Below are 109,168 nucleotides of genomic sequence, written 5' to 3' on the forward strand. Positions count from 1 at the left end.
AACTCAACACCATTTCCTTCTGTGGATCTATCTACCGTAATAGAAGTGCATTATGACCGAACAGAAGATCACAACTGGAATGACATTTTTTGGCCCAAGTCCCCGACGTTCTCCCTCCACTGCCTCCCGTCGTGCTTACGTTCCTACTGATGAGTTTGACCTTATATGGACGAGTGGCTGCTCTCAGCACCGAGCGTGGTGGCAGAATACAGTACAACAGGCATGCTGCCAGTCCAACACACAACCATGGGCTCACTTCAAAGGAATGCATGCACTGGGTTTTGGGGTAGCCACTTAAAACCCTCTGGTCCAGTGGTTCCCACAGTGGGGTCCGGGGACCCCCAGGGGTCCTTGAGAGAGTTCCAGGGTGTCCCCAGCTAAATGATAGGAACCAAATGGACCCTTATGGGTCTGTAACTCAGAGTTACAACTGGTAGCAGTTGGACAGCTTTTTTCCCTTCTACAGTGTCTACTGAGCAGCTATTTTTGGTGAAGAGTGTTGGTGTAAATCTCTACCTGGTCTCTACCCCATTTTTGTCTCCACCAGGCCGAAGGCATGGGGAGAGAGTATGTTTTGCACTCCATCCGTCCGTCCGTGTGTCCGTCCTTCCGTCTGTGAACAGCTAATCTCCGGCACCGTTAACCCGGTCGATGCCAAATTTTGCACACACACTCGCCAACGATGAACCTCTGCCCCAAAATTTGAAGAACGGCCTGTTATAGTGCCACCAGGAGGCCGCTTTGTGCAAAACAAGTTTTTGGACAGTACACCTACAGATTTTGTCCAAACATCACGCAAATTGGTACACAGTCTCTCTAGAGCCATTCAACGAAACGTGTCTTTCAGATTTCTCAGACTCCATCCTGATTGGCTAATATTGGCTTCCAAAGTTCGCAAGAGTGCTCAGTTTCAATCAAAATGCTGCAAATCATGAACACATCGTGTGATTTCCGTGAAATTGTGCACGCACATTCCCACTAGGCCGAGGAAGAAATGCCACATGAACATTTTCAACTCAGCCTCATGGTGGCGCTAGAACTGGCCGAAAAGTGTTTTTACCTCTAACTGCACGGATCTGTGGATAACTTTGTATGCCAACTCCCTAGAGGCCAAGGAAAAACCTTTGCCTGGAATTTTTCACATCTGCTCTTTATAGCGCCACCAGGAGGCCGACATATGTAAAACACATTTTCTAATATTACTCCTTCAGATTTTATCCAAATTTCACGCAAATCGGTACACATGCTCTCCATAGTCATGTGATCAAGACGGGTTTGTTTGATTTCTCATAATCCACCCTCATTGGCTACAATTGGCTTCTAAACTTTTCAGGAGTAGCCCGCTTTGTACCCGTTTTGTACAAATCGCCACAACTACTCAACGCAGCGTCCGTTTGTGGTGAAACTGTGCATGCATATTCCCACTAGGCTTTGGAAGAAATGCCACTTTGCCACAGTTTTCTAATCAGCCTCATGGTGACGCTACAACAGGCCAAGCCGCGTCACACACACACACACACACACACACACACACACACACACACACACACACACACACACACACACACACACACACACACACACACACACACACACACACACACACACACACACACACACACACACACACACACACACACACACACACACACACACACACACACACACACACACACACACACACACACACACGTTTATATTGCGCCTAAACATTTTGCCAAACATCACACACACGTTTATATTGCTCCTAAACATTTTGCCAAACATCACACACACACTCCTATCCTCCTGGTGGAGACCTGTGCCCAGAAGGGCACTTTTTCTAGTTAGTAGGGCAACCAGACTATTGTAACTGTAACACTTTATTATTTTACTGGAGTAGTCTTTTTTTTTATGTGCTACTCCTCCCACAGTTTTGACTGTACGCACTTGAGCCATATCTCACATTGACCGGCTTCATCGGGAAGGATGTGCTTGTATTTTTTTAAGAGAAATGTTGTATAGTTTAATTGATATTAATTTATTAGTGAATAGAATTTCCCCATTGACATGAATGGGAAAATGCGATTTTTCGCATTTTCTCACATTCAAGTATTTTTTCCTCAGAGACTGTAAGCACTATAGTTACAAAACTTGGAGGGTAGGTTCATAATAATTACTAAAATTAATCAACTTATAATGTTATCGGTCGGCCTCATGGTGGCGCTATAACAGCCCACTTTACATTTTGGCTTATAACTCTTGAACCGTAGGTCGTAAAATCTAAATTCCCTTTTCCCTGGATTTCTTGGGTCATGACGCATCTCCCCATATAGGCTACGCCCATTTGCGTCATGATAAATTTTCCGCCATTTTGAATTTTATCCAAAACACACTTTTTGCTCCTCCTCCTACAAATGTTGTCCAAATCTCACAAAAATCAGCACACATGATCTTTGAACCTATTCGATTAAAACACCATCAGCAGAATTTTGGTAGTGCGTATCGTTCGGCCGTAATTGTCGTCCGAAGTTAGTAGGAGGGGCCTATATCACAAAAAATGCCATAAATCACGAACGGAATGTCCAATCCATCCCAAATTTGAATCACATGTCGCAGGTGGTTCAATCAACCAAGTACCAAAAGCATTGGTATTTTCATCCATAGGGGGCGCCGCAAATGCGAGAAATGTAACAGTTTGTCGCAAAAACATGATTTTTTTGGGGGTAAATCCCCTCCGAATTACTTACGCATGATCACAAGGTTGAGGTGACATTGTAATTGGCTGGCAATATTAGTGGGAGGGGCATATGTAAGCCACTGCGGCAACCACACTTTGCAACCTTTCTAGTTTTATTTTGTTTTAATCTTCAAACATAAGATTTTCAAATATGAATGTAATCGCATCTCAGATATGAGACAGTGTTGTTTTTGTCGACTAAAAATAAGACGAAAAATGTTCGTCGACTACCTTTTTCCACTGACGAAAACTAAAATGAAAACTAAGCTATGATGACTAAGACTAATTATACTGACAATTTCGTTGACGAATATAAACTAGACTAAAATGTTAGGAAGGGACTTGTGGACAAGAGATCAAGTATAAGTCATTTTACACTAGGTTGCATGCTGAAAATAGCAGATCTACAAGCTCACAACGCTGCGACGCGTTGTGAGCTTGTAGATCTGCTATTTTCAGCAAGTGTAAAAACAGTCTACAAACTAAATCAACTGTAGATTTAGTCGACTAAAACTAGACTAACACTAACACATTCCAGGTGACTAAAATGTGACTAAAACTAAATGGAAAACTATTCCAAGAGACTATGTAGTCAAAACTAAAATCTCAATTTGCTGTCAAAAACAACACTGATATGAGATTTAAAAAAATCCCTTGAATTGCAATTGGATGCGACTGCGACGCAATTCAATATGAAGTGGTCGGACGTGATGGGAGGCACATGGTCCTGATACAGCGGATGTCCAAGGTTTTCCTTTTTAGCCCGTTTTGGCAGAGAAGCTTGCAGCTGGGACAGCGAGAACACACAAGACAAAACACAGGCCTACTTGTGCCTTTTAATCACATCAGCGCTTTAGAAAAACACACCATCATGACACTGCATTTTTTTAAGCAGGTTCATCCAAGCTTCACTGTCTGTATATGCCAACTCTGGATTGCTAACTGGGGAGCTATAGTCAGCAATTTGGTGTTCTCCTGTTAGTTAAGTATTACGCATATTTCTAAAAACAGGTCCAGCTGGAGCCCACAGCTGCTACAGTAACTATTACATAACGGTGATAATAAACAGCCTGGAGGATGTTTTTGTACTGTGATTATGGTGTACCTCTAACAGCGGTTATGAGCGTACATCGCAATGTCATCTCACTCCATTATTACAGTACAGAATTACTTATATTATCATTGCTGGCCACATACGTGGTGAGTGAGAGTGTGTGTGTGTGCGCGCGTGCGTGCGTGCGTGCGTGCGTGCGTGCGTGCGTGCGTGCGTGTTTTACTATAATATATTATGAGGGCCATGTTGTCGCCACAATTACAGCAGAACTTGAGAAATCTACCTTGTGATAACAACTTTTCTGGACCCTATAAGATAAAAATAAATTAATAAAAATAGCCATCCGAAAACATTGCTGACCTCACAGCTATAGTAATACCAGTGTGTGTGTGTGCGCGCATGCGTGCGTGTGCACACACTTGATGAAGTGTCCGCACTCGTAGCGCAAAATGAAGCGTGGAAGCGTGTGTGCGTGGGTTCCTCACCTTGTCCTCCAGGGTACATACAGCGGAAGGCTCTCCCCAGCTCTTCGGCCTGTACTCTCCCAGCAGGAGTGAGCTCACCACCCCACTTCAGCACCAGCAGCAGGGACGGCTCCTCCTTACGCGTGTCTGACACACACACACACACACACACACACACACACACACACACACACACACACACACACACACACACACACACACACACACACACACACACACACACACACACACACACACACACACACACACACACACACACACACACACACACACACACACACACACACACACACACACACACACAAAGTTCATGGACAATCAGTCAGAATATATATATATATATATATATATATATATATATATATATATATATATATATATATATATTTATATATTTAGACATAGTATTGGCCCAGAGCGGCGATGTTCATAGGTCTTTTCTGATTATCCGGTGAGCGCGATGGGAACATTGACATTTTCTAGAGCAAGGATTGGCCTTATTTTAGCTCGGTAGCAATAACACTAATACTTTAGCATTAAAGATGGAAGCCAAAACCGGACGTGAGTCATAGTGGAATAGAGGGTATGCGCGTGACATCATCGTACCTGGAAGTTATGCGGGAACGCCCACTGAGTGGCAAAAAACTACTTTCTGGCATTGACAGCCCATTCATCCAAACAGAAAGGTGATTGCATTAAACAATGTTAAACTCACCAACATTGCAGCTGTACGAAAAGCTTGAATTATCCTCTTTCTATCTGCAAAGTTTTTGTTTCATAAAAATCCACCATAGAAACGTTATGTGTAAGGACGGTTGAGTGATTTCCAATGAGCGCTTCCAAACTCCAACACTCCATGCTGCTCAATGTTTTGCCACTCATTCTAGATGAGGGGGGCGTGTCCTGATGGGAAAAGCATGCATGTGCATACTCTCTATAGCCTGAAAACACCCGACACCCAAGCACCGCCACTTTTGTCCACCAGGCGACACTCAATGTGTTAATGTCATTAATGTCAAGTTGATTTCATCCTACCTTCCTCCTCGCTGGATGTTTTGGGCTGCCCATGGGGCAGGTAGGTGAGCTGCACTTTCCTGTTGATCCCGGAGAAGTGACCATACCTGCATTTAAATGACACACAGTACGAAGCCATTAGTACAGACACACACAGGGCTTGAATCCATTTAGACCTGACACTAGATTCTACAAAATGTCTTCTAAATCCTGAAAGTTTTCTAAAAAACCTATGTTTCTGTGTCAGTGATGCTCAACAATTTCATGTCAAGGACCCCCAAAAATATATGTAATTGGCCGTCGACCCCCATCTGAAAATATGTAGTTCCAGGGACCTCCCAGAAGCAAATATTTGAGTTAAAATGTTGTTCCCTCTGAAAGAATATACTCAAAGATTTGCGCCACATTTTCACGATTTTTCAAAAATAGCAGATCTACAAGCTTGTAGATCATCAATAATGGCGACAGAGCCGAGAGAGACTTTGTGTACTTGAGTTTCCTTTGATGCACTATATGGTCATCCACAGCAACGCCCCTTCCTATCTAAAAGGAACTCATTGAACCCCCAACCTCCACCCGCTCCCCCAGCTCTGGTAATTCAAACACTCAAAAGACCCTAACCTTTTAGCTGTATACATGACCACGAAATGCTTGAATTGTCCTTATTTTAGTCCTATTATATACTTATGCATTATTTTATTTTTTTCTTCTCTTGATGAAGCACTGAGTTCTGTTTCAAATGTGCGTTATAAATAAAATGTATTATTATTATTAGTAGTAGTAGTAGTATTATTATTATGGGCCGTGGATAAAGGCGCTATATAAATGCACCATTTACCATGGGCCATTCCAATTATTATAACGCATATTATAAATAGATTCCATTAATTGGTAGCACAGCAGTTGGAGCTCAATGGTTAGCATGAGACTGAGCATGACATGTATGTACAGTATGTTGTGTTATGTACCAGTGGTTTTCAACCATTTTCATATCAATTCCCATTATGTATTCTGCAGTTGAGCCACGGACCACCATTTGACGAGATCTAGCCCTGCAGACCCAAAACTAAAGAATATGTCTATATTTCCATGCTGTATTGATGTTGGTACCATTAGGAGACATAACAGGTAAGATCAAAATAAACGTATGCATAACAGAGCCTGAGGACCGACCGTCTGGAACTCTGGAAAACCGCCAGGAGGGTTAACAGAACAGTACAGCTTGCTGCTCCATTAAAGCTGCTATAAGCAATATTTTTTCAGTATTTCTCAAAAATGTAATGATTTTTTGGGGTATTCGGACAGTATTCAGACACATCTAGGGGCCGCAATCTGCATTCAAAGATATTCCTAGAAGCTTTGTCATTGGTCGATTTGCCTGTCTATACTTCCTGATTGGTTAGTCATTTCTGCAGGGTTTCTTTTTCGACCAATGACAAAGCCTCTAGGAAAATCTTTGAATGCAGATTGTGGCTCCTAGATGTGTCACAGAGCGTTTTACTCATTGGTGTCTGAATACCCCCCCCCCCCAAAAAAAAATAGGTAATTAAAAATGTGACATATTATTGCTTATAGCTACTTCAATATAGAAATGAAGTCAAACAGTCCAACATCTTGTTTTGCAGACACATTTGTAGTTTATCTTTCAATCCATCTGCAACACTGAATCTCTGACAGATCTTGAAATGGGTCAGAAGGCAGAGGTACTGTAAATGCTGCAAGTCTAATAGCTTAGTTCACCCGGCCGTCACTCACATCTCCAGAACCGTTTTCAACTGCTCCAGTTTGGACTTCTTCTCCTCGATCTCACAGTCGTTGTGCTGCCCCAGTTCTGCCAACAGCAGCCGAGTAATGTCCAGCACCTCCTGGTGAGAACAAACAGCACATGGTTCGACCTGAGTCACCATTCTACAAAATGCTTTCTAAATCACAGATGTGTTTCTATGTCAGTTGTGCTCAACCTTTTTCATGTCAAGGACCCCAGAATTATCTGTATTTGGCCGCGGATCCCCATCTGAATATATGTTGTTCCAACTTCCAGTGACCCCCCAGTGAAAAACGTTCGCTCTCAAATAATTTATATTCAAAGATTTGCGCCACATTTTCATGATTTTTCAAAAATAGCAGATCGACAAGCTTGTAGCGCGGCACTCGGTGCCACGCTACGAGCTTGTAGATCTGCTATTTTACAACAGCTAAAGGATAACAATGCTTAAAACACCAAAAGGGGTTCCTGTACAGAATGGGTTAAAAACCTGCACCATTTTACCCGATTCTCATGCCTTTACAAAAGCTGCAACTAGGGCTGGCAAAAACAACCGATCTACAAACTCATAACCTAGGTACAGGCTATTCCTGCTATTTCTTTTTTGAGGTATTTGTACTTTACTTGAGTATTTCCAATTTCCAATACTTTTACTTCTACTCCACTACATCTGAGCTAATTTATTTTACTTTTACTAGTTACTAGTTACTTTGGAGATTTTAATTTTCATTAGAAAACATACATTAACCACTTCAAACCTATACATTTCAGCCATTTGAAAATAGCCGATCTACAAGCTCACAATGCGTCTCAACGCAACGCATTGTGAGCTTGTAGATCTCCTATTTTCAATAGATTTTGTACACATTTTGAACTTTTGAAATGGCACATTCTGCACAATGAGTACTTTTACTTTTAGTACATTTTGATGCCGATACTTTTGTACTTTTACCCAAGTACATTTTCAATTCCGTACTTTTACTTGTAACGAAGTAGTTCTAAATTGCAGTAACAAACAGTTCTTATTATTACAATGCAAATAAAAAGTACATGAACCCGTGGATTTGCGCCCTCTACCGATATTGACTTCGGTGCTCTATTACAGCGATCTCGTTTGATGAAAAAGGACCTAAAGACGCCCAAGGCCCCCCACGGTTTGATTAGAAAAGACGTGTATACACGTCCTTAGCATCTAGGCGAACTTACGGCAAAAATAATAGACGCCCATTCAGCAAAAATAGCAGCTCTACAAGCTTGTAGATTGGCAATTAGATGTTTGAACTACAATATCATTTATCTGAGGATAATATGCTATACTATTACGAAGTATCAACATTTATGTCCCTTGCAGGTACCTGTAGTTGCTTTGGCTTCTTAAGCTTCAACTTCCCCGTTTTGTAGCCGCCGTATTTTTCGAACAGATCAAAGAACCTGATTGAAAGAGAGACAGGGTTCAAAATCACACCCCATTTAGACCTGAGAACTGATTCTACAAAATGGCTTCTAAATCATGACAGTTTTCAGAAAAACCTGTGTTTCTATATCAGCGGTTCTCAAACTATTTCATGTCAAGGACCCACAGAATTATATGTAATTGGCCGTGGACCTTAATCTCAAAATATGTTGTTCCAGGGACCCCCCAGAAGCAAAGATTTGAGTTAAAAACGTTCGCTCTGAAAGAATATATATTCAAAGATTTGTGCCACATTTTCACGATTAAAAAAAAAATAGCAGACCTACAAGCTCGTAGCACGTCACTTGGTGACGCGCTATGAGCTTGTAGATCTGCTATTTTTCAATAGCTAAATTATAACATATGTTTAAAACACCAAAAGGGGTTCCCGCCCAAAATGGGTTAAAACACTGAATGATGGACTCATGTCTGGGGAAGAGCCTTACATGGGGTTCCGCACTTCCATCTTCATCTTCTGTTTGGGCGTCCTGTCTCCATGTCGGATTATAGCGATGACACAACGCAGCTCCATCCTAAAAGGGAAGAACCACAAAGTATGCCAGAGCAAGATTCAACTGAAGAAATCTAATCAACAAGAGATTGTTAATTGGATTGTCTATATTTAACATCATGGAAAAAAAGAATGAATGGACCGCTCTCCTCGCTATTTCTGAATTTGGGCTCAAGGCCACTTTTATTACTTATTTGGCAAATAATAATTGCGCCCGTTCGCGCAATTCTCGTCTTTGCATTGACTCTGTATGTAATCGCGCCGCTCTAACCATCCAAGTCTGAAGTGTACTTTTAGGCAAAATGTAAGCTACTGATATGTAATACTTGTGTATGATTTTCAATGACCAATTTCCAGCGAGAACCATGTTGTCTTCACTTAGAGACATTTATTTGTGTGTACAGAGGAGTACAGAAGACTGTTGGGAGGGCTTCATCACATGATGCCGAGATAACCACATGAAGATCAGTGTCAGCTGTGGTGACCCAGCCAGAGGAACAGGATGGGCCCCCTCCCCCTCCCCTGCACTGGTCGTCAACAAGCAGGTATAAAGGAAGTGAAGGGGGTGAACTCATACAACTGCCGAAATTAATACAAACTTGGGACTGGATTTGACTTCACTTTGTTGTGCTTGTTCTGGTGTATTTACAGACATTAGTGTGTAACTTAATTGAGATGTATGGGTTTGTTCACATGCTTGGCCCATAAGGCTCATTGTGATAGAAGACAAAAGACCCCCAGAGCCATGACAGTAGACAATGCTTCAAATGGAGGAAGTTTCTGCAAACAAGCTACAGAACACAGCCTTAAACTAGCAGCGCAGTAGATCTATAAGGCATAGCAGCGGGTGTGGATTTCTGGTTCCACTGAAAAATAGAGCATACCTATTTACACATACAATGTGTACAATAACGTATTCCTTTGCCTAAAGAATGGTGTGCGGGGCCCTACCACTGGAAAATAGGCCATTCATTTTTCCCATAGAGATTTATTAAAAAGATTATATCAATTATTTTAAGCCTAGAATCAAGCCATCCAGGATCCTGGTGAATCATGGCCATAAAACCTTTGATTCTGTGAAAAAAAATGAATATTTAATTATATGATAGACTACATTTAATAAATACCCTTTGTTTAGCGGTATTCATTTTCCCACAGAATCAAAGATTCTAGGCTTAAAATAATTGATATATAATATTTTTTTAAATCTCTATGGGGAAAAATGAATGGCCGATTTTTCTGTGTAACCAGAACACTGTGCCTACTGCTATGCCCTGGCCAATACACAATCACCACCGTTTCAAATTATTGTCACCAAGTTCCGTATCCGACCGTCACCACAGTGAAACATGGTCTCAATGATCCTCCTCTTATGGATGTCTCTCTTTCTCTACCTCTACTCCATGCAGTGTTGTGTTAGATTTTAGTTTTAGTCATAGTCTCTTCAATAGTTCTCATTTAGTTTCAGTCACATTTTAGTCACCTGGAATGTTTTAGTGTTAGTCTAGTTTTAATCGACTAAATATCATAAGACTAAATCTACAGTTGATTTAGTCGACTAATTGTATTTTGGCGGGCCTTGATGCCGTCGAAATGAGTGTTTTTACCGCACTGCGACGCGTTGTGAGCTTGTAGATCGGCTATTTTCAGCATGCAACCAAGTGTAAAATGACTTCTTGTCCACTAGTCCTTTCTTAACATTTTAGTCTAGTTTATATTTGTTGACGAAATTGTCAGTATATCATAGCTTAGTTGAATCCCCCCCACCGCCCACCCCTTTTTTTCCCCTCACTGTTTATGTTTCTTTTCCCTTTTTACCTCCTTTATGATGAATTCCTGTTCTGTCTATAGAAGTGTCTATTTGTATGTCTCTAAATGTTTTGATGATTTGAACATGGTGGACCCTATTGGAAACAAGTGTAATGCTTAATTGGGTCGTCCACTCACAGTTAACAGCCTTTGTATTGAGTTTGTGCTTGAAATGTACTGTAATTCTGCAAACTGTTAATAAATTCTTCAATCAATCAATCAATCAAGGGAGGGCTAGCTCTGGTCCATAGCTCAGAGCTAAGGGAGGGCTATGTTCAATTGATGAATTGAACATGGTGGACCCTCTTGTAAACAAGTGTAATGCTTAATTGGGTCGTCCACTCACATTTAACAGTCTTTGTATTGAGTTTGTGCTTGAAATGTACTGTAATTCTGCAAACTGTTAATAAATATTTCAATCAATCAATCAATCAGTTTTCATTTAGTTTCCATTAAGTTTTGGTCTGTAAAAAAAGGTAGTCGACGAACATTTTTCGTCTTAGTTTTAGTCGACGAAATCAACACTGCTCTAAACTCACATTGTCCCAGAGGTTGTGGGGACGATGGGGATGTCTTCGGCCTCTGTAGGGATGGACCAGGGAATCTGGAACTGAGGGGCCAGCTCTCGCATCACGATGTTACTAAAGAACACAGAAAAACAATGGAGTCAAATAAATAGAACATTGTATGTTCCGTTCGGCAAGAAAGACCAAACGCCATGCATGCATGCAGATAGGGGTTGCCATGATTTAATTCAGTTTTTTTTGTGGCAATGGACATTGAAACATTTAGTAACTTAAAGTAACTTAAAACAAAGCATATTACTGGACTAAAAAATGGCTGGTACCAATTACAAATAGATAATAAACAAAATGACTAATGTACTATGGTCAAAAGTCCAAAACAGGACATACCTGTATATTTAATAATGTTATACGTTGCAGATATACGCACAAGCTCACAACGAAAGTGGTTAAAAGAGCATGGGCAGGGACATAGAAATAATATTTCAATTAATTTCATCCAGCTGTTTTTATTAAAGGGACACAAAAAAATGTTAATGACATTTAGAAGATTTATAACACTTTCCCTGGGGGTCTTTATGTGTGTAATTTCTGGTTTTAGATATTTTAGATTTTAGCAGTGAGCCCAGTGTCTCTGATGTCATGGACACTGGGCTCACTTACTTCCTGGACTATATTTCCCATAATGCTTTGGTGCACTGCTCCTCCTTGTGGATAGGGGGAGGGCTGTCTTACTGAGACAACATGTAGTCCAAGGTATATGAAATGGAGGTAAAGTCACCAAAGTCATTTTCGCTATCACGCAATTCCAGACGGCAGATTTGTCGCACCATGGGAGCCAAACTGCACCCGGAAGTTCGGCAGAATGCACTGGAGTCAATGAGAGCTCTGTGACCAGCTCATGAACAAACACTATTTCTGAATGACTGAGATCTTTTGTAAAGTAATCACTTCTGGCAAATAACAGAAGACATGTAACACATTATTGTCTGCTGTGTTGCTTTTCGATGTGTACACTGTGTAATTTTATAGAGGTATCTAAAGAGTAAAAAGTATGTTTCTGAACGTGCCAAATATCGCGCGATTGTCCACCGTTTCCTGTCTGGCAGCCAAATCTTGCGATACCCCCGGAACAGAAACGATACCTGCTGCTGTTTAAATCCTCAAATAAAATGATGTACTGTGCACCCTGTGCACATCGAAAAGCAAGTGATTAGAAAACAAGCTGTGATATGTCTTCTTTCATGTTATGAGCTGGTCAAGCTTGCTCCATTCACTGCTTTGTATCATGTAACTTCCGGTGCGAGATTTGGCTCCCATGAAAGTGTCATGGCGCAGCACAGTCATGTGACCATGACACTTCCTTCTCTAAGCTTCCTTGATGTAGTCCAGGAAGTAAGTGAGCCCAGTGTCCATGACATCAGAGACACTGGGCTCACTGCCAAAATCTAAAATATCTAAAACCACATATTACACACATAAAGACCCCCAGGAATGTGTTCTAAATCTTCTAAACCTCATTAACATATATTTTTTTGCAAAATGCGTGAAGTGTGAAGATGATTTGTCAATGTAATGCCTGTCCCAGGCCTATAGAGACAGGGCTATAGATCCCCCAGTGTAGAACATAGAGCAAGGATAGATAAAGGTACCCCAAGATCTTGGCACAGTCGTCGTAGTACTTCATGGAGTTCTTCACAAAACTGAAGCCGTTGACGTCACACACGTAGGAGTGTCCGTTGGCTCGAAGGAGGTCAAATCCACACACAGTTTGCTGCGGTGAGGACAGGTGAAGACTTCTTTTAGTATTAACCCATTTAGACCTGAGCTAGATTCTACAAAATGTCTTCTAAATCCTTACAGTTTTCTGAAAAACCTCTGTTTCTATGTCAGTGGTTTCTATCTATCTACAATTTCATGTCAAGGACCCCTAAAAATTATATACAATCGGCCGCCGACCCCCATCTGAAAATGTTGTTCCAGGGACCCCCCAGAAGCAAAGATATGAGTTAAAATTTTTCGCTGTGAACGAATATATTAAAAGATCTGCACTAATTTTCTTTTTTACTCATGATGCACTCATTTTTTTTAAATAGCAGACCTACAAGCTCGTAGCGGCACTCAGTGCTGCGCTATGAGCTTGTACAGTAGATCTGCTATTTTTCAATAGCTAAAGTATAACATAATGCTTAACCAAAGACTGCCAGCCTACATAAAACAAACAAAAAACATCCAGGTTCCAGGGGTTAAAATGGAGTTTTGGGTTTGTCAGATAAAATAAATATCAAACATTGAAATATTAACTTAAAAACTGTCTGGGGGTGAAACACAAAAGCCTAAGTCGAATTTAAAATGACTCCAAACATTAACTTGGACTGCCACCCCTAATAGCAGCTTTTCAGTGCCTTATGCCAGCTCTAGACGACATTTTTGAATGGCAAAAACAATATTGTGTAAAATATATATATATTTTTTCATTTATTTTTTTCATTACGTCAATTACGTCAACGGGAGTGCTGGATTTTGACGTTAATTACATCAATAACGGGAGTCCAAGGGTTAATATAGCATTGCAATCATTTTACCAACTTTATCCATTTAAAGGTTGGATATTCAAAAACAGCAGATCTACAAGCTCACAGACCCTTTTCCCACCATTGTTGAACCGGTCCCGTTCTTAGTCCATGAGCCAGAGCTCCAAAACTGGAACGTGAATTACGAATTATGAGTGTGCAAAACCCTACCTATATTAAATCGTTTGTAGGGTCAAAATAAAATGGATCTTACCTTAAAGGCCATGCAGACCTTGCGGGCCACCAGTTTCTCCATGGCCGTCAGCATGACTGGGTAGCGGATCTCCTTCCCCTCGCTGTCCCGTTCCACCTTCCCGTCCAACGCAGGAGACTTCCTGGCCTCGGCATGGGCGTAGTCCGGCCCCACAGTGTACACCTGGAGGTCACACGCACCATGTTTTATCAATTATATATATATATATATATATATATATATATATATATATATATATATATATATATAAAGCGTATAATTTACATGTACAAGTTCACAACGCGTCATGTTGTGAGCATTGTGATCGGCTATTTTCACTGTTGTTAATGTCCTCTGTACCTTCTATCAGAACCCTAAGGTCTCTGGCCCTCATAATGTCCACTGTACCTTCTATCAGAACCCTAAGGTCTCTGGCCCTCATAATGTCCACTGTACCTTCTATCAGAACCCTAAGGTCTCTGGCCCTCATAATGTCCACTGTACCTTCTATCAGAACCCTACTCTGGCCCTCATAATGTCCACTGTACCTTCTATCAGAACCCTAAGGTCTCTGGCCCTCATAATGTCCTCTGTACCTTCTATCAGAACCCTAAGGTCTCTGGCCCTCATAATGTCCACTGTACCTTCTATCAGAACCCTACTCTGGCCCTCATAATGTCCACTGTACCTTCTATCAGAACCCTAAGGTCTCTGGCCCTCATAATGTCCTCTGTACCTTCTATCAGAACCCTAAGGTCTCTGGCCCTCATAATATCCTCTGTACCTTCTATCAGAACCCTAAGGTCTCTGGCCCTCATAATGTCCTCTGTACCTTCTATCAGAACCCTAAGGTCTCTGGCCCTCATAATGTCCTCTGTACCTTCTATCAGAACCCTAAGGTCTCTGGCCCTCATAATGTCCTCTGTACCTTCTATCAGAACCCTAATGTCTCTGGCCCTCATAATGTCCACTGTACCTTCTATCAGAACCCTAAGGTCTCTGGCCCTCATAATGTCCACTGTACCTTCTATCAGAACCCTAAGGTCTCTGGCCCTCATAATGTCCACTGTACCTTCTATCAGAACCCTACTCTGGCCCTCATAATGTCCACTGTACCTTCTATCAGAACCCTAAGGTCTCTGGCCCTCATAATGTCCTCTGTACCTTCTATCAGAACCCTAAGGTCTCTGGCCCTCATAATGTCCACTGTACCTTCTATCAGAACCCTACTCTGGCCCTCATAATGTCCACTGTACCTTCTATCAGAACCCTAAGGTCTCTGGCCCTCATAATGTCCTCTGTACCTTCTATCAGAACCCTAAGGTCTCTGGCCCTCATAATGTCCTCTGTACCTTCTATCAGAACCCTAAGGTCTCTGGCCCTCATAATGTCCTCTGTACCTTCTATCAGAACCCTAAGGTCTCTGGCCCTCATAATGTCCTCTGTACCTTCTATCAGAACCCTAAGGTCTCTGGCCCTCATAATGTCCTCTGTACCTTCTATCAGAACCCTAATGTCTCTGGCCCTCATAATGTCCACCTTCTATCAGAACCCTATGGTCTTTGGCCCTCATAATGTCCTCTGTACCTTCTATCAGAACCCTAAGGTCTTTGGCCCTCATAATGTCCACTGTACCATCTATCAGAACCCTAAGGTCTCTGGCCCTCATAATGTCCACCTTCTATCAGAACCTAAAGTCTCTGGCCCTCTTAATGTCCTCTGTACCTTGACGTCTGTGCCGTCGGTGGGCATGAACTCTTCATAGATGTAGGAGCCCGTCTTCCGCACGTTGCTCTCCGGTGAGTACACGCTGCTACGGCTCCCAATCTGAGCAAGCGGCCAGCATTAGCCAAGCGAGAGAAGGGGGAGAAAAAACACAAAGAAGAATGACACGGGTATCATCAACTGCCAGGTGAAATAAGCGCTCTCCGTTGGGCATCTGTCCCCCGTATTTTATTTTGAGTGGCGCAACCACTCCTATAGACAGCTGTGTGTGTTATGTCTGGATGTTCCGGGGACCCCCTTACGGTAACTCTTTAATTTCACAACCGTTTCGGAAGCGGGCCGGTTCACCGGAACCAGGCCGGCAAACTGGTCGCGTTCCTGTTGGTCTGGGACTTCTGGGGACCCCCAGGGACCCCCACACAGAGTTGCACCACTCACTTCACATTTTTTCTATAATTATATATTTTTGTATTATTATTATTTTTTTTTTAACGTGTATGTTTCTCTGTCACAACCTCCCGGCCGTTGTTTGCGTTTGTTTCCAACATTCTTTTGTTGGTTCAATCACTGTGTTTTGATAACATTAGCCGCTGTTGTAAGGCACTCCAAGGTATATTATGGCGACGCAGCCTTTCAGGGCTTAGGAGGCACTCCCATTGGCTTAGGTGGAGTATGGGTTTCAGACTCGGCAGCCAATCAAGACTAGGTCGTCAAAGCCAACCCGAGAGAAAATAGGTCCAGGTTTCACCTGGCAAAAATCCGGATAGAGTGAAACATAATGAGTAGCAATCACTGTAGTAGTAATGTTGGTGACACCCTCTGGTCTGTCTATGGTATGTTAGAGCTGGTGACACCCTCTGGTCTGTCTATGGTATGTTAGAGCTGGGACCCTCTGGTCTGTCTATGGTATGTTAGAGCTGGTGACACCCTCTGGTCTGTCTATGGTATGTTAGAGCTGGTGACACCCTCTGGTCTGTCTATGGTATGTTAGAGCTGGTGACACCCTCTGGTCTGTCTATGGTATGTTAGAGCTGGTGACACCCTCTGGTCTGTCTATGGTATGTTAGAGCTGGGACCCTCTGGGACCCTCTGGTCTGTCTATGGTATGTTAGAGCTGGGACCCTCTGGTCTGTCTATGGTATGTTAGAGCTGTCTATGGTATGTTAGAGCTGGGACCCTCTGGGACCCTCTGGTCTGTCTATGGTATGTTAGAGCTGTCTATGGTATGTTAGAGCTGGTGACACCCTCTGGTCTGTCTATGGTATGTTAGAGCTGTCTATGGTATGTTAGAGCTGGGACCCTCTGGGACCCTCTGGTCTGTCTATGGGATGTTAGAGCTGGGACCCTCTGGGACCCTCTGGTCTGTCTATGGTATGTTAGAGCTGGGACCCTCTGGTCTGTCTATGGTATATTAGAGCTGGGACCCTCTGGTCTGTCTATGGTATATTAGAGCTGGGACCCTCTGGTCTGTCTATGGTATGTTAGAGCTGGGACCCTCTGGTCTGTCTATGGTATGTTAGAGCTGGGATTCACAGAATTCAGCCAGTTTGAAACAAAACCACAAAAGTACCGCCCCACATATTTATGTGGCCAACATTTTGTCAACGCAAAAATAAAGAAAACAATGTCGAACGATATTTCTATGCATATTATAGACTTTTTGATACAGAGACAGTCATGGCGGCAAGACTAACTGTTCAGGAGACATACTAACTAGAGCATGTCTGAAATAAGTGTCAGAGCTGAAATCGACATGTAAATATGAAATAAATGCTTAAACATGTAGCTAGGTGTAATGTTAGGTGAACCTTTCAAGCCTGTTTTCTCAACTAGCTGTTTCTCTGCAAGACATTACTCTATAAGCCATATCTCCAAAACTGGTGGGTCAAACTGAACAACCAATATGAAAATTTGAAGCTATGATTCCCCAATTTCATATGACTATAGAGATACTGTGTAACGATTTTGTTTTTCAAAAGTCTGCCTCCTGGTGGCGCTATAACAGGCCATTCTGGAAAATTTGGGGCAGAGGTTCATCGTTGGCATCTAGGGAGTGTGTGCAAAGTTTGGCATCGACCGGGTTAACGGTGCTGGAGATTAGCTGTACACACACGGACACACAGACGGAGTGCAAAACATACTCTCTCCCCATGCCTTTGGCCTGGTGGAGACAAAAATTGTGCCATTTTATCATGATTATTAGTGAGGACCTATATGAAGATAAATTGAAAAGTGGTCCTTTCATTTATATGATTGACCACATCATAATTATGAATTATGAACGCATTCTGACCTTGATAGGATACAGTATAGTACAGTAGTACATAGGTCTTCCCCAGGGCTATAAATTCTCCTTGTTTCTTCGCTAAACACAGAATATCATCTGCGTAAATAGCCAATCTACAAGCTCACACCACGTTGCAGGCTGTGAGCTTGTAGATGTGCTATTTTCCCAGATGGTTTGCCACATAATAGGGACACCTCGGGTTCAATGGGTTAAACCCGGCTCAGACAGTGCCAGATCTGATATTGAGCACAGTTTGATGCTTTGTCCTGGGGAGTATAATCTGTGTACATTCACAACCAAAAGGCTGTGTCCCCTCGTTTCAATCATTGGAGTATAATCTGTGTACATTCACAACCAAAAGGCTGTGTCCCCTCGTTTCAATCATTGGAGTATAATCTGTGTACATTCACAACCAAACGGCCGTGTCCCCTCGTTTCAATCATTGGAGTATAATCTGTGTACATTCACAACCAAAAGGCCGTGTCCCCTCGTTTCAATCATTGGAGTATAATCTGTGTACATTCACAACCAAAAGGCCGTGTCCCCTCGTTTCAATCATTGACAGTATGACCTCATTTCCTTCCTCCCCACCAGTGTTGTTTTTGGCAGCAAATTTAGATTTTTAGTTTTAGTCATAGTTTCTTGAATAGTTTTCTATTTCATTTTAGTCACCTGGAATGCTTTAGTGTTGGTGTAGTTTTAGTCGACTAAATAACATAAAACTTTAGTTGACTAAATCTACGCTGCGACGCGTTGTGAGCTTGTAGATTCCCTCACATTACTGAATTGGACAAACTTAAATTCAAATACTGTAAGACACCCATAACAACAAAGAAAACCGCTCCTTCATCCTGACTGCCATTCCATTGGTTCCTCCTAAGCCATGTTATTTTATTGTGTTGTGTTTATTTTGACGGGACACTGCATATTAATGAACAATACAATCAATGTAATGCAAATACACCGGATTTAGCAAAGATGCTAATTTACAGTCCCCAGTCCCCACAAAAAAAAACTAAAAACAACCAGACAATAGAGCAATAATACCAGAGTACATTTACATTATATGTAATGAAAATGTAACATTTTTAGGATTGTATTGATGCCATCTTCTTTATTTGGTCTGCGTCGGCTAAATGCCTAAATTGTCTAAATTGTGTCACATAGGAGGGCTGCTCAGAAACGAGAATAATATTATTTTCTATTAACACGAGAACTTCGTACTGCGCTGCAAGCTTGTACATCTGCCATTGTTTGGTGATTGGTGAACCAATATTCTCCAGCAGTCGCTCCATGCACGCCCACCCCTCTAGACCAGAAAGCACACTGGCTGGGCCAGGCTACCCGCCCCTCTAGACCAGAAAGCACACTGGCTGGGCCAGGCTACCCGCCCCTCTAGACCAGAAAGCACGCTGGCTGTGCCAGGCTATCCACCCCTCTAGACCAGAAAGCACACTGGCTGGGCCAGGCTACCCGCCCCTCTAGACCAGAAAGCACACTGGCTGGGCCAGGCTACCCGCCCCTCTAGACCAGAAAGCACACTGGCTGGGCCAGGCTACCCGCTCCTCTAGACCAGAAAGCACACTGGCTGGGCCAGGCTACCCGTCCCTCTAGACCAGAAAGCATGCTGGCTGTGCCAGGCTAACCCGCCCCTCTAGACCAGAAAGCGTGCTTGGCTGGGCCAGGCTACCCGTCCCTCTAGACCAGAAAGCACGCTGGCTGGGCCAGGCTACCCGCCCCTCTAGACCAGAAAGCACGCATGGCTGGGCCAGGCTACCCACCCCTCTAGACCAGAAAGCATGCATGGCTGGGCCAGGCTACCCGCCCCTCTAGACCAGAAAGCACACTGGCTGGGCCAGGCTACCCGCCCCTCTAGACCAGAAAGCACACTGGCTGGGCCAGGCTAGCCGCCCCTCTAGACCAGAAAGCACGCATGGCTGGGCCAGGCTACCCGCCCCTCTAGACCAGAAAGCACGCATGGCTGGGCCAGGCTACCCGCCCCTCTAGACCAGAAAGCACGCATGGCTGGGCCAGGCTACCTGCCCCTCTAGACCAGAAAGCACGCATGGCTGGGCCAAGCTACCCGCCCCTCTTGACCAGTGAGCACGCATGGCTGGGCCAGGCTACCCGCCCCTCTAGACCAGAAAGCACGCTGGCTGGGCCAGGCTACCCGCCCCTCTAGACCAGAAAGTATGCATGGCTGGGCCAGGCTACCCGCCCCTCTAGACCAGAAAGCACGCTGGCTGGGCCAGGCTACCCGCCCCTCTAGACCAGAAAGCACGCATGGCTGGGCCAGGCTACCTGCCCCTCTAGACCAGAAAGCACGCTGGCTGGGCCAGGCTACCTGCCCCTCTAGACCAGAAAGCACGCTGGCTGGGCCAGGCTACCCGCCCCTCTAGACCAGAAAGCATGCTGGCTGGGCCAGGCTACCCGCCCCTCTAGACCAGAAAGCACGCTGGCTGGGCCAGGCTACCCGCCCCTCTAGACCAGAAAGCATGCTGGCTGGGCCAGGCTACCCGCCCCTCTAGACCAGAAAGCACGCTGGTGGGCCAGGCTACCCGCCCCTCTAGACCAGAAAGCACGCTGGCTGGGCCAGGCTACCCGCCCCTCTAGACCAGAAAGCACGCTGGCTGGGCCAGGCTACCCGCCCCTCTAGACCAGAAAGCACGCTGGCTGGGCCAGGCTACCCGCCCCTCTAGACCAGAAAGCACACTGGCTGGGCCAGGCTACCCGCCCCTCTAGACCAGAAAGCACACTGGCTGGGCCAGGCTACCCAGCACTAAGCCGACGTAGGAAAGCGAGCACAGACCTTTCTGAAGAGACGCTGGCTGCCGCCTCCAGCTGAGGTGGGATAGTAGATGTAGACGTTGTGGTCCTCTGCACACACAGGCTTCTCCACGAAAGGCTTGGGGAACACGTCTCCATTCACCTCCACCTGGTCCTCTCCTTCCACCAGGTTACACTCTGACAGCACACACGCATGTGAGCACACACACACACACACACACACACACACACACACACACACACACACACACACACACACACACACACACACACACACACACACACACACACACACACACACACACACACACACACACACACACACACACACACACACACACACACACACACACAGCGTTACCAGCTTAAATCAACATCATAAAAGGTAGTACGGTCGACACACACCAAGAAACAAATGTCAGCAGGTTTATTTCTCTATTTCATCGGGACAAACGTTTCTTCTAACTGCCTTCTTCAGTGTGTGCACTTAGTTACTTTCCACCCCTGAATATACACCGTCATGATGACACTTTAAACATTTTGTGTTTAGTCTCGAGCGCTTCTTCACCGGCTGTGACCGGAGACTCCTATCAGGGAGGGGGAGGGGGGAGAGGGGGAGGGGGACGGACACACGCAGTCCCTCGCAGGACTTCCAAGCAACATGCGGATCAGTGATGGAATGCCAAAGCCATCATGTCCCAGAACTCAGCGAGTAGCGTTCATACAGTAAACGGGAACCCCTTTTGGTGTTTTAAGCATTATGTTATACTTTAGCTATTTGAAAAATAGCAGATCTACAAGCACTGCTAGCTTGTAGATCTGCTATTGTGAAAACGTGGCGCAAATCTTTGAATATATATTCTTTCAGAGCGAACGTTTTTAACTCAAATCTTTGCTTCTGGGGGGGGGGGGGGGGGCAGTCCCTGGAACAGATTGGGGTCGGCAGCCAATTACATATAATGTTTGGGGTCCTTGACAGGAAATAGACCGTTTTCAGAAAACGGTCATGATTTAGAAGACATTTTGTAGAATCTGGTCTCAGTCCTAAATGGGTTAAGACACTATATTTATACCGAGACCTGAATAAACCACGGTTTCTTAAAATGATAGCTTCAGGACTTCAGGAGGAAGTTGCATGGACAAAAGGCTGACATGAGGCTGCTTTCCTCCGCAGACTCTGTTTATCTGGAGAGAACAAAAGGTCACACTCTTTAAAACGACAGAGTGAAGACTAACTTTACATTGTCTTTCTCGTCTGGATAATGTCAGCCACACAGTCCGGAATAAAGCCGGAAATCATAACTTTTCACCTGGGTCTCCAGCATGGGAGACCAAATGTCTACCATTCATTCAAGTAGCAGTAGTAGTACTCTTTCCACTTGGAATCCTGACCTGAAAATGTATTTGCTGTTTACCAAAGAACTGGAGAGATGGGGAGACCTGTGTAACTGAACAACACTCAAGGCCTAGTCATACCGTTTCGGTGGTCACCTCATCACCTAAAACTGTGACTATGACTATAGGCTTTTAGAATACACCGCTATTTAACAATAATTATGCCTTTGACGTGTATACACATCTTTAGAATCAAAACCACAGGGTGTGACTGCGAAGGACGTGTCTTTAGGTCTTTTTTTATTGATATATTTAATTTAGTTTTAGTTTTTTCTTTTTGGTTGGCCTCTCCTTCTGCAGCGTACCCCTTGTGTTTCGCGCATGCGCACTACCGTTCACTTCCTTGTTTACGGCTCCAAAAGCATGGCTCATATCTCCTAATCTAGGGAACTCTCCATGGTTTTCACCAGGACAATGTTCTGTCTTCATTTCTGACTTCAACATGCCTCTCGTTTGGAATATTAACGCTTCTAGAGAGACTTTAGCGTGACCAGCACAAGGTAAGAATGGAACATTATGCCTCCCGGTTTTGGGGGGGAACGGAAGGGGACACACACATTTTAACCCCTTATACTGCCTTTTAAATGAACACTCAGGATCTCCCAGAGCCTAAAGCCCAGAGTGAACAAAATGGCTGAGTGAGTGAGTTATGTGCCAAAGGCCGAAACAATAGCATGCCTGGTAAACAATGCCATATTGACTGACCGTCTGGGTTATCTGGGTCACGGTTCAACACTGCATAGCGTGGCAGATCAATCCCCTCTTCTTGCAGGATACGATACACTTCCCTCCTAAAATAGAAAGTCACACACACACACACACACACACGGTGATGTTTGTGATTGTGCGAAGAAAGCAGATCTACAAGCTCACAACGTGCAGCAATGCGACCCGCTGTGCGCTTGTACATGTGCTAATTTTGCCCATTTTGATGTACAGCAAAGTATCTCCTGTCGTGGGGCCTAATCAGGCACTGTTATTGCCAGGTTCTGTATGTTTGTAGGATATTGGTTTCAGGTTGGTTCATTATACTGAAAGCAATAGTATACAAACATTTTCAATTATTTACAACTATTTACTCATAAATAGTTAGTTATATAATTAAAGGACCACTTCACCACTTTTCAACCTATCTTCATTTAAATAGGTCCTCACTAATACTCATGATAAAATGGCACAATCTTTTTCTACTCAGTCTGTGTCTCATAGGAGGGCTGTGGCCAGTTCAGAAACCTGTCCACTAGTGACATCATCAATGGGGAATCCAAGCTAATAGAAACTGCAGGCTTTCTAGTCCTGAAAAGTTGCAATGCGAAAATGGAAGCCATCGTTCTCATGATAATACAAATCTAAACATTTTTGTAAAAAAATATATATATCTGCCCAATGATGATGTCACTGGTGGATGGGTTTCTTTAAGATCAAGTATAAATTAGGTACAATTAGGTGCAATTATAAATTAGGTACAGGTCAAACAAAAAGAACAAGAGAAGCCTGTACATAGTTATTATGGTCATACTGTACCTGTCCTGTATGTAATACTGCATATTTAGGTCATTGATGAGTAGAGGGTTTCGGAGTTTGGCATAACTCACAGCCTTATCCAGCGGGAATCCTAGAACAATGCGGCAGAACAATTCAAGTGTTTTAGTAAAAACCCAAAACTAATCCATCCTGACAGATATATGTATTAAATACTACAATTTTCATTTCATGCTGATTTTTTTTAGCATTAAAGCTGCTATAAGCAATAATATGTCAAACTTTTAATGAGCTTTTTTTATATTTATTTTTTGCCTGCAATGAGTAAAACGCTCCCAAAAGCAAGCTGTCATTGGTCGAAAAAACCTGGTCGAAATGACTAACCAATCAGGAAGTAGACAAGCAAATCGACCAATGACAAAGCTTCTAGGAAAATCTTTGAATGCAAATTGCGGCCCCTAGATGTGTCACAGAGACAAAAAGAAATGTGGGAGCGTTTTACTCATTAATGGCTGTCTGAATACAAAAAAAGAAAGTAATTAAAACGTTGACATATTATTGCTTATAGCAGCACAAATACCCGAAAAGGCGATCACATTTAAATTAGATCTCAACAGAAGCAGGGGTGAGAAAGTTCTTAGTTTCATACACATACATTAAAAGTAGGCATGTAGCGATATATATCGTAGATCGATATATATCGATATTAATCGCGACGATATGAATCGATTTATTGAAATTCTTTAGGGGGGCTAGTGAATTATGGTGTGTGATGTGAAAAGTGAGCTTTAGCTTTGAGCTTTGAGCTTTTTGGAGAGAAATGAGTCACTTTCTGTAGTAGAGCACTGTCGAGGGGAGCTGTCTGTGACTGTGCCCAGGTGATGATGGTCGTTGATGCTCATCAAGGAAGGCAATTATGTTTCTGCACTGTCAAAAGTAATGCTACTTCTTTTGCAATGTAGTTAAATAAAACAATGTGAAAAAAGCTCGGGGGAAGATAAACTATATAACATTTTAAAAAACGGTAATTTTTCTGGAAAATATTTTTTGTTTAAAATATCGTGAAAAATCGTTACATGGCTAACTAAAAGTACAAAAAGATCTCCCAAAGCAAACAGAGTGGCATTCTGTAGTCAGACAGAATGAAGCTGTCATCAGACAGACACTACATTGTGTGTATGCGTGCATGACATGCATGGCCAGGCAATTGTTTATTATGAATTGAATGCCGTCTATGAGGCACATTCTTTGTGTTATACACTACATTGTGACAATGTCAGTTCATTGGCCTGTGCTTTTTTGCACATTCCCAACGCATGGGAGCACAATACTTATAAGTTGTCTGTATTGTGATTATGCAATGAGTGTGCGTGCATGCAAGCGTGCGTGCCACCTTTGGAGTGGAAGGAGATGAGGCAGTCACACAGAGGCCATTTGTCCACAGGCTCGTTGAGGATCACGTCCTCTGGGAAGATGACCACGGTGATGTACTCGAACCTGCACAGCCTCTCCAGGATCTGGGTCATCGGCTTGGACTTGGACTTCTTCATCATGCAGCAGATCCCCATGACAATCTGCCGCTCTGGGGGCTGGACACGCACACGCACACACGCACACACAGTCACACACACACACAGTCACACACACACACTTTTTAATCAGTAAAATCTTTTCAATTCCCTTCCCTAAACATTATGTCCGCCAGCAGAAGGCCGGGGTAAGAGATTAATCAGCTATATCTTGCGCCACCACTTACTAAACTTATTTGCCATTCTTTTACTATTTTAAGACATTTTAAAATAGTTCAAATAACTTATCTAACAAGCTCACAACGTGTCGCTGTAGACTGGCTAGTTGAACTATTTTAAAATATTAGGACTGTTTTTTAGGCTGAAGCCACTCTTGCAAACCGCTACAGCAATCAGCCAGGAATGGATTACAGTGAATATTGTCCCAATCCGTCAATGACAACTATGTTATTATTATCGTTTTTGTGAATGCATTACAGCAGAGTACAGCAGACCTACTGTACTCCCGGACTACAGTATTATGAAAGAGTGGCCTGAGAGAGAGAGAGAGAGAGAGAGAGAGAGAGAGAGAGAGAGATATGGGGGTGGGGGGGGGGGGGGGGGAAGCTAATGCAATCTCAACAAAAGTGCCATCTACAGCTGCTCATGCCAGGAGTTAGATACATCTGCAGCCTCCTAAAAGAGAACGCCATGCTATACTGTGTTGATGCTGCGCCAATTCCAGGAACAAATACATACAAGTTCAAGTACTGAATCCAGTCAGAACAAAATAATACTACGTTTTGTTTTAAAGGCAACGGCTGGCGGAGATAAGCGCTCAATGTAGCAGTGCACCTTTATTGTTTTAGATCTGCTAGTGATATGGCTGCTATCTATGATGTTGACAAGAGTTTCAATACAATTCCTAGCAACAATAGAATGATGATGATCATCTATAACAGTGGATTTCAACCGGTTTCATTCCAAGGCCCATTATTTATTCAGCTTTTGAGCCACGGACCACCATTTGATGAGGTTTAGCCTCTCAGACCCAAAACTAAAAAATATTTTGTTGTCGTTGGATAGGATTTTGTCTACAATTCCATGCTTTTGGCAAACGTTTATCAAAATAACAATTTGGTTGAACAAAAAGTTAGAATATGTAGATAACATGTTTCTGCCTGACACCGGGGATACATTACAGTGGTTTTCAACCAGTGGTCCTTGAGGGGGTTCCAGGTGGTCCCCAGCTAAATGATGGAGAGTTGGTAACCAAATGAACCCTTATAGAACTCTTTGGTTTTATTTTACGCTCTCAAGAGATACATTATTGTTAAACATCTGCATTATTTAATTTACAAGACTATACAATTTAGAGAATGTAGAATAATTGTCATTTTTATTAACGTTTGCCTGTTGTCTCTCTTAATGGTACCAACATCAATACAGAACGTTTTGGGTCAGAGAGGCTAAATCTCATCAAATGGTGGTTCCGTGGCTGAAATGCACAATAAAGGATTGTCCTTGATAATGTAGGGGTGATAATAATTATATTTAGGAACCAAATGGACCCTTATGGGTCTGTAATGCAGAGAATGTACGTTCCATTTGTACACCCTCAGAGTTACATCAACATTCATTTTACAACAATGTATTGGGGGTCCCAGAGATAGAAATGCCATTAAATAGGGGGCCGTAGCCTAATTCAGGTCAAACCGGGGGGTCCTAGAGCCGAAAAAATCTTCTCTCAAGGGGGTCCTTGGCAAGTATTTTCAAATGGGGGGGTCCGCAGGCTAATGAGTATTATTATGGGGGTCCTTGACATGAAAAAGTTTGGGAACCACTGGTATATAGCTAGAAAGGAAGAAAAAAACAAAACAAACAAACGTCCTGCCGTACCGAGTCAGTGTCGTCCTCCTCCTCGTACAGCTCCATGTCCGTCCTCATGCTGTCCTCCAGTCCCTCGCTGTCATCGTCCTCGCAGCCCACGAAGAATCTGGGAGCGCCACGCCGCTGGCTCTCGCCCGGCCCGTCGGCCTCTGACATCACAGTCCCCGACGACAGCGGCCTTCAGGATCCCACCGCTCCATCACACGCCGCCAAACACACTGCCGGGGGGGGGGGGGGGGGGGGGAGGGCGTGACGCCCCGGGGTGGCGAGGGGGAGAGCGGTTTAAGGGGGTTTTCACTCTGAGAAGGCCTGCATGGGAGACAGGGCTGGGTTTAAAAATCCGAGGGAGGTGGATGTTGGCCAGTAGCAGAGGAGGGGAAACGATCAAGGTTTTTTGGGGGAGGAGAGTATTGCTAATGCAGGGGTGGCGGACAGGGGATTCAAGGGGGTTATACGTTAAAAACTTCACGGGAGATGAGATGAGAGAGGGAGTGATGATGGTGCTGATAATGGTGAGGCCTCTCTGGGGTGCTGTCGTCGCTCCTACGGTGTCTCATTCATCATCAGGTTCCATCTTAGATTACGGGCTTGGGTTACTCCGGCGGCATCTTTCAGAAGCAAGCTAGAGGTGAAATGACTCCAACTATCTGATGACAGCAGTCCTAGAAAAGACAAGCGTCAGAAAAACATTATAATGATACTGTAGTAATAATAATAGGTTTTATTTTCACTGGTTCGTTTTTTCGATGACCCTTCCTAAATAAATAAGCTTCATTGTCAGTTTTATTCCGTTTCATTTTCCCCTCCCATTTTCCCCCTCTTCTTCAAGTGTAGTCGTTAAGCTTATTCCCCATCATGTACTGTACATTTTCTGCCTACGCCTACAGCTGGTCAGCCACGCCTCTCCTACGATACTAGTGTTGATTTTGTCGACTAAAACTAATCGACGAAAAATATCCGTTGACTTCTATGACTATATACTGTATATAATTATATTGACACTTTCGTCAACAAACTAAAATGTTAGGGAGAAGAGAGAACGAAAAGACAAGTCATATTATGCTTGCTGAAAATAGCCGATCTCAGAGCCCACAGTTGACTTTAATCTTATGATATTTAGTTGACTAAAACTAGACTAAAACTAAAACATTTCCGTCGACTAAAATGCGACTAAAACTAAATGTATGCAAAAGACTATGACTAAAACTAAATCAAGATTTTCCTGTCAAAATCAACACTGTCCGTCCGATACGCATGAACATACACATGACAGCGAGGAGATTCATCACGAGTGTGTAAGGCATGTGGAGGAACATGCCATACACTATCTATTCAGTTCATGTCACTCACTCATACTCAAGTGTGTGTGTGTGTGTGTGTGTGTGTGTGCGCGTGCATGCGTGTGCGTGTGTGTACTGTGCAGTGAAATCAATGTTGCTTGCTGCGACATGCTCTCTGACATAACATGACGTGACCAGCACTGTTCTCCGATTCCTGATTGTGTAAAAAATAATTTAATAAGAAAAGCTAGCTAAACATTGACTTGAAGCGCACGCTATGAATACAGAGTTGGTTGTACTATCATGCGACGGACGGGTCAAATAACAGCAGAACAAAACGCTTACACAGAGAGCAGCAATAGTATTGGGGAATATAACACCACTACACACACACGGCATCAAAAGGTCACAATGTGGGAAAAACAATGTTTCAGAAAGCGTCCTAAACATAGAGCTCTCTGTGCAGACGCTCTTCATCTTAATCCATTTAGACCTGAGGACGATTCTACAAATGCCTTCTAAATCCTGACAGTTTTCTGAAAGACCTATGTTTATATGTCATTCGTTCTCAAACATTTTCATGTCAAGGACCCTCAAAGAACCCTCAAGGACCCTCCAAAATATATGTGTCTTTGGCCGCCGATCCCCCATCTGAAAATATGTTGTTCCAGGGACCCTCCCCAGAAGCAAAGATTTGAGTTAAAAATGTTCTAAAAGAATATATTCAAACATTTGGGCCACATTCTCACGATTTTAAAAAAAATAGCATACCTACAAGCTCGTAGGGCGGCATCACGGCTTCCAAATGCTCGACATGGGGTTCGACAATTCCAATCATTAAATGTCTCACATTGAAATGGTAATACTTGATTCGATCTTGAAACTTTCGTGCAGGGATGAAAGCTCTCTCCCCCTCATCTCGGTGTAGAGACTTAATTTAAAGTAAAACTGTTTCCATGCTTAAGTGGATTACTGTGCAGCTTTGCAGCCCGAAGCTTACCCTCCTCTATTACACCTGTTTACTATGGATAGCATGGCCCTTTGAGTGAAGCGTGACCTTCTGTTTATGAGCCATTAAACCGGCTGTCGCTGCAGACACTTCAAGCATTTGGTACTTTTAAAACACTTGGAATTATTACTGCATGGTATAGACTGCTCCTTAAGGATGCATGCATGCAGCTGTTTTGCAGAACTGCAACTGACAGCATTAGAGATTCTCAAATCAACTACAAACACCAGCTCTGTTCAATAAACAACAGCATTAGAGATTCTCAAATCAACTACAAACACCAGCTCTGTTTGTGTTCAATAAACTGACAGCATTAGAGATTCTCAAATCAACTACAAACACCAGCTCTGTTCAATAAACAACAGCATTAGAGATTCTCAAATCAACTACAAACACCAGCTCTGTTCAATAAACTGACAGCATTAGAGATTCTCAAATCAACTACAAACACCAGCTCTGTTCAATAAACAGCAGATTGCAATTTTGTCCCCAGTTGAAGATGATTGTATTTCCCCATGAAAAATAGAATGATGGTAATTACATAATTGTGTGTGTGTGTGTGTGTGTGTGTGTGTGTGTGTGTGTGTGTGTGTGTGTGTGTGTGTGTGTGCGCGTGTGTGTGCGCGTGCGTGCGTGCGTGTGCGCGCATCTTTACCAACATTGGGTATCTTTCCATATAAAACATAATTTGCATGTGGGGGAAATGTTAAGTGTAGTAATATATTTATAAATATATTATACCCATAGAAGAGGATATGCCAGATTAGCTCATGTTAGCTTAGCATTGAGTGGAGCTGCTGCCTCGGCTGTGTAAACAAGTATTTCAGTCAGAGCCATTTTATGTGTATTTGCAGCTCATTCGGAGTTTGTGTTGCTCTGCATAATGTTGTGTCGGACAGGCTGAGTCTAGATGGTGTGGTCTGGATGACTGACAGACGACCTGAAATGAGAAGAATATGGAAAAATCACTGTAACTTACCGCGAGCCGCCGGCTGCTTGTGTTGACATCAGTTCTCTCTCTGGGTCTCTATCTCTCTGTCTCTCTCTATCTCTCTGAGTATCTCTCTCTCTCTCTCTCTCTCTGAGTGTCTCTCTCTGAGTGTCTCTCTCTCTCTCTCTCTATCTCTCTATCTCTCTCTCTCTCTCTCTCTCAGTGTCTCTCTCTCTCTCTCTCTCTCGACAGCTTGCTGTGAAACCAACCTTATTTTTTGTATTATTTTTTTATTTCCCCAGTTGAAGTTCGAATTGCAAAGATCAACGTGTAATTCAGCCAATTGAAAATGACTAACTAGTTCAAGAAGGCGTGATCTCAGAGCGTTTAAGCCAATAGGGGAACGATGTCTACATTATGTCCACAATTTAATGACAACCACCGCAAGTAAAAGAAGATCTTTGGCGCCCTCTTCCGCTCACAATCAGGCACACCATGGACTTTGAACAAATTATAGGCCTAATAATAATCAAATCAACTGGGAAACCTTTCGCTTTGAATTTTGTCAGAAACACTTCCGTAGCTCCTCACTGCCTGCATCACTACCACTTTCCACACAGGCATTGACCATAATAATATGGAGGTCTTAACGAAGACCTTTTTTCAATTTTACAGAACGAAAATACATCGCATGGATGCAACTGGGACGTATCCTCAGTGATGTATCCCAAGGTCATCGGGGTTTCGGGTCTCGCGAACATCACTCGGGTGACCCAGCCGGGGTGATCAAGTCCCGACTTACGTCCCAGTAGCTACCCTCGATCAAACCCACTAAGTCCAGGGCCACACAATCTGTTGGAACCACTCCGGAACTATGCCGGGACTGAGAGGTACAATTCTGATTGATTGATTGATTGAAAATTGTATTAACAGTTTGCAGAATTACAGTACATTTCAAGCACAAACTCAATACAAAGGCTGTTAACTGTGAGTGGACGACCCAATTAAGCATTACACTTGTTTACAACAGGGTCCACCATGTTCAATTCATCAAAACATTAAGAGACGTACAAATAGACACTTCTATATAGACAAAGAACAGTACAGGAATTCATCATAATGGAGGTAAAAAGGGAAAAGAAACATATACAGTGAGGGGAAAAGGGGGGGGGGGGGATTCAGATTTTACGGGGGCCAGTTTCGAATTGCAGCCATCCGTAGGTGCCCTTTGAGAGCGGTTTTGAAGGAGTCAAGGGATTTGCATGTCTTAATGACTGTTGGTAGGGCGTTCCACATTTTGGTGGCATAGGAGCGAAAAGAATTTAGTCCCTTGTTTGTGCCGAATCTGGGTTGAACATGGTTCGTTGCACTCCCTCTGGTGTTGTGGGTGTGGACTTCGTTAACATTAAGGAAGTATTTACACAGGTACATGGGTATCTTGGTGGAGTATCGAATCTTGTGGACCAGACCCATTGCAAGATGCTGTACTCTGTCGCCGACCCTAAGCCATGCCAGTCTGTCAAAGTGGGCAGGGGTGAGGTGGGTTCGGGGGGTGAACCGTGAGGCCAAGTAGGAGCCTGACCAGTTTGTTTTGGGAGGTCTGGAGCCTAGTTTTAAGGGCCTTTGAGGTGCTGTGGTACCAGGAGGTGCATGCATAGTCAAAGAAGCCTTGTACAAGGGCTCCTGTTAAGGTCTTCAAGGTGTTTTTGTCGACCAGTGAGGAGATCCTGTAAAGGAATCTTGTTCTTTGGTTGACTTTTTTTATTACGTTGGTGGCCATTTTATCACCGGAAAAATTAGCCTCCAGGATGGAACCTAGGTAGGTAATTTCATCTTTACGTGTGATAACATTGTCACCCACTCTAACCAAGAAGCCATTTGCCTTGCTGAGATTACTATTAGATCCAAAGAGAATTAAGCATTACACTTGTTTACAACAGGGTCCACCATGTTCAATTCATCAAAACATTTAGAGACGTACAAATAGACACTTCTATATAGACAAAGAACAGAACAGGAATTCATCATAATGGAGGTAAAAAGGGAAAAGAAACATATACAGTGAGGGGAATTGCAGCCATCCGTAGGTGCCCTTTGAGAGCGGTTTTGAAGGAGTCAAGGGATTTGCATGTCTTAATGGAGGGACTAGGCTCTGTGGGTTGCCTCCTGTCCGGGCCCCTCCTACGTCTACCAGGTCCTCTCCTGCTCTCACCAGGAGTACAGCGAGGACCTGTGCGTTGCACCAGACTCCCAGCACCAGACACTTCATTCAGGAGTGGTGGATTCTTGAGCCGCAATGGTCCTGCAGGTAACAAGACAACTCACCCTTTTTGCATCTCCAAGTGAGTTGTCCGGACATCTCACCCCGAAAGTCCGGACAACTCTCTTCACTTTCGGGGACGAGCTGTCTTCACTTTCGGGCACTTTCGGGGTGAGTTGTCTTCACTTCCGGGGTGAGTTGTCTGACTGAATATGTACCCTTTGAGCTCTTTTATATACTTTACTGAATATTTCACAAGAATACTTTACTGAATATTTCACAAGAATACTTTACTGAATGTTTCACAAGAATATAACACAAGAGTCAAATGTACGGTCAAAATCATTTTGTACAAAGAAAAACATCAGTTTGTACAACAAATATAGAAAAATGTTGTCATATCTAAAAACATCAGTTTGTACAAAAAATATAGAAAAAAATATATAGAAAAAAGTTGTCATATCTAAAAACATCAGTTTGTACAAAAATATAGAAAAAAGTTGTCATATCTACAAAAACACTGTTTCAGTGATAGAAGAAAAAAGTTATTTAAAAATGATTTGCAGTGACTTTGGGACAAATGGCAGCATTAATGTTTAAATAGTATACAGTATACAGGGCGTGTCAATATTGCTTTGCTATTCAGATGTAATTCAGTCAGTAAGTAGGTCTATTAGAACTGTGTTCATTGGGAGTGCAGTCTTAATTAGCAACTTTGTACAGCTGTGAGACTCTGCCTTTGAAGCGCAAACATTATCCCCAAACGATCCCCCCACCCCCCATGTCCCCTTCAATGCTGCATAGAGAGAGAGAGTGAGAGAGACACTCCTCCTTACTTACAACAGGGTCCACCATGTTTCACCGGATTTTACTGTTAAATAAATAAATAATTAGCGCGTGACTGCGCACGTCTGTAGGAACCGATAGTTAGAACCGAAATTGAATTACTGTAATGGGTACCATGGAAAGTACAGACAACTCACCCCGCAATGTCAGAAAGTGAAGACAACTCACCGGGGTGAGTTGTCCGGACTTTCGGGGTGAGCTGTCCGTCTTCTCCCTTTACCAACTCGCCCAACTTGCCCCAGTGGAAAGTACAGACAACTCACCCCGCCATGTCAGAAAGTGAAGACAACTCACCGGGGTGAGTTGTCCAGTATTCGTTCTGCAGGCTCCACCGCTGGGCAACGGTAGTACTGCAGGCTCCACTTGCGGCTCGAATGGCCCTCCTAAAGGCCTCATCGAAGGTTTTTGGGCTTCCTCCTCACGGAGGATGCAGGCTGGGGCGCTAACCCCGCTACTGCTCCCGGGGTGCCGTCTACATTCCGGCTGTCACCCGTCTCTCCGGTGGTCACCAGACTATACCTGGTTGTCACATAGTCTATTTCTATGAGTCACTATAAATAGAATACCTCAGTCTGTCAGAACGAAAATACATCGCATGGATCGCATGGACGTATCCTATTCCTCAGTGATGTATCCCAAGGTCATCAGGGTTTCGGGTCTCGCGAACATCATACCCCTCACTCGGGTGACCCAGCCGGGGTGATCAAGTCCCGATTTACGTCCCAGTAGCTACCCTCGATCAGACCCACTAGGGAAAGACCAGGGCCACACAATCCGTTGGAACCACTCCGGAACTACTATGCCGGGACTGAGAGGTACAATTCTGGCATTCTTACAAATTATTGATTAATAATTAATTAATTAGTGCATTCAAATTACCCATCCACTTGGGAAAATGCGAAAACTCACATCAAGTATTTTTCTCTCAGAAACCGTCGGAGCTCCAACACTTATTGGAGGGGAGGTTCATAATAATTATTCAAATGAATGTAATAAATAATTATATCAGTCGGCCTCATGGTGGCGCTATAACAGCCCACTTTACATTTCGCCTTATAACTCTTGAACCGTAGGTCGCAGCGCGACGCGTTGTGATGTTGTAGATCTGATATTTTCGCTATTTTTGTCCAAAAGTGCCCTCTTACGGGATTTTTTTCAGGCCCTGCCTCTCTAACACTAAGGGTCGTTTGCACCAAGAAAGATTAAGCCTTAATCTGGTTTAAATCAAGGTTCATCTATTAATCAAGTTGCACCAAACTTTAAACCTAGTTTTCACTAATCCGGTTTAGTTTTAAACCATCCTTTTAATCTTGGTTTTGTTTTTTTAATCTTGGTTTTAATTTTCACAGTAAACCTGGATTAATGTCAATCCTGTTGCACCACTACTTTAAACTTTGATTTAAGTATCAATAAGGGATTAATTCTAAACCAGCAGGAGAGGAGGTTTAAATGAAAACAACATGCTTATACGTCTGTTGGTTTTTTTTTTAGCGAGCGAGACGGTTTTTATTATTATATATATTTTTGCTGCAGGCACTATAATTTAATTTAAACATTCTCAAATATGAATTAAATAGTAACGCTAATGATGCTCACGACTGCTGCTGTTTATTTACAGCGCAAAACCAAGATGGCGGACACACAACAAAGTTTAATCCATGAATTAATCACAGTTTAAAGTTTTAATCACAGTTTAATGGATTTTAATCACAGGTTAATGATTTAATTACAGATCTGTTAAGCAATGCTTAAAATTAAGTGGTGCAACACAACTCGAATTAAAATTAATCCTTGATCAACAAATCCTTGATTAACACTAAACTAAGCTTTATTTAATCTTTCTTGGTGCAAACGACCCTTAGTCTAAGTAAGTCTCTCTAACACTCTCTGCACGTACCTGACCTAGAACAGGCCCTGGCATCCAGAGGCGAATACCAGAAGGTATGTAAATAATAAATAGTATTGTTGTATTTTATACTTTGAAAAACTATCTGCAACACATGGGGTAGTGCTGCATGGGTAACCATGGGGTTGAATATCTCTCTGCCCATTTAGGTAGTTTATATTCATATTCAATTTAATTTCTCACCATGACACCAACCCACCTATGTATGACATGTTACTAATAACCATATAAACATAAACATTCAATCCTCAAAAGTAAAAGAAATCTCCCTATGCTGAATTGTCTGAACTCCCAGACAAAGGTGGTGTCCTTTTCTGGTATACAATACAGTATCAGGTTAAAGGACCACTTCACCACATTTCAACCTACCTTGGTCTGTGTCTTATAGGAGGTTCTTCTAGGGATTCACATTTCTGTTGGTAGGGCGTACATTCCACATTTCAGTGGCATAGGAGCAAAATGAATGTAACCCTCTTGTTTGACAGCAGGATCTATCATCAGTGTTGACTTGAGTAGGCTAAATTCATGTTTTTTGTTTATTTCAGACTTGGTTTAGTTTAGTTTGCTCCAAGCTTACAACGCAAGGTGTTGTGAGCTTGTAGATCTTCTATTTTCAGCTAATGTTCCTATAGGGATGCTAGGTTCCATGAGCGTACCCTCTGTAGTAACTCTGAGGAACCCCTAGGGGGTCCTGGACCCCCTGTTGAAGAATGATCTAGGTGATGTGACTTGTTATTGAAGTGCTTCATGTCAGACACGCGTATTTGGTCCAGAATAGTACTGCATTTAGTGCATTAGTAGTTTTACCCCTGAAATGAGCCTGAGGTATAGCAGCCACTTGCCCACTTTGGGAGTTTATTTTACGCCAAAGTTCTTTAATATGATTCATATCTTCTCTCTCTCTCTCTCTCTCCTCTTAACAACTTGAGTTCACAAAGGCCCTCTATAGGCACTGCGAAGCAGCTCACATATGGCTTCCATTTGCCACTAGCAGGAGTGCTCCAACACTCTGGACTGGAACATACAGCAGGGTTTAGGCCAGGACAAGGAGCCTCATTATGCATAATGGATTTCCACAACTCCGTAACCCCTGCCAACCGTAGTCACTGATTGGCTGTTCTGATGCCTGGCCCCTGGTGCTATGATTGGTTCATGCACAACGCTGTCTTGGAGTTGTCCCAGTAGGCTACTGGCTTTCTAAGAAGACCATTGGCTGGCTATACTCGTGTTAAATATTGAAGGATGTGGAGAGAAAAGTTCCCAGAGCTTAGTTCCCACCAAAATGTCAAACTGTCCAGCTGATGGAAACAGACATGCACGCACGCACGCACACACACACACGATTTCTACAATGGATTGCTTCAAAACCTTTTCGGTATTCACAAACAATAATATGAAACACATGCGACAACAGTAGAAAGATCCTTTGACATTGTGGGACACTCCAGATGCCCGAACCACCTAAGCTGGCTCCTTTCCATTCACAGAGGACCTATGTAGGCTACGTATAATAACTGCGTGTATCTGCCCTGACAGATACACGCATTATGATAGTCAATTGTGGGGTGTTAATTTAACTCATTGTCAAAATGGAACGATTGATTTATATCTTTATTTATCATGAAATAAAACATATGTCAATAAAACATACTTTTGGCATTATGCGTGATCTTTCAAAAGTGCTGAAACATTTTTTTTTTAAAGGGCAGATCCATGAGCTCACAACACGTCACATTGTTATGCATAGTGGGTTTGTAGATCTGCAAAAAAACGGTTCATGTGGTTAAAGTGCTAGTCCAGAAAGGCAATATAGACTTCTTTCAGAGGGGTGAGTTTGTGCACCATGCCGCACCACACCACACCACCTATATAGAGTTATGCCCATATAGTGATTGATTGATTGATTGAAAAATGTATTAACAGAATTACAGTACATTTCAAGCACACAACTCAATACAAAGGCTGTTAACTGTGAGTGGACGACCCAATTAAGCATTACACTTGTTTCCAATAGGGTCCACAATGTTCAAATCATCAAAAACATTTAGAGACGTACAAATAGACACTTCTATATAGACAAAGGACAGAACAGGAATTCATCATAAAGGAGGTAAAAAGGGAAAAGAAACATATACAGTGAGGGAAAAAAAGGGGTGGGCGGTGGGGGGGATTCACGTTCAGCTCCGTTCATTTGTTTGTTTTCCTTGGAGGAGCTGCGTTGGGTCCCCAAGTCGGCTCCGTGGCCGTACCTTGAGTTGGCTGTGTGGCCGTGACCATCTCTTGTGTTGCCCTTGTGTTGGGTCCCCAAGTCGGCTCAGTGGCCATACCTTGAGTTGGCTGTGTGGCCGTGACCGTCTCGTGTGTTGTCCTTGCGTTGGGTCCCCAAGTCGGCTCAGTGGCCATACCTTGAGTTGGCTGTGTGGCCGCGACCGTCTCTTGTGTTGTCCTTGCGTCCGTGTTTGAGGGATTCCGATTTTACAGGGGCCAGTTTCGAATTGCAGCCGTCCGTAGGTGCCCTTTGAGAGCGGTTTTGAAGGAGTCAAGGGATTCGCATGTCTTAATGACTGTTGGTAGGGCGTTCCACATTTTGGTGGCATAGGAGCGAAAATAATTTAGTCCCTTGTTTGTGCCGAATCTGGGTTGTACATGGTTCGTTGCATGCAGTGGTTAATGATTCCATTGCTCTAGCAAAGGCAGGCTGCCAGTTGTCTGGCTGCATGGTGGGTAGCAGACATGAGTCTTTTATCAGAGCTATACAAAGTCAAAGTCATACAATTTGTAACACACGTTACGCAGTGAAATTTGTTCTCCGCATTTGACCCATCTCTTGGAGCAGTGAGCCGCAGCCAAGGAGCGGTGAGCTGCAGCCGTGCCGCACTCGGGAATCATTTGATTAGTAGATTTGACCCCCCAATCCAACCCTTTGATGCTGAGTGCCAAGCAGGGAGGCATTGGGTCCCATTTTTACAGTCTTTGGTATGACCCGGCCGGGGATCGAACCCCAACCTCCCAGTTTCTGGTTGAAGTAGGAGAAAGTCTGTTCTGTGCTCTGACATAAGGAAACAGTGTTCCTTCAGCAACACCCCCTGAAACAGGCTCAGATAGATAAACATTCATTCGATTCATGTTCACATACAAAAGTAGGCCATGCATGGATAAATACAATCCCACATGTGGTGGCGATATTATCTATACACAGCCTACCTTTAAATAAAAAAGGTGGGAACTTTTCTAGCTCTTTAGTAATTATAAATTACTTTTTCAAGTCACAATGCCAATTTGATCCAATCAGGAGAGAGAAATCATACGGTATACAGAATAAAGTGCATTTGTTAGTAATTGATTTTCTTCTGCTTCTGTTTTCTTGTTATTTTGTCCATATATTATTTTATTTCCTCTGTGTGATGTGATGTGTTTTATTTTATTTGTAACAGATCTGCATTTTCAATGTTGATGTAATCTTAGATGTTCTTGGAGAATATGCCACTTCTTAAGCCCCTGGGTTTTTTTTAGGCTTTCTCCTTCACATGTTTTAATGACTTTGATTTTTTTTTAAATGTTTTGTAAGTGAAAACAAACAAACTAACAAACAAACAATTGGACAAAAGAAAAGACAGACAAAATTGGACCTGGAACACTATAAATCTGAAGCTAGATCTTTGTGGTGTTCTCTCTCCTGATTGGGTGAAACTGGTATCCTATCCTGACCCGAAAATGTATTTTGCAATCTCTAAAGAGACCGCCTTCACACCCCCTTTAACTATATTGTCCTGTTACAATATATCATACTGTTATGCTGTATGTTATTTTTCCCACAAAGTAACACACACCTTGTGCTATATTCATCAACCAATCATATACCTTGATTATTACGTAACGTTTGCCGTGTTCTTGCAAAACATGCCTTTCCGGCGTGTTCCCGTAAATACAGGCCAAGATAGAAGCCTTATTTATAATGCTGTTAGCTTGAATATAAAGTAGGCTAAACACTCTCAAAGCGTCACTTCATGAAACTATTTGTTTTTCCTGTTAGCTCTGATCCGCTTAAATGCATGACGCCTCCAAGTTCGTGTGAAATTCTCCTTTCCAAAATAAATATGATGAGGTAAGTAGCAGGAACTACTTTGACGCATTTATTTTTAGAGTGACAAGTAACATCTTCCATGAAAAGTTTCAATATACAGAAGTAGGTGAGTAAGCTAGAAGAACTCTTTGGCTTATGCATGAAAAATCACCAACAGAAAGACAGAGTCATATAATTGTCTCCACCAGGCCGAAGGCATGGGGAGAGAGTATGTTTTGCACTCCGTCCGTCCGTCCGTGTGTCCGTCCGTCCATCCGTGTGTCCGTCCGTCCGTCCGTCTGTGAACAGCTAATCTCTCGCACCGTTGGCTTGATCGCAGCCATACTCTGCACACACACTCCCTGAATGCCAGAGCTGAACCTCTGCCCCAAAGTTTTCACATTGGCCTGTTATAGCGCCACCAGGAGGCCGCTTTGTGCAAAACAAATGTTTTGACAGTACACCTACAGATTTTGTCCAAACATTACGCAAATTGGTACACAGTCTCTCTAGAGCCATTCAACGAAACGGGTCTTTCAGATATTTCAGACTCCATCCTGATTGGCTAAGATTGGCTTCCAAAGTTCGCAGGAGTGCTCCGTTTCAAACAAAATGCTGCAAATCATGAACACATGGTGTGATTTCCGTGAAATTTTGCACGCACATTCCCACTAGGTTGAGGAAGAAATGCCACTTGAATATTTTCAACTCAGCCTCATGGTGGCGCTATAACTGGCCGATTTGTGTTTTTACCTATAACTGCACCGATCTGTGTAAAACCATGTATGCACACTCCCTAGAGGCCAAGGAAAAACCTTTGCTTGGAATTTTTCACATCTGCTCTTTATAGCGCCACCACGAGGCCGACATTATGTAAAACACATTTTCTAATATTACTCCTTCCGATTTTATCCAAATATCACGCAAATCGGTACACATGCTCTCCATAGTCATGTGATCATGTGATTTGTTTGATTTCTCATAATTATCCATCCTGATTGGCTACGATTGGCTTCTAAAGTTTTCAGGAGTAGCCCGTTTTGTACCCGTTTTGTACAAATTGCCACAACTCCGCAACGCAGCGTCCGATTGCGGTGAAACTGTGCATGCCTATTCCCACTACTAGGCTGAGGAAGAAATTCCACTTGACAGTTTTCAAATCAGCCTCATCATGGTGGCGCTACAACAGGCCAAGTCGCGTCACACACACACACACACACACACACACACACACACACACACACACACACACACACACACACACACACACACACACACACACACACACACACACACACACACACACACACACATGTTTATATTACTCCTAAACATTTTGCCAAACATCACACACAATCCTATCCTCCTGGTGGAGACCTGTGCCCAGAAGGGCACTTTTTCTAGTTCCACTTGAGTTTGAGGAAACAAACTCAATGATGCTCTCAAGAAAGGCTCTCATTAACTTAACTTAAGCCCTATTTTATAATTTCTCAAACAATGGTGTCATACGGTGAAACTGAGAAAACAATTGTGTCTGCCTTTTGACGGTGTCTCTGTTATGATGAGTGCCCATTGCTCTCCTTATAATTGTCTCCACCAGGCCGAAGGCATGGGGAGAGAGTATGTTTTGCACTCCGTCCGTCCGTCCGTCCGTGTGTCCGTGTGTCCGTCTGTCCGTCTGTGAACAGCTAATCTCCGGCACCGTTAACCCGGTCGATGCCAAATTTTGCACACACACTCCCTGGATGCCAACGATGAACCTCTGCCCCAAAATTTCCAGAACGACCTGTTATAGCACCACCAGGAGGCCGCTTTGTGCAAAACAAGTTTTTGGACAGTACACCTACAGATTTTGTCCAAACATCACACAAATTGGTACACAGTCTCTCTAGAGCCATTCAACAAAACAGGTCTTTCAGATTTCTCAGACTCCATCCTGATTGGCTAAGATTGGCTTCCAAAGTTCACAGGAGTGCTCAGTTTCAAACAAAATGCTGCAAATCATGAACACATCGTGTGATTTCCGTGAAATTGTGCACGCACATTCCCACTAGGCCGAGGAAGAAATGCCACATGAACATTTTCAACTCAGCCTCATGGTGGCGCTATAACTGGCCGAAAAGGGTTTTTACCTCTAACTGCACGGATCTGCGGATAACTTTGTATGCCAACTCCCTAGAGGCCAATGAAAAACCTTTGCCTGGAATTTTTCACATCTGCTCTTTATAGCGCCACCAGGAGGCCAACATATGTAAAACACATTTTCTAATATTACTCCTTCAGATTTTATCCAAATTTCACGCAAACCGGTACACATGCTCTCCATAGTCATGTGATCAAGACGGGTTTGTTTGATTTCTCATAATCCACCCTCATTGGCTACGATTGGCTTCTAAACCTTTCAGGAGTAGCCCGCTTTGTACCCGCTTTGTACAAATCGCCACAACTACTCAACGCAGCGTCCGATTGTGGTGAAACTGTGCATGCATATTCCCACTAGGCTGAGGAAAAAATGCCACTTGACAGTTTTCAAATCAGCCTCATGGTGGCGCTACAACAGGCCACGCCGCGTCACACACGCACACACACACACACACACACACACACACACACACACACACACACACACACGTTTATATTGCTCCTAAACATTTTGCCAAACATCACACACACACTCCTATCCTCCTGGTGGAGACCTGTGCCCAGAAGGGGACTTTTTCTAGTTCCATAATATTTTCAGGCAAGTGCGCATTGCTGTTCAGACAGCCACGCAAACATTCAACTTGAGACAAATAGTGAGGCAGAGAATGAGGGGGAGAGAGAAAGAGTGATAGGCCAAGTAAGTGAGACAGAATGAATCAGAGAGCGTGAGAGGGTCAGAAAGAGTGAGAGAGAGAATGAGGACGGTTTGGGGAGATATAGGGAAAGAGTAAGAGTGAATGATGGAGACAGAGAACGAGTGAAAGCATGAGGGAGAAGCAGAAGCAAACTAGAAAAAGTGCCCCTCGAGGCACAGGTCTCCACCAGGATGATAGTGTTTTTTGCAAAAAAAAGGGCCTCATGGTGGCGCTATAACAGGAAGATGTGGAAAATGCAGGGCAAAGGTTTTTCTTTGGCCTCTAGGGAGTGTGCATACAAAGTTGTACACAGATCGATGCAGGTATACTGTAGGTGAAAACATGAATGGGCCTGTTATAGCGCCACCATGAGGCTGATGTGATTTTTTGAAGTGGAATTTGTTTCTCTGCCTAGTGGGAATGTGCGTGCATAATTTCACTAAAATCGCACTCTGTGTTGAAGATTTGAAGCATTTTGTTATAAATGGACCAATCCTGTAAACTTTGGAAGGCAATCTTAGCCAATCGGGATAAATGGTAAATGGTGCATTTATATAGCGCCTTTATCCAAGGCGCTTTACATAGATTGTGCATTACATTCACCCATTCATACACCGATGGCAGCGGAAACCATGCAAGGCACCAACTAGCACATTGGGAGCAATTAGGGGTTCAGTGTCTTGCTCAAGGACACTTCGACGGTAACTCTGGGGGAGCCTGGGTTCGAACTGGCGACCTTGCGGTTCCCATCCAGGCACTCTACCCCTGAGCCACCGCCGCCCCTATGGACTATGGGATCCGTGTTGATCACATGACTATGGACATAGTGTATGCCGATTTGCGTGATGTATGGGTAAAATGTGTACGAGTAATCTACAGAAATGTGTTTTGCCAAAATCGGCCTCATGGTGGTGCTATAACAGGCCGTTAGAAAATTTAGGGCAAAGGTTCGTCGTTGGCATCCAGGGAGTGCAAAACATGCCTTCGGCTGGTGGAGACAAAAATGAGCGACAGAGTGAGAGTGAGAAAGAGAGTGAGAAAGGGTCAGGGAGGGAGTCAGGGAGAGAACGAGAAGGGTGAGAGGACAATTTATTTACCTAATTTTGGAGTAGCCAATTATCTTTGATCGATTTTCTTGTCTTCTTGTTTTCTTAGTCATTATGCCACACATGTCTGTGTTGCCTCTGCCATTGTATCCTACTGGCTCACCCGCCAGTGAGGAGCCCCCACTGGGAGGACATCATCATCATCATCATCATCATCATCATCATCATCATCATCATCACCTTTATTTATACTCGGAAATACAGTTGAGGGCAAGAACTCATTTTCAATGTAACCAAGGTTACAATACACAAAATACAGTCAAAAACAATACATCAAACACAACATTATAGTGAGTCAGTCAAATAAATCAATTGAAGCAGGAGCAATCACGATGAAAGTGTATTCCTTTGAACTGAGTATTCCTTTGAACTGACGGATGGCAGGGAGCTCAAGTTGGGCCATTGACAGAAAAAGCTGTCTTGCCCAACTCTTTCTGAGCCTGAGGAACCTTGAGCCTTAAAGGACCACTTCACCACTTTTCAACCTATTCTAATAGGTCCTCACTAATAATCATGAAAAAATGGCGCAATTATTTTCTACTCGGTCTGTGTCTCATAGGAGGGCTGTGGGCAGTTCAGAAACCGTCTTCCAGTGACATCATCGATGGGGAATACAAGCTAATAGAAACTGCAGGCTTTCTAGTCCTGAAAAGTTGCAATGCGAAAATGGAAGCCATCGTTCTCACGATAATGAAAATCTAAACATTTTGTTTAAAAAAGAATCTGCCTAATGATGATGTCACTGGAAGACGGTTTCTAAACTGCCCACAGCCCTCCTATGAGACACAGACTGAGTAGAAACAAATCGTGCCATTTTATCATGATTATTAGTGAGGACCTATTATATGAAGATAGGTTGAAAAGTGGTGAAGTGGTCCTTTAAGAAATCACTAGAGCGGGTCTGATAAATGCTATTGTTCATAGTCAGGGAGCATAGCGTCCTACTCCTCCCACTAAACATTCCCAGCTGACAGGCTCCGCCCTAGTCCAGTAGTACGTGCAACAACAGACAAAAAGTGCCCGACATCAATGATATATTAGGTCAAATACCTAAAGAGAATAGCTACTAATACCTAAAGAGAATTATATCAACTTGTATATTCGCACCACACATCCAAAACTAGAAGATGGATCATTTAATTATTTCTGTGCCATCTACGAACATGTTCGTAACCCTCGCGTATACTCCATAATATGAAAGCGGTGACCGTCAATTACCTTTTAGCATTGCTCCGGTTGCTATGGAGCTCCTCCGTCCCCACCAGCTATGGGATTTCTTACATCCAGGCTCCATTTAAATCCATTCAAATTAAAATATTTTGAAAGCCCTGTATCTCTAAAGCTTCGAGCGCTGTCCATGGTGAGCCGTCGCGCATCCCGATGATCGTAAATCATTTGTGACGTTGTCTCGTATCGCTCCGGACATGTACTGTAACAGTTTCTGACGAGAGCCAAGGGGTATGCGCTAATGTTGCTGATCACTGCTCATAACAAAAGCCCCCACCTCACTGATAACCAGGAAATGAAACAGCGGGTCGTTACAATGTGGAGTGAATCGTGGCAAGGCTTAGCTGTGCTTATGCTACCACCTAGCGGGCATAGAAAGAATTAACTGAAAGGATATCCTGACCCACAGCTCCACACAGGAACTAACTACTAAAGGATTGTTCCTTCACTGGGAAGCAGGGTTTACACCTGGGATTCGGTAGGTACATTACCAGGTATAGGCCTGGCCCTACAGTACATCATAATCCAACACTTTAACAATATTGCGATTGTAGTTACTGCATATAAGCCTTTAAAACTGGATACTATAAGACTTGGAAATCAGAGCCACCAGGATAATAGACTTGCCTTTAACTCCAAGTAACCCCGATGTGTGAAAAGGAGAGCTGTGAAAGCACTAAAACCTTAACCTTAACCTTAACAATAGAAAAAGGGCCACACAGCTGCTTCGCTACACATGCAAATGTGGAACCAGCACACCTCCACACAATAGCCCTCAAAGTGCCGTACCCAGCTGAACTGGAAACTGAACTAGAAAAAGGGTGCTCATCGCCGGGGCGAAAGTCTTCGTAGGGTTGGGTGGCCTACCCACTACCAGGCCTGTGTCATTCATGGGTTGCAGCCAGCAGGACACGATGAAGCTGCGGGGAGGGTTAGGGTTTTTTTCACATTGTGGCGAAGAGAAGAGGAGGACTTTTGGAGGTGCACTATAGAGGCCCCTCGACGTGCCATTCCAATTTGGGATTGGATGTTGCTTTCATACTAGATAAATAGATACTAGAGTTTCGGGCTGCAACACGACCCTCGCATCCACGTCACACCGGCGCCGGTCCGACCAAAAGTGCCAAATATGGTGCTCCCATTGCCTTCCAAGGGGCCACGAGTGCAAATTGCATGTGTTGTTAGGCAGCAGTTTCTGTCGTGTCTGGCATCAGCGCATGTTATGCTTGTGATATCCACCGTCCACTGTCCTCCGTCGACGCACAGTCTCCACAATAGTATCCGTATGGGCATATTATGCCGTGATGTCCACCTCGGTTTAGGGTCCCATACCCCTTACAGTGACATATTTCAGGCTGCTTCGCATGCTGCATATAAGTTATAATGCATGTGCATGTCCCATTTGAGATGTCTGATGACCCAACATCCACCCACTGTCCACCCACAAGGCAACTTTAATAATAGGATATGGCTTTTTAAGAAATGGACCCTGCCCACTATGTTTTTAAGCAAATTAAATTACAGGCAAACAATAATATTGTTTATGCAAGCAATATCCCTGTTTGTCCGTCAATGTCACATGACTCACGAGATCATTTTGTATACCTATAAACTCATGTTTCCACAACAAACAAACAGACATTTGTAGAATTTGTAGCACCCGCAGTGTACGTTTTGTTTTAGAGGCCCTCCAATGTGTGATTCAAATTTGGGGTAGATCGGATACTGCATTCATGATTATTTTTTGTTGTAAAGTATACTAGGCCCTCCCCAGAGAGAGAGAGAGAAAGAGAGGGAGAGCTGCCAGCACAAGGGAAGGATTCACCGTATTGCACAGACTTCAAAGTTCAAACCAATGCAGGGCTGCCCAGTATGTGAACTGAATGTGCTCTTTGTTGTGCAAAGAGCATATGAATACTGTTAAATGTCTACGAATCCCCTGAGATCAAACTGAAACCCTGACATCTGCACATTAGTAGCTGGATGTCAATCACTATGTCAAGTGGGATACTTAAGATAGTGGGAAACAAGTGGTTGCTTTGAGTGTAACAAGCTTCAGGTTGAAATGCAGTTTATTTTGTAAATGGTGGAGTTACTGTACTGTACAGTAGGTGCAGTTTAAATCCAGTCCACACAGTTATAATTCTGAAAGGGTACACATTCAGAGATAAATGGACGCTCCATATTTGACTGTGCACTGCCACTGTGGCAGGGGATTTAATTAAAGTAGAGTATTGGACATTACTCGTCCCTTCATACAGTATGACTTGTATAACATGTAAATACATCCTAAACCATTTAGTATGGAGGTGAAGAAACCTCTTCTCTGCCAGGCCAAAGGCATGGGCCTCTGTGTCCCCTCTTGTACCAATTGTTAGTGTACTATTTTGGAGTATTGTTGTATATATATACTGTATTGTATAGGTTTCTGGAGGTATTGTCATGGATGTATTATTGGCTCTTGTATAGCTTGACATGTACGATGAAGTGTAATTATGTATTCTGCCTCTTGGCCAGTTCCCACTTGAAAATGTGTTTTTACTGGTTAAATAAAGGTTAAATAAAAAATCATACCCGTGTGAAGTGAGGGGCGCTCTTAGCACATGTTATGTTATGGTATGTTTTCCGTCATCCTACGAAGCATATGTCCCATGACGTGATGAAGATATGTACCAATGTCCCTTAGAATGCACGTGATATGATGTCATACGGACATACGGAAGCTGACCGTGCAGGTATGCTTTCCGTGAACCGTGATGAAGATTATGTACCAATGCCAGGGTATAATTGGTTGACGATGGTGATGTAATGATGATATGTTTCAGTGTCAAGTACATACGCATCAAACCACCCAGCTAATCACATTATACCACTATACCACTCAGAAACTACATAGACATATACACATATATGGACATATTGATTGATTGATTGAAGAATTTATTAACAGTTTGCAGAATTACAGTACATTTCAAGCACAAACTCAATACAAAGGCTGTTAACTGTGAGTTAACGACCCAATTAAGCATTACACTTGTTTCCAATAGGGTCCACCATGTTCAAATCATCAAAACATTTAGAGACGTACAAATAGACACTTCTATAGACAGAACAGGAATTCATCATAAAGGAGGTAAAAAGGGAAAAGAAATATATACAGTGAGGGGAAAAAAGGGGGGGGGGGCGGGGGGGGGATTCAGATTTTACGGGGGCCAGTTTCGAATTGCAGCCATCCGTAGGTGCCCTTTGAGAGCGGTTTTGAAGGAGTCAAGGGATTCGCATGTCTTAATGACAGTTGGTAGGGCGTTCCACATTTTGGTGGCATAGGAGCGAAAATAATTTAGTCCCTTGTTTGTGCCGAATCTGGGTTGTACATGGTTCGTTGCACTCCCTCTGGTGTTGTGGGTGTGGACTTCGTTAACATTAAGGAAGTATCTAGACAGGTACATGGGTATCTTGGTGGTGTATCGAATCTTGTGGACCAGACCCATTGCAAGATGCTGTACTCTGTCGTCGACCCTAAGCCATTCCAGCCTGTCGAAGTGGGCAGGGGTGAGGTGGGTTCGGGGGGCTAGATCAAGTAGGAGCCTGACCAGTTTGTTTTGGGAAGTCTGGAGCCTGGTTTTAAGGGCCTTTGAGGTGCTGTGGTACCAGGAGGTGCATGCATAGTCAAAGAAACCCTGTACAAGGGCTCCTGTTAAGGTCTTCAAGGTGTTTTTGTTGACCAGTGAGGAGATCCTGTAGAGGAATCTTGTTCTATGGTTGACTTTTTTGATTACGTTGGTGGCCATTTTATCACCGGAAAGATTAGCCTCCAGGATGGAACCTAGGTAGGTAATTTCATCTTTACGTGTGATAACATTGTCACCCACTCTAACCAAGAAGCCATTTGCCTTGCTGAGATTACTAATAGAGCCAAAGAGAATGGATTCAGTTTTTCCCAGGTGTAAAGATAGTTTGTTATCAGCGAGCCAGGTGCAGATTCTACCGAGTTCAGAGCTGAGGGCATTTTCAACCTGCAGTTTGTCCCTGTCCGAGACCAGCAGTGCTGAGTCATCTGCGAACAGGAACAAGTTGCAGTCACAGGCTGAAGTCATGTCGTTTACATATATTAGGAACAGTAGAGGCCCTAGTATGCTTCCTTGTGGAACGCCACAGCTCACTGGGAGGGGGGGGGACAGTGTTCCGTTCACTTCCACCATCTGTTCTCTCCCCTCCAGGTAGGATTGCATCCTACCTGTATGGACATATGTATGGGCATCCTACCTATATGGACATATGACGTGATGAATATATGTACCAATGCCAGGGTATAATTGGTTATCGATGGTGACGTAACGATGACATGTTTCAGTGTCGGGTGGACTAAATGTAATGCCCCTACAGTATACATGTATGTAATCTGACACCACTGCCATAACAGGCATAAGTAATCATTACCATACTTCAAAATACTACTTTTTCTCCTCCAAAAGCAAGGTACATAGCAAATAGCTAAACCTAATAATTCAATATTGCAAACGTTCCTTCATAGAGAGGCTGAGAAATAAAATAAAAAATAAAAATCATGACATGAACCCATCGTCCAATATTTTAATAATAATATTGCCTCCGCAAATGTGAAAGACACATCATTTGTCGGGATCAGTCTAAAGTACATATGATGTTGGGAGTAGGGTATATACGTTGTTACGATACCGATACCAAAATTGCTGGTATTGGTATTGGTATTGGCGAGTTATTTGTATGATGATGATATTTCATTTACAGTAATATTTTGAAGGCTTCAGTTCATGTCACTGTAGCTACATGACTGCCCTATTTACATTATTATTATTATTATTTTAGCTGCACTTTAACTTGTTAATGGAATTTATATTTATTCCTAGATCGTTTTAATTTCAAGGATCATGAAATGATGAGAGTGTACAAATGGAATGGTGTACAAATGGAACCAAATGGACCCGTAATTTGTAACCCACTCGCCTAGACACCACGGTCCTATAGACCCCACGGTCCTAGACCCCACGGTCCTAGACTTTATTTGATTATACACTGGTAGTTAGGTATCGGCCAAGTTATGGGAATTATCGGAATTGGGAAAAAAATCGTATGGTGTATGGTTTATGTTATGTGACACACACACACACACGCACGCACACACATACACACACGCACGCACGCACGCACGCACGCACGCACGCACGCACGCACGCACGCACGCACGCACGCACGCACGCACGTCCTGTCTGACATCACTGTCAGACAGGACGTGGTTGACATCAGCTGGATGGTCCAAAGGTCTGATCCATCAATGACAGTGACATCTGCATCAGCAGCATTCCTCCCGAAGTGACGTCTTCAATGTGGACAATCACTTATTTTCAATGTACAGTATTTAAAGAATCGATTTTCACTCATCTTCTAACACTGTGCTCATGCTTCTAATCTTTTTTTTTTTTTTCTTGGACTTTGTCTTTCTACAACAAACAAAGTGCTGCCTCTTTTCCAATATGCATGTTCATATTTATACCTTGCTTATTCGATGATGATGTTTATTATTACTGTTCATCGGTGTTGAGGACCCCCTCTAAAATGAGATGATGCATCTCAAGGGGCTTATCCTTTCAATAAAGGTACAGTATATACATTTGCATTCCATCCTCTGTGAACATGGCAGTTAAGACTGGTGCCAGCTCATAGGCAAAGGCATGGTTTTGGCTGAAAAGAAATATGCTACAGTTTCACTAATACAGATGGTAGAAAGCAGATTTGATACATTTGACTTGATTATTGTGCATACAATCTCACTCTCAAAAGATATATTTTATGGCATGTTGGGGTTTTCAGGCATGAATAATATGCATTAATAAATAATGCATTCATAAATGTTATACATTTATACAATGTGGATTGCATATCCACATTCATAAACACTGTAGAAATCAAAGTTGATGCATTTAGACCAAGTATTTTGCATGAAATACCATAACACTCTATTTTGGGTGGATTCTTTTGTGTTTCGGGCATTAAGGGGCTAATAACAAAAAATGCCCAAGGGATATCACTGGGCACCCTCTTGAATTATTAAGAGGTGACCCCATGCTACAAGAATCAGTTGACAGCCAAAAATCACCCTTCGGTTCCCGGACTGAACGACATTTGGAAACGAGGCCCAATAATAAGCAACTACACTTTAGAAACACGCCCCCAAAAAACGCAACCCGCAACTACCAATATTTATATAAACATATATACAGAAAGTCAAGCCATAAGTCGCTTATAATAACCAGACATGGTGGCAGAGGGGCGTTCGGGACCAGAGGATTATCAAGGGGCATGATGGTTATCTTATCATTCATTGGATTAATTAGGAGCATGTAGCTGCCTAGAGGCAGATAAGAATACATACTGCTCCACATCACCTGTATATGTTTTGATAATGTGTGTTTTTAGATTAGATGCTGTAATTCGAGTGTAACTCTGTTGGCCTATGATAGCAGTGTTAATACTTGAGTAAAACAGAGCTCAACGACTTATGGAGTGGCAGAATGAATACAAGTGTTTGTCGTCGCAGCATTATATGGTAGAAATTAGAATACAATGTCAGTCTCATAATATTCTTCTTCACAGCATGATCAATTAAATGACCTTACCGGGTGGCACGCCCCAAACGTCGTACACGGTCTGATCTCTCCCTCTACGTCTCCCTGCGACCGCGTGTGTGTGTGTGTGTGTGTGTGTGATAATCCTCTGGTCCCGAACGCCCCTCTGCCACCATGTCTGGTTATTATAAGCGACTTATGGCTTGACTTTCTGTATATATGTTTATATAAATATTGGTAGTTGCGGGTTGCGTTTTTTGGGGGCGTGTTTCTAAAGTGTAGTTGCTTATTATTGGGCCTCGTTTCCAAATGTCGTTCAGTCCGGGAACCGAAGGGTGATTTTTGGCTGTCAACTGATTCTTGTAGCATGGGGTCACCTCTTAATAATTCAAGAGGGTGCCCAGTGATATCCCTTGGGCATTTTTTGTTATTAGCCCCTTAATGCCCGAAACACAAAAGAATCCACCCAAAATAGAGTTTTATGGTATTTCATGCAAAATACTTGGTCTAAATGCATCAACTTTGATTTCTACAGTGTTTATGAATGTGGATCCACATTGTATAAATGTATAACATTTATGATTAATGCATTATTTATTAATGCATATTATTCATGCCTGAAAACCCCAACATGCCATAAAATATATCTTTTGAGAGTGAGATTGTATGCACAATAATCAAGTCAAATGTATCAAATCTGCTTTCTACCATCTGTATTAGTGAAACTGTAGCATATTTCTTTTCAGGTTGAAGATGGTGGCAACAACAGCCAAATCCAATTCAAATGATACACTCCAAAGTGTGTGACCTAAATTATATCTATTCAATGGTCATCGTACTCCTGTCTAGTGACTGTGATGTTCATGTGGAGGATGCCTTTGCCTATGAGCTGGCACCAGTCTTAACTGCCATGTTCACAGAGGATGGAATGCAAATGTATATACCTTTATTGAAAGGATAAGCCCCTTGAGATGCATCATCTCATTTTAGAGGGGGTCCTCAACACCGATGAACAGTAATAATAAACAGCATCATCGAATAAGCAAGGTATAAATATGAACATGCATATTGGAAAAGAGGCAGCACTTTGTTTGTTGTAGAAAGACAAAGTCAAAAAGAAAAAAAAAAAGATTAGAAGCATGAGCACAGTGTTAGAAGATGAATGAAAATCGATTCTTTAAATACTGTACATTGAAAATAAGTGATTGTCCACATTGAAGACGTCACTTCGGGAGGAATGCTGCTGATGTCACTATCATTGATGGATCAGACCTTTGGACCATCCAGCTGATGTCAACCACATACCTGTCTGACAGTGATCTAATCCCACCTAATCTTCGAGATATAGGTCTACTGTGACTACAATATCAGGTCAGTCAGCAGAGATGCCAGGGAGACGGGGGTCAGCTAGAAATACCATGTCCTATCATGATATATCTCCTCCAATCACTGTAGCTACAAACAGGTCTGATTTCCACACTCATCTTGTGCTATAGGCATTCCAGCAAGTGCATTCTGGACCTTCAGGTCCTGTTCCGTTAAGGAAACTATGGAGGAAACTAGACTACTAGTCTGGGAGAAAATGATGGGAAAGGTCATGCATGTACTTCAAACCAGCTGCACTACCACCAACAGATTAATTGAGAATGTATAGATCCCCCACTTTTAAACATATTTGTGGCAAAATGTTGATGCGCATCTTACACCAGCATAGGACCGAGAGTAGTTTGGATGGAGCCCTACCAATCTACCTAAAGACCTGCAGTAATAAGTGTAATAAAGTAATAAAAGTAATAAGTGTAATAAAGTAATAAGTGATCGAGTTAATTCATAGGAAAGGAGGTGTGGTGGACATGACCACTTCCAAATAAGCATTTATTTTGGAATGCAAATGTTGTTTTTGCATTAATTATTGTAGGCCTATTTTATGGGCTTTTGCTGTGTTAAGCATGACGGGGTTAATATCTAAAAATGCCCTATTCTGAAATCAAATATATTGTACATATCCACATTCATGCGGATAAACACTCTAGAAAGCTAATTTGATGCATTTAAACAATATATTTTATGGGATTTGGGGGTTTGAGGCATGAAGGGGTTAATATGCATGAATTACTTGCGCAAGCAGAGCGTGCAAGTAATGTTATCAGTCAGGTGCTACGATGCGTATGTCCCTTAGCAGTACATGATATGACGTCATATGCTGGCACGAAGCAGACCGTGCAGGTATGTTCTCCGTCATGCTACGAAGCGTATGTCCCATGACGTGATGAAGATATGTACCAATGTCCCTTAGCAACATATGATATGACGTCATATGCTGGCACGGGACATACGGAAGCAGACCGTGCAGGTATGTTTTCCGTCATGCTACGAAGCGTATGTCCCATGACGTGATGAAGATATGTACCAATGCCAGGGTGTAATTGGTTTACGATGGTGACGTAATGATATGTTTCAGTGTCGGGTGGATTAAAGGCACATACGCATCAGACCACCCGAGTAACCACATTATACCACTAATCAACTCAGAAATTACATATACATACATATAGACATATACATATATAGACATATGAGCATATGACGTGATGAATATATGTACCAATGCCAGTGTGTAATTCATGGTTATTGATGGTGACGTAACGATGACATGTTACAGTGTCGGGTGGACTAAAGGTAATGCCCCTATGTATACATGTATGTAATCTGACACCACTACCATAACAGGCACAAGTAATCATTACCATACTTGATATGATATGATATGATATAGTACTTTATTGTCAGTTCACACTGAAATTTGTCTTGCGACACAGCAGCCAAGTATGCAGAACACATATACGTACACACATTTGACATAACACAAAGAACAAGACAATTTACATACATAAAGACATGAAGACAAGAGCAATATCCACCGCTTAGATTATCCTGTAGCTACTACGACTCTTGATTAAGCCTCAAGGTCGACTGGTGGACAAAGGACCTCTTTAGTCTGACCTTATTGTATGCTGGTACACCATATCTCCTTCCTGAAGGTAGCAACCTATATTCTCCATACAACACATGCTTAGTATTAGAGGTGATATTCCTTGCTAACCTTAGGATGCTGTTATCATACATGGATGTATAAAGTTTCTGAAGTTGTTGTCCAACAATCTTTGAACAAATGTTCAGTTGTTGCAGCATTTGTGACTTTAGGGCTGCAGACAAACATCCATACCAGGTGGTACTACAGTACTGAAGAACACTCATAATAACAGAAGTGAAAAACAAAAGAAGAATCTGTCTACTAGCACCGAAGGATCTTAGACGGCGAAGGAAGTAGATTCTTTGCTTTGTTTTCTTACACACTGAATCAATCTGATCGTTCCATGACAATAGATGGTCTATTACTACTCCTAGGTATTTGTATGAACATACCTGGTTGATCGGTTCACCATGAATAGTAATGGGGGATCTGTGTATCTCTGGTGGTGTACCAAAAACAATCTCTTCTGTCTTTTTTGTGTTAATGATGAGAGCGTTGTTATCACTCCATTCAACCACCTTATTTACTCTGTGTTGGTGCAGTCCAGGATCACTGGAAACTATCTAGGAGAGAAATCAAAACTGTATCATCTGAGTATTTTAGAATGTATTGGTCTGGTGTGTCGACATTCAGACAGGCATTCCTCAATACGACAGCTGTCAGTATAAAGGGTGAAAAGTACAGCTGAGCTCACATACACCCCTGGGGAGCACCAACACCAAAAGGATTTTCTTCCTCCAAAAGCAAGGTACGTAGCAAATAGCTAAACCTAATAATTCAATCTTTCACAGAGAGGCTGAGATTTGAAAGTTTGTAGTGGTCTACAGTACTTGCACGCTCTGCTTGCGCACTAGTAGGCCATTTATGGCCTACTTGTGTGCAACAAGCAAGTAGGCACTCGACAGTTCTAGTGCAGTTCTAGTTAATAATGCATTCATCATAAATCTACTACATTGTGCCTATCCACATCCACAAACGCATGTAGAAAGCAAATTTGATGCATTTAGACCAAGTAATTCGCATGAAATACCATAAAACTTTATTTTCAGGGATTTGTTAGTATTTCAGTCATTAAGGGGTTAATAACTAAATTTGCCCAAGGGATATCACTGGGCACCCTTTTGAATTTGAGAGAGGTGACCCCAAGCTACAAGAATCAGTTGAGAAAGACATTTTATCTGACGAAACCACGTTCAGCCCCACGGCTCCCAGCCAAAACCTTTTTGGCTGGGGGACCCGCAGGGATGAATTATGGCTTGTGCCAAATGTGCACATGCACAGGGGCCCTGAGCTAATGGGGGCCATTGGATTCAGAATGTCCTCAAAGTCACGCTTCCAACAAGCTTTAAACTGAACAGATTGGAAATAATGGCCAAAACATCTTGAAAAAGGGCAATTTTCGAGTTTTGGCCATTATCGCCCGTTTTTCTTTAATAACACAGACTAGGAAGGTCGGACAGTGACAAACTAGATACCTGAGTAAAGTTCAATTTGAGCTTCGTCCAACACATCCACATCTATTCAGTCAGCCTTACCGTTAGGCTGCTATAGGGACAGTTAAAAACCGGTGCCGAACACATTAGGAAAAAAAAAATCGACACCTTCGGGGGGGGGGGGGGGGGCTTTGCGATTTGTGCACAGGGCCCTTTTCACTTTAATCCGTCCCTGGGGACCCGCAGAAATGCTTTCGATCCATGTGTCTCGCGGATCGATCGACCCCCCCCTGGTGGTGATTGCATGTGTGCCCCTTTGTCGTAATAATCAGAGTACACTCTCCGAGTTAAATTACCACTGAGGATTTTACTGTGCTTTTCTGCCACCACTTTGCTTTGTGGAAATTGTTTGTGCATGCGGCCAAAGCGTCGCCTCTGTGAACTTCAGTTCATGTAGTTCAATTACACCATTCACATCGAAATCAAACACCTGGCTGCGGCTGCACCAACACGCCGAAACCACAAACCTGTAAATGTAACATTCTCTCCATTCCTGGAGCGTCCCAGAATCCATGCAGACGTCATGGTCTTGGGCGTATACAGAGTACATCACAGGCTAAACCCCCGTGGACCACCAGGCTGTGTTGACATATGGAAAATCACATGAAACTTTTCTGAAGACACATTGGGCTTTTTTTTTTTGCTGGAGGCCAAATTATGTCATGTATTGGTTCTTGCAAATGGAGAGTTTAATTAGGTATCGAATGTTATCTTATTAACAAAACAAATAAAACAGGGAAGACCTATTTAACCCATTTAGACCTGAGGACGATTCTACAAATGTCTTCTAAATCCTAAATTAAAAACCTTACATTTCTATATCGGTGGTTCTCAAGCTACTTCACATCAAGGACCCCCAAAAATATATAGTAATTGGCCATCGACCCCAATCTGAACATATGTTGTTCCATGGACCCCCCAGAAGCAAAGATTTGAGCTAAAACGTCCTCCCTGAAAGACACATTTTCAAGATTTTTCAAAAATAGCTAAAGTAATGCTTAACACCAAAAGGGGTCCCCGTCCAGAATGGGTTAAAGTCGACTTTAAATCAGTCTCAATCACTTCATTTCTAAAGAGTCTTTTCATTTAGACCATTTAGTGTGATTCCTGTGTTATTATTTCCTGCCCTGAGAGCCTGCAGTGTGTCTGCAAGCTGAAAGAGCGCATTGTGAGACCTAAGGAGCAGAGGAAAGTCAAGTGGGCAATAAAGCTTGTAGCTTACCTTTTATCTGCATGGGGAAAATCTGAATTCTTGTGTATTCTGGCCATCAGAAGGAATCATATAATATGGACGGTATAAAAATCACACTTGTGTGAAGTGAGGGGCGCTCTTATCATCATATTCATACATCATCACATTCCGTGCTCAGCCAATCAAATCATCACAAATGTGGTACACACACAGACACACACAAAGCTGGGCAGCCAGCTTTGTGTTTAACCAGAGTCAGACATACGGAAATGCGATTTCTTTGATGTGTCCAAAAAAACAAAAAGGCCAAAAAGTGGATCGAGCAAATCGTAACAATTTACTCATCGGGAGATGTAAAGGTCAGAGGTCTTTTGACGAATACCATATTATTGCCGAATTTCATGAAGAACGATAGCTCAGAACTGCGAAAACTTAAAATGGCTAGAAGATTTTCACGGAAACAATAAGGGGTCTACTATGCCATTTGGGCTTGACCCCATATACTGTACATATAATATACATTTTAAATTATAAATTAATCACACCAAACTGTCAAGATAAGGTATAGACAAGCTTGACGTCAAGGCCTACAGTGACCTTTAGGTGTGACTTATATATATACTTCTTTGTTATAGGTGTCAAAAAGAACAGATCTATTAGCTATAGCAATGTACTATGGAGTAGCTATACATTGATAGAGTTCTGACCAATTGGGAACATTACCTCATGACATGTAGACCGTTTTACTCCATCCCTCCTCCTCACTATGTCGCAACCTCCACCCTCCCTCCCTCCCTCTCCCTCTCTCTCTCTCTCTCTCTCTCTCTGGACATTTGACAGCTACACTATTTTGTTCCCCTCTTGAAAAAAGGACTCTCTCCCTTCTATACCTGTGCTTCTGACTGGGATTTAACCTCATCACACGCGGGACAACAGGCTCCGGCTGCATTGCTTTAAAACTAAATCCTTCCATTGATGTATTTATTTTCCCGGGTGTGAAATCTCTCTTCCACAGGTGGGTAATGTTTTGTTTAATTGTTTGGTTCTGGGGGTTATGCACAGATGTTCTCTGAGAAACAAAATTCAAGAATAATAGATACCTACTGGACAGTGCATATATCTTTTTATATGCCAGTTATTTTAATTTGATAAAGTTATGTCAGTCTTACTAGTGTCCAGGGTAGTTAGCCCAATGAACTTTTTTTGTCGTCTTCTTCAAACTATACATATCTTTCATATATGAAAGATATGCTGTTTTCTATACTGAATATCTAGTATTTTTCTGAACATAATGTCACACCACTATTTCTGCATTAAAAGATGTAGCAACACATGGGTGAACCTTGTCAGGTCTAGGAGACTTTTTCTACATTTTAGTAGTAGTAGTACAGTATTTACATTATTCTGGTGTTGCTAATAAACAATAGATCTCGTTTTCAACATTGATATACTTTCTAAATGCCTTCGCTGCTTATCTGTGGACTGATAATTGCACATAGTATGCACATAGCTCATTTGTGGTCCTCACAGCCTACTATACTCCCTCCCTGCACATTCAATTTGAACTTAACTAAATGATTGTGCTTGAATGTGAGCAGTGTTGTTAACGGTGCCTCCCATGGAATACACTGTACCGTTTACATAGGTTGTATATTATGACGTCAGAGCTCCTGAACAGCGCAGAGGGCGAACAGATCTGGTCTTGTGGTGTAGTTTAAGGGTGTGTAGCCCTCCTCACCACACCAGTTGAATGGACACAGTGTGGAGTGTACCTCTTCCAGCACTCACACTTAAGTGAACTGCTAATGATCTCAAAACACATTTTTAGCCCCAAATGCCACTCCCTTGAAACACTTATAGGAAGAAGGAACGTTTTCTTAATAGTGCTGCTTCACCGCATGACCCTTAGAATCTCCATGTACTGGGGTAAAACATTTGGCAGAAATAGCAGATCTACAAGCTCACAGCGTGACGCAAACGCGACACGTTGTGAGCTTGTCGATCTGCTATTTCCACCGAATAGATTTGGTGTAGACGTGAGGGGGAAAGGGAGTGGACCAATGATAGACCCCTGAGGGAAGCTGCATGGTTTGTAGGGTTCAAGTGGTGAAGAAACCAACATTTGTGCTTCCATCATGCCATGCACTGTAATATACTGTAAGGGATAATATGTGGCCGTGGTCATTGTCGGGAGATAATTCACCGACAGGGAGTGTATCATAGGCTCATTATGTCAGATTGTCACCTCCCCCTTCACATTCAATAGATCCCGTGATATTTTGTGGCCAGATGTAATTTCCTGGGGTCTAGTAGGACTATAGACAGTAAATAATAAAAAAGAAATTGCTGTAACATTTTGTGAAAAAAATACATATTTAGCCCCATGTTCGAATGCCCCTGCCCCCCTGTCAAAAATGGCTAAAATGAAAGAAAACAGCAAATGAAAAAGAAAAAATAATAATAATAACGTCACTCATCTTTTACTTTCTCTAGTGACAACCTAAAACATGAACCTTGGTTGAAAGAAAAACAAAGTTGTCCTTTAAGCTGAAGAAGACCACATGCATATTTACTCGGGTCAGTTCAGGACAGCTAGGTTGCAGTAGCCTGTAGAATCTGTGAAAAGCGCCAGAAGGATTCTCTTCTCTCAGAGGTTATGCCAGGATAGCATCCAGCTTGGAAATATGTTCTTCCTGATCACACCTGTAATGTCAATTTCTCTATGAACTGAAATGTTCCTGATCACATCCACAGGCAACCTCTCCTATTTCCTACAACAGTATACTGTGGCATAATAGCCACAGGATGCATTCATCACTTCTTCATTCACCTTGCTGAATGTAACTGTTACTTGCTTTTTCTGCTATATGGGTAATTATAAGAGTACTTGAGACCCCAGTGCATGGGTACTGCCCATAGATACGAAGTGAATGTAATTGTAGTAGTTTTTCAATGGAACTAAACAATGTCTTGTGGCGTTTTAGACATGTTGTACAGCAGTGTTTCTCCAATGGGGTATAGCCTACCAGTAGCCTACTGTACCTCTATGGATACTTACTTTAAAAAATAAGTAAAGTAAAGTATACATTAACAACAATAAGGTCTAATATTTCTACAATTGGTACAAATTGCTACAACATCTCTATAATACACAGTATATGTATTGTATATCCACTCATTTCGGGGCATAAATAAGACATTGCAAGATAAAACCAAGTCTGGTAATGACCACATTAATCCGTATCAGGAAGAATGTTTTGTGCTGGTGAAGGGGGTACTTTTAGTGGGAGTACACCATTAAAAAATGCTTGACAACCAACCACTGCTAGCGCTGTATAGTCTACAGTATGTCTAAAGCAGAGGGAGGCAACCACAGGCGCCAACATTGGCAGTGGCATCACTGACCCAATGGCTTAACCCATTTAGATCTGAGCTCGATTCTACAAAATGTCTTCTAAAATCATGACCGTTTTCTGAAAACCCTGTTTCTACCTGTATGTCAGTGGTTTTCAAACTATTTCATGTCAAGGACCCCCAGAATTACTGTATATGTAATTGGCCGCCGAGTCGACCCCCATCTGAACATATGTTGTTCCAGGGACCTCCCCCCATGCAGAAGCAAAGATTTGAGTTAAAGAAAAAAGTTCGCTCTGAAATAATATATATTCAAAGATTTGCGCCACATATTTTCATGATTTAAAAAAAAAAATAGCAGATCTACAAGCTCGTAGCGCGGCACTCGGTGCCACGCCACGAGCTTGTAGATATTTTCTTTAATTATTAGTATTTTGATGATGTGGTGTCATCATAATTAAATTTAATGTTGATATGGCAGGCCCGCTGCTGGCAGGCACGCTGCTGGCAGGCACACTGCTGCTGATATGGCACGCTGATATGGCAACATTTCAGACAGGTCCATGTTGCAGACCCCTGGTCTACAGTCTACAGTAGGATGTTGTAAATCTGCAGATTACATGTAGGTCAGGTTGTTCTACTCTACCGTACGGTGGACATACAGTACCTTACAGTATCCTCTAATGCAGGTGTTTATTGACATGGACACACACGCACACATGCACACAAGCACGCACACACCAGTGTTTATAGTTTTAGTCATCGTCTCTTGAATAGTTTTTATTTCGTTTTAGTCACATTTTAGTCACCTGGAATGTCTTAGTGTTAGTCTAGTTTTAGTCGACTAAATCTACAGTTGATTTAGTCGACTAAAATGTGTTTTGGCGGGCCTCAATGCCGTCGTAATGGCTGATTTTACACTTGCTGGAAATAGCCGATCTACAAGCTTGTAGATCGGCTATTTATTTATAAGTGTAAAATGACTTATACTGGATCTATTGTCCACTAGTCCCTTCCTCACATTTTAGTCTAGTTTTTATTTGTTGACGAAATTGTCAACAATATAATAGTCTTAGTTTTAGTCATCATAGCTTCGTTTTGATTTAGTTTTTGTCAGTGAAAAAAGGTAGTCGACGAACATTTTTCATCATAGTTTTAGTCGACGAAATCAACACTGACACGCACCCACAGAGAGGAAAAGTTTCAGCTTCTACTTTTAGAGGAGTGGGAACTTGTTACTCAGACATAAATGGAATAATGGAAAAAATAAATCTCTTTTGAAATAACTGGATGTCTTTGTTCCCTGTGAGAAAGTCTGTCACAGCTCATGGAATATGTATTTATTCATAGGCCTGCATGCACAGAAAGTCATAACTGTCTACTGTGTTACTAGGTGAAGTGTCAAACAAAACAAATCCAAACACAAATGTCGGTTACACTACGTAATATGTTCTGTAGACACATTTACCTATGGAATTAATAGTTGACTGGAATTAATCTGACTCACTAAATTAACAGTAATTATACTGATGTTACACAGAAAATATACTCCTGTGTTAATTTAAATCTGAGAGTTAGGTCAACGTTGAGGATTTTACAATGCACCTCATCAAAACGTTAAATTAGTAGAAGAGGATTCATTCATTCATTCATTCATTCATTCATTCACTCATTGTATTATAATTATCTATGTTTTACTTTCAGGTAAAACATGAGCCAGCGCTTTCTATTGCTGTGTATGATCCTGCGTGTCATCTCAGCCACATTTGATTATATGTACGAGGATCAAGCCTTTTTTGGTAAGTGTGGGTAAGTGTGTACATTGTTGTGGCCAGATGTAAGCGTGAGAAGCATTTTAACCATTTAAAAAGAAAAGCAGTGAAAAATTCATTGTCAAGGGCAGAACACAGGCGTGTTGTGAGCCCAATTTAAAAAAATATATATTTTAAAATGTATTAGTAATAGATTAGTAGTATATTAATATAGCACGCAATATAACTGTTTTGCTGTGACACACACACACGCACATGCGCACACGCACGCACGCACGCACACACACACACACACACACACACACACACACATATATATATATATATATATATATATATATATATATATACATATATATTCATCATTTTATTTATTTTTTCAGACCCTGAAGATGTGCTAAGTGTGAGCATTCCTCTGGACCAACCACAGCGCCCTCTACTGGGAGGTACCTTGGTGTTACCATGCTATTTCCAGGTATGTCTTATTGGGAGATTAATCAGCAAACACATTGGTCTCGTCCCATTCTAGTTGTTTTTAGATTAATCGGCATCGGTTCGATTAATCAATCAGACCGATTAATGAATCGGTCCGATTAATCGGTCTGTCTTTACAGATAAACAAGCCCAAAGTAACAGCTTGAACAGATCTACAAGCTCACAATCTTAAATATAAAAGGTATTTAAGTTAAATCTGACTTGCCTAAACCTGCAGTGCAGATACCCTGTTACATGTATTTTTCAGAATGGACAAAATTATTATAATTTTTCAATACAGAATGAGATCATATCGACATCGGTAATATCGGTTATCGGCATAACAGCAATTAATTATATCGGATATCGATATCGGCCAAAATGTCTCATCGGCACATCCCTAGTATGTCTACAAATCAATATAATTATGATGGATGGGTTTTTGATATGACAGTTGTTAATCATGATGACTCGTATTCATCTACACTTGCAGCACAGACACACCTCAGTCAGGGGAGGTAGAATACAGAAGGGACACAGGTGCTGCTGTCTGTCCCTAATCACTCAGGGTGGCTAATCAAATGATCAACGTATACCAAATAAAATGACATAACATAAAATGACATAACACATTAATCCTGCTCTCCAACTCATTGTGATGCTTGACCACAGGTGTACGCTATAGCAAGGGGTTTTCAACTGATTGTGAACGAGGGACCACCACCCTGAGGTGGTCCCTCACCCAACCACCCAACCACTATTGTGTTGGGTGGGGATATGGGCTATAAGATTAGTGCTTTTGTAAGTTAACACTTGCTATGCATCCCATGTGGATACATTACATCCCACTGTTTCTCAACCGTTGACTACTACTGGTAAAATGTCCTATTAATAATAATGACTCTGTATTGCCATGCTTTTTGTTCTTGCTTAATGTAAGTCGCGATCTGGATTAAGAGCTTCTGCTAAATGCCTAAATTGTAAATTGTAATTGTAACCAGACAATCCGGTGCACTTCCCCCTTCTTGAGATTCTAACTCCCTTTTTCTGTTGAATTTCTTGAACTCCAACTTGTCAGTAAATGACTACATGGATGGACTCAGCATAGGTCACCAGGTCTTTCAGTTTACGGTTTCTCAACTAGTGGAAAGAACATTTATAACAAATCAACAAATCCTATACATTACTAAATGCATGGTCAGGGACCACATGCAATACCTCCACGGACCACCAGTGGTCCACGGACCACCTGTTGAAAACCCATGCGCTATAGGACAGAAACATACCGTATATCACATGCAATCATGTCTCGCATATGCCAGTGTTGTTTGCACCTCCAAGACAGTGTTGTTTTTGGCAGCAAATTTTGATTTTAGTTTTAGTCATAGTCTCTTGAATAGTTTTAATTTAGTTTTAGTCACATTTTAGTCACCTGGAATGTCTTAGTGTTATAGTCTAGTTTTAGTCGACTAAATGTCATAAGATTTTAGTCGACTAAAATGAATTTTGGCGGGCATTGATGCCGTTTTTACACTTGCTGAAAATAGCTGATCTAGAAGCTCACACCGCCTCGTGCTGCGATGCGTTGTGAGCTTGTAGATCGGCTATTTTCAGCATGCAAGTTGATGCAACCAAGTGTAAAATGACATGGAGCTCTTGTCCACTAGTCCCTTCCTAACATTTTAGTCTAGTTTTTATTTGTTGGTGAAATTCATCAGTGAAAAAAGGTAGGCTAGTCGACGACCATTTTTCGTCTTAGTTTTAGTCGACGAAATCAACACTACTCCAAGACAATGGTGGGCTCGGCCATTATCCATACATGTGTCTCAAAGAATGGTGAATAACACAACCATAAACGACAATAAGTATCGTTATGTTATTATATTATTGTGCAACAGTATCCTTACTTACGAGTACAGTATCCTTATGCCACAATATCTCATGATATGAAGCGTCACTTCACTGGCTCCCCGTGCGCTTCAGATTTTATTGTTTGTTTTTAAAGGTATCTTCAGTGATTTCACTTAATTCAAATATCACTTTTCTTTTTCCAAATCACCCAAATCACTGAATGCTCCTTTAAATCACTGAATCACTGGTTTGGCATCCCAAAGTCCCAAGAGTCTTAAAATTAAAAAACACCTTTACACCTTGGCTTTTAACTCCAGTCCAGTGTCTCTATGGTCCACATTTTGTTTCACACTTTCTGCTCATATGGTACTTTTATTCCAATACATTACTTTGACAACTTTAGTTAGTTACTTTGTAGAATTGTATTATTATTACACAACATACATTAACCACTTCAGGCCTATACACATATACAATGCGTCGCATCGCGACGCATTGTATATTTTCTAAATATCTTTTATCCATTTTGAACTCGTGGAATGGGACATTCTGCACAATGAGTACATTTAGATGTGGTACTTTAAGCAAAATAAGTACTTTTACTTTTGTAATGTACTTCTGTAATGTAATTTTGCCAATACTTTAAAAAAAAAGTAGAGTAAGTAAAAAGAAAAGTCTTGAATTCCAGACTTTCACTTGTAACAGAGCATTTCTGACATTGCAGATATTGACACTTTTACCTATAAGTAAGAAATGTGAGCGCTTCCCCCCCCCCCCCCCCCCCCCCTGCCTATACACGTATACAGGACCACACCGTGCCCGACCCGGGAGCCCCCACCGTCGGGCCCCTCGCCCACCGCATCAAATGGAGCCACGTCACCAAGGACGGCGTCAGGACCGTGCTGGTGGCGCTGGGTGGGCGCGTGCGCGTTGACGACCGCTACCTGGACAGGGTGCACATGGTGGGCTACCCCGCCACGCCCACGGACGCCAGCATCAAGATGACGGAACTACGCTCCAACGACACGGGACACTACCGCTGCGAGGTCCAGCACGGCATCGAGGACAACCACGACTCTGTCCACGTGCATGTTCAAGGTATACCTATACAGCAGTGGCGTGCACAGATAGACACTAGGGGGTGCTAGAGCACCACCTGCCCTTGGCCTCTGGACAACCACGACTAGCAGTGTTGTTTTCGTCGACTAAAACTAAGACGAAAAATGTTCGTCGACTACCTTTTTTCCACTGACGAAAACTACATGGAAACTAAATGAAAACTAAACTAAACTATGATGACTAAAACTATAAGACTAAATATATGGCCAATTTCGTCAATAAATAAAAACTAGACTAAAATGTTAGGAAGGGACTAGTGGACAAGATATCCAGTATAAGTCATTTTACACTTGGTTGCATGCTGAAAATAGCAGATCTACAAGCTCACAACGCGTCGCGCTGCGACGCGTTGTGAGCTTGTAGATCGGCTATTTTCAGCAAGTGTAAAAACAGTCTTTACGACGACATCAAGGCCCGCCAAAACACATTTTAGTTGACTAAATGAACTGCAGATTTAGTCGACTAAAATCTTACTATATTTAGTCGACTAAAACAAGACTAACACAAAAACATGCCAGGTGATTGAAATGGGACTAAAACTAAATGAAAACTATTCAACAGACTATGACTGTTGAATAGTTGTCATGGACGATCGCCCAGGGGATTATTTTGATCAGCGTGAGCTTGAATTAATGTTATATAAGCTCCCAAACATCGTATTTTGTCCTATTTTGAGCAGATAAACGTCTAATAACCGTGCACGTTGGATTCGGATGTAGTCTGTTTCTGTCTGTTTCTACCATGTGAGTACAAAAAAATCACACCAGTGTGAAGTGAGATATTTTAGTTATGTTCATGACCAAAAACCTGTCATAAACATGTTCTCACTTCCTTCCTGGACTACAAAGTCACACCTCCCTCCATGCAGGAGGGGAAGTGCACTGAAGAATTATGGGCATTGTAGGAATTCAGCAATCCATTCAAACACACCTGTCTTCCTTAATAAAAATGAAAATGAATAAAAAAGTAGCAGATCAACAAGCTCAAATGCGCCGCGCCGCGTTTTGAGCTTGTGCATAGATGTGCTACTTTTGTGCTGTTGTATGACGCTATAGTAGGCTATATGCACAAGAAGGGCGTTCATTTACGATAAAATCTAAAAAATAAAAAATAATTAGAATCTGGAGATAAGATGTCTCTTCCCTGACGGCAATGATAATACATGGTAAGGCTTAACCCATTTTGGACGGGAACCCCTTTTGGTGTTTTAAGCATTACGTTATAAAAAATAGCAGATCTACAAGCTCATAGCGCGACACCGAGTTCCGCGCTATGAGCTTGTAGGTCTGCTATTTTTGAAAAATCGTGAAAATGCGGCACAAATCTTTGAATATATATTATTTCAGAGCGAACGTTTTTAACTCAAATCTTTGCTTCTGAGGGAGTCCCTGGAACAACATATTTTCAGATGGGGGTCGGCGGCCAATTACATATAATGTTTGGGGTCATTGACATGAAATATTGAGCACCACTGATATACTTTTTTTTTTACGTCATATTTCCAGGCATTGTGTTCCACTATCGGGCCATCAGCTCCCGCTACAGCTTGACCTTTGAGAAGGCCAAGGCAGCATGCCTCCAGAACAGTGCCGTGGTTGCTACACCAGAACAGCTGCAAGCTGCCTTTGAAGACGGATTCCACCAATGTGACGCCGGCTGGCTGGCAGATCAAACAGTAAGGTCAGTTATCCTGCTATTTTCACTATATAGTTTGGGTCCTGGGCAAAGGTCTAATTTCTCTTTTGGATGATAGAGTATGTTCAAATCAAATCAAACTTTATTTATAAAGCACGTTTAAAACAACCAAGGTTGACCAAAGTGCTGTAAAGATCAGTGGCAAAACAGAGATAAGCAAGAAAACACAAAATGCAAACAAGAAACACAATCAGAAATGTTGACATGATACAGGGAGCAACATAATAATGAAAGGTTAAAACAAACCCAAAAAAAAGCCAAGATAAAACAAACATTAAAAGGACTCAAGAGGGATTAAAAGCCAGGGAGAATAGATGAGTCTTAAGGTGAGACTTAAACACATTTATAGACGGGGCAGATCTAATATGAAGGGGCAGGATCTTCCAGAGCCTGCATGGGAGCTGTTGCTGCAAAAGAGCGTGCGCCCCCTAGTGCTCTTCTTAGTTATTCGGGCTAATAAGTTAATCGGTTAATACAATATAACTAAAACGCACTGGAAACCACTGTGATAGTCTTAGAGTATGTTAATACAAGATTACTTGTCCAATTGGGGTGGACATTTAGATCGTGTCAAAGGTCATGTCTCACCTAGACACAGGACCTAGTTGACACGAATGTTGACCTGATGCTCAAGATAAAATTTCACATTTTCTAATCCGGGGTGCAGGGAAGAGGAAATACTAGAGCGTTAAGTGGTTAAAATACTCATGCAATACAATACACAAATAACACAATACAACACCTCATTAATAAGTCAAAAGTATCCTGTTTTCCTTATGCCATGAATAAAGTGAAATACTTTCTGTAGCACATCTTTTTCATTTTTTGCATTTCTTTCCATTGCATCAGTCTGGTCTTTGGGACACAGACACTCTTTGTCCCATTTCTGTGTCTATATTGCTATGGTTAGCAGATTGCACTTAGTGAAGAAAGATTGGCACATATTTGGCCAGCACACTCCTAAACTTTCATATTATTTATTGCAGCATGTGACATGTCTGGGTCAACCCTCTTAAACCCTCAAATAACAAAAAAGAGGCAACTATCATGTTCATTATTAGACAAAGCTAGTATTAAAAATCTGCAATTCAGAACCCTTTTAGTGATAAATTAATAAAACTAAAACAACTTTGGTGGTAGTTTGCCTACCTCCTCCTTAGTCCTCACATGGTAGGGTAGAACCATGACTGGTTGACAAGATTCAAGATTACCCTCTTTTTCCCCCCCCTGAAAGAATCAGGATTACATATGCAAGATGAGTGACACTTGGGGTGGGGGGCTGGTAGGCCATGACAGTTACGGATTGCAGCCTTACTGGAGAGTAATTGTGCCATGTCAGCCATTATCAATATTTGTAAACCACATAAATAATGTGAATATGGAAAATATAAATAAAAAGATGGCAGTTTCCATCTTCTGAGTCCTTGACTTTTTTATTCTTGTGCTATGGGGGGATTCAAATTAAAAAATTGCAAAAATAACAGATATACAGCAAGCTCAAAACGTGTCGCTTTTTGTCGCGTTTCAAACGTACAGATCTGCTATTGATACTTTGTGACGCTGTAGTATGATGATCACATCACGTAGGGCGTTAACTTACGAAAAAACACAAAAAGTTACTACACGGAGATAAGAGGTTTCTGCCTGACAACAACTATACGTACTTCATTGACACCCGTACACCATTGTTCAAACAAGTACACCAATATCTAAAAGCATTAGCCTACAGCATTGTGAGTAATATTAGCTCTGCTATATTCACATAATGTTTGCCTGTTGTTGTTTGCCCAGAGTGGGGACGCTTGGGTTGACGTGGTTCAGCCCAGGTGTTTACAATTACAGACACTTTTTACATCCCACATTTTTTACATCCGAATCCAAGGTATCCAATCCACGATCCACGTGAGAACTGCTTCGGCGACAAAGACGCTCTCCCCGGGGTCAGGACATACGGCGTGAGAGATGACAACGAGACTTACGACGTGTACTGTTTCGCCGAGAAGATGACGGGTAAATAAACACAACTCACATTTTCCTGGGGGTTTTATGTGTGTAATATGTTTTTTTGTCTTCGTTTTTTTTCTTTCTTTTTTTGATAATTTAGTCATGACCAAAAACCTGTCATGAATATGTGGTCTCACTTCCTTCCTGGACTACAAAGTCACACCTCCATGCAGCCTCCCCCTCCCCCCACAAGGAGGGGTAGTTCACTAAAGCATTATGGGCATTGTAGGAATTCAGCAATCCAGTCAAACCCTAACACAGATTTTTTCTGGCCATAGGGTGCAAATTTCAAATTGTGCTATACTCTACTACAAATACTATTAACATATAGTGACTGCAGTTTCTTCCAGTGGTGAAATGTCCTCCCTTTTAACCTTCTCACAATTATGTAGGCAGGGTTTTCTACAGTGCGTCTGCCACCAAGTTCACCTACGCCGAGGCTGCGGAGGATTGCTCAGAGCAAGGAGCCCGGCTGGCCACTACGGGCCAGCTCTACCTGGCCTGGCAGGGTGGCATGGATGTCTGCAACGCAGGCTGGCTGGGGGACGGGAGCGTCCGCTACCCCATCAACGTCCGCCGGCCGCAGTGTGGAGGGGGCCTGCTGGGGGTACGCACCGTCTACCGCCACGCCAACCAGACGGGATACCCACTTCCTGAGTCTCACTACGACGCCTTCTGCTACACAGGTATGGGTAATCTGGGCGGGAACCCCTTCTGGTGTTTTAAGGGCCTTGCAAACGGGGAGCGATAAAACGCGCATATAGTTCATTTTCAATGAGACCTGCGTTTTTGCTCGGAGAAGTCACGGTGCGACAACGCAAGCGTATTTACGTGAGTGCGGTCCTGTGAATTTGTTGTGTGCGTGCTCGTTTCATGCACACGCCCGCGACTAGACCTGGATTCGGTTTCGCTTTTTTTACGCTTGCGTTGTCGCGCCCCTCTTGAGCAGACCTGTAGCAGACCTGTCGTTGATCTACAAGCTCGTATAGCGCAGCACTGAGTGCCGCACTAAGAGCTTGTAGATCTGCTATTTTTGAAAAATCATGAAAATGTGGTGCAAATCTTTGAATATATATTCTTTCAGAGCAAAGGTTTTTAACTCATATCTTTGCTTCTGGGGACTGGGGGGTCCCTGGAACAACATCTTTTCAGATGGGGGTCGGCGGCCAATTACATATAATTCTGGGGCTCCTTGACATGAAATAGTTTGAGAACCGCTGACATATAGAAACATTGGTTTTTCAGAAAACTGTCAGGATTTAGAAGACATTTGTAGAATCGTCCTCAGGTCTAAATGGGTTCAGTCATTTCCATTATAGAAAACTTGAAATGGGACATTCTGCATAAAGAGTACTTTTACTTTTGGTAGGCTACTTTAAGTACATTTTGATGCCAATATTTTTTAATTCTGGTGTTTTACTTGTAACGGAGTCGTATACTTAAGCAAAACATGTGAGTACTTTTTCCACCACTGTGTAGAAAGCATAACTTTCACTGTGCCCGTCTTCCCTTCGTCTTGCCCCCCCTTCCCCCCCACTAGACCTGGCCGAGCCCTCTCCTCCTGGTGAAGAAGACGGCTCAGGAACAGACTATTTCCCGGGTGTAATCAGCGTTTCCACCTCCACCCCAAAGACTCCGGGGGTCTTTTTCTGGAAGACGACGACAGAGAGCGAGGTGGCCGGAGAGCTGTTCACTCAGCGGCCCACTGCTGCAGGGCTGCTGCCGCCTTCGCCTCAACCTCCGCCGAGCGTCACAGAGGTGATCATTGGCGAGGTGATAGAGGGAGTCACTGCCAGACCGGACGTAGGCAGAGGACGAAGCAAAATGTTTGTGATTTCTCCGACAGGTCAGTAGGCCAGTGTTGATTTCTTCGAATAAAACAAAAAATGTTCCACTGATGAAAACTAAATGGAAACTTACGGCGGCATCAAGGCCCGCCAAAATACATTTCAGTCGACTAAATCATATGTAGATTTAGTCGACTAAAATCGTATGATATTTAGTCGACTAACACTAGACTAACACTAAGACATTCCAGGTGACTAAAATGTGACTAAAACTAAATGAAAACTATTCAAGAGACTATACAACTAAAACTAAAATCAAAATTTGCTGCCAAAAATAACATAGACACTATTGGACATTATTATATGAATTATCGGGATCATTAACATATTCGATTACTAGGCTGGCTAGTAATGGCACCTTCTTTATTATTATTCCCACTTTTTTTGCATACCTTTTTTGTGACACTAACATACTTCCTTTCCTTTCCTTCCTTTCCTTAATTTGCAATAGAGTGGATCTATTAAAAAGAACTAGCTATACTGTAGGTCATTGGTCAAATACATAGACTTGCCTCATTGCACTCTATCTCTGTACTGTAGTTCTTGTCCAGTGGTGCACTTTCATGAATCATGATACTGTAGGTCAGTGTTTCATAGTTCATAACTTTGTAGGCTATAGCGGGTTACCTCACTGACATCGCCTGAAAGTCCTTGTCATTTATTGCTGTAATTTAACCCCACCCCTTTTCCCAATTTGTCAATGTTAATTTCACAAGTTTATAACCTTTGAACCACTTACTGTAACCAGGTCCATAACGAACCCTAATACAAACTTGAGGGTTCCCTCATTGGACTCAGTATCTAGTATACACGTGTCCTTCACCAATATTTCCCTATAGCATTTAATTACTTTTAAGACCCTTTTAAATGGTAAAAGGTGCAACTATGTAAAGCGCCTTATTTCATTCACCCATTCACACACATTCATACACCGATGGCGATGGAAACCATGAAAGGCACACAGGGACAAAGCTCATTAATCAACATGCCAGTTTTCACCTCAATGTAAATGGGCCAGAGTTAGCCAAAGCTACATTTCATCTGTAGTCCCATCAGGAGCAAGTCATCAGTTCAGTGTATTGCTCAAGGACACTAACTCTGGGGGAGCCCGGGTTCGAACTGGCAACCTTGCGGTTACCATCCGGCTACTCTACACCTTAGCCACCGCCACCGTTTAATACCGTTTAATGCCGTTTAAAACTGTCCAATTTATCAAATGTTACATAAGAGAGAGGCAAACATTGTGAATAGTCAAACTATAGGATTAATTTGGGGGGTCGCAACCTGAAAAGTAACCACTAGTAACCACTAGTAACCACTTACACCCTAATAACCACTTACATAGTAACTACTTACACCCTAGTAACCACTTACAACCACTTACACCCTAGTAACCTGCGCTGTGCTCGTGTCTCACCACGCCTCTCAGCCATTATACAATACACGATAACCTCACACCTCTTGTGGCCTATTGCTTTAGTCTATCTGGTATCTGGTTTAATTCTCTTGTCCTATAGTCTCTTGTAATCTGTAACTTTCGTTCGAGTTCAACTCACACTTTTAAGGTTGAATTCCATTGAAATGCTCTATTTCTTCAATGTACAGTATTTATGCTTCTATTCAACTGTATTGTGTGTGTGTGTGTGTGTGTGTGTGTGTGTGTGTCCCCCTTATATATTTATTTTGTAATTACCATGACCGTCAGTATTTAATACCATAACAGAGAAGAAAGATGACCAACAGAAACCAGACAGTCTTTCTCATTTCCATATAGGTGTAGTGTTCCATTACCGCGCTGGCTCTGGTCGCTATACGTTCACCTTCGTTGAAGCCCAACTAGCGTGCCACAGTATCGGGGCCGCCATGGCTTCCCCACAGCAACTGCAGGCAGCATACGAGGCTGGCTTCCACCAGTGTGATGCAGGCTGGACGCTGGACCAGACTGTCAGGTAAAAGGCCAAAAGAGACATTTAAATCCGTGGTTCTCCAACGTTTTTGTGTCAAAGACCCCTAAATTCAGGGACTACAGATGTAAAATTATAGCTTCTGGCTAACTCTGGCCCATTTACATGCATGGGTGTGAAAACTGACATGTTGATTAAAGAGCATAGTCCCTGTCAAATAAATAAATAAATACAATAAAAATAAACATAAATTGATTATGAATTTGGGTGCGGACCCCCACCTTCTGAAAATGTTTTCTGCCGGACACCCAGAAGAGAATATACGTCTGTATAGGTCTTAAATTATTGATCATTTTCCAAACATAAAAACAAATCAAACGTAGTTATTGTAGATCTGCTATTTTTGAATAATATAAAGTGGTTACTTTTGGCTGGGGAGTGGGGGCGACCCCCTAAATACGTCATTTATTTGTCCTTGCTCAGGTATCCTATTGTTAATCCTCGAGAGAAGTGTTTTGGAGACCTGGGAGATCGCCCTGGAGTCAGGTCCTATGGCTTGAGGCCAGCAGAGGAGCGCTATGACGTCTACTGCTATGTTGACGGCCTCAGAGGTGAGAACATTAAACCTCATCAATTAAAATGTCTGCATTTTTTCAGAGTTAGGCATGTAACGATAATATATTATAGTATATCGATATAAACTGGGGACAGTTTAAATCAATTTAATACAAAACATGTATCGCGATCCAAACAGCAGAGGGGTGCAATCGAGTTAAAAAATAAAATAAAATGAAGAAAATGCTGCATTTGTGTTCGTGAACCTAATATCGTGATTGGAATCGTATTGTGAGTTGAGTGAATCTTTACATGCCTAGTACTCATGCATTAAAGCAAAATAAAATCTCATGACTGAACAGGAGTCCCAATCTGAGGTTTGTGAAACAGCAGCTTATAGATCGCAACATGCTTCCATAGGATACTGTACTTTGGAATCCAATCTATGGAATACAAACGACGAGTGTGAGAACTATAATCCATGAGTACTTTCCCCCAAAGCATATTACAACATGTATGTTACTCACACACACAATGATGGTGGAAGAAGCAGCCATGCAATGTACTACACACACACACACACACACACACGCACGCACGCACGCACGCACGCGCGCACACGCAGACGCAGACTGGTATTAGCCAATTATGACCGCTCTAATCCTTGAGCCATGTTTAGCCCACTTCAGGCCTGTCTAAGTTGTGTTATTTTTGTATAATTAAAGTTTTTGTATATTCAAATGATTTAATTATAAAATTAATTGAAAATCAAAGTAGATGGCGCTAACTGTTGACTTAATTCTACTGGATATGCCACCAAAATGTGGAATGCCGTACCAACAGCATTCAAAAAGTGACTCCCTCCTTCCCTCCTTCAAAACCGACATAAATGAGCTTGTCAGAATTTCCCGCCACTGGTTTTCTGTAAATGTACTTTTACTGCTCCTAGTATTGATGATCTCTTCTATGGTATTGTATGTCTTTTTATGTCTTGATTAATTGAACACACAGGACCACAATGGAAACAGGCCCTCTGGGCTTTTTGTTATCCTTTTAGCATTATTACATAACTGTACCTGTAACTTTTGTAAACTGTTAATAAAGTATAGAATCAATCAATCAATCAATCAATCGAGCATGCTGACAACTCTCTTCCATCTGATTCATATAGGTGACGTTTTCCACGTTGGCTCAAGTGAAGGCTTCACCTACGACGAGGCTCTTTCCCATTGTCAGGAGCAGAATGCCAGCCTGGCCTCCACGGGGGACCTCTACGCAGCCTGGAAACTGGGCTTTGACATGTGCCGCGCTGGGTGGCTCTTGGATCGCAGCGTCCGTTATCCCATCAACAACCCCCGAGCGAAGTGTGGCGCAGGGAGGGCAGGAGTGTACACGGTGTATGCCCATTCCAACCAGACTGGGCATCTGGACCCGCACGCCAGATATGATGCCTATTGTATCAAACGTAAGCATTGCATTGTTCTGAGTCACCACCCTGCTCAAAATTAATCATATCATTTTCAACTTATGTGAGGTTCAAGTAGTAAGTGTATTTGTTCTTGCAGCAGATATTGAATACATTGGGTTGAACATCACAGAAATCCAGGAGGCTTTGGTTAATCTAACATCAATATCTGATCTATTAAGGCCTGGTAAGCCATATTCTTCTAATGATTAAAGTTTCAACAAAAAGATCATGAAGTTCATATTCACATTCCACTGACTGGCTTACTTATCTTTGTTTTGTTTCATGTCTCTCTTTCCCTTTCACCTCTGTTTCAATGTTCTCCCATGTTCTCCCATCTCTTTGTATGTCTCTATAGTTCCGCCCATAATTATTTCTCCCATAGCGGTGGAGACCTCAGGCTCCGGTTTGGGTTCAGCTGACTTCATTTCTGGGTCCGGGGCCTCTGGAGACCTGTCTGGATCTGGTGCCCAGTCTGGCTCTGGAAACCATCCTGGATCTGGGGACATTTCTGGGTCTGGAGGCTTGTCTGGGTCTGGGTCCCTTCCAAGCTCCGGGGACCTGTCTGGGTCTGGGTCCCTACCAGGCTCCGGGGATCTGTCTGGGTCTGGGTCCCTACCAGGCTCCGGGGACCTGTCTGGGTCTGGGTCCCTACCAGGCTCCGGGGACCTGTCTGGGTCTGGGTCCCTACCAGGCTCCGGGGACCTGTCTGGGTCTGGGTCCCTACCAGGCTCCGGGGACCTGTCTGGGTCTGGGTCCCTACCAGGCTCCGGGGACCTGTCTGGGTCTGGAGACCTGTCTGGCAGTGGGAGTGCTGAGCTGGCCAGTGGAGCGACAGCCGTCATCGGTGATGAACTGTCTGGATCAGGGTTCAGCGGAGAGGGCTCTGGGATCACTGTCATTTTCATCAGTTTTCCTGAACCAGAGGACTCTGGTTCAGGAAAACCCCAAGAAGCTGGAGAAGGAAGCACTGGAGTCTTCACCTTCCCCTCTGGAATGGGCTCTGGGATGTTCAGTGGTAGTGGGGACTCTGGGATGTTCAGTGGTAGTGGGGACTCTGGGATGTTCAGTGGTAGTGGGGACTCTGGAATGGGCTCTGGGATGTTCAGTGGTAGTGGGGACTTGTCGGGATCTGGTTCCATGTCTGAAGAGAGCGGCTCTTCCTCAGATAGCTCTAGCAGCTCTTCCTCAGATAGCTCTAGCAGCTCTTCCTCAGATGGCTCTGCAAGTGGATCTGGTTCCATGTCTGAAGATAGCGACTCTTCCTCTTCCTCTTCCTCTTCCTCAAGCTCTGGGGAAAGTGACTATTCCTCAGGATCTGGAGGTTCCAGTGACCAGTCAGGAGAGTTAGGCAGTGCCGACAGACAGATCCTCTTGATCGATGGCAAACTGGTGGAGGTAACGTCCTCACATAGCCACAAAGAGCAAGAGCAGGCGGGAGGCCTTCTGGAATTTAGCGGTTCTGGAGACATTTCTGCATCAGGGATGATCGACCCAAGTGGCTCAGGCTCTGGGAGTGGCTCCGGTTTCTTCTCAGGTGTGACTTTGTTTGGGCCAAGGCTCACTGACCTCACAGAGACATCTCTAGGAGAGCAGGAGGCCTCTGGGTTTTTGCTCTACGGTTCCGGGCAGGGAAGCGGCGAGCCTCTGTCTGGATCCGGAAACACATTTTATCCCTCTGGGTCTGGAATCTCTGGATCCGAGTCCTCTACCAGTGGAGACGAGAGTCTCGTTACATTCTTGAGCGGAGGTGTCATCATGACAGAAACGCCCACAGCAACCACCGTCTCCATGGAGCTTGGCCAGGGCTCAGTGGAGTACAGCGGACTCAGCGGAGACGGAAGCACCTTTGACTCGGGCAGTGGGGAAACCCAGAGCGGTGTCTCATCTGGGGCTCCCTCCGGAGATCTTCCCTTCACTGCCCTGTCCTCTTCATCCGGCAACATGGAGCTGATGACGGATACCACAAGCAGATCATACGGGACCTTGGGCCCTGCGCTAGCCCCGGCAGCACTGAATGCTGTTACCACGCCCCCGGCAATCTCTCTACAGACGCCAGGTACTGTCGAGGTGCCAGCTTCAGAGGAAGGTGAGTATTCCTACCCGTCCCATGTGACAATGTTGTGTATTGTTGCTGTCGGGCAGAAACCTCTTATCTCCTTGTAGCTTTTGTGTTTCTTTTGTAAATTAACACCCTATACTATCATACTACAATGTCACACAAAAGGATTTTCAGCTTGTAGATCTGCTACTTTTGCTACTTTTGAATTTGAATCCTGAAAATTAACAGTTTTGGACACGAGGTTTCCACCCAACAATGTGTTTGACCCTTCACCTTTCGCCTGTTTGCATCCGTAGATGGCGCTAACCCATGTGAGCCTAACCCATGCGGCGTTGGTTCATGTACGGTCGAGGGAGGAGTTGGACTGTGTCGTTGCCCTCCTGGACAAGGAGGCGAGAAGTGCCAGCATGGTGAGTCCCAGAGTCGTGGGATATTTGCATTAAATCATTCCGGTCTCCATGTCTGAACTACTGTACACTGAACTCATTCTTCTCTGATAAATGTTCAGTAACAGATGATGATGTGCTTTGAAAATAACCTTTGTGTGGAGTTTGCATGTTCTCCCCGTGTCCCCTAGGGTAGGTACCCTCACAAAAAAACATGCAGTAATCCTGGTCTCTAAACTGCCTCCCCCTGGCCAGCCGGGGCGCCTGATGGAGGGGAAAGGAACTGGTTGGAATAACGTGTTCCTTCCACGCGCTACGTCCAACCAGGGAAACCCCTGTCAGGTGTAAAGGAGCAACTTGGATACTCAGGCATGAAGGAAGGCATGGGGACTAGGTTGGCAGAGGGTGTGTAGAGCCCAGGATCACATTAGATAATTGACACGGGTGAAAAATGGGTTACAAAATCGTGGGATAAAAAATTATTAATCCTTTTTTTGTATATTGCAGACTTGCTAATGTTCATTTTGCCTTTTCTCTTCTGTCTTCATGTGTGTTAATGTACCACAGTTTTGTTTTGTGTGTTGCTTTCTGTCACTTATTCATCCTGTCTGTTGGGTAACTGTTTGTCCTTAAGCCAAGCCGGATGTTAAGGTGTGTGGCACATTGCCTGTGGGCCTTTCTCTGACATTTTAGGACCTCTACACAATTATCCCAACTGTCTCCAGACTATGTTGTTTTTGGTCTGCTGTGCTCATAAGCTGCATGCCTGCCACCCCCTGGCCATTTTTACTGTATGTATGCTTTCTTCTGAATGGAATCTGAATACTGACACTCTGCTGCAAATTGTTATGGATCAAACTCTAAACTTATTGCAAATATCATAGTCTTTTTTCTTTTTTTTTTACTTACTTCAGCAATGACAAAGACATAACGGTGGGATTTTGCTGGCCCACCTCAAACAATACATTTATAGGAAGTGGATATTAAGCACTCCATATTCAGTTACAATTTGAGCTTGCGGGTTTCTACAGAGTGCCCAGCTTAAAGAATACCCTTTACCAATGCTGAGTATTCACTCTCTAGACAAACATAAATGGATGAGTGTATTGCAGTTGCAGTGCAGTACATACATGTAACGAGTGATATATTGCACTAAGTCTAATGATGATCAAACATTGCAGCACATCATGATTCCATCAGTTCTGAAGTACAGTATGAGGCCCAGCTACCATCCCCTGCTCAACCCCCCCCCCCCCCCCCCCCCCCCCAACCCCCGCTGAGACAACAGTCTCAACCCACCCCTTTTTTGCAGAGCTAGACGTGTGCCATTCCAACCCTTGTGCCAATGGAGCCACCTGTGTGGAAAGCGGGGACTCTTACAAATGCTTATGCCTGCCGAGCTACGGAGGAGATCGCTGTGAGATCGGTACGCTTCAGCTAATAATAAGCACTAACAAACAAGCTCTCAAAAACAACTAGGAGGGATGTTAAACAAGTCATCGGTTGCACATATAGGCATATAGCATGACGTTGCTGTCAGGCAGAAACCTCCTATCTCTCTCCACGTTACATTTTTAATAAATGAATGTCCTACTTAATGAAAATTACAGAGTCACACAAAAGCATCAAAAGTAGCAGATCCACAAGTTTGAAACCCGGCGCAAAGCGACACGCTTTGAGCTTGTAGATCTGCTACTTTTGAATTTGCATCTTGAAAAGTTTTGGACATAATGATGAGGTTTCCACCCGACAGAGACACTAAGCTGTGTGGCTTTGTGATAACACTTGTTTATGTGGTCAGTCTTGCAAAAAACGACAGCCATTTAGGTGAGTCAAGAGGATGCAGGAAACTTTGAATGTGACAGTGGGGTGAAAAGAGTGGAAATGTACAAGTTGTACAACTCCACATTATTTAAACTCTCTTTAAATAATGTCTACTCTTGAGAACGATGTATCCCATTCCCAACAAGTATTATTCACCAATCACCTATCTATTATCTATTTTTCCTTTCTTCATATTAGACTACTGTATATGTTTTCTTCAAGTTGAACAAAGGACTTAAAATAGCCAAAAAAACAAAACAAAACAAAAAGAAACTATGGGTTGTGATTGTGAACAATATCAAACACTGTATCAGCTTCACTAATACATACTGTAGCAGACAGAATGATCCATGATGAAAAGGGCTTTTCACCATAAGGATACAGTGATTTGGTCATACAACCCATCTCTATTTGTATTTCACTCTCTAGTGAAAGTCACACATGATCAGGTGAGGCAGCTACACAACCAATATCTCATAAAAAACACAATACTTGGTTGACTGGAGTCTCTCAGGGCTCGACACTAGGACCCCTGCTATATCTCACACCACAATGTGTGAACTTGTAAATCTTCTACTTTCGCCTCAATGTTCGCCCCCAGAATAGGGACACAAGGAACCACTTTCATATAATTGGTCCTCATTTATGTTCATGATAAAACACCACAGTTTAGTTCTACTCAATCTGTGTCTCAAGGGAGGGCTGTGGGCAGTTCACAAACCCGTCCACCAGTGGATAGAAACTGCAGGCTTACTATTCGTGAAAAGTTGCAATGCAATAATGGAAGCCATCGTTGTCACGGTAATACAAATCTAAATATGTCTTGTTGAAAAAGAATCTGCCTAACGATGATGTCACTGGTGGACGGGGTTTTGAACTGCAACACTAGATTTACAGAATAATGGGATGAATCTAGAGTTGCAATACCCTCCATTGACAGCCTATTGATCCAAAGCGAATTTCCTGATCTGCTTGTATTAAACGAACCCACATTGCAGCTGTAGGGCAAGCTTGAATTATCCTCTTTCAATCTGCAAAGCATTTGTTTCATAAAAATCCACCGTAGACATGTTATGAGCTTCTTTCTGTCAAGAAATTCTGTGCAGGTGATTATTTTTAAGTGTTGGAGTTTGGAAGCGCTTGTCAAAGTCACTGAATGGCCCTGCATACCAACTGTTTCGAATTTTCACATAATGCAGGAGGCAGCAGTGCGACCTGTTAATAAAAACGAGTGCTTCCGAACTCCAACACTTAAATAAATGTCATGGCACGGAATTTCTTAGCAGAATGAAAGAAGCTCATAACATGTCTACAGTGGATTTACAGATTGAAAGAGGATAATTCAAGCTTGCTCTACAGCTGCAATGTTGGTGAGTTTAACGTCGTTTAACACAAGCAGATCCACCTACCAACGGAACTGATAATATCTTTGCGCTCGCTTTTGTTTGTTTGTTTATTACTTGCGCAAGCAGAGCGCGCAAGTACTGTAATTGGCTGTGTATGACGGTAGCGACGCTCAGCCAATCAGGGACCAAGAACAGCGACCGGCTGGGTATGTACTGTATGTCGGTACTCGGTACATTCCACCAGCCAATGAGAAACCACTGTTCTCGATGATGTAACTAAAGTACGTTTCAAAATTGGTATAAGGTCAATAGGGGACCGTATCGGCTGGGTGTGTGTGTATGTCGGTGTACTCCACCAGGCAATGAGGGACCACTGACCACTGCTGTATTTCAAACCTAGACAGCAGCAGAGAGCTTTAGGACTCAGAGCAGCAGTCGTACCAGCAGTGGTGAGTGCATGCACCTCATGGCGCGCTCTGCTTGCGCACAAGTATAGGCCATACATGGACCTATACTTGTGTGCAATGCGCAAGTTGGCAGCTCGACAGAGTGCATTTCTAGTTTGTTTTGTTTTTGTCTTTTCCGTGCTCTCTCACGTTAATGTGTGCGTCTTTCTGGTTGGGGGCGGGGCTACAGACCAGCAGCAGTGCGAGGAGGGTTGGGTTAAGTTTCAGGGGAACTGCTACCTGCACATGACGGCGAGGGAGACCTGGCTGGAGGCGGAGCAGCACTGCAGGGACCTGAACGCCCATCTGGTCAGCGTGGTCACCCCAGAGGAGCAGCACTTTGTCAACTGTGAGTATTAACGGCCATTATGGCCTGAAAATTAACCGTTTTGGACGTCCAAGGTTTCCACCCCACAGTGATATGAGAGAGAGAGAGAGAGAGAGAGAGAGAGCAGAGACCGCCCTTTCACTTCTTAATTTCTTCCTTAAGCAAACGCACAGGACTACCAGTGGATTGGACTGAACGATAAGACAGTAGAGAATGATTTCCGCTGGACAGATGGCACACCACTGGTAAGGCACTGTTATGATAATATGCATACATTCTGTTCCATGGTACTGTACGTCAACTACTAAATTAATTACCGGTATTCAATTGTAAATCAAATATTTTGTAGATGATTTAGAAGCAATTGGCACCATATTAACTTTCCTTTTTGAAAAATGTCACCTATAATAATTGAAATCCGAGGTGATTATTTGTGAGTTTTATGATTTTACACGTGGCAAAATGACATGATAGGCCTCTTTCTCCCTCAGCAATTTGTGAACTGGCGTCCCAACCAGCCAGACAACTACTTCAACTCAGGAGAGGATTGTGTTGTGATGATCTGGAATGAGAACGGCCAGTGGAACGACGTGCCTTGTAACTATCATCTGCCTTTCACCTGCAAGAAAGGACCAGGTAATACACTACGCACAGCAGGCAGGGGGTGGAACGTTCTGGTAGTGCCTGGCCAAAATGTCAACTTTAAAGCAGAAATCCCTAACTTCCACACATCCTTAATTGTCTCAAGTGAAGCGTAGAGTGACATATATGATTATTTTGTTTCACACGGGTGTGAAGTGAGGGGCGCTCTTATCATCAATCATCACATTCCGTCCTCAGCCAATCAGCTGAGCACATTGCGTGCTCATCACACAAAGCTGTGAGTGCCCCTCAAAAAAAAAAAATCAGACCCGTCTGAAGTGAGTGGTACTGTACTGTACTGTAAGTACCGACACGCTTTGATCTCGCCGCAAAGCAGGTGCCTATGGGCTATAGTTCCAAACATTGCTCCTATGGCTGGAACTATCCCATTGAGATAGAATGAGCATTCCATTGTTACAATGGGAGTCAACGCTAGTGTTGCCACTCTCTTACTATATTACTCTGACTGTACTGTACTGTACTGTACTGTACTGTACTGTACTGTACTGTACTGTACTGTACTGTACTGTACTGTACTGTACTGTACTGTACTGTACTGTACTGTACAAGCCCTCCTCCCTGGCCTGTGTGTGTGTCTGTGTCTGTGTGTTAGGCTGTGCAACAGTGACACTTGGTGGTGAACAAACGCTATAACGCTATTTTCGTGCTTGGACGGACAAACAGACAGACATACCCAGGGACAGACAGACCCAGGGACACACATAGCTGTTCTATAGGAGTGGTTGCACCACTTAAAAAAAAGGTTTAATTGTGAAAGCGATAGATAGGAGCTGGTCTATATATTATGGCCTACTGTCTGTACTGTACTGTATCGCCTGCATCTCAATGGTGTTTCCCTGCCCTCAGTGTCGTGCGGTGCCCCGCCTGTGTTGGAGAATGCAGCCATGTATGGGGGCAGGAAGTGGCATTACCCAGTCCACTCAATCATCCGCTACCAATGTAACCCTGGCTTCAGACAGCGCCACCTGCCAGTCATACGCTGCAAAGCAGATGGAGAGTGGGAAGAGCCCCAGGTGCAATGTACCAGACGTAAGTAGTACATTGTATTAGCTTGAGCATTGGCATTCAGGAGCGGGCTCCTTCGGTACCACAGACAGACTAGGAAATCAGTGGGACACTGATTAAGTTTTCTAGGGGGGTGAGTGTGGCCGGGTGAGTGATGACGAGTAGGGTGGGCGTGTCTCTGGCAGCAACTTGAACTTCGCTGTCGCCAGAAGGCAGCTCGAACAAACGCTTCCGCAAACGGCTGCAGCAAACACACGAGTGTGGCTCGAGAGATGCAACGAGAGAGGCCTAGCTGACTCACACCTTCGCAACAGATTGATGTATGCTTGTTGTATGAGATGTATAACTGATGCAAGCTCGCAATGCATTTCCAATTGGAGTCACATGGTTTGACACAACATTTGTGTTGTATGAGGGGGACGGGGGCAGTCGAAACACAGCCGAAAGCCATACAACACAAATGTTGTGTCAAACCATGTGACACATATACATCTCATACATCCATACATGCATCAATGTTGTATGCTAGATGTAAAGGTGTGAGTCGGGCCAGAGAGAGTTGCGAGCAGTGTTTCAGTCCTAAAGTGTTTGCGTGAGTAGTCTTAGGCTTAGCCTAAAGAGTAGCTTGCTTCTGTGCCAGGGGTCATCACCATGCTGGCCTGTGATGGACATTTTTGTAAAAAATGTTTTGCCACAGACATTATAATGGTGTGTAAAGCAGAACATCTCAAATCTGCCACGGACAAGACCAAGTCTTTGCTACAGACACATTTTGTCCGTGTATGGACATGTTGATGACCCCTGCTTATGACTTTCAGACTTTGAGAACTAAAAAACATCACATGGATGCACCTGGGACGTATCCTCAGTGATGTATCCCAAGGTCATCGGGGTTTTCGGGTCTCGCAATATCATTATACCCCTCACTCGGGTAATAATAATAATAATAATAACTTGAATTTATATAGCGCCTTTCAAGAAACCCAAGGACGCTTTACAAAACAGAAAAACAGACGGGTGACCCAGCCGGGGTGATCAAGTCCCGACTTACGTCCCACTAGCTACCCTCGATCAGTCCCACTAGAGAAGAACCAGGGACACACAATCCGCTGCTCCAGAACTACTCTGTACTGGGCGGCAGTGTTGTTTTTGGCAGCAAATTTAGATTTTAGTTTAGACTAAAACTTCATTCAGTTTTAGTCACATTTTAGTCATCTGAAATGTTTTAGTGTTAGTCTACTTTTAGTCGACTAAATGTCATAAGATTTTAGTCGACTAAATCAACACTCCTGGGCGGGCCATCCGGTGCGTGGAGGGACTAGGCACTGTGGGTTGACTCCCTCTCCGGGCACCTCCTACGCCTCACCAGTATATTGATAAAGGCCATATGGGTAACACTTTACAGTTCTGTACTAAGGTATTTACCCAGACAGTACAACATTGTTACTGCCAGATGGAAACCTTGACCAAAAAACTATTCATTTTTGAATTATTTACAAAAGTGAAACTAGTTGTGTGAGCTTGTACTAATTATGACACACCCACAATAGGAATGATGGGGTTAATTAAAAGTAGAGGTACTGTAGAAGTAGAAGTACTGTACTTAAGTACAATTTTGAGGTGTTTGTACTTTACTTGATTCTTTCCCATTTAAAATACTTTTACTTCAACTCCACTACATCTCAGAGGCAAATATATGTACTTTTACTCCACTACACTTATTTGAAAACTTTAGTTAATAATTACTTTGTAGATTTTGATTATTATTACAAAACATAGGCTACATTAACCATCTCAGTCTTATATACATTTCGGCCATTTGGCGTCGCAACGCATTGTGAGCTGTAGATCAGCTATTTTCTAAATATTTTGAAATCTTGAAACGGGACATATTATGCATAGTGAGTACTTTCTACTTTTGGTACTTTAAGTGCATTTTGATTGCAATACTTTTACTCAAGTAAATTTTGAATTCCTGACTTTTACTTGTGATACTTTTACTTAGGCTAAGTAAAACATCAACAAGTACCGTACTTTTTCCAGCCCTGGGTAATCCGTTCACACGTTCTTTTGTGTCCTCTGCAGTCACATCCAGCAGCAGAACCAAGCGGACAGCGACCAGAAGTAAAACACAATCAAACACAAACAGCTTCAGGCTCCACTAAAGCAGCGGAAAAGCAATCCTATAGTTATTTAAAAAAGAACATTTGCAAATGCAGCACACAAAATCTATTTTATATACTTTCTATTTTACATTGGAGGTTTCAAAAAGATTGACAACAAGCTCACATGAAGAAAAGACAAAAGCAACCGAAAACCAGAAGGAATATTGTATTACTCGATGATGAATTTTGTAGATTTGTGTCGCATCATGGAATTGTGTTGTATTTGTTTGTCCGCGCCCGTCATTACAGTTATAAATGATTATTTCCTATTGTTCAAGAGTGTATTATTTTTGTCACGTTTTGTCGTAATGTCAGTTGATTGCTAGAGTCATTGCTGGGATATTTTGGCCTATACCACGTCATAAACACAAGATCTTCACTCTCATCTGGTTTACAACCTTGCCACAACATATCTATAAATACATATTCCACCTGACTGGTTAGCATAAAGGGAGCACCATGTGCAAAGACTAAAGCTGGTGTGCCCAGTAAGGTTCTAGATCGTTTAGGGCAGTGGTTCCCAAACCTTTTCATGTCAAGGACCCCCAAATTGACACTCATTAGCCCGCAGACCCCCCATTTGAAAATATATGCCAAGGACCCCCCCCCCCCCCCCCCCATAAGAGAAGATTTTCACAGTTCTAGCAGTGATTTCCAACCATTTTAATTTCAAGGACCCCCAGTTTGAACTGAATTAGGCTACGGTCCCCCATTTCAATCTCTGGGACCCCAATGTATATTGTAAAATCAAAGTTAATTTGACTCTGAGAGTGTGCAAATGAAACCAAATGGACCCTCATTTGTACACTCTCTGAGTTACAGACCCATAAGGTCCGTTTGATTCCTAATTATCATTTAGCTGGGACTCTCTCAAGGACCCCACTTTGGGAACCACTGATTTAGGGTATGTATTTATAGCTAAGCCTTTAATGTTTGTCATTTCTGTAACAGGAATAAACCGATAAATGCAACATTACTGATTCTATGCAATGCATGTCCAATAATCGAGTTACTTACCAGTGACTTAATATGAATATATATAGTTTTCTAAAGGGCTGTTGGATGTCTTTAACTGGTCAGAGGTAGCCAGACCAAAACCAGACTAACCAAACCAAGACTAGCAACAAGCTCTGTGTGGAATCATTTATCAATCCAGTAGTGAGAGAAGACTTCTTAATAGATGTTGCAGAGTATTGTCTGCTATATAGTCTCTGTTCAAAATCTGTTACAATGCTTAATGTGAATTATGCACATCATCCATTTATTTATTGATTAAACACAGTGATGGTAACTATGCTTGACACACTGGGAAGGCATTATCCTGCACTGTACTGAGCCAACCATAGATTTTATTTTATTTTGTATTAGGTTTGTAAAAAATAAGGAATTATGCTGAATATAGTATATACAGTCAAATCTACAAAAAACAATGTCTTGGTAAATTACTAATACTTACTAACTATACTAACTGTATTTATGAATTTTGGGCAAAAAGAAAAGGTTCAGTTGCTATTAACCCCACAGTTTGTCATGTCGGTTGGTTTATATGCCTTTTGTTATCATTGCGTTCAGTAGAGTTGTCAAAATCTTTCACAACGCTGTGCAGTGCATAGTGTTTCTGTGGGACACGTGTAGAATAACCTGCAGTGCATCAACTAGTTAATTGTGTTAACTATTTATATGTAACCTCGGAAAAACTAAAATATCTGCAGGAGCATTCTTGTGCTTGTGTTTGTTTTCCATTTCTGACTGCTTTTTTGTTTCGTTTTTTTTGCATTTCCTTTGCCTCGTTGTTGTTGTTGTTGTACATGAGGGAGGCTGTGCCTTCTTGAGTAATACAATAAATAATGCTACCTTCTGTATGATCTATGATGTATATGTACCACAAGAAGACAGAACTACATAGTCTGACAATTAACTCGAATATCACAATTTTACTACTGTAAGCCTACGGCGAGAGTTTATCACATCAGGAAAATAAGTAGCCTGATTATCAGACTGTAGCTTTCTTGAAGCTGGATCCAGGCTAGAAAATAAGTGTGCAGACCACATGAGTTCAACAGACAATTATTAATGCAGTGGCAAATATATTTGCAGCAATAAAACAGTTTATTTGCATTGGTGTGTGTCTATGCTGGTCCACAATTACTGACTGAAACAGCAATATTTGTCCTCCCATATCAAGGTATATTTATGTTGTCTTGTCTTGAGTTTTCTGTTATGCTTTACAACACCAACTTACGTGTGATGAAGCTCTGCATATAGTATACCCAAATGTGGCTCATGTTTGAGTGATTGAATTCTATAAACATATCATTGAATGCCAAATAAAAAATACTTAAATTATTACCGTCTATGGGCAATATGTGTATCTATTTATCTTAGCTATGGTACTTAAAATAGCTGATCTACAATCACGGTGCGACACAAAATAAATCAGATAACGTGGATCTGCAGACCTATTTAACCACTTTCAACCTTTCAACCCTATTTTGGACATGTCAATATAGGAGAAATTTGTCACAAATTGTCAAAATAGCAAAAATAGCAGATTGACTTTGCAATTTACCCTGAACTTTCTTTTGTGGACGTTTTTCAGCCTCCTTTGTCACAACTGATATAGCAACATAAGTGTTTTCTGAAAACTGTTAGGATGTAGAAGGCGTTTTTAGAATCGGCCTCACAGGTCTTTGTGTTAAGTGGTTACACTGCTTAGATCAAAATTATTTAACTTACAAAACATAGACACAGATCAATCACCCCACCCACATTCACTCCCAGAGGGCCACCACCCAAACCCCACCCGCATTCATTCCCTGAGGGCCACCACCCAAACCCCACCCGCATTCATTCCCTGAGGGCCACCACCCAAACCGTCCAGGTGGAGGCAACAAATGCGTCTTTCACCTTCCCGCTCTAAAGTGAGCTCAATGTTTCTGAGGCTGCAGTCGGTGTAAATAGTTTGTAGCGCTGAGTCATAAGAATAATAACATTACGGTACATTTCTATTTGCCCAACAGGGTGGGTTGCAGATGCCGTCAGCTCTGCCCTGTGACTGAAAGGAGTCCTTTTAACGGCTCTCCACCACACCCTCCCCTCATTCAAACTGACCATTTCCTTTCAAACTGTCCACATAGTGCATACCGGTTCACCTCCCTTCCCCAGGCCTCCTGTCAAAGTCCTTTCTCTCTTCGGCTACCCAATAAATAATATCAAACCTTTTTGTTACAAGGACCCCCACAGTTGCAGACCTGTAAAGGTCCATTTGGAACCTGCTCAAGGAACACTCTGAGGCTCCCTGCATGGACCACACTTTAGGAATTACAGTATTCATCTCAAACCATATTTTGCTATTATAGAGTAAGCCATGTAATTTAGTTATTCAATCACTTAAGCCAATTGACTGGGGTCCCAGCAGGGGTCTATCCTTGCCTCCCTTCATTCCTCAGTCCACATTTTTTCCCCTCTACACGAAAGCTCTTTATAAATTAGCAGTCCATCTGAAGAAGAGGTGGATACCAGGACATGCCATCCACCTTGCCAAGACACACAACGTGATGACACTAACTTAATTGTCTTGCTCTTGTATCATGCAAGTTTACTTGTAGCAAGGCTCAGCTTCCACCCAAATACATAAAGGCCATACTGTGTACAGGCAAAGACAGGTTTGTGCCAGCCAACCAATACAATCTGCGGAAATCTGGGTAAAACCTTGTGCCCATGCCTTCCAGCTTGCCATGCCCTGGTGGACTGTGAATCTACGAAAAAATAAAAATAAATGCTTTCACAAAACCTTTGAAGCACTTGGAAGAACTGGAAGGCTTGAATTCACTTTGGTTTTACAGTCATTGCTGTACAGAAGAAGAATGGGAAAGGGGTTGAATGTAACATTCTGGAAGAGTCTGAATGAGTCGAGGTATGTACTGGGCTGGCAACCAACTCAGACATGTCTGCCTCTCAATCGTCCCCAACTGAAGATTAATTTAGGCAGCATGTAAGAGACATGTGCTAAACGGCTGTTTGGTTCCACAGCCATCCAAATAGTGCTGTCTGTCCGTCCGTGTGTCCACTGTTTATCTGTCTGTCCGTCCGTGTGTCCACTGTTTATCTGTGAGCAGCTGCTCTCCGGCACCGTTGGCCCAATCAACGTGAAACTGTGCACACACACTCTCTGGATGCCAGAGCAGAACTCAGTTTGATATAGCGCCACCAGGATGCCGATTTTTGCAAAACATTTTATTTGACATTACTCCTAGGGCTGAGCTCACACCTTTAATGCAATTCTCATGCTCGTTGGATCAATGCTGTGTAGCATTCGACTGCGCCCCTCCCCCTCATACAACACAATGTTGTGTCAAACCATGTGACCTCCATTGGAAATGCATTGGGCGGCCATGACACAACACAGCATTGATCCAACGAGCACAGAGAATTGCATTAACCGTGTGAGTGCACCCTAAGGCTGAGCTCACACCTTTAATGCAATTCTCGTGCTCGTTGGATCAATGCTGTGTAGTATCATGGCCGCCCAATACATTTCCAATGGCGGTCACATGGTTTGACACAACATAGGGGGAGGGGTCTGTTGTATCGCTTTCAGCTGTGTTTCGACTGCGCCCCTCCCCCTCATACAACACAATGTTGTGTCAAACCATGTGACCTCCATTGGAAATGCATTGGGCGGCCATGACACAACACAGCATTGATCCAACGAGCACAGAGAATTGCATTAACCGTGTGAGTGCACCCTAGGCCTACAGGTTTTGTCCAGACATCACACAAATCGTTGCACAGCATCTCTATGTGATCAAGACGGATCTGTCAGATTTTTCATATTCCATCCTGATTAGCTAAGATTGATTGGTTTTAGTGCCACAAGGAGGCCGATTTTTGCAACACACTTTTTTCCTATTAGGCCTACTCCTTTTTGTCCAAAAATCACACAGATAGGTACACAGTATCTCTATAGACGAACGTGTCACATTTTTCATATTTCAGCCTGATTGGCCAAGAATGACATCTAAAAGGTTTTTAGAAGTTGCCCTGACTTGGCGGACACATTTTCTAGTTGCATGAAAAGGCAGCTGCGCCACAAGAAATGCGAGATCAACACATTCTTACTAAGGACAAACAATGCAGTCAACAGAACAAAATGTCCTGTCTCTTGCAGCTCTCTTGCCATGCACTGAATTATCTACTGACTGCATGTATCAATTTAACCTAATAGTATTAAATGTATAGGCCTATACAGTTTGTGTTACATGGTTTGATTGATTGATTGATTGATTGATTGATTGTCTGATTGATTGAAACATGTTATTCACAGTATGCAGAATTAGTACATTTCAAATGAAAGCACAACTCAATACAAAAACTGTTACTGTGGACGACACCATTATAAAGCATTACACTTGTTTACAACCGGGTCCACCATTTTCAATTCATCAGAACATTTAGAGACATACAAATACTACTAATTACAGACCCTAATTACGGGGGCCAGTTTGGAATTGCAGCCGTCCATAGGTGCCCTTTGAGAGTGGTTTTGACGAGTCAAGGTATAGTCCGGCGCGACAGGCTTCTTTTGTTTAAAGTGGGAAACTTGGTATATAGTCTTTTTTATTGGCCTAAAAGATTGTCTATATACATATATTCATGAATCCACTTGCTGACCGGCTGTTAGTATTGGGCAATTTTCTTTTTCATTAACATCCTATGGCAGGCAAAATTGTTTCCTTATGCTTTAAGTAGCATGTGACATGTCAAACTAGGGGTTTTTCATGATTCTGAATCCATTCCAAGCATTCGTTTTGCACAAAAAACACTCCTTGGGCTAAAAACGGCCATAGACATCATGACAAATGAGATATGGTCAGCACATTTTGGGCAAGTGGCTATGGCTGTTTTTAGCCCAAGGAGTGTACCAATCAAGTACACCCATTTAGCAATACTACAATATCGTATACATCCATTAAACATCCACCCTGTGGTGTGGAATTAAATAGTCAGGACTAAAGACAACTGACAAAGTGTAGCATTACGCGGAAGCAGGGATTGAACCCGGGCCTCCCACTCGCCAGACCAACACGCAACCCACCGTGCCAATAGGGCTGAGCCCGATTGGCAGGGCTGTTGCGGTCTGGGTCTTGGCTGGGGGCTACAAAAGGTCTGGGTCTTGGCTGGGGGCTACAAAAGGTCTGGGTCTTGGCTGGGGGCTACAAAAGGAATGGGTATTGGCTGGGGGCTACAAAAGGACTGGGTCCTGGCTGGGGCTACAAAAGGAATGGGTCTTGGCTGGGGGCTACAAAAGGAATGGGTCTTGGCTGGGGGCTACAAAAGGTCTGGGTCTTGGCTGGGGACTACAAAGGGAATGGGTCTTGGCTGGGGGCTACAAAAGGTCTGGGTCTTGGCTGGGGGCTACAAAAGGAATGGGTCTTGGCTGGGGGCTACAAAAGGTCTGGGTCTTGGCTGGGGGCTACAAAAGGAATGGGTCTTGGCTGGGGGCTACAAAAGGTCTGGGTCTTGGCTGGGGGCTACAAAAGGAATGGGTCTTGGCTGGGGGCTACAAAAGGTCTGGGTCTTGGCTGGGGGCTGTGTGTCATCATCTACAAGGATCACAGGAAGGACACGGAGGACTACAGTTCGCTTCCCAGTAGTAGCCTAATCTGAAAGATGATGAAAAAGAGAAGAAAATCAAACACACACAAGACTGTATGTTTACATTTTGATGACACTGCAACATCCAAGTCGCAATTCCCTCCATACATTGCCCTCTTCTCTTCATGAGAAATAACACTTGATTGTATTTCATGGCAATAAACTCACCCAAACGACATTTGTGCTTATTGTATGAATGTGAATAAACAATCCAAATGTATTTTCGCGCAAGTAAGGCAACATTAGGCGCACGCGCGCGCACACACACACACACACACACACACACACACACACACACACACACACACACACACACACACACACACACACACACACACACACACACACACACACACACACACACACACACACACGTGTGTGGCAGCGGTATGTGGCAGCGGTGGCCGAACGGATTGCGGAGCGGTCTTGATACCGGAAGGTCGCCAGTTCGAATCAGCGGTCCGACACGTTAAAAGTACCACCGCTGAAGTGCCCTTGAACAAGGCATTGAACCACTACGATGAAATGTTCTATGAGCAGGGCCTGGCTGGAAACAAGTTCTTGAGCTTAGCCCAGATCATAGGCCCAGATACCCTGGGTAAATATAGTAATCATTTCATTTCATTTCATTTCACACTAGGACCTGTGCGTGAAAAGGAACAACAAACATTCCAAAATCCATGTTCCTCATCGGACCATTTATTCAGCGGACCGGAGTCGGAGGAGTATTTCCTGTTATGATGTTTTTCGCTGGAGAACGATGGCTTTCCCAGAGTTTACAGTGGAATAAACTGTAGAAAACTATATCCACGACATTAAGCACGCTCCAAGTCAGTACACTGTTCATTTTAAGTATCTATCTTTAATGTCTTTACCTGTAGGCTACTCGTATGACTCACAGGCACTTATTTGCGTTAGTTAGCTAGTGTGCTAACTGTGCCTGGAAACAACAAATGTTCAGTGATACCGCAATAACACATACTATGATGTTTGACGACAACCATCTCGTTGTGTGTTAAGTTAGTTGTTTAAACAGCTCGCCGGTTAGTTATGTAGTATTTCTCTTTCCTCTCATGTCCGACAGTCCGACTCTGTGGGGATGATTGTTGGCCAGAAAGTGTTTTCCCTGCGTTAGATACAGATGGTGGTGACATCAATCACACCCTGGTTCAGCTTTATGAACACTGACTGAACGACGAGAATGGTTTAATCAGCAATATCAGAATGAGTCTCTAAGCAAATGCTGGTCGGTGTACATATTCATTGTCTTAATTAATCATGTGACATGTCAAGCAAGCATCAAGTCAAGGTCTCACCTTTGCCTGTTCTCCCAGTCATTCATCCAATATGATCTCAGCAGCTTCTTTTGGTCCTATTACTACAGGATGATATCCATTCCTCACCATGCCAGACTGTTCTTTTTATTACACTTCACCCCTTTTGCAACCAGATCTTATTTTAATGATGTTTGGGAGACAAGAAACACTTTCCTGGGGTTAATAACCTATAATATGTGTGGGTAATGTGTGTTTTTAGATATTTTAGTATTTCAAAGTGTCCATGTTGCCCTTATCATAAATTATTTTGAGGGGATCCCGACTCCCCAGATTGCTTAACCCTGTAAAATCCGGATTAATTTGTACAGATTTCAACCTTACTACTACTTTTTACTACTAGGACTTATCAGAGGAAATGAAATTTTATGCATATTTATAATAATTATTATCCTCTGTGGGGGGTATTTATACTATTTTTATGCAAATATCATGACCAATGGCATTGCAATGAACATCAATGATGGCGTTTAGGTGAAAAAAGAACATAAATATAATAATAATAATTAATTAATTAAAATATAATAATAATAATTCATTAATTAAAATATATGTTCCTCTCTCTCCATGACAGGGTGGTCATGGCCAGCCTCCCTCCACCTCCCAGCCTGTCTCCTCTCATGTCCCTGCTGTCCAGCCTGCTCCCCGAGGGCTGTGCTGTGGGTCCGTCCCGATGCTGCGAGGGCAGGCTGGGGCTGTGGTGGGTGGGCCGCTCCCTGCGGGCCGGCGTGCTCCTGGGGAAGGAGACGGACCGGGAACGGGTCTGGCCGGACTGCGCTGACCCCGATGGTGGTGGTGGTGACCTCATCATGGCCTCTGAACCAGGGTCCAGACAATGTCCGACACACGACATGGAGACAGAACAGGTGAACAGAATATCACTGACCGCCTCATTGGAAACGCATTTACACAAATACTGTACATGCATCTCTCACATTATTTTCCCACGTTGCGTTTTATCTGGTCAAAACAAGCTTTATTCAACGGCCCAGAACTAAAGAAACCGGCGATCGCGTTTGCAAATTTCATTTTCCGGGTGAATGAAATGATGACCGTCCGCCGCTCCAGACAGACTTTGTTTACAGTACATCACAGACGTGTCTCAGGCGTCTCCCTAGAGGCACGTCCCACTGGGAGAAGACCTCGGGGCAGACCAAGGCGCAGATGGAGGAATCACATCGACTCACTGGCCTTGGAATGCCGCGAGATCCCCCAGGAGGTAGTTACTAATGTTGCTCTGGATAGGGAAGTCTGGAGCTCTCTGGTGGAGCTGTTGCCCCCGCGACCTGACTACGGATAAGCGGTTGAAGATGGATGGATGGATGTATCATGAAGAGGACCCAACACTAATGAGACAGAAATAACCACAAAAGAAAACCAACTATGTTTTCACACAAATACACATAACATACTGTAATATAATTTAAAGCACCTGAGACTGCTGGAAGAACAATATGCAGCCGTGGTTGTTATTATTACCGTTGTTGTTGTTGTTGTTGTTGTTATGGAACTGAAAAGGCAACGGTGTAAAATAAAGTGTTGTGCTGTAGGTAGTGATGGGGATGGAGCCGGACATAGAAGCTCTACTGAACAAACCCATTTGGATCAGGTGAGTACACACACACACACACACACAAATACACACAAATACACACACATACGCAAGAGGTGAAGTAAACTATTAGTGCACAGCAAAATCCCCAGTATTGTAATTTAGAAATAATTCTCTCTCTCTCTCTCTCTCTCTCTGTGTGTGTGTGTGTGTGTGTGTGTGTGTGTGTGTGTGTGTGTGTGTGTGTGTGTGTGTGTGTGTGTGTGTGTGTGTGTGTGTGTGTGTGTGTGTGTGTGTGTGTGTGTGTGTGTGTGTGTGTGTGTGTGTGTGTGTGTGTGTGTGTGTGTGTGTGTGTGTGTGTGTGTGTGTGTGTGTGTGTCTAGCTTTGCCTGCCATGTGCACAGCGCAGGGCAGCAGAATGTGGCAGTGCAGTGTGTGTGTGGAGGAGAGGTGTGTGAGGCGGGCTGCGTGGATGTGTGTCTTCACGTGTCTCAAGACATCCACTCAGGAACCGAGTTGCTGTTGTACGGAGACCGCGGAGGGGACGGTCCAACTGCCAAAGCCCAACCAGTCCACACTGGGACTGGACAAGACCAAGGTGCACCATGATGAGTTACTGACGTTGTGGATATAGTCGCAATTAAGTTATTAGAAGAGTTAGAGCGAGCTGCCTAGCTCATTTAGACCTGAGGTTGATTCTACAAAATGTCTTCTAAATCATGACAGTTTTCTGAAAAACCCATGTTTCTATATTATGAGTGGTTCTCAAACTATTTCATGTCAAGGACCCCAGAATTATATGTAATTGGCCGCCGACCCCCATCTGAAAATATGTTGTTCCAGGGACCCTCCCCAGAAGCAAAGATTTTAGTTAAAAACTCGCTCTGAAAGAATATATTCAAAGATGTGCGACACATTTTCACGATTTAAAAAAAATAGCAGATCTACAAGCTTGTAGCACAGCACTCGGTGCCGTGCTATGAGTATAACAAAAAGGGGCTTTTATCCAGAATAGGCTAGAAGAGTCAGAAATCATGAAAATGTGTACAAATCTTTGAATATATATTCATTCACAGTAAATGCTTTTAATTCATATCTTTGCTTCTGGGGGGGGGGGGGGTCCCTGGAACAACACATTTTCAGATGGGGGTCGGCGGCCAATTACTAGTTATTGCTAGTTAATGGGTTGACGTGTGATTGCCTGTCGCCTCGCTCCAGGTTGCGAGACGATGACAAACCCTTCAGAACACAGCGTGGTTTTCACCGACACGCTCGCAGACCGGGACAACGAGGAGGAGGAGGAGCAAACGCAAAGGAGGAGCAGCCGCCGGCAGGAAACGGAGAAGAACGGCGACTCCAGGAAACGCATCATCAAGAGGAGGAGTCAACTGTCCACGTGCAGGACGAGGAGGCGGGGCTCAGGAACAACGACAATAGAGCCGCCGCATCAGCACGGCCCACAGGGCCACGCCGCGACCGAAACGCACGAGACGACACCCGACACCTCAACCGCCACGCTGCTCTGTGACGGAGTCGACAGCTCAGACGCACGCTCACAGACGCCAGGAGCACAGGCGGCGCACGCAGTGACCCACCCACAGAGCGCCATCGCCCCGGCAGACAGACGGACAGACTGCACCCCGGCAGACAGACAGACAGACTGCGCCCCGGCAGACAGACAGACCGACTGCGCCCCAGCAGACAGACAGACAGACTGCGCCCCAGCAGACAGACAGACAGACTGCGCCCCAGCAGACAGACAGACAGACTGCGCCCCAGCAGACAGGCAGACAGACTGCGCCCCGGCAGACAGACAGACAGACTGCGCCCCAGCAGACAGACAGACAGACTGCGCCCCAGCAGACAGACAGACAGACTGCGCTGCGGCAGACAGACAGACAGACTGCGCCCCAGCAGACAGACAGACAGACTGCGCCCCAGCAGACAGACAGACAAACTGCGCTGCGACAGACAGACAGACCGTCGCTCCAAAGTGTAGAGAGACTGACCACCAGGCCTCCTCCCCCACCGCCCCTCCTCCTCCTCCCCCTCCCCCTCCCGTCAGACACAGCTCCCGTCTGGCGTTGAAACCCCGTCGACGTCACCTGCTGATTGGCCAACTCGCCCCCCAAGCGAAGCAACGGCGCGCCTCCTCGCCGCCGCCGACACACAGACAGACAAACGGACAGCGCGCCAGCAGCAGCAGCCGCGCGCCAGAGGCCGCTGTTGTGGTGCCCGGTACCGGGGACGACGGCGTTTCTGCGGAAACATGCGATCGTGCCGATACGAGGGGCCGTGTGGCCGGGGAAGGCGTCGTCGCCAGGCGATCGGAGGAATCGGAACCCGAGGCGGTCGCCAGGGAGCGACGGTACCAGTGCTCCGACTGTGGCAAAAGCTTCTACCAGTTGTGTCACTTAAAGAAACACCGGTTCACCCACACGGACCGGAAACCCTACAGCTGTGAGCACTGCGGGAAGAACTACAGCTCTGCTGAGAACTACAAAGCCCACCAGGTACGGTAAACCGCTTGGCTTGTTGTTTGTTTGATTCTTTGATTGAATGATGATAGGCTGTGTCGGAAATTCCGTACCAACACAATTATACTATTCATCAGTATTCCCAAATTAGTATGTGACATTTTTTTGCATGTCCAGAAGCTCAGTAGCTATTCATTAGTACATGAAATGCACTCTAAATACTGGAAATAATACAGTATGCAGCAGTGGACAGTACACACTACACTGCTATGAACGTCCCACAATGCAATGCAGATTATGCAGTAGCTGGGACGACAACACAACAGTGTTGATTTTGTCGACTAAAACTAAGACGAAAAATGTTCGTCGACTACCTTTTTCCACTTAAACTGACGGAAACTAAATGAAAACTATGCTATGATGACACTATGACTAAAATATACTGACAATTTCGTCAACAGATAAAAACTAGACTAAAATGTTAGGAAGGGACTAGTGGACAAGAGATCCAGTATAAGTCATTTATGACTCATTTTACACTTGTATTGTATTGGTTGCAGGCTGAAAATAGCAGATCTACAAGCTCACAATGCGATGCGTTGTGAGCTTGTAGATCGGCTATTTTCAGCAAGTGTAAAAACAACACGATGGCATCAAAGCCCGCCAAAATACATTTTAGTCGACTAGATCAACTGTAGATTTAGTCGACTAAAATCTTATATTTAGTCGACTAAAACTAGACTTAACAGTAAAACAAAAAAAAATGTGACTGAAACTAAATGAAAACTATTGAAGAGACTATGACTAAAACTAAAATCTAAATTTCCTGCCAAAAACAACACTGATGGGGAGAGCGACCAGACCTCTGTTGCAATGACAATTACACTTCTATTAATCACATGTAGAATGCAGTTATTTGGTGAAACCGATGGCTTGTCCAGTAAACAATGTTATACACACACACACACACACACACACACACACACACACACACACACACACACACAGTGATGAAATGGGAACATACAGTACCTCTGATTTGTCACCAGATGGGGCACTTTCATAACATAAAGTGCATTATCGGCTATATGTACTGTAAGTACTCAAATGTATGCTGTACACAGTGTACAGTACTTAGTACAATAATAATACAAAATAATTAGGGTGACCAGACGTCCCCTTTGCCCTACATTTCCAAGACTTTTCAGGCGTCCTGAGACCCTGTCCCACATTGTGTCAAATGCCCTAATAGTTAGTTCCCTAATAGTTGGCTTTCTGTTGTAAAGCTCTCTCATTTAAATTGTCTCTTTTCTTCATTGTCTCTTTTCTTCATTGTCTCTTTTCCTTCATTGTCTCTTTTCCATGTTCTTTAAGCCTGTTAAAATAACATGAGAAATGTCCCTCCCACACTTGACATGATGATGTTTGAGAACGACTGACAGAAACATAGGGTTTTCAGAAAACTTTATAAGGCATTTGTAGAATGGTCCTCAGGTCTAAATGGATTAAGAGCATGGCATGTTTACGTTTCTAACCTCGCCCCGTCAGTCTTGTCTCTCAAATGAACAGTTTGGATCCGGTCACCCATATACTGTAACAGTGTTGTTTTTGGCAGCAGATTTTAGTTTTAGTCATTAGTCTCTTGAATAGTTTTCACTTAGTTTAGTCACATTTTAGTCACCTGGAATGTTTTAGTGTTAGTCTAGTTTTAGTCGACTAAGTATCATACGATTTTAGTCGACTACATCTATAGTTGATTTAGTCTACTAAAACGTATTCTGGCGGGCCTTGATGTTTTTACACTTGCTGAAAATAGCCGATTTACAAGCCCACAACGCGTCACAGCACGTAGATCTGCTATTTTCAGCATGCAACAAATTGTAAAATGACTTATACTGGATCTCTTGTCCACTAGTCCCTTCCTAACATTTTAGTCTAGTTTTTATTTGTTGACGAAATTGTCAGTATATTTAGTCTTAGTTTTAGTCATCATAGCTCAGTTTTTTATTTAGTTTCCATTTCGTTTTCGTCAGTGAAAAAAGGTAGTCGACGAACATTTTTCGTCTTAGTTTTTGTCGACGAAAACAATAATAATACTGAATGTCCCCAGCTGAGCCACCGAGGCGAGCGTCCGTTCTCCTGCCCCTGGGCCTCATGCCAGAAGAGCTACGGGCTGAAGAGGGACCTCAAGGAGCACATGGTGCTGCACACTGGAGAGAAGCCCTACGTGTGTGAGCTGTGTGGTAAGGCCTTCGCACGGCGGCCCTCCCTGCGCATCCACCGCCTCAACCACTGCAAGAAGGAAGCACACCAGCAACTCCCCAAGGTAAGGCCTACCCTATCCTGTCGGGCAAAAACCTCTGATCTCCATATTTTAAAAAATAAATCGTAAATCCTGCTAAAGCCCCGCTTTATCACATTATTACAGCGTCGCTCTGAAGTAACAGATCAGCAAGCTCTAAACGTGGTGCGACGCGCGAACGTTTTGGACGTGTCAGTGTTGATTTCGTCGACTAAAACTAAGACAATTTTTTTTCGCCGACTACCTTTTTCCACTGATGAAAACTAAGCTATGATGACTAAAACTAACAATTTCGTCAACAAATAAAAACTAGACTAAAAGGGTAGGAAGGGACTATAGTGGACAAGAGATCCAGTAAGTCTAGTGTGTTCCAAGCTGCTAGCTAACTCAGATTCTCTCTATAGATGCAGTGTCCAGTGTGTTCCAAGCTGCTGGCTAACTCAGATTCTCTCTATAGATGCAGTGTCCAGTGTGTTCCAAGCTGCTGGCTAACTCAGGCTCTCTCCTTCTATAGATGCAGTGTCCAGTGTGTTCCAAGCTGCTGGCTAACTCAGGCTCTCTCCTTCTATAGATGCAGTGTCTAGTGTGTTCCAAGCTGCTAGCTAACTCAGACTCTCTCCTTCTATAGATGCAGTGTCTAGTGTGTTCCAAGCTGCTGGCTAACTCAGACTCTCTCTATAGATGCAGTGTCTAGTGTGTTCCAAGCTGCTGGCTAACTCAGACTCTCTCTATAGATGCAGTGTCTAGTGTGTTCCAAGCTGCTGGCTAACTCAGACTCTCTCTCTCTATAGATGCAGTGTCTAGTGTGTTCCAAGCTGCTGGCTAACTCAGACTCTCTCTCTCTATAGATGCAGTGTCCAGTGTGTTCCAAGCTGCTGGCTAACTCAGACTCTCTCTCTATAGATGCAGTGTCCAGTGTGTTCCAAGCTGCTGGCTAACACAGACTCTCTCTCTCTATAGATGCAGTGTCTAGTGTGTTCCAAGCTGCTGGCTAACACAGACTCTCTCCTTCTATAGATGCAGTGTCTAGTGTGTTCCAAGCTGCTGGCTAACTCAGACTCTCTCCTTCTATAGATGTAGTGTCCAGTGTGTTCCAAGCTGCTGGCTAACTCAGACTCTCTCTATAAATGCAGTGTCCAGTGTGTTCCAAGCTGCTGGCTAACTCAGACTCTCTCCTTCTATAGATGCAGTGTCCAGTGTGTTCCAAGCTGCTGGCTAACTCAGACTCTCTCTATAGATGCAGTGTCTAGTGTGTTCCAAGCTGCTGGCTAACTCAGACTCTCTCTATAGATGCAGTGTCTAGTGTGTTCCAAGCTGCTGGCTAACTCAGACTCTCTCTATAGATGCAGTGTCTAGTGTGTTCCAAGCTGCTGGCTAACTCAGACTCTCTCTCTCTATAGATGCAGTGTCCAGTGTGTTCCAAGCTGCTGGCTAACTCAGGCTCTCTCCTTCTATAGATGCAGTGTCTAGTGTGTTCCAAGCTGCTGGCTAACTCAGGCTCTCTCCTTCTATAGATGCAGTGTCTAGTGTGTTCCAAGCTGCTGGCTAACTCAGACTCTCTCTATAGATGCAGTGTCTAGTGTGTTCCAAGCTGCTGGCTAACACAGACTCTCTCCTTCTATAGATGCAGTGTCTAGTGTGTTCCAAGCTGCTGGCTAACTCAGACTCTCTCTATAGATGCAGTGTCTAGTGTGTTCCAAGCTGCTGGCTAACACAGACTCTCTCCTTCTATAGATGCAGTGTCTAGTGTGTTCCAAGCTGCTGGCTAACTCAGACTCTCTCCTTCTATAGATGCAGTGTCTAGTGTGTTCCAAGCTGCTGGCTAACTCAGACTCTCTCTATAGATGCAGTGTCTAGTGTGTTCCAAGCTGCTGGCTAACTCAGACTCTCTCCTTCTATAGATGCAGTGTCCAGTGTGTTCCAAGCTGCTGGCTAACTCAGACTCTCTCTATAGATGCAGTGTCTAGTGTGTTCCAAGCTGCTGGCTAACTCAGGCTCTCTGCGGAACCACATGAAGCTCCATACGGGAGAGAAACCCCACGTCTGTCCACACTGTGACAAAGCCTTCAGGCAGAGAGGTATACCAGCAGTATTATCAGTATGACCGATCCTTAAAGGTGTTAACATTCAATATCAATGAAATATCTCTCAGAATGACACAATGTTGAATACGCCGTGGCTTTCATTGTGACACAGAGTTTCTGCCAACATATGTCGTTGCTGTCGGGACAGACACCAATTATCTCCATATTTGTATCTGTTTTTTTTAAATATTGTGATTTTCTCCCATAGAATGAGAGGAGAAACAAACAAAAAACAGATGAGCATATTTTAACTCTGTTTTTTCGTAAAACCAACGTCCTACTTGCTACAGCGTCAAACAAAAGCATCACAGTAGCAGATCAGCAAGTTCGATGTTTGTCAGGTGAAACCTGACATATAGTCGTAATGATTGGCTGCCCCCAACGCTGCCTAAGCCAATGGGAGTCTGACCCCATACTCTGAAACGCTGCTAGCCAATCACGTAGTATAGCGACCTAGTCATGATTGGATGCCTGATAACAGCGGCTAATGTTATGAGCTAACTGGAACAGAAAAAGAAACAGAGACAGTGTTTGTTTCACCTGACAAATATGACCGTCATCATTTCTTGTTTTCTTTTTTTTTTGCTTGTAGTTATAAAACTTTCACTACTTTTGGAAATATTTGGGAGCATCTCTAGTATGTATGTCTGTAGCCTGTCTTTTAAACACTCAACTAAATGTCTGTCTTGTGTATTATCCGTCAGGCAACCTGCAGGGCCACCTTAGAATCCACAGCGGGGAGAAACCCTACCCTTGCACCCACTGCGACCAGAGTTTCTCCCAGAAGCCCGAGCTCCACAGACACCTGCTCTCCCACACGGGGGAGGTGTTCCTCTGCAGCTACTGTGGGAAGGCACTGAGGGACCCGCACACCCTGAGGGCCCACGAGAGACTGCACAGCGACGACAGGCCACACCGCTGCAGCGTCTGTGGGAAGGGTGAGCAAGTCAAGGATGCCCAAATAGACGCCTTAACAGACGACGTCACACTGATAAGCAACAGCATGCGCGCGCATAACGGCAGCAGAAGAACACCACCTCTCATAAGATGCAATGGAAAAGTTCTAACTGCACTCACGTGTAAAAAATGCCACATCAAACTTTCAGATGCTGTTTTTATCCCAGTGTGGAGGAAGAATGATTAGGATTTTTATTGTGATCTCTCACCCTTGAAATATATAATCCTTGGTTTCTGTTGTGTTTGAACAATAATAGCAATTCAAAACAGTTGTCCTCAAAACCACACCTCCAGTCGCTGTCATAAGAACGGGAGGTGCGCTCATGAACACGGCAGCAGAGCCTATTTGTGCACGGCTGCACGCACACCTGCAGCCCATAAGTATAATTTATGCTTCGTCCCGCGATGGTGTCGCGCACGCAGACCTCTACGCTCACAACAGTCGCATCCGCGACGCGATGTGAGCTTGTATATCAGCTGTTCTCTGCGCGCAATACTGTTGCGCTTTGAAGTATAAATGTCTCCTAGGGTGCACCTCACTAGTCAACACACAAGAGGAGGTTGAATTAACTGAAACCAGCGCTCCCCAAAACAACAGGGTTGGAGATCTTTTGGGAATTGATTACATGAAACAGTCACCCGTGCGCCCAGTCCCAATGTTTGTAAACAAATAATTGGTCTATTGATATGGATTTGGGAGGTGGAAGATACATGCTGGATAGTCTGATGCGAGGTTATTCCGTGGTGGGAAATAAATTAATAATACGATATAAGTACGATATACGAGGCAAAGAAAAAGAAGAGGCAAACTAATATTGTTTATGCTGTTTATTTGTATACATGTGTAAACTTGAAACATTATTGTACTGTAAAAAGGTCTCTTTTCCCTTGATCTTTTTTAGTATAATAGTATTAGTTTACTATAATTAGATTAATACACGATAATCAACACTAACACTTTAATTTAGAACACAGCCAAATCAAATCATACAAATACGTGTTCAATCAATTATTCAATCAAAGCAAACGGCACAAACAAAAATAGTTAAAATATTAGTTTGCCTCTTCTACAAAAAAGTTACTGTCGCATGTTGCCATTCTCTTGTACTTGTATTATTTCCCACCACGAAGTACCCTTGCATCTTGGAGGACAGGCAAGACGGGCAGTCGGTAGGCCAATCAGAGGCAGGCGGGGCGTTACCATGTCTATGCTCGGACGTAGAATAGATATACGCCTCCGTGACGCACAAATGGGTCCGGAGTCCCAACCCACTGTTTGGGAAACGGTGGGTTGTGTGTCACCCCCCCCCCCCCCCCCCCCCCCCATGCAGGCTACATCCTGGCCACCAAGCCTGTGTCTTTCCCCCCTCAGAGTGTAGAGTAGGCGAGTAGCGACATGCTTTGATCTCGCCACAAAGCGGGTGCCTATGGGCTGTAGTTCCAAATAGGGCATTAACGAGTTGAGATTTTTCCAAGTCGACTTGTCAGACAGCAAAGTCGAAGTTGAGTGGATGCAGCGTTTTATGATGGGACGGGGGACGGGGACTTTAACAGGGGGCGGGTGGAGGTGCGCACGCTCAAATACAGAGCATGTCAAACAAAGCACTGCGCACACAGTGGCCTCTACAATATGGCACAGTGTATGTATCATCTATATGGCAAAGCGCTGATTATCAAAACATAAAAATGTAATAGTAAATACTAAACAGTGCAGTCACACACTGGTACACAGACCAGAAAAGAGGAGAGGGGGCATAATTGGCACAGCGGCCCGTGAACACAATACAAAATATAACATTAGTGGCAGTACAGCAGCCCGACCTTCAGAACACAACAGAAGACATAGGTCTATATTAACATTACAGCAGCAAGCAGCAGTTTGGCACAGAATACATTCTGCTATTACCTTCCACGTTCACGACGTGAACCTTCTCCTCCTCCTCCTCAACAACTCGATAATGTTCTCATGTTAGTTTGTTACCGTACTTATTTTCTGAGCCATGCAAATAAACAACAACCCGCACTGACCGGAGACAGATTAAGAGAGATTAATGCGTCCCGTGCGTAAAGCTAAACCAGAAACAGGACAGTCATTGCGTCAGCACGGATGTAGCCTCGGAAACCCAGACGTTTTATTTCCAGCATGGAGGCGGGGGGGATATAGTTGGGGATAAAGTTTGTGCGCTTCTATCTGTTACTTCTCTGACACCGCGCAGTTTAACTTCAGCCAGTCAATAGTGGGACACCGCTGAGAGCCACACACAGCTGCAGTTAGGTTCTTAATTAAGGGCGCGTTCTGAATGCAATGCAAACTAATAGGCAAGTGTGCTCCGGTGCGGTATGCAAAGGGAAAGAATGACTTCTGTCCGTGACAATAATCAATCCTACAGTTTGAATTATGTACACACGCACACATAGAGCAAAACATATGATATGGGGAAAACAATTGAAAATTTTAATTTTTTAATTCCCCCCCCCCTCCATGCAGGCTACATCCTGGCCACCAAGCTGCGGAGACACATGAAGTCGTCTCACCTGGTGGAGAAGCCACACAGCTGCCACTGCGGGGCCTCCTACACGCTGAGGCAGAGCCTGCTCAGACACCAGGCTCAGCACGGAGGAGGAGGAGGAGGGGCCAAGGAGGAGGAGGAGGAGCAGGAAGAGCAGGGGGAGGAGAGAGGAGGAAGCGAGGTCCTGGAGGCCTTGGCGGCTCTGGAGAACAGCCACTCGAGGCCGCTGAGAGGCAGACCTAGAAGGAAACCACCGCCGCCGCCACTGGCGGCAGTTGTGAAGGAGGAAGGAGAAGAGAGAGCGGGAGATGAGGAGGAAACGGGAGTGGGTAAGACCTGTGGCACAGTTATTGTAGAGCAGTGTTGTTGATTTCATCGACTAATACTGTGACAAAGAATATTCGTCGACTACCTTTTTTCACTGATGAAAACTAAATGAAAGCAAAATGACTAAAACTAAGACTAAATGTGCTGACAATTTCTTCAACAAATAAAAACTAGACTAAAATGTTAGGAAGGGACTAGTGGACAAGAGATCCAGGATAAGTAAAAGACAAGCCAATTTACACTTGTTTGCATGCTGAATAGCAGATCTACAAGCTTACAACGCGTCGCAACGTGTCACAGCGCGGCTATTTTCAGGAAGTGTAAAATCAGCCATTACGACGGCATCAAGGCCCGCCAAAATACATTTTAGTCGACTAAATCAACTGTAGATTTAGTCAACTAAAACTAGACTAACACTAAGACTAAAATGTGACTAAAACTACAATCAAAATTTGCTGCCAAAATCAACATTGTTGTTCACTGTTTCCCAAACAGTGGGTCGGGACCACATGTGGGTCGCGGACACATTATTATGGGTCCCTTTATTTTTGGTTCAATTACTACTATTTTGTTTTTAATTATTACTGGTATTTATTTCAAAACATTTTCAAAAAGTCACCTCCCCCCCTGCAAAAATGCAACATTCTTTTATTAATTTAAAACAAATTCATTGATTTTGTTTTGCTAATTTCATGAAGAAATCAAATAAGAAAATCTAAGACATTTCATAAATTAGAAAACAAAACAAATGTTTGACATTATATCTCTCTTTCGGGTCACATACTAAAAGGTTGGGGGACCACTGAAATAGTCAACCTAATTGCACTTCGATCTTTGAGATAATTTATTTTTTATTTTTTGCATAATCGTCATAATCATTTCCATGTAGAAAAAGTTTCGTATACTTTCGTATACACAACATTTAAAAAAATATTTGGAAATAGCCGATCCACAAACTAAAGTATTAAAATGTCATAATGGTGTGACAGCTCGAGGAGGAGGAGAGAGGCTCGGGATCACGGCTGAGAAGAAGAGGTCACGTGGAAGGAGAGTGCAGGAGCAGAGGATGGCCAAGAGGAGGCTTCACACGCAGCGGGCCAGCGAGAGCAGGTTCGGAGGAGGAGGAGGAGCGCTCATGGCAGAGCACACTGTGGTCTACGTCCAGACTGTGGTCGGCGATCATCACACACCGAGCTCCTCCTCCGCCGCCCCTCTGGTCATGGCCTCCTCGGGGAGCCCTCTTCAGGTGGGGGGGGAGGAGATGGTGGAGGTGGTCATGTCCGAGGACGGAGAGCAGTGCATTGTGGTCCGTGGCGGCGGCGGCCAGCAGCAGCAGCAGCAAGTCGGGGAGGTGGTGATCCTACACGGAGACGGTGAACTCTGCTCTGTGGCCGAGACTGTGGAGATAGAGACCGGATAAAAAAAATCTGATCAGTCTGAAGTTAGTGGTACTGTACTGTACTGTACTGTACTGTACTGTACTGTACAAGCCCTCCTCCCTGGCCTGTCTGGGTCTGCGTGTTAGGCTGTGCAACAGTGACACTTGGTGGTGAACAAACGCTATTTTCGTGCTCAGACACAGGGACACAGGGACACACACACAGCTGTCTATGTCTATGTTGCACCACTCAAAAATGACAACTTTTACCCAGTGGTTTCCCAGAGGAGTGGAAGTTGTTTCAACCGATCCAAAGCAAGAGATGAAAAATGTTCATTGCATCTGAAGTGAAAGAATGCCTGAACTAGAATGCTATTACTGATACTGAAAGTTATTACTGTGTTCGTGTCATGGTGATGATGACTTGATGTGTTTTTTTTCTTTTTTAGATTCTACTTTTTGTTTTTAGAGCAACAGAGAGGCAGGACAGTCAGGAGAGAGGCTGATGACATGCAGCAAAGAGCCTTAATTGTGTCGCATTCTAACATGGGCCAACTACAGGAAGGAGTTTAGCCTTATACTGGATCTGATTTATACCTATTATAAATACTGATATCGTTGCTGTTGGGCAGAAACCTCCATATTTTAACATTTTGTGTTTTTTCTTTTTTTTAACACCCTAATTGATCATCATCATTTTTCGACCGCGGTCGAGATCATGGATTTCACAATGATCATACTACAGCGTCACACAACAGTTAGTCTCGCGTAGCCAGACAACTATTCTCCGAATGCTATATAGAGTCTGGAACTACGCCTCCCGAAATCTGAGTAAGGAAGCTGCTATTTTCGTTCACGAAAATATATTTTAAAATATCTTTATGTCCTTTTCTGCTAAGCAACAAGCTATACATGCTTAAATGTGTTCTATTTATATTAGGATAAATTTGCGCGACTGTAAAGACGAAACGGAAGTGGGGAGGCTCCACTTCTGCTTGATATTTTACTCATGATAGCTTTTCCATTGCTCCAGACTGTATGATGAAAGCATTTGGAAGTCTGGCAACGCGAGACTACACAAAAGTGCCAAAAGTAGCAGATCTGCAAGCTCATTTCCACCCGACATATGAAAATAGTCGATCAATCGACTTTGTGTAGATCAGCTATTTTCGATTGCAAACAAATAACTCAGGCTTTATTTATTTGGGACGCGCTCTCACCAAGTGACCCCCCTGTTGATGGGATGTTTTACTTTATTTTAATGGTTTGTTGCTTCTTCAAAGGTATGAAGCACCGAAGTCTGATGTCACTTTCAGTAGAGGGCGCCTATACACAGGTTCATGTATTTTTTTATTTGCAGTGAAATCTCCATAGGGCGATTTTAGGTCGCTTCATATAAGAACTGTGTTTGAAAAATAAACCGACCACCCCGGCCTTTCTGTCAGGGGAGTGGCTGTGCGTCGTTAATGATGTCCATTCATATTTGATACAGCCAGTTTCTGGAGAAAATGGAATTAATGTGGCCGCAAAAGCCTTGAAACTACATATGAAGGCAATGTCGCTGCTAATATACGTCATGCCCAGCTGTCAACACATTGCGTTCCTGAGCTTCCTCGTTGACGTAAGCTCAGCTGGTGGTGACTCGACTCGTACTAAACACGAAACATTAAATATCAATAAAATAAAAATAAACTTAACTTAATGTAATTAACATTCGGTTTCTGTTGTGCGACGGGCAGATGCAGCCACCCTGCCTACCCAGAAATGTAGTCTCTGGGTTGTTTGAATTGTTTCTAACGCTTATTTTGTTACTCTTTGGGTATATTTGTACAGTTCCACCTTCAGTCGATGCTTCATATCCATATGAGTGAAAAGGCCGGGGTGATCGGTTTATTTTTCAAACACAGTTCTTATATGAGGCGATCTAAAATCCCCCTATGGAGATTACAATGCAAATAAAAAGTACACGAACCTGGGGACTGACGCCCTCTACTGACAGTGACGCCAGGACTTCGGTGCTCTACTATAGTATTCAATAAGGATTTGGTCGAGTGAGATAATGTAGCTGATAATAACCTACTAATAATGATATGGCAAGAAAAATAAATGTTGCTGGTCTGGTCATTTTGCCAATGCAATGTTTTTATTGCTTTGTATCTATTTCTGTGGGTCTAATAATTAAGTACACATAGGTCAAATTTTGGCAATTAACTTTTTCTCTGCCATCTACGTTTGTAATCGTAGCTAAAGCTACTAAAGGTGCTAACTACGTATACTCATATGAAAGTAGTGACTATGGAGAGCTGTCCATGGTGAGCCGTCGCACATTCCGGCAATCGTATATCATTTGTTAGTTTGTATC

At 43.2% G+C, this 109,168-nt stretch overlaps 3 protein-coding genes across 8 annotated transcripts in view; 2 read left to right on the forward strand and 1 right to left on the reverse strand.

The window, feature by feature from the left end:
• The window catches only part of LOC306920506 (inositol hexakisphosphate and diphosphoinositol-pentakisphosphate kinase 2-like), a 68,081-nt gene extending 37,496 nt beyond the window's left edge, over positions 1 to 30,585 (reverse strand). For 3 of the 4 annotated variants that reach the window (XM_079497303.1, XM_079497301.1, XM_079497302.1), the window contains exons 1-15: positions 30,443 to 30,585; positions 27,184 to 27,836; positions 25,170 to 25,365; positions 23,819 to 23,909; positions 23,000 to 23,085; positions 20,922 to 21,076; positions 15,826 to 15,927; positions 14,122 to 14,283; positions 12,987 to 13,108; positions 11,350 to 11,451; positions 8,937 to 9,023; positions 8,393 to 8,468; positions 7,028 to 7,137; positions 5,294 to 5,379; positions 4,259 to 4,384 (exon numbers count right to left, since the gene is read on the reverse strand). In XM_079497303.1, coding sequence (XP_079353429.1) covers positions 4,259 to 4,384; positions 5,294 to 5,379; positions 7,028 to 7,137; positions 8,393 to 8,468; positions 8,937 to 9,023; positions 11,350 to 11,451; positions 12,987 to 13,108; positions 14,122 to 14,283; positions 15,826 to 15,927; positions 20,922 to 21,076; positions 23,000 to 23,085; positions 23,819 to 23,909; positions 25,170 to 25,365; positions 27,184 to 27,330 — 1,648 coding nt within the window. In that variant the 5' untranslated portion in view covers positions 27,331 to 27,836; positions 30,443 to 30,585. The remainder of the gene's footprint in view (positions 1 to 4,258; positions 4,385 to 5,293; positions 5,380 to 7,027; positions 7,138 to 8,392; positions 8,469 to 8,936; positions 9,024 to 11,349; positions 11,452 to 12,986; positions 13,109 to 14,121; positions 14,284 to 15,825; positions 15,928 to 20,921; positions 21,077 to 22,999; positions 23,086 to 23,818; positions 23,910 to 25,169; positions 25,366 to 27,183; positions 27,837 to 30,442) is intronic. The other variant, XM_079497300.1, reaches the window with a different exon arrangement.
• A 31,433-nt stretch (positions 30,586 to 62,018) lies between these two features.
• LOC306919694 (aggrecan core protein-like) lies at positions 62,019 to 85,800 on the forward strand. Its single transcript, XM_079496248.1, has 19 exons — positions 62,019 to 62,116; positions 62,473 to 62,564; positions 65,221 to 65,512; positions 67,039 to 67,213; positions 69,111 to 69,238; positions 69,625 to 69,918; positions 70,773 to 71,078; positions 72,854 to 73,028; positions 73,467 to 73,594; positions 74,710 to 75,003; positions 75,104 to 75,190; positions 75,362 to 77,092; positions 77,362 to 77,475; positions 78,764 to 78,877; positions 81,258 to 81,416; positions 81,558 to 81,640; positions 81,887 to 82,031; positions 82,905 to 83,087; positions 85,149 to 85,800. The coding sequence occupies exons 1-19, from the start codon at positions 62,029 to 62,031 to the stop codon at positions 85,226 to 85,228; spliced, it is 4,668 nt and encodes a 1,555-aa protein (XP_079352374.1). The 5' UTR covers positions 62,019 to 62,028; the 3' UTR covers positions 85,229 to 85,800.
• A 6,626-nt stretch (positions 85,801 to 92,426) lies between these two features.
• Positions 92,427 to 108,930, forward strand: LOC306920072 (uncharacterized protein). 3 transcript variants are annotated; one of them, XM_079496690.1, is made up of 10 exons: positions 92,427 to 92,483; positions 93,794 to 94,085; positions 94,770 to 94,828; positions 95,155 to 95,369; positions 95,990 to 97,284; positions 99,359 to 99,574; positions 101,505 to 101,628; positions 102,339 to 102,572; positions 105,080 to 105,430; positions 106,418 to 108,930. In XM_079496690.1, the coding sequence occupies exons 2-10, from the start codon at positions 93,801 to 93,803 to the stop codon at positions 106,846 to 106,848; spliced, it is 3,210 nt and encodes a 1,069-aa protein (XP_079352816.1). In that variant the 5' UTR covers positions 92,427 to 92,483; positions 93,794 to 93,800; the 3' UTR covers positions 106,849 to 108,930. The 3 variants fall into 3 exon arrangements, with proteins under 3 accessions (XP_079352816.1, XP_079352815.1, XP_079352817.1); XM_079496689.1 differs by lacking the exon at positions 92,427 to 92,483 and adding an exon at positions 92,580 to 92,715; XM_079496691.1 differs by lacking the exon at positions 92,427 to 92,483 and adding an exon at positions 92,580 to 92,715 and having other exon boundaries at positions 105,080 to 105,439; positions 106,430 to 106,531.
• The last annotated feature ends 238 nt before the right edge of the window (positions 108,931 to 109,168 follow it).

The sequence above is a fragment of the Electrona antarctica genome (assembly GCF_951216825.1).
Source record: "Electrona antarctica genome assembly, chromosome: 3".
In the NCBI taxonomy this organism is placed as follows: domain Eukaryota; kingdom Metazoa; phylum Chordata; class Actinopteri; order Myctophiformes; family Myctophidae; genus Electrona; species Electrona antarctica.

Coding starts and splice junctions, on each gene's coding strand:
- LOC306920072 (XM_079496690.1), top strand. CDS start 93,801: ATGGCCAGCCTCCCTCCACCTCCCAGCCTGTCTCCTCTCATGTCCCTG. Junction 94,086..94,769: donor ACGACATGGAGACAGAACAG/GTGAACAGAATA, acceptor GTTGTGCTGTAG/GTAGTGATGGGGATGGAGCC. Junction 102,573..105,079: donor CTGCAGCGTCTGTGGGAAGG/GTGAGCAAGTCA, acceptor CCCTCCATGCAG/GCTACATCCTGGCCACCAAG.
- LOC306919694 (XM_079496248.1), top strand. CDS start 62,029: ATGAGCCAGCGCTTTCTATTGCTGTGTATGATCCTGCGTGTCATCTCA. Junction 62,565..65,220: donor TGTTACCATGCTATTTCCAG/GTATGTCTTATT, acceptor ACACGTATACAG/GACCACACCGTGCCCGACCC. Junction 81,641..81,886: donor GGACAGATGGCACACCACTG/GTAAGGCACTGT, acceptor TTTCTCCCTCAG/CAATTTGTGAACTGGCGTCC.